The 136,090-nt window shown below is 42.4% G+C and overlaps 3 protein-coding genes, 1 non-coding gene and 1 pseudogene across 6 annotated transcripts; 4 read left to right on the top strand and 1 right to left on the bottom strand.

Moving 5' to 3' along the window:
* The first annotated feature begins 52,483 nt into the window (after positions 1-52,483).
* Positions 52,484-57,464, top strand: LOC136391446 (small ribosomal subunit protein eS6-like; annotated as a pseudogene).
* An 8,551-nt stretch (positions 57,465-66,015) lies between these two features.
* Positions 66,016-77,882, top strand: LOC136391445 (zinc finger protein 782-like). The gene is made up of 5 exons (XM_066363128.1): positions 66,016-66,101; positions 68,896-69,022; positions 73,230-73,329; positions 77,561-77,620; positions 77,867-77,882. The coding sequence occupies exons 1-5, from the start codon at positions 66,087-66,089 to the stop codon at positions 77,880-77,882; spliced, it is 318 nt and encodes a 105-aa protein (XP_066219225.1). The 5' UTR covers positions 66,016-66,086.
* Positions 77,883-77,914: 32 nt separating this feature from the next.
* Positions 77,915-114,652, top strand: ZNF510 (zinc finger protein 510). Its single transcript, XM_066363127.1, is given in 8 exon segments — positions 77,915-79,769; positions 83,899-84,479; positions 96,190-96,356; positions 98,407-98,533; positions 100,294-100,352; positions 109,429-109,597; positions 109,870-109,965; positions 112,666-114,652. Coding segments are annotated over 8 exon segments (4,656 nt in total). The 5' UTR covers positions 77,915-78,018; the 3' UTR covers positions 114,372-114,652.
* On the bottom strand, positions 81,682-81,757 carry TRNAS-AGA (transfer RNA serine (anticodon AGA)). Its single transcript has one exon. It is a non-coding gene; the product is annotated as a tRNA-Ser (tRNA).
* Positions 114,653-121,384: 6,732 nt separating the features above from the next.
* On the top strand, positions 121,385-133,944 carry PRXL2C (peroxiredoxin like 2C). Of its 3 annotated transcripts, XR_010749225.1 has the most exons (7): positions 121,390-121,722; positions 122,134-122,202; positions 123,714-123,767; positions 123,925-124,030; positions 128,868-128,999; positions 132,611-132,916; positions 132,993-133,944. XR_010749225.1 is itself a non-coding variant. In XM_066368329.1 (6 exons), the coding sequence occupies exons 1-6, from the start codon at positions 121,525-121,527 to the stop codon at positions 132,736-132,738; spliced, it is 687 nt and encodes a 228-aa protein (XP_066224426.1). In that variant the 5' UTR covers positions 121,390-121,524; the 3' UTR covers positions 132,739-133,944. The 3 variants fall into 3 exon arrangements, 2 of the variants coding, with proteins under 2 accessions (XP_066224427.1, XP_066224426.1); XM_066368329.1 differs by having other exon boundaries at positions 132,611-133,944; XM_066368330.1 differs by lacking the exon at positions 128,868-128,999 and having other exon boundaries at positions 121,385-121,722; positions 132,611-133,944.
* Positions 133,945-136,090: the final 2,146 nt, after the last annotated feature.

Genomic DNA, 136,090 nt, shown 5'->3' with positions numbered 1-136,090 from the left:
TTCCTCTCCCTCTCTCCTTTACTCTCTCTCCCTCCCTTCCTCTCCCTCTCTCCCTCCCTACCTCTCCCTCCCTCCCTCTCCCTCTCTCTATTCCTCTCTCTCCCTCCCTTCCTCTCCCTCTCTCCCTCCCTACCTCTCCCTCCCTTCCTCTCCCTCTCTCTATTCCTCTCTCTCCCTCCCTTCCTCTCCCTCTCTCCCTCCCTACCTCTCCCTCCCTCCCTCTTCCTCCCCCTTCCTCCCTCCCTCCCTCTCCCTCTCTCCCCTTCCAGCTGCAGACAGCTGACCACCACTGGCTGGAGGACACCCCCTCCCACATGACAGATGCAAAAACGTGCCACCCGGGCTCATCTACACCGATCCAGACAGTAGACCTCCACTGGCACTAAGGCCAAAGTGGAGCACTTTCTGAGGAAACAGAGTACTCTGGCATTTTCTCTTTCCCTCTGAGGCAGGTTCTCCCTTTGCCCAGAGTTGTAGCCACCGTGGCAGTCTCGGGATGGCTAGAGCCTCCTTCTCTGAATAATTTTTAAATGCATAAAATAAAATAAAATATATAAAATTATAAAGGAAACCAATTATAAAATTGTTATAATATTTTAATAAGATGTATTACAATATGTTTCTTTATGAACATATTAAACAACAAGAACTGCTGGGGTGTCTAATAACTACCAAATACTGATCAGAGCATAAATGATTTTTCTGTAAAAATTATAAGGTGATGTAAAAATATCCCAACTTCTGTTAATAACAAGGTCACAGTACAGCTAATATTACTGTGGGTTTTCCCTATATTCAAATTAATATAAATGCCAAATTTCGGCTAGGGAAAACAAGATGTACTGTTTCCCCACCCAAGTTTACCAGACCCTTAAATTTGGTGAAACCAGGTTAAGAAATCTTGGTACTTAATATATGGTCTACACCAGCGATTTTCAAATGCTGTGCTATAAGGATTTTTAAAACGTGCAATACCTGACTATTTAGTCAGGGACACTGAACTTCTTTCTCGTAGATTAGAAAATTTAAAAATGGCAACAGGCCCTGGCCGGTTGGCTCAGCGGTGGAGCGTCAGCCTGGCGTGCGGGGGACCTGGGTTCGATTCCCCGCCAGGGCACGTAGGAGAGGCGCCCATTTGCTTCTCCACCCCCCCCCTCCTTCCTCTCTGTCTCTCTCTTCCCCTCCCGCAGCCAGGACTCCATTGGAGCAGGGATGGCCCGGGCGCTGGGGATGGCTCCTTGGCCTCTGCCCCAGGAGCTGGAGTGGCTCTGGTCGCAGCGGAGCGACGCCCCGGAGGGGCAGAGCGTCGCCCCCTGGTGGGCAGAATATTGCCCCTGGTGGGCGTGCCGGGTGGATCCCGGTCCGGCGCATGCGGGAGTCTGTCTGACTATCTCTCCCCGTTTCCAGCTTCAGAAAAATACCAAAAAAAAAAAAATGGCAACAGTCAACACAACCACAGCAGTCCAATGTGAAGAAATCAAAATTATACCATCTGTATTTCCCCATGTATAAGACGCTCCCACATATAAAATGCACCTTAATTTTGGAGCCCAAAATTTGGAAAAAAAATGTATAACATAAAGTTATTGGACTCAAGTTTTATTCATCATAAAATTCAGACAACTCATCACTGTCAGACTCCCCTCCATTAGCTTGTCCTTATCTGTGTCTGATGACAAATCACTATCTTCAACAATGAGCGCAAAAACAAGCGTGAAAAAGTGGGAAATGCAAGTTAAAAAAACTATAACCACTGTATAAGATGCACACAGTTTTTAGACCCCACATATTTCGAAAAAGGGTGCATCTTAGACTTGGAGAAATACGATATTTGTTGTCAGATCAGCAAAAAATAATTTTTTTGGTGTGCCACAGAATTTTAGTAATTAGTTTATGTGCCATGAAATGAAATAAATTGAAAACCACTGATCTAGACCAGGGGTCCCCAAACTTTACACAGGGGGCCAGTTCACTGTCCCTCAGACCGTTGGAGGGCTGGACTATAAAAAATCTATGAACAAATCCCCTGTGCACACTGCACATATCTTATTTTAAAGTAAAAAAAAAAAACGGGAACAAATACAATATTTAAAATAAAGAACAAGCCTGACCTGTGGTGGCCAGTGGATAAAGCATCGACCTGGAAATGCTGAGGTCGCTGGTTCGAAACCCTGGGCTTGCCTGGTCAAGGCACATATGGGAGTTGATGCTTCCAGCTCCTCTCCCCCTTCTCTCTCTCTGTCTCTCCTCTCTCTGCCTCTCCCTCTCCTCTCTAAAATGAATAAATAAATTAATTAATTAATTAATTAAAATAAAGAACAAGTAAATTTAAATCAACAAACTGACCAGTATTTCAATGGGAACTATGGGCCTGCTTTTGGCTAATTAGATGGTCAATGTCCGGTTCCATATTTGTTACTGCTAGCCATAACAAGTGATATGACGCGCTTTCGGAGCCATGACGCGTGCGTCCCTCGTCACCGGAAGTAGTACTGTACGTGAGCTACACCGTGCTTTGCGGCGCCACCACATACAGTACTCCAGGACCACAGGGTGCATTTGAAGAGCACAGGATCCTCTCACTGACCACCAATGACAGAGGTGCCCCTTCAGGAAGTGCGGCGGGAACTAGATAAATGGCCTCAGGGGGCCACATGCGGCCTACAGGCTGTAGTTTGGGGACCCCTGGTCTACCAATAGCCTGGGATCGTGCTTCTGAAATCACCTGGTTGAAGCGCAGACTCTAAGTCAGTGCTGCACTCTGTTCTTTTTTTTTTTTTTTTTTTTTTTTTTTTTTTTCATTTTTCCGAAGCTGGAAACGGGGAGGCAGTCAGACAGACTCCTGCATGCACCCAACTGGGATCCACCCGGCATGCCAACCAGGGGGCGATGTTCTGCCCCTCTGGGGCGTCGCTCTGTTGCATCCAGAGCCATTCTAGCGCCTGAGGCAGAGGCCACAGAGCCATTCCCAGCGCCTGGGCCATCCCTGCTCCAATGGAGCCTCGGCTGCGAGAGGGGAAGAGAAAGACAGAGAGGAAGGAGAGGGGGAGGGGTGGAGAAGCAGATGGGCGCTTCTCCTGTGTGCCCTGGCCGGGAATCGAACCTGGGACTCCTGCACGCCAGGCCGACGCTCTACCGCTGAGCCAACCGGCCAGGGCCTCGCCTGCAGTTCTAACAGGCTCCCCGAGGAGCTCCAGTGACGCAATCGGTTAGCACGCGGTACTTATACAGGCTCCCCGGGACACTGAGGGTCCCGCCCAGGAACCCACCCAGGGGAAGAGGCTCCAAGGCTCACTCAGGGGCTTCAGCCTGGAGTGGAGGTGAGAGTCAGAAGTCACACGGAGAGCACTCCCTTACCTGGGAGTCCCCAGGAATGGCCTGGGACCTCACCCCGCTTCCTCCTAAAGGGCATGCTCCCTTTTTTCCATGTGCTTCAGCTTCTGGTGACAGAAAGAGGTGTGGAGTTTCTGCGCTGTCAGGCGCCCTACGTTCCAGAAAACTACCGAGGAGTCACAACTGCCGGTCAGCTAAGTCGCTGCCCTTGGCAAGTCTCAGCACAAGGGCATGTATCCATCGACAGGACACAAAAATGACTCGTCATAAAAATGACTCACTAGGGCTTAAAAGTTGAAGTGACCATGCAAAGGGAAAAAAGTAACTCAAGATTCTGAAATTAGTGACATATGTACCTTCATCATTTTTCTGAGGGCACAGAAAATGAATATAAAGAAAATATATACAGGCCCTGGCCAGTTGGCTCAGTGGTAGAGTATCGGCCCAGCGTCTGGATGTCCCAGGTTCGATTTCCAGCCAGGGCACACAGGAGAAGTGCCCATCTGCTTCTCCATTCTTCCCCCTCTCCTTTCTCTCTATCTCTCTCTTCCCCTCCTGCAGCCAAGGCTCTATTGGAGCAAAGTTAGCCCAGGTGCTGAGGATGGCTCCATGGCCTCCACCTCAGGCACTATAATAGCTCTGGTACAACAGAGCAATGCCCCAGATGGGCAGAGCATCGCCCCCTAGTGGGCTTGCCTGGTGGATCCTGGTCAAGCACATACAGGAGTCTGTCTCTGCCTCCCTGCTTCTCACTTCAGAAAATAAAAAAAAGAAAATATATACAATAAAAATATGTGATATATAGTTATATATAATATATAATATATGTACTATATAAAATATACAATATATATAAACCTAGTCTCTACACTAGGTTCTATTATTAAAGAGAACTCGGTGGTCACGAAACTCCAGTGCCCCTGTAATTGAGATAAATTTAATATACAAAAAAAAATATTAAAACAGCAGAAAAAAATCAAGTTAATAAATAAGTTGCTGTTGTTAGCTGTACAGTAGCCAGAAGTGAGCAAGATATCATGGATAGTTTTATTTGTATAATCCATAGTGGTTTCTAGACTTTTTAGTAAGAAAAAAGAAATCTGGAGACCTAAGACATTGGGTTACTTTTCTTCTCCAGCTTCCTTGGAGCTCGCAGATCCTTCTGCACCCTCTCCGCATCCCACATCCTCAACTGACCTTGACTCAAAAGCCAGACTGGAGCTGCCAGCAACCTCACCCTAGGGAATCTGTTTTTTTAACAGTAGAGCAGAAATTACAAGTTTCAACCCAGCTACAAGGGCTGCTGGGCTGCTCTTGGAGTGCCCTCTGCTGGCCACAGATGGAAGCAGGCATAGAAGTCTTTCCACACCGATAAAAAGAAAGGGTCTTGTAAAAACTGGAGTTACACGCAAAAAAATGAAACTAGAACACTAACTTATACCACTCACAAAAATAAACTCAAAATGGATAAAATATTTAAGTGTAAGTCGTGAAACCATAAAAATCCTTGAAGAAACATGCAGTAGACTCAGACATCTCTCATAGGGTTCTTTTTGCAGATATACCTTCATGGGCAAGTGAAATAAAACAAAAACCAAAACAAATGGAACTATATCAAACTAAAAAGCTGTTGCACAGCAAAAAAACACTATTAATAAAATAAAAAGACAACCCACTCAATGAAAGGACAAATTCGCAAATACGTCTAATAAGAGGTTAATAACAAAATTTATAAAGAACTTCTAAAACTCAACACCAGGAAGGTAAACAATCCAATTTAAAAAATAGGCAAAGGACTGGAATAGACATTTCCCAAAGAGGATATACAGACCGCCAATAAGTGTATGAAATAAAGGCTCAGCCCTGGTCAGTGGCTGAGTGGATAGGCCCGGCATATGGATGTCCTGGGTTCAATTCCAGGTCAAGGCACACAGGATAAGTGACCATCTGCTTCTCCACCCTCCTCTTATCTCTTCATTCTCTCCCCCCCCCCTTCCCCAAAGCCTAGCTCAATGGAGTGCATTGGCTCCAGGCGGTGAGGATGGTTCCTTGAAGCCTCTGCCTCAGGCACTAAAAAAACAGTTCAGTTGTGAACATGGCCCCAGATGAAAGTTGCCAGGTGGATCCCAGTCAGGGCACATGCGGAAGTCTGCCTCACTATCTCCCTTCCTCTCACCAAACAAATAAATAAATAAATTTTTAAAAAGCAGGGGTAGGGGGAAAGAATCAACATTTATGTAGCTCAGGACTCCAAACAACAATAAAACACATCAGCCTCTATAGAGCTACACGTGAAAATGTGAAAGACAGCACTTCATGACATCAAGCAGCTATTCATTCGGATGCACAATATTTTCTTTAGGCCTTGAGCTTTTAGGTACCCCAGTTCAAATCCTTGACATTATCATCTTCCATTTTTCCCATATTTTTCTCCCCATAATCCAAATCATAACCTCTTGATGATTCTTTAAAATTTCTCCAACTCCTACTTCCCACTGCAAATTCCCCTGGTCACCTGGAAGCCCATCTACCTAGAACAGGGGTCAGAAATCTATGGCTCATGAGCCAGATGTAGCTCTTTTGATGGCTGCATCTGGCTTGCAGACAAATCTTTAATAAAAAAAAATAATAACGTTAAAAATATAAAACATTCTCATGTATTACAATCCATTCATTTCCTACTGCTCATGTTCATGGTTGCAGGTGGCTAGAGCCAATCACAGCGGTCCTCCAGGACAACACCAAATTTTTATTGGATAATGCATAATGTACACGGGTTGTTGTGAGGTCAGGAAGTAAACTTCCCTCCTTTTAATCAAGTAGTCAGCTAGTTAATTGCAGAAATCCTTTTGATGAAGAAGATGGCTAAAAGAAAAAAAGATGATAAGTATCATACTTTTCAGCAGGAATGGACAGAGGAATTCACCTTTGTGGAGAGAGCAGGTTCTGCAGTGTGTCTAATATGCAATGATAAAATTGCATCAATGAAACAGTCAAATATAAAGCGGCACTTCGACACACACCATACTACATTTGCATCAAAATACCCAGCGGGGACAGCAGGAAGAAAGCATGTCAAGAGCTACTGTGCAGAGTGCAAGCTAGTCAGCAGCAACTCCATGTTTAGACCCAACAAGGTGACTGGAATTTGGCTAGCTTTGCTGGTGCTTTAGCAATTGTGAAAAATGGAAAGCCATTCACAGATGGGGAGTATGCCAAAACATTCATGCTTGATGTTGCCAATGAACTTTTTGACAACGTTTTGGATAAAGACAAGATAATCAAACGAATAAAAGACATGCCTCTGTCAGCAAGAACTATTCACGATCGTATCATCATGATGGCAAATCAAATTGAGGCAACACAAGTGAAGGACATAAATGCAGCACCATTCTTTTCTCTCACTTTGGATGAGTCAACAGACGTAAGCCATTTATCCCAGTTCAGCGTGATTGCAAGGTATGCTGTTTGTGACACACTACATGAGGAAAGTCTTGCTGTTTTGCCTATGAAAGAGACAACAAGAGGGGAGGATTTATTTAAGTCTTTCACTGAGTTTTCTAAAGAAAAAAATCTACCGATGGATAAACTTATTTCGGTGTGTACTGATGGTGCTTCGTGCATGGTGGAGAAAAACAGAGGATTCATAGTGCTTCTTCATGAACATGAAAAGAGACCCGAGTGATGTCAGAGAAATGGCACCGTAAGGAGCGATACCGAAAAATCTCCCCAAAAATTCAACAAGATCTTCAACCAGAAACAGAAAAATCTATCCTTGGAGCCTCCAGCAGTTCCACACTAAACACAAAGGTATGATCGAGCAAAAAATTGACTAAATATATAATCAACCCCGAAAAAAATAAGATGGAGAAGAAACACTCCGCCTTTCTCACTAACCTAAATAAGGGCTGCATTCACTATAGGAACTTAGGCAGGCATAGGGTGTGAATAGAACCAGCCTGTGGCACGGACATCCAAGCCGAAGAAAAACTGTGCTTGTGACAACCCAGTCAACACAAGCTAACGCTCGCGCCAAATCCAGACAAAGATAAACAAGTGGGGCAGCCACCCACCCCATCTCCTGGTCGGCGCACGCAGATAGTGTGTGAAAGATTCCTCCTAGAGTCCTGGGAGGGGGCGCCCGTGTTACTGGTCAGAAGGGCAGAGTCAGAGGCCTTTGTGTGGGCCGAATTCAGAGTCTTGGGGTCGCCCCTGTGCCCTGAAAAAACGGCACGCGGGAGTGAGCAGGAGCGAAATTCCCTAAGCTCGAACTTTTCCATGTGGGCGGGGCACCTCACCCGGAGTGAGAGGCGGCCGCCCTGATATCCTGGTCGGCGAGCGCGGAAAGTGGGCAAGAGATTCCCCTGGGAGTGAGTGCCCGTGTTACCTGACAGAAGGACAGAGTCAGAGGTCTTTGTGTGGGCCGAATCCGGAGTCTGGGGGTCGCCCCTGCGCCCTGAAAAAGTGGCGCGCGGGGAGTGAGCTGGAGCTAAATTCCCTACGCTTGAACTTTTCCGTGCAGGCGGAGCACCTCACCCACAGTGAGAGGCAGCTGGCCTGATATCCTGGTCGGGGAGCGCGGAAAGTGGGCGAGAGATTCCCCTGGGAGTGGGCGCCACTGTTCCCAGACAGAGGGGCAGAGTCAGAGGCCTTTGCGTGGGCTGTGACTGGAGTCTCAGTGTCACTGACCCTGCGCCCTGAAGAGCGGCATGCAAAAGTGAGATTCCCTACGCTTGAACTTCTCCAGGCGGGTGGGGCGCCTCACCCAGCCATACAAGCTAACAGACCCGTGAAGGATTAGCTTAACCCACAGTCTGCTCGCCTCCGAACTGACCTATGTGACCCTAACTGACAAGATCTCTCTCAGGTCAGCGATCTAAGACAAGAGGGAAGATATTTTTTAGTATCTCTTGTTATGCTATACACATAGGGGTGGGGGCCACCTCTGATTGGCAGAGCTTGCATACTCAGGGCTATAGGTTAAAAAAAAGGGATTTGGCAGCTTATAAGTCTTCCTGCTTTGCAAACAGTGACTAGGGCATCTTCTACTCAGCCAAAACAGGTTACAAAGTGCCAAAAGCCTGGGGTAAGGGGTCCCACAGAGTGCTGAGGCATTCGGGATGTGCCTAGAGGAGCATAGAAAGGCACCTTGAAAACAATTGGCTCCCAGCCCTGCCTGATTATGCTAGCGGCTTTGACTAATTGAGCCCAGCGCTGAGTGGGAATAGAGTGGGGATTTGCCAGCTCTTTGAGCCTCTTACTCTCTAGGCAGAGACAGCAGCAACCCCATAGCTGGATTATCAGGTTACCAATTCATGAAGGAAAGACTAGGAGAGAGGCTCTGGGAAAACGGACTCTCTCATTGTCGGAGCCTGCAAATGCTAATGAGCCTCGACTGCCAACGAGACTGAAGCCCAATTTATGACATCGCCATAAAGTTTTACCAACTGCAAACCTCTACCTAAACGTACCACAGGGACAGAACCCGGGGTACAGAGTCACCGACCAGGAAGAGGGAGAGAAAAGAAGGAGCAAGAAGACAACCTCTCAAAATCAAGAATAATCCACAGACTTTATAACCTATCCCATTTTATTATATTTGTTTGTTTGTTTCTCTTATCTTCTTGTCTTGATTATTTTCTTCCTTTTCCAATTTGGTCATTTAATTCTCTGCCAGTCTTACTCTCTCCTCTCCTTGAACTACACTACCCATAAGTGTTACATCTCTCATTATCTTTCCTTTCCTCTTCCTTTCTCTCTATGAGGGTTGCACTCCAAAACCCTTAACTCTTTCTCTCTCTCTCTCCTTTTGTTCTTTTTTCTTTTTTCTTTTTGTGTTTTCCTCTTTCTTTTTTTCTCCCTCTATATGAGTTTCTTCTTTTCTCCTTTAATTTTTCTCTCATTCAATCCTCAATCACGAACAAATTATTTTATCTGGGACTCAAATTTTTCTTTGTGGCACTCTAGGGGTTTTTTACTTCGCTTTTTTAACTCACTAGCAGTGCTCCCAGCCCTGGCTCTTCGTTTTATCTAGTTTTTGCTCCACTAAATACAATAGTAATTTATTTATTTTTTTTCCATTTTTCCTGTTTCCCTCTTATTCCTCTCATTATATCTTTTAGTTAACCATCACAGAAAACCAAATCATTTTATTCTTGACCCAAATTTTATCCTTTTTTGCATTTTGTAGGTCCATACCCTCTTTTTTGGCCCTTTATCACTTCTCCCCAAATCAGGCCCTCCATTATAGGTAGTTTTTGTTCTATTTAGCACAATATAATTCACAGTTCACCTAAAGATTTTCTCAGGAAGGAGAGGAGAGGAGAGAAGTGAAAAAAGGGGGAAAAAAGGAAAATAATAATTTTTTTAATTTTTTTAACTTTTTATTCTTTATTAATTCTCATTAGTACTATCAAAAAAACCACCCTAAGATGCCATTAAGGAAAAGGAAATCGAATATTATGGATACAAAAGACAGAGAGGTAGCACAGATAAATGAGGAAAAATCTATGGAGAAAAAATTTAATATATTGGAAACCTTGGAGCTAAATGACAGAGAATTTAAAATAGAAATCCTAAAAATACTCAGAGATATACAAGAAAACACAGAAAGGCAATTTAGGGAGCTCAGAAAACAACTTAATGAACACAAAGAATATATTACCAAAGAAATTGAAACTATAAAAACAAATCAAACAGAGATGAAAAACTCAATTGATGAACTGAAAAACAAGGTAACAAGCTTAGCTAATAGAACAGGCCAGATAGAAGAGAGGATTAGTGAAATAGAAGACAAGCAACTTGAGGCACAACAGAGAGAAGAAAGAGACTCAAAAATTAAAAGAAAAATGAGAATGCCCTACAGGAATTGTCTGACTCCATCAAAAAGAATAACATAAGAATAATAGGTATATCAGAGGGAGAAGAGAGAGAAAATGGAATGAAGAATATTCAAACAAATAATATATGAGAACTTCCCAAGCCTGTGGAAAGAACTAAAACCTCAAATTCAAGAAGCAAAGAGAACTCTGAGTTTTCTTAATCCCAACAAACCTACTCCAAGGTACATCATAATGAAATTGGCACAAACCAACGACAAAGAAAAAATTCTCAAGGCAGCCAGGGAAAAGAAGAATACAACATATAAGGGAAGGCCCATTAGATTATCATCAGATTTCTCAACAGAAACTCTACAAGCTAGAAGAGAGTGGACTCCAATATTTAAAGGCCTGAAAGAGAGGAACTTTCAGCCAAGAATACTATACCCATCAAAGCTATCCTTCAAATACAAAGGAGAAATAAAAACATTCACAGATACAGAAAAGATGAGGGAATTTATCATCAGAAAACCCCTACTCCAGGAATTACTAAAGGGGGTTTTCCAACCAGATACAAAGAACAAAACAAGACAAAACCACAAGTAAAAGCTCCACGAAGAAAAAAATAAAACCAAATTTAAACTGTGACAACAAACAAAAACAAGAGGGGGGAGAGGACAGAAATTAACAATAGTAAAGGACGATGGAGTACAGAAGTACTCACAAGAAAGTGCAATACAATGAAGAGGATAGGAACACTTTTCATTACTTAATGGTAACCACCCTTGAAAAAACCACCACAGAAGCGCATGATTTAAAAAAGATAGCAACAGAGGAAAGAAGTATGGAATACAACTAAACAAAAACAAAGGATAGAAAAACAAAAGAGAAGAATCAGCCCTGGCCGGTTATCTCAGTGGTAGAGCATTGGCTTGGCGTGCAGGAGTCCTGGGTTCAATTCCCGGCCAGGGCACACAGGAGGAGCGCCCATCTGCTTCTCCACCCCTCCCCCTCTCCTTCCTCTCTGTCTCTCTCTTCCCTTCCCACAGCCAAGGCTCCATTGGAGCAAAGTTGGCCAGGGCGCTGAGGATGGCTCTGTGGCCTCTGCCTCAGGTGCTAGAATGGCTCTGATTGCAGCAGAGTGATGCCCCAGATGGGCAGAGCATTGCCCCCTGGTGGGCATGCCAGGTGGATCCCAGTCGGGCACTTGCGGGAGTCTGACTGCCTCCCCATTTCCAACTTTAGAAAAATACAAAAAAAAAAAAAAAAGAGAGAGACAAGAATCAAGACACAAAACAAACAGAAAGCAATGTATAAAATGGCAATAGGGAACCCACAACCGTCGATAATTACACTAAATGTAAATGGATTAAACTCACCAATAAAAAGGCACAGAGTAGCAGAATGGATTAAAAAAGAAAATCCAACTGTATACTGCCTACAAGAAACTCATCTAAGCAACAAGGATAAAAACAAATTCAAAGTGAAAGGCTGGAAAACAATACTCCAAGCAAATAGCATCCCCAAAAAAGCAGGCGTAGCAATACTCATATCTGATAATGCGGACTACAAGACAGCAAAAGTACTCAGAGACAAAAATGGTCATTTCATAATGATTAAGGGGACACTGAATCAAGAAGACATAACAATTCTTAATATATATGCACCAAACCAAGGAGCACCAAAATATATAAGACAACAACTTATTGACCTTAAAACAAAAACTGACAAAAATACAATCATACTTGGAGACCTCAATACACTGCTGATGGCTCTAGATAAGTCATCCAAACAGAGAATCAATAAAGATGTATTGGCCTTAAACAAAACACTAGAGCACCTGGATATGATAGACATCTACAGGACATTTCAGCCCAAAGTGACAAGAGAATACATTTTTCTCCAGTGTACATGGATCATTCTCAAGAATTGACCATATGTTGGGCCACAAAAATAACATCAGCAAATTCAGAAAAATCAAAGTTGTACCAAGCATATTTTCTGATCATAAAACCTTGAAACTAGAATTCAACTGCAAAAAAGAGGAAAAAAAACCCACAAAAATGTGGAAACTAAACAACATACTTCTAAAAAATGAATGGGACAAAGAAGAAATTAGCGCAGAGATCAAAAGATATATACAGACAAATGAAAATGACAATGCAACATATCAGAATCTATGGGATGCAGCACAAGCAGTTATAAGAGGTAAGTTCATATCACTTCAGGCCTTTATGAACAAACAAGAGAGAGCCCAATTGAACCACTTAACTTCACACCTTAAGGAACTGGAAAAAGAACAAAGACAACCCAAAACCAGCCGAAGAAAGGAGATAATAAAAATCAGAGCAGAAATAAATGAAATAGAGAACAGAAAAACTATAGAAAAAATTAATAGAACAAGGAGCCGGTTCTTTGAATAGATCAACAAAATTGACAAACCCTTGGCAAGACTTACCAAGGAAAAAAGAGAAAGAACTCATATAAACAAAATCCAAATTGAAGCCCTGGCCAGTTGGCTCAGTGGTAGAGCATCGGCCTGGCATGCAGGAGACCCGGGTTCGATTCCCAGCCAGGGCACATAGGAGAGGTGCCCATTTGCTTCTCCACCACCCCCTCCTTCCTCTCTGTTTCTCTCTTCCCCTCCCACAGTCAAGGCTCCATTGGAGCAAGGATGGCCCGGGCGCTGGGGATGGCTCCTTGGCCTCTGCCCCAGGCGCTAGAGTGGCTCTGGTCACGGCAGAGCGACACCCCGGAGGGGCAAGAGCATCGCCCCCTGGTGGGCGGAGCGTCGCCCCTGGTGGGCAGAGCGTCGCCCCTGGCGGGCGTGCCGGGTGGATCCCGGTCGGGCGCATGCGGGAGTCTGTCTGACTGTCTCTCCCCGTTTCCAGCTTCGGAAAAATACACACAAAAAAAAATCCAAAATGAAAGAGGAGAAATCACCACGGATATCATAGATATACAAAGAATTATTGTAGAATACTATGAAAAACTTTATGCCACTAAATTCAACAATCTAGAAGAAATGGATAAATTCCTAGAACAATACAACCTTCCTAGACTGAATCAAGAAGAAGCAGAAAGCCTAAACAGACCAATTAGTAGGGAAGAAAGAGAAAAAACTATTAAAAACCTCCCGAAAAATAAAAGTCCAGGTCCAGATGGTTATACTAGTGAATTCTATCAAACATTCAAAGAAGACTTGGTTCCTATTCTACTCAAAGTCTTCCAAAAAATTGAAGAAGCAATACTTCCAAACACATTTTATGAGGCCAACATAACCCTCATACCGAAACCGGGCAAGGACAGCACAAAAAAAGAAAACTACAGACCAATATCTTTAATGAATACAGATGCTAAAATACTAAACAAAATACTAGCAAATCGAATACAAATATTAAAAAAATAATACATCATGATCAAGTGGGATTCATCCCAGAATCTCAAGGATGGTTCAACATATGTAAAACAGTTAACATAATACACCATATCAACAAAACAAAGAACAAAAACCACATGATCTTATCAATAGATGCAGAAAAGGCATTTGATAAAATACAATACAATTTTATGTTTAAGACTCTAAACAAAATGGGTATAGAAGGAAAATATCTCAACATGATAAAGGCCATATATGATAAACCATCAGCTAACATCATATTAAATGACACAAAACTGAAGGCTTTCCCCCTTAAATCAGAAACAAGACAGAGTTGTCCACTCTCTCCACTCTTATTTAATGTGGTGCTAGAGGTTCTAGCCAGAGCAATCAGACAAGACAAAGAAATAAAAGGCATCCATATCGGAAAAGAAGAAGTAAAGGTATCGCTTTTTGCAGATGACATGATCCTATATATCAAAAACCCCAAAGAATCTACAAAAAGATTACTAGAAAGAATAAGCCAATACAGTAAGGTCACAGGATACAAAATTAACATACAAAAGTGCATAGCCTTTCTATATGCCAACAATGAAACATTTGAGAACAAACTCAAAAAAATAATACCCTTCACGATTGCAACAAAAAATAAAATAAAATAAAATACCTAGGAATAAACATAACAAAGAATGTAAAGGACTTATATAAAGAAAACTACAAAGCATTGTTAAGAGAAATCGAAAAAGATACAATGAGATGGAAGAATATTCCTTGTTCTTGGATAGGAAGAATAAATATAATCAAGATGGCCATACTACCCAAAGCAATATACAAATTTAATGCAATTCCCATCAAAATTCCAATGACTTTTTTTAAAGAAATGGAACAGGCCCTGGCCAGTTGGCTCAGTGGTAGAGCGTCGGCCTGGCATGCGGAAGTCCCAGGTCGATTCCTGGCCAGGGCACACAGGAGAAGCGCCCATCTGCTTCTCCATCCCTCCCCCTCTCCTTCCTCTCTGTCTCTCTCTTCCCCTCCCGCAGCCGAGGCTCCATTGGAGCAAAGATGGCCCGGGCGCTGGGGATGGCTACATGGCCTCTGCCCCAGGCACTAGAGTGGCTCTGGTCGCGACAGGGCGACACCCCGGATGGGCAGAGTATCGCCCCCTGGTGGGTGTGCCGGGTGGATCCCGGTCAGGCGCATGCAGGAGTCTGTCTGACTGCCTCCCTGTTTCTAGCTTCAGAAAAATCCAAAAAAAAAAAAAGAAAGAAATGGAACAAAAAATCATCAGATTTTTATGGAACTATAAAAAATCCCGAATAGCCAAAGCAATCCTAAAGAAAAAGAATGAAGCTGGGGGGATTACAATACTTAACTTCAAACTATATTATAGGGCCACGACAATCAAAACAGCATGGTATTGGCAGAAAAATAGACACTCAGACCAATGGAACAGAATAGAAAGTCCAGAAATAAAACCACATATATATGGTCAAATAATTTTTGATAAAGGGGCCAACAACACACAATGGAGAAAAGAAAGCCTCTTCAACAAATGGTGCTGGGAAAACTGGAAAGCTGCATGCAAACAAATGAAACTTGACTACAGTTTGTCCCCTTGTACTAAAATTAATTCAAAATGGATCAAAGACCTAAACATAAGACCTGAAACAATAAAGTACATAGAAGAAGACATAGGTTCTAAACTCATGGACCTGGGTTTTAAAGAGCATTTTATGAATTTGACTCCAAAGGCAAGGGAAGTGAAGGCAAAAATTAATGAATGGGACTACATCAGACTAAGAAGTTTTTGCTCAGCAAGAGAAACTGATAACAAAATAAACAGAAAGCCAACTAAATGGGAAATGATATTTTCAAACAACAGCTCAGATAAGGGCCTAATATCCAAAATATACAAAGAACTCATAAAACTCAACAACAAACAAACAATCCAATAAAAAAAATGGGAAGAGGACATGAACAGACACTTCTCCCAGGAAGAAATACAAATGGCCAACAGATATATGAAGAGATGCTCATCTTCACTAGTTATTAGAGAAATGCAAATCAAAACTGCAATCAAATACCACCTCACACCTGTTCGATTAGCTGTCATTAGCAAGACAGGTAATAGCAAATGTTGGAGAGGCTGTGGAGAAAAAGGAACCCTCATTCACTGTTAGTGGGAATGTAAAGTAGTACAACCATTATGGAAGAAAGTATGGTGGTTCCTCAAAAAACTGAAAATAGAACTACCTTATGACCCAGCAATCCCTCTACTGGGTATATATCCCAAAAACTCAGAAACATTGATACGTAAAGACACATGCAGCCCCATGTTTATTGCAGCATTGTTCACAGTGGCCAGGACATGGAAACAACCAAAAAGCCCATCAATAGATGACTGGATAAAGATGTGGCACATATACACTATGGAATACTACTCAGCCATAAGAAATGATGACATCGGAACATTTACAGCAAAATGGTGGGATCTTGATAACATGATATGAAGCGAAATAAGTAAATCAGAAAAAACCAGGAACTGTATTATTCCATACGTAGGTGGGACATAATAGTGAAACTAAGAGACATTGATAAGAGTGTGGTGGTTACGGGGGGAGGGGGGAATGGGAGAGGGAAAGGGGGTGGGGAGGGGCACAAAGAAAACAAGATAGAAGGTGACAGAGGACAATCTGACTTTGGGTGGTGGGTATGCAACATAATTGAACGACAAGATAACCTGGACTTGTTATCTTTGAATATATGTATCCTGATTTATTGATGTCACCCCATTAAAAAAATAAAATTATTAAAAAAAAAAAATTTTCTGCTGACTTCTATTGGTCCCTATGAACAGCCATGTAGCAACTGAGTTAGGGGGCAGGGTTTATCTTCACCCGGAGATCTGTTAAAGCCAAGAAGCAGTTCCTCATCTTGTCTACTCCTTGCAAATCCTATCTTCTCTGCCCATGCAAATCTCCTTAATCCCCTAAACTGTCTGTGAAACTCCTCCTCCTTAATTGATGGAGCTCCGTATCCTCTCACTTAGTATCCTGCATCGTTCATGTACCATGGTATTCCTCGTATACAAACATGCATAATACCTTGTATTCCATTTCAATTCCTATACTCAACACAGTGCTGGGCTGGACAAAGTGCTCAAAAGTATTGCTCAATCATAATTAAATGTATTATTCCTTGGAAAATATTCTTTGATCAACATGGTTTTGAGGGAGGAGTGAGCAAGGCTTGGCTGGGGGCAGATTGATCTATGCAGATCTGAAGAGGAGTAGGGACAGGCAGGAAGAAATCTATCAGATTGGACCTCAAAAGTCTAGAACAGACCGCTCTGGAGGGCCATCAGGCACCTAACACCCGCTGGAGGTCCCGGGTGCTAGGAGGTCATGAAGGGGTTGGCCACTTTTGAGGCCCCGCCCCCTGACCTTTGATCACGCTCTTCCCACCATTCGGGTTGTCGTTTCCACCGAGACCTCAGAAGCTCCTGGCTGATGTACTTCAGTGCGTGCTAGAGCTCCAGAGGAGTAGGAAGCAAAGGAGAATCTCTCCCAGCTTCCTCTCTACTTGTGGGTTCGCTTGGCGCACAACTGGTTCGAGATGGGCCTTTGGCTTTCGAAGATTTTTCTGTCATTCCGCCGCTGCCGTCCTTTGCGTCCCTTGCCTGGTGGCCATCGCCCAGTGGCTTTCCGCCGCCACAGAGATGATGCTCCGCCTGGCCGGGTCCACCCTGCTGTTCCTGCACACGTCGTGAGCCTTCGTCCCAGGCTCTTCCACCAGCGTCGTGCACCTCTACCATGTAGCTTTTACATCAAGCCTAGAAGACACTATCCTCACTCGCAGTCTTCGCGCTTCCCTCTGGGGGTCCTCCCTTTGGTGAACTGGGAAGACCCTTCAAAGAAGCCTGTGCAGCCTCCTCGCATTACCCCGAAGTTTCGAAGGTCGACAACCGTCTTTATCCCTCCTCCAGCGCGGGCATCTTCTCTGCCGAGTCTACCCCTTAAGCCGGTAGTCAAGGATGTAAAGCTGGTCCCATCCGGTTCCACCTCACAGCCTTGCCCACAGCAGATGGAAGTGAAGACCCCAGAAGAGCTCCCCAAAGTGATGGCAAAGAATGAAGAGGATCGGGAAGAGAGTAACAGACATCAGGATCAGAACAGCCTGCCTAGCAGCGATCTGCCACTGACATCGAAGACCGAGGGAGTCGTCACCTCCCCCAAGGGCAGCCCTGGGCCTCTGGACCTGAATCACCCACAAGACAGCTTGAGTGGGAACGCCCAGCTGTCTCCCGTGTGCTCCTCGCCCGAAGGCCAGGCCGGCACAAGCTCATACAGCCCTTCGGGAGCCGTCCTGCCTCCGCTGATGCCAGCTTCAGAAGCAGCGGTGCCCTCGGACGCAGCCCCTTGCTGCTGCTCGCAGCTGCAGGAGAAATCCACTCAAGTGCTGGAGAAATCCACTCAAGTGCTGCGTGAAGACCAGCCGCCCAGCTCTCCAGGCTTACTAAAATCGTGTAAGGAGATGGATGCTGAAAAGCCGTGTGGGAGCAATACTGCACTGGCCTGTGCCAGCGAACGCAAGAGGCCCAGGCCACCACTGTGGGGGGATCGAGGTGAGCAGCCCCCACCTCCTAAGCGGCCTTTGCTTGCTGATGACAAAAACCTGGGCACCTTAGAGGACACAAGGGGTCAGGGCAGAAAGACCCGGGAGGACAAAGCAGAGGCCCTGGCTGCCTGCACTGCGGCTCAGCCTGCCCCTTCTTTCTCTCCACCTGCCTGGGCAAGGGCAGACACTCTGCCCCCAGCCTCTCAAACTGGGCAGGGCCCTGCTCCCATTACAGCCACGGTAGCTACACACCTGAGTTCTCAGCCTACTTTAGACACTGAAGATGTTGAAATGGACACTACTTCCCCTCGCTGTGCTTCCCCTCCAGACTCTGATACAAGATTCCTGCCAGTTTACCAAATCCAATACAGTGTGAAGCACAGGAGCCCTGCGGTCCCCCCACGGGACCAGCAGCATTGAAGGACCACTGCCTACCTCAAACCTCACCTCAGCTCACCTTAGGGACCGCTCCCTGATGGTCAGCAGAAGGGAACCTCTCTTCCTGGTGCTCCTGTTAGCACCTGACACCGGGGACAATAGCTCATTGTGGTTATGAGCCTTGCAGCTTCCATGGATGGTGGGAGCTATGGGGTCAGTATGGCGACCCCAGACTCCACTCATTCATAGGAGTCCAGAGCATCAACTTTAGAGATGGACGTTGGAAGACACACAGAGCTGCTTCTATATCTCACTTTGGCCGTATGACCGGGGATCTGTCTGGCTGCAGCACGGCTGCCGCAGGAGGAGGAGCATGCTCCCCCAGTGCTTGGATACACCGCTGGTTCCACCCTGAATCCCACCACCTGGAGCCCTCCTGTCCATAGTACAGGTGTGTGGTGATGGGAGAGTATAACACCATTCCCATGATTGGAGGTGCTAGTGCTCACACCTGTCATCAGTGTACCTGCAACTGTTGGTCAAATAACTTTGTAAATATGATATATATGTTTGCTCACTTATAGTTTACATGGGGTGTGGGGGACAGGCTGTAGGCAGGCAGGGTCGTTATAGCCTAAGGCTTAGTTTTAAGACTAAGCCTTTCCCACCCTAAGTGACTTTGTATCAGAGACTTCTTTGTTTGTGTATTGGACTAAAGGTTTTGATTTCTACACTATAAAATGGGGCAGAGGAGCCCATGCTGTAGGAGAGCAGAGAAGGGCCCTGTGGAGGAAAGGAGAGGCAGCCAAGATGGTAGAGTGCTGAGGGAGAAGCCAGTTTGTGCAGAGTTTGTGCAGAGAAGGAGATGGGGAACAGAGGTGAAAAAGGCTGGTGAGGTAGAAATCTTTGATTCTAAGAAACTCGGATAAGTCAGTGGCTTTGGGAGTCCTGAATGGAAAGGGAAGTGTTTTCCCACTGTGTGTATTTCTTGCCTGCCGGGTGCAAGCTAGGATTAAAGCTAATGGCCCACCAGTTCTTGGCTCCATTGTTTTATTACCGACTGTCTGAATCAAATCTGAACCCGCACGGGCCAGGCGGCTGTGATGGTGGCCGTGGCTACTGGCTTTACAGCGACCCACCTGGACACAAACTTTCTACACTTCCAACAGCAACCACCAGGGAGAATAACGGTATTTCATGAGACCTGTCTGTCTCCCTCTTTTGTTACCACCAGGGACTCTCCTGGCTACAGCACATTCGTGATAGATGCAAGTCCCAGCACCATCTCTGTGTTTAGACGCACTTGTAATTACACTTTATTACCAAGAACCTGGATTCCACTGTGCAGCATCCAGGAGATGCTAGGGGAGGGTACAACATCCCTCAGTGATGGGAAGTACATGTTATTCCCACTTCCCATCGGTACAACTGGGGCCTGCCTGGCCAGAACACAGGCAGTGCATTCACAGGAGGAAATGTCTCACTTGCGATGGGAGGCCACTGTGTCAGATCACTTGCTGCCCAACTATCCAGACCACAGGTAGAATGATGGGGTCAGCACAAAACCTGCAGTGACTGAATATGTTTATAGTCCTCCATTCATACACAGCACCTGGGTGCCCCTGACCAAAACAGTGCTATGGGGGACAGTCCCAGACATTTTAGAGGGAAATGTTTACTCTCAAACACCTGTCTCCATCCCCCTAGCTACCGCATCCCTCTCACTTTGGAGGAAACATGACTGTCTGGAGGCTCCTGCTCAGAGAAACTGTGCCTGTGCTCTGTGCACAGCAAATAGTAGCCTTGCATTTGGGCACCTGCCCGGGGATCCATAAGAACCACCAACCAATTCTATTACAGATCTCAACAAATTAGGAGCAGGTCTTCCTCTACAAACTGCGTGACCATGAATGGACTTTGCTCCACTAAAAAAAAGGCTTTCTTAGTCCCTTTAAGTGAAACTTCATCTGTTGATGGTCCTACCTCAGGTCCGGGGACCATGCCTCAGGGGGTTGTGGGAGAAAGGGGCAAGTGAGCGCAGTTGAGAAGTACCTGCAACTTAAATCCTTTCACTGGCGTACCAGAAAAAGTTCAAACCTCTTGTCCTGCCACTTAAAACCACAAAATCTGCTCACCTCTACCCATTCCTCTCATGTCCCTACCTTGCTTTTTATGTATCAGCACATAGAACTAACTTCCTGCTGTTTTTCCCAAAGAACCATTCTGTGCTCATGCTGTTCTCTCCATCTAAACAACTTCAGTCCTGACTTCCCCACCTTCAATTTGATAACCCTTGCTCCTCATTTAAGACTTTTCTCAGGTATCTTGTCAGTCAACAGTCTCCTTTGTCTCTCATCCCATCTGCATTAGGTAGGAGGGTTTGATGTCCCTGGAATAATCCATATATATCTCTGCTATCCCCCTTATTACATTATTTTATCATTCTCAGTTGATATTATATTATCTTGAGTTCTCACTAAAACATGAGTTCCTTGATGGTGGATGGTGTTTCATTCATCTTTGAGTCTTTTGCAACAGACATATTCTTTCTCACACTAGGCACTTCATTAAATATTTGATGAATGCATGAACAAATGAATAAATGGAAGCTGAATTCATTGGAATTAAGCTTTGATGAGATCTAGAGATAATACAAAATAGAAAATTCCCATCTGAAGCAATGGACTTATGATAATTGCCCACAGCTTCTCCCTTAGTCCTTGCTTTTGAGCAGTAGCATGCATGTAGGAGGTACGATTTAAGAATGAATCCTGTCTGACCAAGCAGTGGCACAGTGGATAGAGCGTCAGACTGGGATGTGGAGGACCCAGGTTCGAGACCCCGGGTCGCCAGTTTAAGCGCGGGTTCATCTGGTTTGAGCAAGGCTCACCAGCTTGAGCCCAAAGTCGCTGGCTTGAGCAAGGGGTCACTCAGTCTGCTATAGCCCCCCCCCCCATCAAGGCACATATAAGAAATCAATCAATGAATAACTAAGGAGCCACAATGAAAAATTGATGTTTTTCATCTCTCTCTCTTTCTGTCTGTCCCTATCTGTCCCTCTCTCTGACTCTGTCTCTGACACACACACACACACAAAAATGAATCTCATAATAAGTGTAACAGAAAGGAGGAAGTGATGGTTCTATACAGGAATTAAACCAAAATCTTTGGTCTTGTATGCAGAATGCTCTTTAACCAAAGCAATACTGGAGAAAAATTTATCTGAAGTCCTATCACCACCAGGAAGATAGAAAGTGGTATCTGTGTCTCAGATTTCAACTCTGAAACTCTGATCCTTTTACCAAAAGTAGGAAACAGCCCAGAGTCACATCCCACATCAATAATAAGTACGTGGACAAGTAAGCCTTGGGCACAGACATGGTAGTGATACTCCCATCAGAAGGCCTACGTTCTCTACTCTGCCATCACTTCCTGGCTGTAAGAGCTCGGCTCATCTGTTATTGGAGAAGAGGACAGTTGATAACCACAGGGGAGTTTACAGTGACTGTAAGCCACTTTCTGAGCTATTCTACAGGAAGCGTTTTCATTCCCCAAACCAAGGAGTAATTCCCAGGGCTTTATTTGTTCCCTATTTGCTGTATCATCAGGGAAAGCCAGCCTGCAGCAATCAAGTAAAGAAATTCCCTCAGTTTCTCTCTCATCATTGCACAGGGAGTTTGCCTGCCTTTCACTGAGGTTAGTTGGTTAACAGCAAATACTACAGAGCAGTCCTGCACTTAATCAGCCCGCATTGCCTTTACTATGAACCCTGAATATTCAAACACAGTGGACTCATTCAGTGTCGCAAATATAACAAGGGTCATAACACTAATCACAGAGCTACCTAATCCCTGAGCCTTTTCTTCCCTTTTAGAAGTGGTGGCTTGTCAGGGTAGGTGGGTAGAGCAATGAGAACTCTTTGTGGTTTTATTAGCTTGTTCAATTTCAGCGGTGGCTTTCCGATGTTGATTAGGGAAATATTTGGTACCAGGCTACAGCAAGAGAGACACTGCGGCATTGGGCTTCGTCTCTATCGAGCTGCCATTTTATAGCTTAAAATGAAAGATGGGAGAACACGCTATGGTATAACTATTTAATAGCTTGTTTAAAATTTTACCTTTCTTGCCTGACCTGTGGTGGCGCAGTGGGATAAAGCGTCGACCTGGAACACTGAGGTTGCCGGTTCGAAACCCTGGGCTTGCCTGGTCAAGGCACATATGGGAGTTGATGCTTCCTGCTCCTCCCCTTTCTCTCTCTCTCTCCCCTCTCTGTAAAAATCAATAAATAAAATATTTTAAAATTTTTTTGCCTTTCTCTTCCTATAGCAGGGGTGAGATAGGGGCAGTGGGGAACGGGAGCATCTATAATGACATTCACTGGTGTGACATTAAATCACTTCTTAACTGTTAATCAGCACTTTTAGAGTTCAGTTTCTCATCTTTGAGGAAGGCCTCCTTTCTCAAGCATCTGTGGGCTGCATCTGAAAAGTGTCTACTTCAGTGTAGCAAAATAGTTCCATTTTGCTGGAGTTCTAAATTTTCTGCTCAATTTCATTGACAATACCACTGATTCATTACATTTTTTATAACTGAATAAACTGAAATTTGTCATTCACTGCTAATAGCTTTATACTATACAAAGTAACTTTTTAATTTTGGCTTTTGGTATCTTTGCTACCATATGTAAAGCAAATCCACAGTAATTTATAAACTGTGATTTATAGTGTATGCAATCTGGGAGTATATTCAAGACAATTAGTAATGGATGCTATCTATAATTTTTACTACAGTCTTACCTCAATATATCATTTATATATATTCTTTTAACATTTTACACATAAATATATAGAAATGGAAATGTTTCCTCATTTCCAAACTAGAAAAGAAATTCATTAAGATTAAAAGTAGTATATATATATATTTTTAACAATATCTTGGTATTTGAAGAATCAGTTCTATCAACTGTTAATCAAATCTTGTTAAGTAATAGCAATTTATGGTAACTTCAGAAGAAAACATATTGAAATTCTTATCAAAGTCCCATGAATTTTCAATGGCTTTCACAGAATAACTTATACAATATTATAATTAACTTACCCATTTTTCTGATATTGGAAAAGAAGACACAGCAGGAATAATAAAAAAATAGACAGGACAAATAATATTTTTGGCCCTGGTCAGTTTGCTCAGTGGACAGAGCATAAGCCTGGTGTGTGGACGTTCCTGGTTCAATTCCCAGTCAGAGCACACAAGAGAAGCAACCATCTGCTCTCTCCCCCTCCCTCTCCCCTTTCTCCCCTTCTTCCCCTCCCTCAGTGGCTCTATTGGTTCAAGCATTGGTGCCCAGATACTGAGGTTAGCTTGGTTGGTTTGTGCATTGGCACCAGACAAGCTTACCAGGTAGATCCAGTCTGGACACATGCAAGAGTCTGTCTCACTATCTCTCATCCTCTCACTTAAAAATAAAGAAAAGAAAAAGGAAAAAGAATAATGTTTTTAACTTTCATTGTCATCATTTCCTTACCTTTTCCTTCTAATAATAAAAACATGCATTTTTTTCTTGTTTTCTCTTTATTTTTTCCATTGACTTGAAAGAGAGACAGGAATGGAGTGGGGGAGAGAAACATCAACTCATTGTTTCACTTAGTCATGCACTTATTGGTTGCTTCCTGTATATGCTCTGACTGGGGATCGAACCCACAACCTGGTGCACCCAGATGACACCCTATCAACTGAGCCACCTGACCAGGGCCAATTTTCCTTGTTTTTTTATTTTTGCTCATTCTCTCTTTATTTTAAAGTTTAGTTTTCCTCCATTAATACTTTTATGTTAGAGGCTGGTGAAGTAATATTTCCCCCCAAGAATAACTTTGAAAATGTACTTCTATTTAGGCTTCTAATTGGACAGGATGCGTAGTACAAAGTCAGAGAAGGGTAGGTAACTGCAGGTGTCTTGTTGAAGCATTTATTCATTCAGGAAATGTTTATTTAATTTTTAAGTGGAAGGTTCTAAAAAAGGTGCTGAAATTACAACCTGAATAGGACACAGACATATTATAGTTCAGAAAAGTTCAAGGTGTCTTAGTCCATTCCAGCTGCTCTAACAAAATCCCATAGACTGGTAGTTTATAAACAACAGAAATGTATTTCTTGCAGTTCTGGAGTCTGAGAAGTCTAAGACGGAGGCGCCAGCAGGTTCAGTCAGGGTCTGGTGAGGGTCGTTTCCTAGGCTGCTGTCTTTTCACTGTAACTTCACATGGTGGACAGGGTGGGGATCTCTCTGGGGTCTGTTTCATAGGGCACTAATCTCATTCACAAGGGCGCAGCCCTCATGAGTTAATCACCTCCCAGAGAGCCCACCTTTAAACACTATCCTATTGGGGATTAGGATTTCAACTTGTGACTTTTGCAGAGACAAAATTCAGTCCCTTGCACCAGGATTCTGCAAAAATTAAATGAAAACAAATTGATGATACCCTTCCACTAATTATACAGCCTCTCTTTTCCTGCCTAGCCTGCAGTCCTACCAGCTTCATCTCTCTGCTAAGACTGCTGTGAGCCCCATTACTGTTCTGAAGCCTCTGTGCTTCCCACTGGCTTACCCAGCTATTTGATCCCTGTTCACTTGCTTTTCCATCTGTAGAATTCCTGGGCATCCACTATTTGCTCAGTAGACCAAACTCCCTTCTCTCAGAACACTGCCTACACTTTTCTGCCACAGGTAGCTTACCCAGGCTTACAAGTCAACCAGACACCCTCTCTGCCTGTAATGTTTCTACCCATTTCTCAGTGACTATTTCACAAGAATTTAATTTGTTTCTACTATGTACCCAACTTGGAGCTTGGCAATGAGATACTGATGAAATAGAAAAGTTAACATGTGAAGCTAGTAGCCAGGGCCACCGTCACAGCCGCCTGGCCCATGCAGGTTTGCATTGGATTCGGACAGTCGGTGATGAAACCACAAAGCCAAGAACTGGTGGGCCATCATCTTTAATCCTAGCTGGCACCCGGTGGGCAAGTAAAAACACACACTGGGCTCCAAAACCCACTCATTCAGTGCTCACAAAGCTACTGACTTATCCAAGTTTCCTAGAATCAAAGGTTTCTAGCTCACCAGCCTTATTCACCTCTATTCCCCATCTCCTTCTCTCTATACAAACTCTGCACAAATTGGCTTCTTCTTCAACACTCCGCCATCTTGGCTGCTTCTCCTGGCCTCCTCCACATGGCCTCTCTCTGCTCTCCTCTCTGCACTCTCCTCTAATGCTAATCTCAGGAACTGAGAGAGAGCAAGTTCCGGTCTGCTTCACTTTATAGTGCAGAAATCAAAACCTTTAATCCAATATACAAAATAGGGAACTCTCTGATACAAAGTCCACCCCACATCAAAAAGGGTGGGAAAGGCTTAGTCCTAAAATCAAGCCCCAGGCTACAAGGATCTTGCCTGCCCACAGCCCGCCCCCAACACATATTAATACAATCACGTCCATCCCAAGCAATCACTTCGGCCACAGGATTCCATGTGGGCAGTGCCATCTTTAACAAAGTGAGCATAATATATTTTATCTGCCCAACATAACAAAACACAACTTATTCCATGCTCCAATAGAGTAACTACAGGAAAATTATACGAGTGTTATAATTCAGTTGAGTCAATAAATGGATGACTATGTGAATGAATAATGTAATTTTCTAGAGCTGACATTCAGTACTCTGCAGCCCTCCTTATGAGTAAATCAACTGGATAATTTTGTTTTATAAGTACAGCAAGCATCCTAATTTTTTCCTTCACCACATTCACTAATAACAGTCCAGTGGATACATGATAGCTCTGATGAATTCTTTATATCTGCTTTTTCAGGTACATCATCCTGGCTTTAACCAGTACATGGACTGGAGTCTCAAATTGTGACAGTAAAATGTTAATTTGGGAATTTTAAAAATAATATTTATGCATAAGATTAACCTAACATTTTATTATTAAAGACGGGTATCTAATAAGTCTAAAGACAAGATGCCATTTGAAGTGCAGAGTCTTGTCCCAAACTTATGAACGTTATTGGCAGAATTCACTTCCTTGTGGTTGCAAGACTGAGGTCCAGGTCCCCAATTTTTGTGTTTATTGTTTCTTTTTGCCATCCCACTCATTCTTTTCTACTGTGGTAAAACATTTCATAACATAAAATTGACCATCTTAACCATTTGTTAAATGTACTCAGTTCAGTAATGTTAAGTATACTCACATTGTTGTTTGAAACATCTTTAGAATGTTTTCATCTTGCAGATCTGAAACTCTGTCCCCATTAGACAAGTTCCCTTTTCTCCCTCCTCCCATCTCCTGGTAACCGACATTCTACTTTCTGTCTCTATGAGTTTTCCAAGTGTACATATTGCACTAAGTATTACCATACAATAGTCGCCTTTTTGTGATTGGCTTATTGCCACGAACCAGCGCAGCTAGTAATTGTCCAGGTCCTGAGCGAGAACAGTGCGGAATGAAGAAATAAACTCAGAGAGAAAAAAAATGGGATCGGGAGGTCTCTGCAAGCTGATAGCAAGCCAGAGCAAGAGCAAAGCCTTGGTCCGCTTTATTATATAGTGCAGAGCTGTATGCAAATAAGGAAGTCTCTGATACAAAGTCACACATTTGAGGCATAAACCAGAATCCTCATAAGAATGCACCCTCCCCCCCCCATCATGCAACAGTCAAGGATGTGGGAAGATCTTAGTCTTAAAAGGGTGTGGGAAAGAGCTTAGTTTAAACTAAGCCTCAGGCCATAAGGACTTTTCAGTTGTTGTTTGTTTTCTCTGGCTGTCAGTCTGGGGCCACTCTTAGTTCCCAGCCACATAGGGTGTGGAAATTTGGGGGGCCACATCAGAATCCTGCCTTGTTGGGCAGGTAAAATATATTATGCTCACTTTGTTAAAGACAGCGCTGCCCACGAGGAGGCCATCGCCCAGGTGATATTAATGTGTGTTGAGAATCCTTGTAGCCTGGGGCTTGGTTTTGGGATTAAGCCTTTCCCACCCTTTTTGATGTGGGGTGGTACCAATCCAATCATGCCTCAGAGAAGTGACTTTGTATTAGAGACTTCCCTATTTTGTATATTGGATTAGAGATTGTGAAGCTACAATATAAAATGGGGGTAGAACAAGAGTTTGGGCTCTTGGTTCCTGAGGTTAGCATGAGAGAGCAGAGAGAGTAGAGCCAGCAGTGGAAGGAGGCCATGTGGAGGAGGCCAGGAAAAGCAGCCAAGATGGCGGAGTGCTGAGTGAGATGCCAGTTTGTACAGTTTGTAACCGGGATAAGGAAGGAGATGGGGAACTGAGGAGAATAAGGCTGGTGAGCTAGAAACCTTTGATTCTAGGAAACTCGGATAAGTCAGTGGCTTTGTGAGCACTGAATGTGATTGGGTTTTGGAGCCCAGTGTGTGTTTTTACTTGCCCGCCGGGTGCAAGCTAGGATTAAAGACTATGGCCCACCAGTTTGTGGCTCCGTTTTTCTTTACCGACTGTCCGAATCTAATGCGAACCTGCATGGGCCAGGCTGCTCTGATGGTGGCTCTGGCTGTGGCTACTGGCTCTACATGCCTACTATGTAAGTGGAGAACAGAACTGTGGAAGGGGCAGGAGAAGAAGCTGGAGACCAGATAAAAGGCACCAGAGGTGTCTAAACCATTGCTTCTCAAAATGTAATGTGTATATGAATCTCCTGGGAGTTGTGTTAAAATGAGATTCTGACTTAATAAGGCTATGACCTGAATCTCCTAACAATCTCCTAGGTGGTAGCAAAGCTGCTTGTGGGATAGCAAGACATAGGCTAACGATGATAGTGGGTTAGGCTAAGAATGTAACAGTGGTGATAAAAAAAAAAATGGTCTGAATAAGGATATTATTTGAAAGTAGACCCAGGCCCTGGCCAGTTGGCTCAGTGGTAGAGACTCAGCACAGCATGTGGATGTCCCAGGTTCGATTCCCTGTCAGGGAACACAAGAGAAGCACCATCTGCTTCTCCACCCCTCCTCCTCTCACTTCTCTCTCACTCTTTCTCTACCCTTCCCCCACTATTGGGCAGATAAAATATATTATGCTCACTTTGTTAAAGATGGCACTGCCCACATGGAAGCCCGTCGCCCAAGTGATTGCTTGGGATGGGCGTGATTGTATTAATGTGTGTTGGGGGCGGGCTGTGGGCAAGGCAGGATCCTTGTAGCCTGGGGCTTGATTTTAGGACTAAGCCTTTCCCACCCTTTTTGATGTGGGGTGGTACAATCCCATCATGCCTCAGATAAGTGACTTTGTGTTAGAGACTTCCCTATTTTGTATATTGGATTAAAGGTTTTGATTTCTATACTATAAAATGGGGGCAGAATGGGAGCTTGCTCTCTCAGTTCCTGAGGTTAGAATTAGAGAGTAGAGCAGAGAAAGCCCATGTGGAGGACGCCAGGAGAAGTAGCCAAGACGGTGGAGTGCTGAGGAAGAAGCCAGTTTGTGCAGAGTTTGTGCAGGGAGAAGGAAGGAGATGGGGAACAGAGGTGAATAACTCTGGTGAGCTAGAAACCTTTGATTCTAGGAAACTTGGATAAGTCAGTAGCTTTGTGAGCACTGAATGTGAGTGAGTTTTGGAGCCCAGTGTGTGTTTTTACTTGCCCGCCAGGTGCAAACTAGGATTAAAGATGATGGCCCACCAGTTTTTGGCTCCGTTGTTTCTTTACCAACTGTCCGAATCCAATGAGAACCTGCATGGGCCGGGCTGCTGTAATGGTAGCCCTGGCTACTGGCTTTACAAACATGTTCTTAGAGCCATATGAATTTTAACAGTAAATTATGACAGTGAGCTAGTGGCTGTTTTGAAATTGTTGTTTAAATATGATTTTCTTTGAAATATCTTTTTAAAAGAGCTCTCCAGAAAAGCTATCATTAGAATCAAAGGACAGTTAAAGAACTTCCCAGACAAGAAAAAGTTAAAGAGTTCATCACCATTAAACAAGTATTACAAGCCATAAAGGGTCTTCTTTAAGAAGAAGAAAAAATAAATAAAAAATATGATAATAAAATGGCAATAAATACATATCTATCAACAATTACTTTAAATGCAAATGGATTAAATGCTCCAATGGAAAGACATATGATGGCTGAACATAACAAAACAAGACCCTTAAATATACTGTCTACAAGAGATTCACTTCCGATTAAAACATGCACACAGGCCCTCACCAGTTTGCTCAGTGGTAGAGTGTCCGCCTGGTGTGTGGATGTCCTGGGTTCAATTCCCAGTCAGAGCACACAGAAGAAGCATCCACCTGCTTCTCCTCCTCTCCCCTCTCACTTCTCTTTCTTTCTCTCTCTCCCTCCCTCTTTCTCTTCCCCTCCCACAGCCATGGCTTGATTGGACCAAGTTGGTCTTAGGCACTTAGGATGGCTCCATAGCCTCTCCTCCACCTCAGGTGCTAAGAAGAGCTCAGTTGCTGAACCACAGAGCAACGCCCCAGATGGGCAGAGCATAACCCCCTAGTGGGCTTGCCAGGTGGATCCCAGTTGGGTGCATGCGGGTGTTATGGACCGAACACAAGTAATTATTGATTGGAGCCCAAATTGATTATAAATGTAAAGAGCCTTTATTAGCTGGCCAGCAACTGCTAGCTGAGAAACAGCTAACAGCCCCGAGCCTAGGGAGAGAGCAGTATTTAAGGGGATAAACCACAAAGTCATAGCTATTACAACATGTATGCACAACATTTTTGACATTTCAGTAGAAAGCATTCTTTGTTCTAAAGCTAATTACAGTTCTTCCTGTAATTGCTGCAAGGCTAAAGCATAAAACTATAACCTGCTTCTGTAGGCAAGATTTAAGTCAAGATATCTAACTGGTTGGGCTTGTAAAAATTTTTCACTCTAAGCTACTGCCACAGGCAAGCTCCGTTTAATGCTTAACTTACTTGTACAGACTATTGGCAATTTTCTACTCTAAGCAGCTACCAAAAGCAAGTTTATATTTCTTCTTTATGTCCAACTCTCCATACACAATACTGAGGTCCCATACACAACACTAGGCCCCTATCACATGGGAGTCTGTCTCTGCCTCCCACTGAATTATATATATATATACGCACGCACCCAGACTGAAAGTAAAGAGATGAACAAAGATATTTTATGAAAATGGAAACAAACAAACAAAAAAGCTGAACTAGCAATACTTATACCAGACAAATAGACTTTTAAATAAATGTTATCACTATTCCTCTCTACCAAATGTTCCGATCCTTTTTTATTTAAGGGCTGTTTTATTAAGCACCCCACACACACACACATAACTGAACCGATATTATCAGTATCTATCTAACAAGCCAAACACTCTTATAAATTAAGATTACTTCTTAATTTTGAAAAATCAAGTTAGTGAGTCTATGGGGTAACTGGGCCTCCCACACATTGCTGATGGAGTGCAAGACGTTATCTTCTCTATAGAGGGCAGTGTAGTAATAGTTATGAAAATACAGCCTTTGGGCTTTGGGGAATTTTATCCTATCCACACATAAGCAAAACTGCATATACAAGAGGATTTATTGCAGCAAAAGATTGGAAGCCACCAATGTTCATCATCAGGGACCTAGCTAAATGAAGTGTGAGACATCAACACAGTAGACTACAACAAGATTTGCAAGAAATATTATAAAGTGAAATAAGCGAAATGTAGAAGAGTGTTTATGATTTGCATGCATGGGACCAACTACAAACAAAGCTTACTTCAGCAATTTCCAGACATTTCTCCTCTGAAATATGGTGCTGAGGAATTCTCCATGGAGGACATTTGTCCAGAGTAAACAACTTTTATAATGAAGTCTGAAAATACCTCAGAAGTATTTCACAGACCATTCGATGAGAAATGCTTTAATGTGAATGCCTTCTTAGCTAAAAATGGCACAATTAATAACCAAAAATAATTTCAAAAAATTTTTCAGCCAGATTTAATAGTGCCTTACTACAATGTCTGCATTTTCAAACAAGACCAGAATGTCATTTTGATTTCTGTTTTTTATTATTCTTATTATGACTGCAAAGATATTTAGAGACATCATAATGTGGAGCTGTTGGATACATGGACTCTGTTTCTAATGAAGCGGTAACACAATGGCAAAAGGAAAAGGGTATGATTACATTTTTAAAGTCACTGTCAAACCTGGAACTTCCCAGGTTATGCATGAAGTAATGTTCTATTATTATATTAGAATATTTTAGCCAAATACTAATATTCATATTTACTTTTTTAAAAAGTAGATGGCCCTGACAGGGTTGCTCAGTGGGCAGAGCTACATCCTGTGCGCAGAGGTCACAGGTTTGATTCCCTATCAGGACATATAGGAGAGCAACCAATGAGTGCACAATCAAATAGAACAAGGTGGAATGAGTTGATGCTTCTCTCTCTCTCTCTCTCTCTCTCTCCTATAAATTAGGACTTTTTCTCTTTTTTCTTAGGTGAGATGGAGTGGGGCTGGAAAGTTCCCTTCACCCCTCCCCTCCACCGCCTCCGCCCCCACCCCCTCTGATATGGATTGAAACACCTTTGTTCTCTTAGGCTGTAGGTTAAATGGCTTTTCCTCCTGCTGTTTAATCCTTTTGTTCTCTGAGAGGTACTGATCTGAATGGAGTTCACAGAACTTCTGTTCCCCTTCCTTAGAGAGCATGCAGGCGGTGCTTTCTCCCAATTGTCCCCTACCTTCTCTGTGAAATCCTGCAGAAACAGCCCGCAGTGGAAACCCTTTCATGACTGCAGCCCCCAGAAGCTCCATGCTCTCACAGAAGCCCACATTTACCCTCCAGCAACTTGTCAAAATGTCTAATTTAATTATTGGCCAACATTTATGGCTCCCAGTGGCATTTTTCTCAGTTAAGCAAATGTTTATAGATGTAAGAACAGCCAAAACTATAGAGTGTTTACAAAAATTTATTTCAGCCAAACAAGATATTCTTTAAAGCAAAATCTCAACAGACTGAGAAAAATGCTTCTTAGAATGACAATTTTTAGTTTCTTTCCTATGAATTTGGAATTTAAGGAGGGTACATAAGGAAGATTAAGCAAAGGTGGGAAAAATCAAGTTGGGATTCAATTATAAGAGAGGTAAAATTATGTGCTACCTTGAGGGTGGTTATGCCTTTGAGGGATCTGAAAAGGGTCATTTCAAAATTGTATTAGCAAAAGAGGCCTTTCAAAAGTGCAAGGACAAGACTTGCTTAAGGCAAAGATAAACCTTCTTACTGAAGAAGTTCTATACCAGGCATGACTACCCACCATGACCTTGCCTAGTTAAGAATCTATGATCAGATCACTGTGTTATGCTACTTTCAGCAGAACCCTGCTTTTTGCCCACATGTTTGGGTCTATGTAGGTGCCTGTCACCTGATTTTAAAAGGATGATTATTTGTCCTTTGTTGTCAGTTCTATTATATATTCATGAAAAGTTGTTAATTTGCTGTCTGTCCATCTTTATCTTACAAGGATGGGAAGGAAGTCTTTCCAGTTCTCTTCATCCCTGACCTGAAATTAGAAATCTTTCTCGTTCTTTTTAATATATATGAACCCAGGAGGTGTGATAAGGTGATGGTTTATTTTTACTTTATATTCCCTTGATTAATAGTGTTGATGGACCTGGGCTGGAGCAGTGGATAGAGCATCAACCTGGAACGCTGAGGTAACCTGTTTGGGTACATGGGCTTGGCCGGTCAAGGCACATATGAAAAGCAACTATGAGTTGCTTCCCACTTCTTCCCCCCCTTCCTCTCTCTAAGAATCAATCAATAAATAAAATCTTTTAAAAAAAATAGTGATGATCATGTTTTAGTGAGCTGTATTAATAATTTAAATTAGCTCTTCTATGAATTTCCTATTCACATAATTTGCCAGTTTTTAAAATTGAAGTCTTTTTACCTCTTATTTTCAGTTTGGAAGAGCTCTTTTAATCTGTCATCATATATGTGAACTGTGAATAAATTGTTTACCTTGATAGTTTCAATCCCTTAAATGTATATCTATATAAATAAAACTGTGCCTGACCAGGCGATGGTGCAGTGGATAAAGCATAGGACTGGGATGCAGAGGACCCAGGTTCAAGACCCCGAGGTCGCCAGTTTGGGCTCATCTGGTTTGAGCAAGGCTCACCAGCTTGAGCCCAAGGTCGCTGGCTCCAGCAAGGGGTTACTCCATCTGCTGAAGGCCCATGAGAAAGCAATCAATGAACAACTAAGGTGTCACAACAAAAAACTAATGATCGATGCTTCTCATCTCTCTCCATTCCTATCTGTCTGTCCCTCTCTATCCCTTTCTCTGACTCTCTCTGTGTCTCTGTAAAAAAAAAAGTAAATGTTCAAAATCTTAAATCTCTGAAAGTTCTTCACCGATTGCTTTGAAATTTTAAAAAAATGTTGCATTTGAATATGCACTTTTTTTATATACCTACTATTACATGGATATAGGTGTCACACCTGTGACAGGTAAAAACCTGCTTTTTTGAAAAACAGCGCCATCTGTTGGACGTAAAAGCAACACACACTATAGTAAATATTTTACGATTCCATTTCAATGTTTCTGATTTATAATCCATTTACATGCAGCCAGACTTGAGGATGCACAGTTGTGAGCATGGCAATAGCGTTCTGCAGCTTCAGATGTGCTTCATTCTCAACAGAATGAACGTGACAGGCTGAGAGTGGCTGAAAGATGTCAACGAGAAACAGCAGATCAGCGTCAAACACGACTTCATGTTTAGCAATCATGCGATTACAATCACCTTGCATTCCGGTACAACCCAGCTTATGATTATAGTTTGAGCCTGCATGTTCTCATCGGCACTATGACTGAAGTGTGTCCTTATTGCAAGGCTCTGAAATTTAATGGAGAAACGAAAGGAAGTGTTGCACCACCAGAAAAATTAAACTGCTTCGACTTGGAAAACTGCCAGAGCCTTTAAAAACTTTGCTTGCCAGATATACTGCCGAATCAAAGCATTTCCTATCTAACATCAGGAAATAGAACTCATGCTTCCAAATGACATCGTTTGGCACAAAAATCGTAACAGCTCAATTCATGCTAACTTTCAAAGTGAAAGGAGAAATTTATCATAAAGCCAGCTCCCTGCTTCCATTCCCAGATGGTCAACATAAATTCCTATGAATGTATTTCATCGGTGATGGCAATGATGAATTGAATGCACACTGTGGAATTTCTACCTGCATAAAAAGGTCCATCGTTTCCCAACTGCAAGAGCTTCTTCACGAAAAAAACAATTTAGTGTGTTTGTTCAAAACAGCAATTGACATGATGCCATCTGATACACACAAGATTGTTATTCATGCTGACAAAATGGCTGCTGGAGAACGTGTGAAGATTCAATGCTCCAACTATAGACGAAGTGGCAATTATTATAGTCGGAGATCAATTCCAACCTAGAGATACTGTTCTTCATTGGAAAAACAATCAATTGATAAAACTTGCAGAAATTCATCGATGCTACGATGCCCTGCAATATCCAATCATTTTGGGGATGGTGCCAATGGATATCACTTCAACGTTAAGATGATAAATCCAGTCAGTGGCGAAGAAACAAATATGAAATGCAGCTCAATGAACTACTTATTCATACTGATTAATGATTCAAGAGAATGAAGACAATCACATTTTGAAACACCGTCAATTGTTTCACCAATACATCATAGATATGTATGCAAAAATCGAAACAGAACGTTTGATATTCATCCATTTGAATCAGACCAAGCTTTGCTCTGAAGAATACGTTCATTTGCAAGATGCAGTTGTAAATGACGGTAATACAACTAATGTTGGAAGACTAACGATTTTGCCATCTTCATATACAGGCAGTCCACGTCATATGCATGAGTATGCTCAAAATGCAATTGCGTATGTTCGTCACTACGGGTGTCCAGACCTATTCATTACATTCACATGCAATCCAGTTTAGGACAATATACAACAGCTCTTACTTCCTGGCCAATCGCCGGTGGATAGGCATGACATCACAGCACTTGTTTTCAGACAGAAGCTGAAATCGCTGATGGATTTCATGGTAAAACATGAATGTTTGGGTCTGTGCGCTGTAAAAACTTAATGAGAAACGTCGTAGAAGCAACAATCTTGACAGGACCTTTCAAAAGTGAAGATGTCCTTATTCCTCGCATTCCCATGATTCCAGAGGATATGCCATTTCAATTTAAGAGATTGCAATTCCCAATCCGACTGGTGTTTGCAATCACCATCAACAAAGCTGAGGGCCAATCTTTAGAATTGTGCGCTTTAGATCTAGACACGGATTGCTTCTCATATGGACAATTATATGTTGTGTGGTCTAGACTCGGCAAATCAGACAATCTCTATATCTGCACAGACAATGAAACAACAAAAAATATTGTATACCCACAAGCACTGTAAAATTAAACATATTAGAAATATACGTTTTCTCTTTTCTTTCTTTTCCATTTAACCAGACTGAGCCATAGCAATGTGTGGCCAAGTATAGCTAGTAATTATTATAAAGCTAAATCTTTTCCCTTTTTCTTTTATAATTTTTGTCTTCATATAAAAGTTTCCACAATAATTCAGGCTTCCCCAAACTACGGCCCGCGGGCCACATGCGGCCCCCTGAGGCCATTTATCCGGCCCCCCACCACACTTCCAGAAGGGGCACCTCTTTCATTGGTGGTCAGTGAGAGGAGCACTGTATGTGGCGGCCCTCCAATGGTCTGAGGGACAGTGAACTGGTCCCCTGTGTAAAAAGTTTGGGGACCCCTGCTGGTACATGGGTTTTTATTTTCTATTGTCTTTCTCAGTCACTGAAATGTAACCTTCATGTGGAAAAGGACTTTGCCTATAGTGTTCATTATTGTATCAGCAGCACCTAGAAAAGTGTCTAGCATGTGACAACAGCTTAATACATATTGTAAGGCCAGTAGCCATGGCCACCATCACAGCCGCCTGGCCCATGCAAGTTCGCATTTGATTCGGACAGATAGTAATGAAACAACAGAGCCAAGAACTGGTGGGCCATTAGCTTCAATCCTAGCTTGCACCCAGTAGGCAAGAAACACACAGAGTGGGAAAACACTTCCCTTTCCATTCAGGGCTCCCAAAACCACTGACTTACCCGAGTTTCCTAGAATCAAAAGTTTCTAGCTCACCAGCCTTATTCACCTATGTTCCCCATCTCTCTCTCTCTCTCTCTCTGCACAAACTCTGCAAAAACTGGCTTCTCCTTCAGCACTCCACCATCTTGGCTGCTTCTCCTCTCCTCCACGTGGGCTTTCTCTGCTCTCCTTTAGCATGGGCTCCTCTGCCACATTTTATAGTGCAGAAATCAAAACCTTTAATCCAATATACAAATAAAGGAGTCTCTGATACAAAGTCACTTATTTGAGGCATAAATGGGATTCTTTAGAAGAGTGCAACACCCCCTATCTTGCAACAGTCAAGGTATAGGGAAAAGCTTTGTTTTAAAACTAGGCCTTAGGCTATAATGACTTTGCCAGTTTACAGCCTGTCTCCCAAACGATAAGCGAGCAAACATGTATATCATATTTACAAACTTATTTGACCAACAGTTTCCATTCAGGGATCCCAAAGCCACTGACTCATCCGAGTATTCCTAGAATCCAAGGCTTCTACCTCACCAGCCTATTCACCTCTGTTCCCCATCTCCTTCTCCCTGCACAAACTCTTCACAAACTGGCTTCTCCTTCAGCACTTTGCCATCTTGGCTGCCTTTCCTTGCAGCTAATTTCAGGAACCAAGAGAGAAAGCCCCTGGTCTCCCATATTTTATAGTGTAGAAATTAAAGCCTTTAAGCCAGTACATAAATAAGGAAGTCTCTGATACAAAGCCACTTATCTGAAGCATAAATGGGATTCTTCATAAGAGTGTACCACCCCACATCATGAGACAATCAAGGGTATGGGGAAAAGCTTAGTGTAGTGAAGATGTTAGCATCAAAAGGGCGGGAAAGGCTTAGTCTTAAAACTAAGTTTTAGCCTGACCAGGCGGTGGTGCAGTGTATAGAGCGTCGGTCTGGGATGCCGAGGACCCAGGTTCAAGACCCCGAGGTCACCAGCTTGAGCACAGGCTCATCTGGTTTGAGCAAAAGCTCACCAGCTTGGACCCATGGTCACTGGCTTGAGCAAGGGCTTAGTTGGTCTGCTGAAGGCCCACGGTCAAGGCACATATGAGAAAGCAATCAAAGAACAACTAAGGTGTCGCAATGCGCAACGAAAAACTAGTGATTGATGCTTCTCATCTCTCCGTCCCTGTCTATCCCTCTCTCTGACTCTCTCTCTGTTTCAGTAAAAAACAAACAAAAAAAAACAAACTAAGTCTTAGGCTATAAGAACCCTGCCTGCTTACAGCCTGTCCCCACACTCAATGCAAACTATAAGCAAGCAAACATATACATCATATTTGCAAACTTATTTGACACACACATACATATTGAATTAAAAATAAATAAATAAATAAATAAAATTATTTTTACTTCTGTAAAGTCTATGTATATGCACCATAACTGAATTAACTGAAACGGTCTGCTGCATGAGGTGAGAGGTGAGATTGAGTGAAAAAGAGAAAACCCATGGACTCAGACGGCAATGTGGTGGCTGCCTGGGAGAGGGGAACGGGAGGCAGTAGAGGAGCTCCTGGTGAGGGAGGGGTAAATCGTGATGGCAGGAGACCTGACCTGGGGTGGAATGAACTGCATTTTTATTTTAATATGACACCAGGACGCACTGCTAAGTTAAGTTCCATTTTCAGCACTACTTTTAACTCATAGTCATCTTTATCTGTCTCTAGTTTACTTGATGAAATATGACTTCATTTGTGACACAACTCCTCAGCTAAGTCAGCTTTAAACAGAGTTCAATGAATTTTCAAAAACTGGACTTTAGACAAATGTGTTTGAGTCTAGGAAATTAATTCTTAGAAAAATTTAGCTTATTAAGTAAAAATCTAGTGTTTTTTTTCTATATATTTGAGATTTTGAATATTTATTCAGAATTTAATTTTATGCTTTTTTTTTAGATTTTATTTATTGATTTTTAGACAGAGGATAGAGAGAAAGGTTGGGGGAGGAGCAGGAAGCATCAATTGGTAGTAGTTGTTTCTTGAATGTGCCTTGACTGGGCAAGCCCAAGGTTTTGAATCTGTGACCTCTATATTCCAGGTCAACACTTTATCCACTGCCTCACCACAGATCAGGTTGTGCTTATTATTATGTGAAGTATGTATCACCTCATTTAGTGCTTATCAAAGAAGGATCATTTGTTTCATTCAGTCGTGCATTCATTGGTTGCTTCCCATGTATGCCCTGACCAGAGATTGAACCTGCAAACTTGTTATTTGACGATGACATTCTTAAGCAACTGAGCTAATTGGCCAGGGCCTCATTTGTTTGTTTGTATTTTTTCTAAAGTGAGAAGTAGGAAGGCAGAGAGACAGACTCCCGCATGTGCCTGACCGGGATCTACCTAGCATGCCCACAAGGGGTGATGCTCTGCCCATATGGGATGTTGCTCCATTGCAACTAGAGACATTATAGCATCTGAGGCAGAAGTCATGGAGCCATCCTCAGTGACTGTGCCAATTTTGCTCCAAAATTGTGCAGGAGCCCAAAGTTACCATTAGAGAAGAAGGATATGTCCAAAAATTTACTGCTGATCTTCCAGAACAGATACTTTCTGCTCTGCACATCTTGTATGGAAAATTATGCTTTTGAGGCTTACAAGGAAGTCTAGGTTCACTGTACCTGCACATTCTGCAATGTTAAGGCCTTTAAATTTTAACACTTAAAGTCACTCCTTGTAAGGAGATGAGAAAAAGAAGTGAAGATTAACTGGTTCTGACAGTGGCTCTCTTACTTCTCTCTCCAAATCCTCAGGGGTGATCTTACTGTAACTTGACCTTGAAAGGAGAAGCCCACTGTCCACAAAGCCTGCCTGTACAACCTCCCTTACTATCACAAGGCTCTTAATGGGAATGAAAAACCAGCTATGCCTGGAAGAAAAGTTACAGAGTCTAATCCAATTTAAAAAAAAAAAAGAAAAAAAAAGGAGATCTGTCTGGTTGGATATCTTACAGCATATTCTAAAAGTGCAGAGCTTGCCAGTTGGAGCCTCAGTCAGGGAACAGATCTGTGTTCCTCACTCTCTTCTTTTCTCTCTCTAAAATCAATAAATTGAAAAACCTATTTTTTATAAAGAAAGAAACAAAAGAAACTCAAGATCCTGCTCAATAGTACAAGCAGAAGCCTAAAGCATATATGAGGATTAATCTTAGGATGTTAGATTCAGGAATGATGAGTTATGTTTCAATCAAGCCAAATTTATCAATATGTATATACCCACCATGAACACAGCAACAACCATGCTGCATTTCGTAACAATGAAATTGCTATTTCTCCAATGGAATTCTGACAAATCTTTTTTAAAACTCTTTCAGTGTTTCTTATGTGCAGCCATATTTGTGGTGAGCTGAATGGATCTGTGGTGGTGGCTCTTTGATCCTGAAGTTCATTGAAATAAAATAGACAGGCACCCTGCTAAGATATTTCTCTTTCTTATTGATAGGTTTTATAGAGAAAGAGAAAGAAGAAGAAAAAGAAGTGTTGTTATGAATTGGGGGAGCAGAGAGAGAGATCAGCAGATGAAATCATCAAGGATTAGCAAAGGACCACCGCTCACTCAGGCAAATGGCCCCGAGTTCGTGCTGTGTCTTACTTTTATCAAAAGACTTCAAAAAGCTTGTTTACTGAGAAATTGGCATAACATCAAGCAGAACTTTTACTTAAAAATACATGGAGTACACCTGCATGATAGCTTAATAATAATATAATATCAAAAGGCATTAATTGCTATTGCTTCTATGGTTCCCACAACATTCCTCTCTTTATCTCAAGGGATAACCTTGAAAGGAACAGAAATCTTATGAGAATGTTTTACTGAGAAAAAAGCCCAGCAACTGCCTTCAGTCACATAGACCTGTTTCAGTGACCCGCCTTCAAGTCACAAAACAATTCTCTTGGCAAAACATTCTTTTCTTGTTGGCTGTGTTCCCATCCAAGGCCATGCAATGAATTACTCCACTACAAAGAAGCATTCATTTGTTGGTCCACTTGTTTGTGCAATTCATTGGTCACTTCTTGTGTGTGCCCTGCCTGGGGATCACTTAAATCTTGGTGTGATCACTTAAACCTCAGGACAATGCTCTAACTGATTGAACTAACCGGCCAAGATCTTATTTCTCGATACATACTTAAAATTTTAAGTCAGTGGGTAGAAAACTAACACAAGTCATCAAAACAAAGACTGAGATCCTCTTTCCCAGTTTTTGATATATCTTACTTTATAGATCAAAGGTGAGGCGAGGTCCCTTTAACAAAATTCTTCATAACTTTTTTTTTTGACAGAGACAGAGAGTCAGAGAAAGGGATAGATAGTAACAGACAGACAAGAAGGGAGAAAGATGAGAAGCATCAATTTTTCCTTGCAGCACTTTAGTTGTTCATTTATTGTTGTCTCATATGTGCCTTGACCAGGGGGCTACAGCAGACTGAGTCACCCCTTACTCAAGCCAGAGACCTTGGGCTCAAGCTGGTGAGCTTTGCTCAAACCAGATGAACCTGTGCTCAAGCTGGTGATCTCGAGGTTTCAAACCTGGGTCCTTGGCATCCCAGTCCAACGCTCTATCTACTGCGCCACCGCCTGGTCAGGCAATTCTTCATAACTTAATCACAAAATGATACCATGAATCATTTTTCAAAAGGCCTTTAAGGGAGGCCTGTGCTCATCTATCAGTCTAATCTCCTTCAAACTGAGTCTACAATAAATAGTGGCATCACTGGAAGTTATGGGTGCAGCAATTATAGCCTAGCTTGTGGTTCTGAAATGTGCAGTGGAAAAGTCTTCCCAGTAGGCAGAGTTTAAGAAGGTGTAGTTAGTTGTTCACTTTTTGAAGAAGAGACATTTTCTGCATTTAGATTTATATTGATTCCTGTTCAGTATTTCAATTAGCTGACCGATAATAGGGTGCTTGAAGAATAAGGCTGCAATCAAAAAGAATTGATGAGAATGGGTCTAGCAGCAACATATGGAAATGGCATTCTAGAAATAGGGTTGAGGAGAGTGGCAAGATGGCAATGGAGTAGGCGGACGTACCAACTTCCACCTCTCAGAACCAAAGTGGATTACAACTTAATTTTAAGAACCATCATCTGGAAAAACCAACTTTGGACTAAACTAAGAGGACTCTTTAACCAAGGAACACCGAAGAAGCCACACTGAGAATGGTAGGAAAAGCAGAAACATGCAAGAGGGCTGCCCAGTTCCCCGGAGCGAACGGCAGCCCGGAGAGACTTGCATGGTGGAAAGTGAGTTTAGTGGAGAGGGGAGGGTCCTGAGCCCCAGAAACAAAGCCCCAGCCTGCAGCCCCAGAGCCTAGAAGAGGCATATGGACAGTATTTAGCTGCAAAACAAGTCAGGATACTGTTTATGAGAAAGAGTAGATTTCTCAGACCCAGGATTCTTCTTAAAGGGACCACGCAGAAAACCTCTCTCACAACCACTCACCCGGGGCTCCAGGGGACAGAAAGAGAGGAGAGGACCGGAAGAGCAGGAAGAGAGTGTAATCTAGGAGGCACAGGGAGAAACACTTTGAGGGACAGCCACCCTAACCCCTGGACTGAGATACTCCCCAAATCTGAAGCGAATATTTCCCCTGGAAACAGCAATACCAGCAAAGGGAAGCAGGACACCAGCCAAACAAGCTCTCCTGCAGTACTTAGAGCAGAGTCACTTAGAAGGAGGGAGCTTTCAGGACTACAGTAGTGAGTCTTAGGGTCTGAACTGTAGCACCCCTACCCACATGGCTGAGGGCTCACTGGAGGGCAGGCAGCGGCGGGACACGGAAGCACGGTTCTGTCAGCAAGGGCAGAAGCCGGCTGGCCATGACTGAGGCCCGGACGTGAGCTCAGTCTTGCCTGATGGGGGCAGAGGGAACACGTGAAAGTGGTCAGGCCCAGCTGTGGGCCTGCCTGCAATCCTCCCTGCGGGGGAAGGGCAGGAGCCCAGGAAGGGGTGGAGACCCACTGCCGAGAAAGGGCACGTAGGCATCCGGCCTCGCCGGGCCGCAGAACCGAGGCTTGCAGCCCACCACGCAAGCCAGCTCCTCCAGTGGGGGTGGAGCAAAAGCCCAGAACAGCGGAGACCCGCGACTGAGCACGGGTTTGGAGCCCTGCCCAGCCCACAGAGCTGAGGCTTGCAGCTGACCCTCGAGCAGGCTCCTCCCGTGGGGGCATGGTAAAAACCCGAAAACAGGCAGAGACCTGCAGCTGAGCAAAGGTGCTCAACTCTGCCTGCAGTGCAGAGGCTTGCAGCCCTGGTGTGGCGCATATACCCACCCGTGGGGGCGGGTCGAAGGCTAAGGCTACTGAGGCTTGTAGACCCGGGCACCTGATCAAAGCCCCTCCCATAGAGGAGAGGCAGAAACTGCAGGACAGCCCCAGCGGGCTGGCACCAGAAACACCCATAACCGAATGCCCTAGGCAGCAGGAGCAGAGGGGGTGGCGGGCCTGCAGACAGACCACACCTAGGAAACACAGAGGCCACACCCATTGGACTCCAGTGGCCAAAACCTTCTTATACACAGACAAAATGGGAAGGCAGAGAAATGCAACACAAATGAATCAAGAGAAATCCCCAGAAAAGGACCTAAATGAGTCAGATATAACCAAATTACCAGATGCAGAGTTTAAAGGAATGATTGTTAGGATGCTCAAAGATCTTAGAACAACAATAGATGGTCATTATAAACACCTAAATAAGGACATAGCAGATATAAAAAAGGACATTGAAATAATAAAAAAGAATCAGAAATATAAATACAATATCAGAAATGAAGACCACAATGGAAGGAATTAAAAGCAGGATGGATGAAGCTGAGGATCAAATCAGCAAGATAAATGAAGGTATGGAAGCAGAGCAGAAAAAAGAAAAGAGACTCAAAAAGTCTGAGGAAACTCTAAGAGAGTTCTGTGACAACATGAAGAAAAATAACATCTGCATCATAAGGGTTCCTGAAGAAGAGAAAGAACAAGGCATAGAGACTTTGTTCAATCAGATCATAGCTGAAAACCTCCCTAAATTAATGCAGGAGAAAAGTCTCACAAGTTCAAGAAGCACAGAAAACTCCATTAAAGAGAAACTCAAAGAAATCTACACCAAGATACATCATAATTAAAATACCAAAGCTAAGTGATAAAAAGAAAATATTAAAATCTGCTAGAGAAAAAAAGGCTATTACCTACAAAGGAGCCCCCATAAAGATGACATCCAACTTCTCAAAAGAAACACTTGAGGCCAAAAGAGAATGGCAAGAAATATTCAAAGTAATGCAGAACAAGAGCCTACAACCAAGATTACTTTATCAAGAAAGGCTATCATTTAAAATTGAAGGAGAAATAAAAAGCTTTCCAGATGAAAAAAAGCTCAAGGAATTCATTACAACCAAACCAGTGCTGCAAGAAATGCTAAGCGGCCTGTTGTAAACAGATCAAAGGGGAAAAAAAATATAGCAAAAGAGGAATACAGTTTTAAAGAATAAAATGGCAATAAACAACTACATATCAATAATAACCTTAAATGTAAATGGATTAAATGATCCAATCAAAAGGCATAGGGTAGCTGCGTGGATAAGAAAACAGGACCCATACATACACTGTATACAAGAGACACACCTTAAAAGAAAAAATGCAGATAGACTGAAGGTAAAAGGAAGGAAAAAATATTTTATGCAAATGGAAATGAAAAAAAAAGCTGGGGTAGCAATACTTATATCAGACAAAATGGACTTTAAAACAAAGGCTATAGTAAGAGATAAAGAAGGTCACTACATAATGATAAAGGGACCAATCCAACAGGAAGATATAACCATTATAAATATCTATGCACCTAATATAGGAGAACCTAAATATATAAAGCAGACTTTGATGGATATAAAGGGCGAGGTCAACAGCAATACTATAATAGTAGGGGATTTCAATACTCCACTAACATCACTAGACAGATCCTCAAGAAAGAAAATTAACAAAGAAACAGCAGACTTAAAGGACACACTAGATCCAGGGTCCCCAAACTACAGCCCGCGGGCCGCATGTGACCCTGAGGTCATTTATCTGGCCCCCGCCGCACTTCCAGAAGGGGCACCTCTTTCATTGGTGGTCAATGAGAGGTCAGGATGCATCCGCATCCTGTGCTCCTGGAGTACTGTATGTGGCGGCGCCGCAAAGCGCGTCATCGCTCATGTACAGTACTACTTCTGTTTTGTTTTTTTACTTTAAAATAAGATATGTGCAGTGTGCATAGGGATTTGTTCATAGTTTTTTTTATAGTCCGGCCCTCCAATGGTCTGAGGGACAGTGAACTGGCCCCCTGTGTAAAAAGTTTGGGGACCCCTGCACTAGGTCAACTGGATTTAATAGATATCTTCAAACCTTTGACCCTAAAGCAGCAGAATATACATTCTTTTCAAGTGCTCATGGTACATTCTCTAGAATAGACCACATGTTAGGATACAAAAGCGGTCTCAACAAATTTAAGAAGATTGAAATCATATCAAGCATTTTTTTCTGATCACAATAGCATGAAACTAGAAGTCAACCACAACAGAAAAACTGAAAAATACTCAAACACTTGGAAACTATATAGCATGTTATTAAATAACGAATTGGTTAACAATGAGATCAAAGAAGAAATAAAAATTTCCTAGAAATGAATGATAATGAGCATAAATCAACTCAAAATTTATGGGACACAGCAAAAGCAGTACTGAAAGGGAAGTTCATAGCATTACAGGCATACCTTAAGAAGCTAGAAAAAGCTCAAATAAACAACTTGACCCTACATCTAAAAGAACTAGAAAAAGAACAGCAAATAAATCCCAGAGGTGGTAGAAGGAAGAAAATAATAAAGATCAAAGTGGAAATAAATGACATAGAGTCTAAAGAAACAATACAGAGGATCAATGAAACCAGGAGCTGGTTCTTTGAAAAGGTAAACAAGATCGATGAACCTTTAACCAGACTCACCAAGAAAAAAAGAGAGAGGACTCAAATAAAATTAGAAATGAGAGTGGAGAAATAACGACACAACAGAAATACAAAATATCGTAAGAAAATATTATGAAGCACTGTATGCCAAAAAATTAGACAACCTAGATGAAATAGACAAATTCCTTGAAACATATAATCTTCCAAAAATTAATCTGTAAAAGTCAGAAAACCTAAACAGATGATTACAACAAATGAGATTGAAACACTTATCAAAAAACTCCCAACAAAGAAAGTCCTGGGCCTGATGGCTTCACAAGTGAACTCTACCAAATATTCAAAGAAGAACTAATTCTTATCCTTCCCAAGCTATTTCAAAAAATTCAAGAAGAAGGAAGACTTCCAAGCTCCTTTTATGAGGCGAGCATAATTCTGATTCCAAAACCAGGCAAAGACAACACAAAGAAAGAAAATTATAGACCAATATCCCTGATGAATTTAGATGCTAAAATCCTCAGCAAAATATTAGCACACTGGATCCAGCAATATATGAAAAAAATCATACATCATGATCAAGTGGGATTTATTCTGGGGAGGCAAGGCTGATTGATTCACAAATCAATCAATGTGATTCATCACATAAACAAAAGTAAGGAGAAAAACCACATGATAACTTCAATAGATGCAGAAAAAACATTTGATAAAATTCAGCACCCATTCATGATCAAAACTCTCAGCAAAGTGGGAATACAGGAAACACACCTCAACATGATAAAGGCCATCTATGACAAACCCACAGCCAACATCATACTCTATGGGCAAAAATAAAAAGCAATCCCCTTAAGATCAGGAACAAGGCAGGGGTGCCCCCCTTTCACCATTCTTATTCAACATAGTTCTGGAAGTCCTAGCCACAGCAATGAGACAAGAAGAAGAAATAAAAAGCATCCAAATTGGAAAAGAAGTAAAACTATCACTATTTGCAGATGATATGATATTGTATATAGAAAACCCTAAAGTCTCAGTCAAAAAAAACTACTGGACCTACGGCCCTGGCCAGTTGGCTCAGTGGTAGAGCATCGGCCTGGCGTGCAGGGGTCCCGGGTTCGATTCCCGGCCAGGGCACACAGGAGAAGTGCCCAACTGCTTCTCCACCCCTCCCCCTCTTCTTCTTCTCTGTCTCTCTCTTCCCCTCCTGCAGCCAAGGCTCCATTGGAGCAAAGTTGGCCCGGGCGCTGAGGATGGCTCTGTGGCCTCTGCCTCAGGTGTTAGAATGGCTCTGGTCACAACAGAGTGACGCCCCAGATGGGCAGAGCATCGCCCCCTGGTGGGCATGCCAGTGGATCCCGGTCGGGCGCATGCAGGAGTCTGTCTGACTGCCTCCCCATTTCCAGCTTCAGAAAAATACAAAAAATTAAAATTAAAATTAAAAAACAAAAACAAAAAAACTACTGGACCTGATAAATGAATTCAGCAAGATAGCAGGATATAAAATTAATATTCAGAAATCAGAGGCAATTTTATACACCAACAATGAACTGTCAGAAAGAGAAATTAAGGAAACAATCCCCTTCACTATTACAACCAAAAAAATAAAGTACCTAGGAGTAAATTTAACCACGGAGATTAAAGACTTGTACTTGGAAAATTATAAAACATTAATTAAAAAAAATGAAGGAAGATACAAAAAGTGGAAGCATATACTGTGCTCATGGTTAGGAAGAATAAACATCATTAAAATGTCTATATTACCCAAAGCAATTTATAAATTCAATGCAATACCAATTAAAATGCCAATGACATACTTCAAAGATATAGAACACATATTCCAAAAATTTTTATGGAACCACAAAAAGAACAAAAATAGCCTCAACAATCTTGAAAAGGAAGAATAAAGTGAGTGGTATCACACTTCCTGATATCAAGTTATACTACAAGGCCATTGTACTCAAAACAGCCTGGTACTGGCATAAGAACAGGCATATAGATCAATGGAACAGAACAGAAAACCCAGAAATAAACCCACACTTTTATGGACAACTAATATTTGACAAAGGAGGTAAGAGTATACAATGGAGTAAAGACAGGCTCTTTAACAAATGGTGTTGGGAAAATTGGACAGCTACCTGCAAAAAAATGAAACTACACCACCAACTTACACCATTCACAAAAATAAACTCAAAATGGATAAAAGACCTAAATGTAAGCCGTGAAACCATAAGCATCTTAGAAGAAAACATAGGCAGTAAGCTCTCCGACATCTCTCGCAGCAATATATTTGCCGATTTATTTCCAAGAGCAAGTAAAATAAAAGACAAGATGAACAAATGGGACTATATCAAACTAAAAAGCTTTTGCACAGCTAAAGACAATAAGAACAAAATAAAAAGACAAACTACACAATGGGCAAACATATTTGACAATACGTGATAAGGGGCTAAGAACCAAAATTTAGAAAGAACTTGTAAAACTCAACGACAGGAAGACAAACAATCCAATCAAAAAATGGGCAAAAGAAATGAATAGACACTTCTCCAAAGAGAACATACAGATGACGCTGGTGGGAATGCAGACTGGTGCAGCCACTATGGAAAACAGTATGGAGATTCCTCAAAAAATTAAAAATTGAACTGCCTTTTGACCCAGCTATACCACTTTTAGGAATATACCCCAAGAACACCATAGCACTGTTTCAAAAGGAGAAATGCACCCCCCCCCCCCCATGTTTATGGCAGCATTGTTCACAATAGGAAGATCTGGAAACAGCCCAAGTGTCCGTCAGTGGACAAGTGGACTAAAAAGCTTTGGTACATATATACTATGGAATACTACTCAGCCATAAGAAATGATGACATCAGATCATTTATAACAACATGGATGGACCTTGATAACATTATACTGAGTAAAATAAGTAAATCAGAAAAAACTAAGAACTATATAATTCCATACATAGGTGGGACATAAAAATGAGACTCAGAGACGTGGACAAGAGGATGGTGGTTGTGGGGGGAAGAGGAGGGGCACAAAGAAAACCAGATAGAAGGTGATGGAAGACAATTTGACTTTGGGTGATGGGTATGCAACATAATCAAATGTCAAAATAACCTGGAGATATTTTCTCTGAACATATGTACCTTGATTTATGAATGTCACCCCATTAAAATTAGTAATAATAATAATAATAAAGAAAAGAAATAAGGTTTGAGTAGGGTTTACAAATGGTTAACAAAGGATAGGGCATTAGAGGGAATAAAACACGTGAGGTTGGGCTTTCTTTGCTAAGCCATATACTGTAACGGCCATTGCAATGTTTCTCTTCCTAAGCTCTTTTAAAGGTGGACTTCTCCGGTAATACACACACCCTACCCTCATGATAAGAATTATAGTGATAGCCTGACCAGGCAGTGGCGCAGTGGATAGAGCGTCGGACTGGGATGCAGAGGACCCGGGTTCGAGACCCCGAGGTTGCCAGCTTGAGTGCGGGCTCATCTGGTTTGAGGAAAAGCCCACCAGCTTGAGCCCAAGGTCACTGGCTCCAGCAAGGGGTTACTCGGTCTGCTGAAGGCCCGCGCTCAAGGCACATATGAGAGGGCAATCAATGAACAACTAAGGTGTTGCAACGAGAAACTGATGATTGATGCTTCTCATCTCTCTCCGTTCCTGTCTGTCTGTCCCTGTCTATCCCTCTCTCTGACTCACTCTCTGTCTTTGTAAAAAATAAATAAATAAATAAATAAAAATTAAAAAAAAAAAAAAAGAATTATGGTGATAATGGCTCCCTGCCGGCTATTAAAAGTCTAAGGTGTAATCAAGAATAAAAAGTATTTTTTCCAGCAAAGGATTGCAATCCAAGAAACACAGATTCAGGTAGCAACTCAAAGTGTGCTCTGGAGAGAACAAAGGCAGGATTTACAAAGGCAAAAAACACAAATTGTAACCTTTTCATGTGAAAAAGATTGCTGCATAGGTTAACAGGGATTGTTTAGTTCCAATTTGCAAATGATGCAAGAACTACAAGGAAGAAAGTCAAGTGCTTATATGCCGGTGTAGCAGCTGCTGGTCCAGGGTGTTTATGGCTCCAGGAGGTTTATGGCTGCAGGATGTTTTGAGGTGAATTTAGCAACAGGTTTAGCAACTTAATAGCAGCTCTGAGAACTGAGGCATAAACTGCAGAAGCCCCCTTGCATAGGAGCCTCCTGACTCGAAATGACTCTCTTACCAGTGCTTATATCATTTCTCCCTTGTCACATCCATACCTATAGGACACTTCACCGATTCTACCCATTGTTAAAGACCTGTTTATTAGGCTTTCATCAAGTGTCCTCCCTTTTTTTGGACAAGTGACACTTGTTTCTTTTCTTTTTTTTTTCACTTCTTTTCCAAGTGAGAGGAGGGGAGATAGAGACAGACTCCTCTCCTCTCACGGACTGAGATTCACCCAGCCACCGGTGTCTGAGGCAGATGCCCTGCCCATCTGGGGCCATGCTCACAACTGAGCTATTTTTAGTGCCCAAGCCAAAGGCTCCACAGAGCCATCCTCAGCGCCCAGGCAGATGCACTTGAACCAATGGAGCCATAGCTGCAAGAGGAGAAGAGAGGAGGGGGAGGGGGAGGGGTAGAGAAGCAGATGGTTGCTTCTCCTGTGTGCTCTGACTGGGAATTGAACCCAGGACATCCACATGCTGGCCAGTGCTCTACCATTGAGCCACTGGCCAGGGCCAAACACCTGTTCCTTGAAGGGACCTACAACAACCCTGATCAAAAACTTCATGGGGCTTTAGAGAATTTTATCTTGTATTTGATGTTGCTATCCAGTCTGTTACATTGCAAAATTTCAATAAGTGTTTTTTGAATAAATGTATGTAGTGACCACTTTCTGTCCATTTGTGATCTTTATATTAAAGTCTGTTAAAATTGTTACTGAAATCAAGAGTTTTGCCTCTTGGGCAGTTCTATTCAAGAACTAGACATGGTTGTTAATTTACTTACCCCCAATAGAGGAAACAGGATAATTCACATCCAAAGCTCTGTCTCCCCAAAGGGAGGTTTAGCCATTGTTTACACAATTTGGTTAATTACAAATTGAGTTCCTGACAAGCTCATCCTGTTTATAGCTACAGCTGCAAAAAAGGCTACATTTTAACATTTATCAACTTAGCATTTAGTAAGAAGTGCCTAGACCTTGAAATCCTTGTCCTATCTAACATGATATATTTATAATAGCTTGACCAGCCCCACTCTGAGGTCTAGAGTCATTAGGACAGGGAGAAGGGTGTTTTTTTTTTTTTTTGGGGGGGGGGGGAGTCCATTGGTTATAAAGTAACAGTGTGGAGGTCCCAGGTTGAGAAATTATAATTTTACAACTATATAATTTAAATCCTAAATATTTCAGTCATTATGCCTTTTTTACAGTCAATCTTTCTTTTCTTTTTTTATAAAGTGAGAGGCAGAAAGGTAGAGAGACAGATTCCCACATGTGCCCCAACTGAGATCCACCCAGCGGCTCCCATCTGGGGCCAATATTCTGCCCATCTGGGACTGCTGCTTCATTGCTCAGCAACTGAGCTATTTTAGTGCCTGAGGCAAGGCCATGAAGTCATCCTCAGTGCCTGAGGCCAACTTGTTCATTTGAACCATGGCTGTGGGAGGGGAAGAGAGGGGATGAGGGGTGGAGAAGCAGATGGTTGCTTTTCAGGTGTGCCCTGACAGAAATCGAACCTGGGACTTCCACGCACCAGGCTAACACTCTACTGCTAAGCCAACCGGCTAAGCCCACAGTCAATTTTTCTAAATTATTCCAGAATTTTTTATAGTTTACTTAAGTAATGGTAATTTTCCCTAATATTTTCAATATTCAATCCAAATTCTAATTTCCCCAATTTTCTCCAAATCACTTATGAAAAATAATGCTGTTATTTCCACCAGGAGCCCATAGAAGATTACCCCTTGCATTGTTGTATCAGAACAGACGTCCTGCCACACAATCAAGAAGCCAAATTAAGAAATTAAAGAGTCTTTATTAATGCCAGCTGTGCAACCTCATGGAGACCTAAGCTGTTCAAATCAATGTGGCCACGAACACAGTTTGGGGCTAGCTTTTAAAGACAAAATTACATACTGATTGAGGAATGGGGAGGAGAGGAAACACAGCAGTAATACAAAGCAGTGAAACAAGCTTTCTTACAATGTTTATCTATAGGGTTTGTTCAAGGAGAAACATTCTGAGAACACCTGCAACCTTGCAAAGCTAGCCCAAGGCCACAGCCTGGGAGACCAGCCTCAAGGCCGGGATAGGGAGTCTTTTTTTTTAGAAAAAGCAAGTTCTGCTAAAAGTCTCTTTGTTTTAGAGAAAGTAAATTCTGCCAAAAATTATTCATGCTAAGAGCTTTTCTTTTCTATATTTCAGCATTTGCCAAAACAATTCAAGCTTACACTTTAATCTCTCTCTTTTTTGTGGCTATTTGGAGGTAGTCAGTGTTACATCCCAGGAGACAGACCACAGCAAACCCAAAGTGAATTTTATAAGTTTTACTGCAAACCTGCGCAGGGACTGCAGGCAACCCACGCAAGGGAACACTGCAGCCCCGAGCTTCTAAAATGGCTCCTTTTTATAGGGTGGTTATCTAAGTTGAGCAAGCAAGCAGCGTTTACAAGGGTGGGAGAGATGTGATTAGCTGACCTTATTCTTGACTAAGTCTCTAGGGTAGGGCTTCCTGGATGTTGGGTACATAGAGTTCTGTGGAAAATATTGCTACATTTCTAACGGTTGTTTATCTTTTGCCTCCAGCCATGTACTGGATGTACTCAGTTTTCATGGCTGGTGGCCTGCACTGCTTGTCCTAAGATGTCACAGTCAGGTGCTTTAGGATGTAGTTGGACATCAGTTTCCCAAGCACTAACTGCTAGAAACTCATTGAAGTGGACAATGAATGCAAACTTTGTTTCTTTTATGGGAAGCATATAGCCAAAGAAGTTGCTGCTGACACTCTGGGCATAGAATGGAAGGATTATGTGGCTAGACTCAGTGGTGGGAACAACAAACAAGGTTTCCCCACGAAGTAGGGTGTCTTGACCCATGGTCCTGTCTGCCTGCTACTGAGTAAGGAGTATTCCTGTTATAGACCAAGGAAGACTGGAGAAAGAAATTGCAAATCCATTCAGGGTTGCATTATGGATGCCAATTCCAGTCTTCTCCACTTGGTCGTTAAAAAAAAATGGCAGGTGGGGGTGATACCGGAAAAAGCCAGAACTCATATTGCCTGTCACTATGAAGCCAATACACAGAGACAAGAACTGAATTGAATATAAGTGTCTTTAATGGAATTGCCAGTGTTGGGCAGATAAAATGTATTATGATCACTTTGTTAAAGACGGCGCTGCCCACGAGGAGGCCGTCGCTCAGGTGATATTAATGTGTGTCTCTGTGGGCAGGTAGAATCCTTGTAGCCTAGGGCTTGGTTTTGGGATTAAGCCTTTTCCACCCTTTTTGATGTGGGGTGGTACAATCCAATCATGCCTCAGAGAAGTGACTTTGTATTAGAGACTTCCCTATTTTGTATATTGGATTAGAGGTTGTGAAGCTACAATATAAAATGGGGGCAGAACGAGAGTTTGCTCTCTTGGTTCCTGGGATGATTAGCATGAGAGAGCAGAGGGAGCAGAGCAGAGAGCAGAAAGAGGCCATGTGGCCAGGAGAAGCAGCTAAGATGGCAGAGTGTTGATTGAGAGGCCAGTTTGTGCAGTTTGACGCTGGAGAAGGAAGGAGATGGGGAACTGAGGAGAATAAGGCTGGTGAGCTAGAAACCTTTGATTCTAGGAAACTCAGATAAGTCAGTGGCTTTGTGAGCACTGAATGTGAGTGGGTTTTGGAGCCCAGTGTGTATTTTTACTTGCCCGCCGGGTGCAAACTAGGATTAAAGACTATGGCCCACCAGTTTGTGGCTCCGTTGTTTCTTGACCAACTGTCCGAATCCAGTGCGAACCTGCATGTGAATGGCCACGATAGCGGTTCCTGGCCTTACATTTGGTGTAGTCTGTGGCAGGATTCGATACAGATCGGCAAGGAGCCTTTGAGTGGTGGAGTAGAGGACTGGCTAGTGTTAGGGTTCCCCATGGCTGTCCTTTTGGGGACCATAGGCTGGCTGACTTTTACAGCCATGCGTGGGGAAACTGAGAGCTCTGTGGAAGAGGCTGCCCAGGACCTGCAAACCGAGCAGTGGAAGGAGCTGGAGCAAATGCAGGAGATGCTGACCCTGGAGCTGAAGGAAGTGCTGGAGGAGGAGGCCGACCAGGTTTGCGAGATTCGCCTGGAAATGGAGCAAACGCTGGAGGAGGATTCAGAGGTTCGTGAGTTGCAGATTGCCCTGGATGTTGTGGAGAGCCAGCAGCGGCAGGAGGCCGGGGCTGAGGCTGAGGTTGAAGCTGAGCCCAGGTCTGGAGCTGCAGGGTCTGCGTAGCAGAAGGCGGCAGCGGCCCAGGGCTCGAGCCAGGCAGTCAGAGCTGGTGTTTTCAGTTCCTCTTTGGAGGATGAGGAGAATCGGGCTGGAGTTGCAATCCGCAGTCTCCATAAGATGGGAGCCCAGCTGGAAGCAGCACCTACTACGGCCCTGGTAGGTCTGCAATTTTGGGACATAGGGCTGGACGCCATGTGCCCCTCTTTGGGACAGTGTAAGACCTGCCAGGATGGCAGGAATGAGGGGGTGGCTGACGCTCCATGTGCTTGGACTGATTTCCTGGACTACGACAGGAGTGGGCATTGGCTCCTTTGTTGGATGGATTTACGGATTATGGATTTTGGACAATGTGAAATACCCTGATGGGTGTGGGGGGTGGCTTTGCTGGAAGCACTCCCCTGCCCCGGGAAACTTTTCCCATAGGCCGAGGACATTTTGCACTTTGGGCAAAGTGCTCAGAGACTGGTGAGGTGTACCTTTGTGATTGTTGAAACTGTATGATTTTTGCTGTTGTAATCTGTGTAATGTTCTGATTTCCTTGCACAGGGATGCCAGTGGTATAGATTGTGGGTAGTAAAGTGAGCATAGGGGTGGATTGTTGGGCAAATAAAATGTATTATGCTCATTTTGTTAAAGACGGCACTGCCCACGAGGAGGCCATCGCCCAGGTGATATTAATGTATGTCTCTGTGGGCAGGTAGAATCCTTGTAGCCTGGTGCTTGGTTTTGGGATTAAGCCTTTTCCACCCTTTTTGATGTGGGGTGGTACAATCCAATCATGCCTCAGAGAAGTGACTTTGTATTAGAGACTTCCCTATTTTGTATATTGGATTAGAGGTTGTGAAGCTACAATATAAAATGGGGGCAGAACGAGAGTTTGCTCTCTTGGTTCCTGGGAATGATTAGCATGAGAGAGCAGAGGGAGCAGAGCAGAGAGCAGAAAGAGGCCATGTGGCCAGGAGAAGCAGCTAAGATGGCAGAGTGTTGATTGAGAGGCCAGTTTGTGCAGTTTGACGCTGGAGAAGGAAGGAGATGGGGAACTGAGGAGAATAAAGCTGGTGAGCTAGAAACCTTTGATTCTAGGAAACTCGGATAAGTCAGTGGTTTTGTGAGCACTGAATGTGAGTGGGTTTTGGAGCCCAGTGTGTATTTTTACTTGCCCGCCGGGTGCAAGCTAGGATTAAAAACTATGTATGGCCCACCAGTTTGTGGCTCCGTTGTTTCTTTACCGACTGTCCGAATCCAATGCAAACCTGCATGTGAATGGCCACGATGGCGGTTCCTGACCTTACAGCCAGTCAACCCAAGAAGGCAGAGGACTTCAGCAAGAAAGTCTCCCTTAATATCCTCAGTTTGCAGGCCTCTCTTACAGGGTGATCAGGGCTAGTTAGCAATGGGAAAGGAATGTGACTACGTGTCCTTTCTCAGGTCCAGATTCTATTCTTCATTAGGGTTTGTCATGCTCACTATCTTCGGAGATAAGATCTCTGGCCTTGTTACTTTTCTCAAGGACTTGGATTGGGGCCAAGTGCTCCATGGTCAGGGCTGTGGACTCCTGCATTCGATCTGGTTCTCAAGGCCTGATATCAGGCTTGGGATATGTAAAGCCAGGAGCCACGGCCAGGGCCACCATCACAGCAGCCTGGCCCATGCAGGTTCTCATTGGATTCGGACAGTCGGTAAAGAAACAACGGAGCCACAAACTGGTGGGCCATAGTCTTTAATTCTAGCTTGCACCTGGCAGGCAAGTAAAAATACACACTAGGCTCCAAAACCCGGTCACATTCAGTGCTCACAAAGCCACTGACTTATCCGAGTTTCCTAGAATCAAAGGTTTCTAGCTCACCAGCCTTATTCTCCTCAGTTCCCCATCTCCTTCCTTCTCCAGCGTCAAACTGCACAAACTGGCCTTTCACTCAGCACTCCGCCATCTTGGCTGCTTCTCTTGGCCACAACTACGTGGCCTCCTTCTGCTCTGCTCTCTCCTCTAATGATAACCTCAGGAACCAAGAGCCAAGTCCTGTTCTGCCCCCATTTTATAGTGTAGCTTCACAACCTTTAATCCAATATACAAAATAGGGAAGTCTCTAATACAAAGTCACTTCTCTGAGGCATGATTGGATTGTACCGCCCCACATCAAAAAGGGTGGGAAAGGCTTAATCCCAAAACCAAGCCCCAGGCTACAAGGATCCTGCCTGCCCCCAATACACATTAATATCACCTGGGCGATGGCCTCCTTGTGTCATCTTTAACAAAGTGAGCATAATACATTTTATCTGCCCAACAGGATACAATTCAGCTGGCATCCCTATGTCAGAAAAAAACACTCAGACAACTCGACATTATAGAGTGTAAAATTGGTATATTGGGAATATGTCTACTGTCTGCCCCCTTTCTAAATCTCTAAGTTCCTCCCAGATGCTTCCCAGGGGCTGCATGAAAGATAAGTTCCTCACCACGTTCCAAAGAGAAGGATCATGGAGAAATCAAAAGAGATTAAAAAGAAAATGTACTATTAACTATTTTCTAACCCTTACAGAGGGAGAAATGTATTCCTGGTCTCACTGAAACTGCTACTAGAACAAGCCAGGGGTTGAGTTGCCCGTTGCCACTGAGCCCAATCACAGAAATAGGGACTGAATGGTGTAAGAGTGTCTTTAATCAAATTGCCAGTAACCTAAGAAGGCAGGGATTCCAGGTCCAAAAACTGCCTTAAGAGTCTCTTCTGCCTGGTCTGTAGATACATTTTGGGGAGGTTAGTGATTTATGATAGAACATGCAGTTAGTCATGTAGCAGTGCATGGGAGATGTGAGCTAGGTTCCCTGGAGTGCCTTCCTGGAAAGTCCTCCTGACCAGAGCTCAGGTCTATCTGGGGTCCTTGATGTTATTTCTGGAACAGCCAGGGTCATGGTGCCTCCAGGAACTGTTTCTAATAGAATACCCTGCATTCCTTAGTAAACAAAATCAAGATTAAGATTTGTGAACTAAGCTTCTAGGTATCTACAGTGGCTTCAATTCTTACAGGAACCACCATGACTAAACCCTTTACAAGAAATTACTGTGATTTAACCCCTTACAAAACTACCCCCTCACCGCCAGGGGTCCAAAAGAGCTAGCAGGATTTGTAAACTGTTCTGTCTCTCTAATGAAGATGATGTCCCCTAATACGTTGTGACAAAGGCTTTAAACAAAGAAGGTAAAATACCTAGGACCAAAGCATCCAAGAGTCAACATCATGTGCTACTCCATGTGTCTTGCAACATACTGTCAGCATATTGCTTTGAAGAAACAACGTACTAAGAAAAGAAAGAGGCCAAAGAAAAACACCAAGGACAGATTGCCACACAACAAAAACTAATTTCTCTGTGAGCTTCTACCTCCAGTCAAATATGAGCTTTTCTAAGAGTAACAAATAAATAATAACATACATAAAAATAAATAAATTTATTACTCAATTAAAAAAAAAAAACAACCTTAACCTCTTCTAGCTCTGAAAGAACCTTGGCAGGAGACTTTTTTTTTTTTCAATTTAATTTTATTTGGACAGTTTGTCAAAACAAGCAAGATACCAATTATTAGTAGCTTTTGTGTTTGAAGTCTGGGTTTGTTCTTTTTTAAGTAATATATTGATTCTGTTTTATGATGTTTCATTTTGAAGTTTTACCAGTTTCAGAAACATTTTGAATTTTTTTTATTTTAAAGACTTTTTATTTATTCATTTTAGAAAGGAGAGAGAGAGAGAGAGAGAGAGAGAGAGAGAGAGAAAAGGTGGGGAGGAGCAGGAAGTATCAACTCCTATTTGTGCCTTGACCAAACAAGCTCAGGGTTTCAAACCAGTGACCTCAGCATTCCAAGTCTACACTTTACCCACTGTGCTACCATAAGTCAGGTAACATTTTGAATTTAAAGCTTTAATTGCAATTTATAAATCAAATATGTTGTGAGTCAGGTATTCTGTTTGAACAATCATGGTTGCCTATATGTATGTAGAAATAGGACACAAAATAGTTCAGCTTTTTCCCAAGTGCCAAAATCCACTTTCTTTGAATTTTTAAACTGATAGTTGCCATCCACACCTAATACAGGTATGTCTATATTGGTCATTTTAACAGCGCTAACAATGACAAACTCCACATGGTATCAGAATAGAACATAACCAATGTTGGTCAAATAAGTTTGTAAATATGATATATATGTTTGCTCGCTTATAGTTTGCATTGTGTGTGGGAGACAGGCTGTAAGCTGGCAAAGTTATTATAGCCTAAGGCTTAGTTTTAAAACTAAGCTTTTGCCCACACCCTTGACTGTTACATGATGTAGGGTGGTGCGCTCTCATAAGGAATCCCATCATTCCTCAGATAAGTGACTTTGTATTAGAGACTTCCCTATTTGTATATTGGATTAAAGGTTTTGATTTCTACACTATAAAATGAGGCATGCCTGACCTGTGGTGCAAGCGTCCACCTGGAATGCTGAGGTCGCTGATTCAAAACCCTGTACTTTTGCCCAGTCAAGGCACATGTGGGAGTTGATGCTTCCTGCTCCTCCCCCTGCTCTTACTCTCTCTCTCTCTCTCTGTCTCTCTTCTGTAAAATGAATAAATAAAAATAATTAAAAATAAAAATAAAAATTATTTTAAAATATGAGGCAGACCAGGAGCTTGCTCTCTCGGTTACTGAGATTAATTAACATTAGAGAGGAGAGCAGAGAAAGGCCATGTGGAGGAGGCCAGGAGAGGCAGCCAAGATGGCAGAGTGCTGAAGGAGAAGCCCATTTGTGCAGAGTTTGTGTAGAGAGAAGGAGATGGGAAACAGAGGTGAATAAGGCTGGTGAGGTACAAACCTTTGATTCTAGGAAACTCGGATAAGTCAGTGGCTTTGGGAGCCCTGAATGGTAAGGGAAGTGTCTTCCCACTCTGTGTATTTCTTGCCCACCAGGTGCAAGCTAGAATTAAAGCTGATGGCCCACCAGTATTTGGCTCCATTATTTCATTACCGTCTGTCCAAATATAATGCGAACCTGCATGGGCCAGGTGGCTGTGACTGTGGCTGTGGCTACTGGCTTTACAACCAACAAGATTTTACTGTTAGTAATTCTGCAAAACCTTAACTTTTCCAAGAGAATATTTCTTAAGTGGTAACCATCAAGATACTCTAATACATTGTTGTGTTATCCATAACAAATGCATCCTATCCAGTAGTATACCACCTTAAGTTCTACTTTCTGCAGGATAAAAATTGAGATACAATTTCAAAAGTGTACTTCAAATTCTTTTATTTTATTGAATTTAGTGAGGTGACTGTTGGTCAAATGAGTTTGTAAATATGATATATGTGTTTGCTCGCTTGTGATTTGTGTTGGGTGTGGGGGACGGGCTGTGGGCAGGCAGGGTCGTTGTAGCCTAGGGTTTAGTTTTAAGACTGGGTTTTTCCCCACACCCTTGACTGATTATATGATGTGGGTGGTGCACTCTCATGAGGAATCCAATTATGCCTGGGATAAGTGACTTTGTATCAGAGACTTCCTGTTTGTATATTATATTAAGGGTTTTTGGTTTTCTACACTATAAAGTGGGACAGACCAGGAGCTGGCTCACACAGTTCCTGCTATCACGATTGCAGGGGCTTCCCTGATCCCTTGCCCTTCATGGGAAAAGCTGGTTTTCTGCTTTTCCCTTGTCTTCTTTTGTAGTTTGCCTGTCTTGGTGAGACACCAATAAATAGGATGGCCCACCATCCTCCGACTCCACCATTTCTTTACCGTCTGCCCGAATCCAATGGGAACCTGCATGGGAATGGCCACGATGGCGGCTCCTGGCCTTACAGTGACATTGGATTGTAAAACCATACAGGTTTTGAGTGTACAACGCAATATAACACCATCTGCACATCACATTGTCCATTGCCCCAAGCAAAGTCTCTTTGTGTCCTTATTCCCCTCCTTATGCCCACCTCCACCTAGCCCCCATCTCTCTTTCCTTCTGGCTATCATCACACTGTTGTTTATGTCTGTGTGTTACCGGTGTATGTTTTTATGCTAATCTCTTCACCTTCTTTGATCCTGTCTTGCTCACACCCCCTCTGATAACTGTCATTCTGTGCCGTGTGTCCATACCTCTCTGTCTACTTTGTTCATCAGTTTATTTTTTATATACGATCCACATATAAGTGCGATCGTATGTCATTTGTCTTTCTCTGAGTGGCTTATTTCACTTAGCATAATATGAAAATCTTCTCCAGCTTTCAAGGTGGGAAGTCTACTAAAAGACTCCAGAAGTGGGCGTGGAGGTCTCTGGGAAATGTAGTCTTTTCCCTGTTCTGGCTCACCCGCACTCTGGGAAGGGGATTCTGGGCTCCTTCTGCGGAAGTGCAGCCATAACCTGTCCTCACGGGACTTCCCTGGACTTGGGACTAGCGGTCTGGGAACCGCTGGGTCTCCGGGGAGAGTGAAGGGCCTGCGCCTGGGTGAGACCGGAGGTAGGGGACCGGCTGGGAGGGGTGTGCACGTGTGACAAGGGGTGGGAGTCCCCACGCAACGAGTATGCGCCTGGGCGGCCCGCGGGAAGCCGTGCTCTCCGGCTTCTGGGTGCAGGTGGGGCTGAGCCGGGTCAGGAGCTGGTGGCTGGGATGGCCGGGGTGCGGGGACTTGTGTCTGGCCCGCCTGAAGCGACCCGGAAAGCCGGTGTCGGGGAGGCGCGATTATAACGGGAACCGTGAGCGAGCCCGAGCGCGGAGGTGTGTCTGCGGTGAGTCCAGGTCTGAAGCCAGAAGGACCCGGTGTTTGTAAATGCCAACCCTGTCACCTGTAGGCAGGCGCCACATTAAGAACCTGAATGAGAGTCCGTTTTTTCTTCTGAAAATGATATTAATGATGACTCTTTCGTGGTTATTTTGCAACTTAGATCTAAGTCATCACTTGTAAAATTTATATGCAAGTGCCAGGTAGGAAGCACTAAGTGACAACAGCTATTATATTTGGAAGACACTTTGCTCCGTTCTTTGATGTTCTTTTTATTGGATAGCTTGATGTAATCCCACACCCACTTTAACAAACACAGAGGCTCAGGTTGGTGAAGCGGTGTGCTCTCCTCTTGAGCACTGACTGGTTGAAGGGCTTGTGTGCTTTGCATATATACCTGTCGCAATAAAGCAATGGTAATCTTTTTGCCTCTTGTGGAGCCTCTTGCCTTCATTTTGTAAAACGTGCAACACCTGTGAAGCATAGTAAACCAAAATATGCCTGTACTTACAGTCTCAGGTTTTGTTTAGACAACACACATGCCCCAAACCAGCATCGCAGCCCTCACAGGCACAGGCAAAGTGACCTGCCCCTGAATGCCCAAAGATATAAAGGAAACAAATTTAGATGGCATTGTATCATGCATCAAATGTATTCTGGGGTCCCATGGGTCTGACAGAGGTTCCTGGCCCCTTCTGCATTCTCATCTGTCTTAGATCTAATATTACAATGAATTCTAAGAGTAAGAGTTTTGCCCTTAAAATAAATTTTTCAGGTCTGTATTTCAGTTTCCTTGAAACAAAGAAACCCTAGTAGGAAGTAGGTGACCTCTGCCAGGAGTCTTACCTGGGAGAGAGTGCTTTCTGACCATAGACCTCTCTGCAGAGCTTCAGAGTAGAGGCAGAAGTGTCCAGAAATGAGAAGATCCTAGATTTGCATGGTCTGAAGCAGCTCTTGAGTCCCCTTCCCAGAATGAGACTGGCTTGGTGAATACACCACCTCCAGAAGCCATCACACTGAGTGACTGGTGGGAGTAGGGGCTGGGGCCAGCCTTAAGAGGAGCAAGGTGAGCTGGGGTGACCCAGGGGCAGGTGGCTCAGGAAGGACCATTCCATTGGAGAGCTTGTGAGAGTGAGATCTGGGGGTAAGGGGTAACCAGGCAGAGGGAGGAAATTCTCCACTTTCCCTAAACATGCACCACTCAGTAGAGCATCGGCCTGGCGTGCAGGAGCCCCGGGTTCGATTCCCAGCCAGGGCACACAGGAGAGGCGCCCATCTGCTTCTCCACCCCTCCCCCTCTCCCTCCTCTCTGTCTCTCTCTTCCCCTCCTGCAGCCAAGGCTCCATTGGAGCAAAGTGGGCCCAGGCGCTGAGGATGGCTCCATGGCCTCTGCCTCAGGTGCTAGAATGGCTCTGGTTGCAACAGAGCAATGCCCCAGATGGGCAGAGCATCGCCCCCTGGTGGGCATACCGGGTGGATCCCGGTCGGGCACATGTGGGCATCTGTCTGACTGCCTCCCCATTTCCAACTTCAGAAAAATACAAAAAAAAAAAATTTCTAACCACTCACCAGTTCCACAGTAATGGTGATTTATAAAGTAGGGAAGTAACTTTACTTTATAAAATTTATAAAGCAGAGTTACAGCAAGTTAAAGCATATAATAATTACTTACCAAGTACTTTATGTCAGATTTTCTCTAAGTTTGGCAGAATAAATCTTTATAAAACAACTTACTACAGTTAAATCTCTCTTTTTATTTATACTTTGGTTGATCCGCTACTGCGCACCATGAAAGCTGGAACACCCACTAGTGGGCGGTAGGGACCGGGTTGACTACCACTGGCATTGAGCGTCGGCCTGGGACACTGAGGCCCCAGGTTTGAAATCCTGAGGTCGCTGGCTTGAGCTCGGGCTCATCCAGCTTGAGCACAGGGTCACCCCCTTGCGCTTGGGATCATAGACATGACCCCATGGTCTCTACCTTAAGCCCAAAGGTCACTGGCTTGAGCAAGGGGTCACTGGCTCGACTGGAGCTTCCCAGTCAAAACACATGAGAAAGTGATACATGAACAACTAAGGTGCCACAACTATGAGTTGATTCTTCTCATCTGTCTCCTTTCCTGTCTGTCCCTCTCTTTTTTTTTTTTTTTAATTTTTTTAAAGACTTTATTCATTTTAGACAGGAGAGAGAGAGAGAATGAGAGAGAGAGAGAGAGAGAGAGGGAAGGGAGGAACAGGAAGCATCAACTCCCATATGTGCCTTGACCAGGCAAGCCCAGGGTTTTGAACCGGAGACCTTAACATTCCAGGTCGATGCTTTATCCACTGCACCCCCACAGGTCAGGTCCTGTGGTGTTTAAAAAAAAAAAAATATATATATATACACACACACACACACACACACACACACACACATTATTTGAGAAAAATAATGCATACTGAGTATTTTTCTGCTGTTAATCTTTTTTTTAATTCTTTTGCATGCACCTTTTTTTTATTAATTTTAATGGGATGACATTGATAAATCAGAGTACATATGTTCAGAGAAAATATCTCCAGGTTATTTTGACACTTGATTATATTGCATACCCATCACCCAAAGTCAAATTGTCTTCCCCCCCATCCCCAGTAACCACCACCCTCTTGTCCATGTCTCTGAGTCTCATTTTTTATTTTTTTTATTTATTTTTTTTTTTTTGTATTTTTCTGAAGCTGGAAACAGGGAGGCAGTCAGACAGACTCCCGCATGTGCCCGACTGGGATCCACCCGGCACACCCACCAGGGGGCAATGCTCTGCCCATCTGGGGCGTCGCTCTGTTGCGACCAGAGCCACTCTAGCGCCTGGGGCGGAGGCCATGGAGCCATCCCCAGCACCCGGGCCATCTTTTGCTCCAATGGAGCCTTGGCTGCGGGAGGGGAAGAGAGAGACAGAGAGGAGGGAGAGGGAGAGGGGTGGAGAAGCAGATGGGCATCTCTCCTGTGTGCCCTGGCCGGGAATCGAACCCGGGACCTCCACACGCCAGGCCAACACTCCACCACTGAGCCAACCGGCCAGGGCCTCTCTGAGTCTAATTTTTATGTCCCACCTATGTATGGAATCACATAGTTCTTAGTTTTATCTGATTTATGTATGCAGTATTTCACTCAGTATAATGTTATCAAGGCCCATCCATGTTGTTGTAAATGATCAGATGTCATCATTTCTTATGGCTGAGTAGTATTCCATAGTATATATGTACCAAAGCTTTTTAGTCCACTTGTCCACTGACGGACACTTGGACTGTTTCCAGATCTTCGCTATTGTGAACAATGCTGCCATAAATATGGGGTTGCATTTCTCCTTTTGAAACAGTGCTGTGGTGTTCTTGGGGTATATTCCTAAAAGTGGTATAGCTGGGTCAAAAGGCAGTTCAATTTTTAATTTTTTGAGGAATCTCCATACTGTTTTCCATAGTGGCTGCACCAGTCTGCATTCCCACCAGCAGTGCAGGAGGGTTCCCTTTTCTCCACATCCTCGCCAGCACTTATTCTGTGTTGTTTTGTTGATGAGCGCCATTCTGACTGGTGTGAGGTGATATCTCATTGTGGTTTTAATTTGCTACAAGGCCATTGTACTCAAAACAGCCTGGTACTGGCATAAGAACAGGCATATAGATCAATGGAACAGAACAGAAAACCCAGAAATAAACCCACACCTTTATGGACAACTGATATTTGACAAAGGAGGTAAGAGCATACATTGGAGTAAAGACAGCCTCTTCAACGAATGATGTTGGGATAATTGGACAGCTACCTGCAAAGAAATGAAACTAGACTACCAACTTACACCATTCACAAAAATAAACTCAAAATGGATAAAAGACCTAAATGTAAGCCGTGAAACCATAAGTATCTTAGAAGAAAACATAGGCAGTAAGCTCTCCGACATCTCTCGCAGCAATATATCTCCTAATTTATCTCCATGGGCAAGTGAAATAAAAGACAGGATAGCCTGACCTGTGGTGGCGCAGTGGATAAAGCGTTGACCTGGACCACTGAGGTCGCTGGTTCAAAACCCTGCACTTGTCTTGTCAAGGCACATATGGGAGTTGCTGCATCCTGCTCCTCCCCCCTTTCTCTCTCTCTGTCACTGTCTCTCCTTTCTAAAAATTGAATAATAAAAAAAAAAAAAGACAGGATAAACAAATGGGACTATATCAAACTAAAAAGCTTTTGCACAGCTAAAGACAATAAGAATAGAATAAAAAGACAAACTACACAATGGGAGAACATATTCGACAATATGTCTGATAAACGGTTAATAACCAAAATTTAGAAAGAATTTGTAAAACTCAACACCAGGAAGACAAACAATTCAATCAAAAAAATGGACAAAAGAAATGAATAGACACTTCTCCAAAGAGGACATACAGATGGCCAATAGGCATATGAAAAAATGCTCAACATCATTAATCATTAGAGAAATGCAAATTAAAACCACAATAAGTTAATCTTAATGAAAATAGTGTCTAGCCCTGGCCGGTTGGCTCAGTGGTAGAGCTTCGGCCTGGCGTGCAGAAGTCCCGGGTTCGATTTCCGGCCAGGGCACACAGGAGAAGCACCCATCTGCTTCTCCACCCCTCCCCCTCTCCTTCCTCTCTGTCTCTCTCTTCCCCTCCTGCAGCTGAGGCTCCATTGGAGCAAAGATAGCCCGGGCGCTTGGGATGGCTCCTTGGCCTCTGCCCCAGGCGCTAGAGTGGCTCTGGTCGCAACAGAGCGACGCCCCGGAGGGGCAGAGCATCACCCCCTGGTGGGCAGAGCTTCCGCCCCTGGTGGGCGTGCCGGGTGGATCCCGGTCGGACGCATGCGGGAGTCTGACTGTCTCTCCCCGTTTCCAGCTTCGTAAAAATACAAAAAAAAAAAAAAAAAAAGGAGAAAATAGTGTCTAGTGTAATTTAATGCAACTAATGTTTTTATTTCTTTGTGTTAGTCAGAAGGACACATGCATTGAGAAAAGTTCACGTTTACTAGGTAAAAAGCTATAGATTTAAGCCCCATGATCAGTTCATGCTTCACAAGACAGGTGATGCTACCTCTAATTCTTCCTATGTCTTTTCAAGGCCCAGACGGCCTGTGCCTTACAGAGAGGTTGATCCCTACGGCATAGGCCCGACTGTGACACTTGGGGAGATAGATGAATTGAGGAGCTATAAGACAGGCCAACTTTTGTGACCCCCGTCTTTTATTCTGTCCCCTCAGCTGAGCCTCAGTTCTCTATACTGGAAGAGCCCCGGAAAATGAATAGACCTCAGGTGAGCTCCTTATTCATTCCCCACTTTACCTTGTAATGGCTTTATGAGGTTTAGAAGGGTCTGTGCGTTACATGGAAAAAAGAAAGAAATAGATCAAGTCAATCTTGAGGGAAAAATGTACACCATTTTACCATTAATTTTGATGTTTGCTGTCAGCTCTTGGTAGGTAACCTTTGTCAGGGTAAGTAGGTGCTAGTTTGCTAAGATTTCATGTTAGTCATGAAGGGGCATTGAATCATATTGAATACGATATGTGTATCTACTGAAATAAAGTTATAGCTTATTTCCTTTAATCTACAAATACTGTAAACAATATAATGGGTTTTCCAATATTAACTTGAATTCCTATATAGACTCTAGTTGCTAATAGGGTGGTAAGTTGCTTCTTACAAACTTTCCTAGGGCTTCTCACTGATACTATATTTAGGTTTTTGTTTGTTTTTGTATTCACAAGTTGGATTGGACTATATGGTGTTTTTTTTTTTTTTTTTTTTTTTTTTTTTTTTTTTTCCATTTTTCTGAAGCTGGAAACGGGGAGAGACAGTCAGACAGACTCCCGCATGCGCCCGACCGGGATCCACCCGGCACGCCCACCATGGGGCGACGCTCTGCCCACCAGGGGGCGATGCTCTGCCCATCCTGGGCGTCGCCATATTGCGACCAGAGCCACTCTAGCGCCTGGGGCAGAGGCCACAGAGCCATCCCCAGCGCCCGGGCCATCTTTGCTCCAATGGAGCCTTGGCTGCGGGAGGGGAAGAGAGAGACAGAGAGGAAAGTGCGGCGGAGGGGTGGAGAAGCAAATGGGCGCTTCTCCTGTGTGCCCTGGCCGGGAATCGAACCCGGGTCCTCCGCACGCTAGGCCGACGCTCTACCGCTGAGCCAACCGGCCAGGGCATGGTGTTTTTTTTTTAATTGAGATATAATTGACATATAATTTCGTGCATTTATATATTGCAGTATGATTACTACAGCAGCATTAGCTAACACTTTTATTGTGTCACATCTTTATATTTTTGTATGTGTTGAGGACATTTAAGAATTAGTTTTTTAGCAACTTAAAGTTTATAATGTAATGTAATTGACTATAATCACTATGTTGTGCATTAGATCTGCAGAACTTATTTATCTACTAGTTGTAAGTTTTAGACTGTAATTCCTTGTTTCCCTTTCCAATTGTTTTATCATGTTCATAGCCTCATGGAAGGACATGAGGCACTTTCCTGGTCCTTTTCTAATAATTTAGATGAGAAATTATGTTATGTTTAGATTTTGTGTAACTCACCTATAAATTTAGGCCTCGAGAGGACTTTTTGCATAAACATTTTGATTATTACATTTATTAGTGATAAGTCTATATTGAATTTCTCTTTTTTCTTAAGTAAGAGGAGGGGAGATATACAGACTCCCACATGCACTCCAACTGAGATCTTCCCAGCAACCCCTGTCTCGGGCTGATGCTTGAAACAACAGAGCTATTTTTAACACCTGAGGCTGATGCTAGGACCAAGAGAGCTATCCTCAGTGCCCAGAGTTGATGCTCGAACCAATGGAGCCATTGGCTGTGAGAAGAGAAGAAGGAGAGTAGGGGGAGAGAGAAGGGGAGAGAAGCAGATGGTTGCTTCTCCTGTGTGTTCTGACCAGAAATTGAACCTAGGATGTCCTCATGCTGGGCCATCACTCTATCCACTGAGCCAACCAGCCACAGCCTAGTGTTTTCATTTTCTAAAGATACGTACCCAGAAGTAGTGTTGCTAGATCATATGATAGTTTTATTTTTAATTATTTGAGGAACCTGTGTGGAGATATCTTCTATTGTCACAACTGGGGGTGCTACTGGCATCTAATCAATAGAAGATAGGGCTACTGATAAACATCCTAAACTACATAGGACAGCATTGCGCAAAACTAATGTTATCTGGTCCACAGTGTCAGTACTGCCAGATTGAAGAAATCCTGTTCTAGAACATTGCTCCTGAAATATGAATCTGGTGGTGTGTGATGCCTCCCCAGGATCACATGTATCTCTCCGCTGATTCCCATTACCTTAGCAGAGAGCTCCAGTTAGGATGTGTATACTGTCCAGAGTGCTCAGCACAACCCATTGGCGTATGGGAACTATATATAACTATAAAAATAATACATTTTCTCATTTTCAGAACTCTAAAAAAATGGTCCATGATGTTTTAAAACAACAGTATATTGTAAGGTTTATAATATATGATAACACCACAAAAGATGAAAGGTAAAAAGTGTAAAATCCTTATAATATATATGAAGTAAACATTACTGTGTGAAAAGTCAAATGTATGTTGTAATTCTATTTAGATTAACTTTACCTAAGAAATAAGGTACTACGCTTTCTCATATTTTGTGACAATATATCTGTATAATTTAAAAATAAATATAGGCCCTGGCTGGGTAGCTCAGTTGGTTAGAGTGACATTCCAACATGCTGAGGCTGCATGTTTGGTTTCCGGTCAGGGCACATACAAGAATCAACCAAGGACAGCATGCATAAGTAGAGCAAGAAAAAATTGATGTTTGCTTTCTCTCTCTGCCTCTCTCCCTTCCTCTCTAAAAATCAGTTTAAAAATATAAATAAATTGAAGCATGAGAATAATAAGTTTTTCTACTGATTGTGCACGTATCCCCCAAAATATGGGACAGAGTTAGGGCCATAATAGCATTTTGTTTTAAACTCTCTAAACATTAAATATCTTGAGAATAAATTTCAAAAAATATTTTCCATGCCCCTGATTCTGGACCCTCAATCAATTAGAAATGTGTGTTATAGGCCTCAGTGTCATTCAAGGATGTGACTGTGGAGTTCACCCAGGAGGAGTGGCAGCAGATGGACTCTGCTCAGCGGACCCTGTACCGAGACGTGACGCTGGAGAACTACAGCCACCTCGTCTCAGTGGGTGAGCAGACCTTACCGCGTGGCTCCCACAGACGGCAAATGCTGTCTTTCTTTTTTAAATGTTACAGAGAAGGAAATAAATAAAAACAAACAGAGCCCTAGGAACTCTTAAATTTGTGTCTTTAGAGACCCAGAAAGAAAGGCTTAAAAAAAATATTCAAAGAAATGGCTGAAAATTCCCCAAATTTGGCAGAAGATCTATGCCCATGGTTTTAAGGAGCTAGGAAAACTTCATACAGGATAAACCTAAAGGAATTTATGTGAAGAACTCCTTGACTTTCAAACTTCTGAAAACTAAAGACAAAGAAAAAAAATCTTAAAAGCAACAAAAGAAAAATGATACCTTATAAGCAAAAAAACGTATATTTGAATATATTTATGAATTGAGTTTATTGTAGACAGCATACAGTTGTGTCATTTTTTAAACCATGTATCAGTTCTATACATGGGAAGTAAGTCATGCTGGTTAACAGTACTGTTCAAATTTTCTTTGTTTTAATTTATTTTTCATCTACCTGTTCTATCAATTGTTGGAAAAGTGCTTTTACGTCCAGCTGTAGTTGTAAGTTTCGTCATTCTTTCTGTTTTATCAGGATTTTCTTTGTGTATTTTGAAGTAGTGTTAAAAGATGATAAAACGTTTAGGATTGTTTTATCCTCTTGACGAATTACTGTGTAGCGTTTCTCTTTATTCCAAATAATATTACTTTCTTTTGAATTTTACTTAGATAGTAATATAGCTTCTCATACTTTCTGTTTATTATGTTAGCATGGTATCTTTTTTTGTTCCTTTTACTTATAACTTATCTTATATCTTTATATTTAAAGCAGATTTCTTGTATACATCATGTACTTGGATCTTGATTTTATATCCAATCTATATTAATCTCTGCCTTTTAATTGCAATGATTAGACATTTTTAATACTGATATGGTTGCTTTTAAATGTATCATGTGGCTGTTTGCTAACTATTTATATTTTTCCAATATGTTTTTACCTTTTTTCTACTTTTGCTGCTTTCCTTAGATTAATTGTATATTTTTAGTGATTCCATTGCATCTACATTAGTGGTTTATTAGCTGTGCTCTTTCCTGTGGGTGTATGGGGTTGCTCTAGCATTTACAACATACATTTGACTTTTCACACAGTCATGTTTACTTCATATATATTATAAGGATCTTACACTTTTTACCTTTCATCTTTTGTGGTGTTATCATATATTATAAACCGTACAATATACTGTTGTTTTAAAACATAATTGACCATTTTTTTTAGAGTTCTGAAAATTAGAAAATGTATTATTTTTATCCTCATGTTTCCAGGTTATGGTGGTCTTTATTTCTACATATAAATACATTCCCACCTAATGGCATTTTTATTCTGTCTAAAGAATTTATTTTAGCCCTGGCCAGATAGCTTAGTTGGTTAGAGCATGAAGCAGAGAGGTTGCCTGTTTGATCCCTGGTCAGGGCACATGTAGGAACAGCTCAGTGTTCCTGTCTCTCTCTCTCTCTCTCTCTCTCTCTTCCTCTCCTTCTCCCTCTCCCCCTTCCTCTCTCTAAAATCAATAAAATAAATGTTTTTTTCTGTATGTGATAGAGACAAAGAGACAGTGAGAGGGACAGATAGGGACAGACAGACAGACAGGAAGGGAAAGAGATAAGAAGCATCAGTTCTTCATTGCGGCACTTTAATTGTTCATTAATTGCTTTTTCATATATGCCTTGACAGTGGGGATGGGAGGGGCTACAGCAGAGCAAGGGACCCCTTGCTCAAGTCAGCAACCTTGGGCTCAATCCAGTGACCTTAGGCTGTGACCTTAGGCTTCAAGCCAGTGACCTTTGGGCTCAAGCCAGCAACCATGAAGTCATGTCTGTGATCACACACTCAAGCCAGCAACCCTGTGCTCCAGCTAGTGAGACCGCGCTCAAGCCAATGACCTGGGGATTTTGAACCTGGGTCCTCTGCATCCCAATCTGACACTCTGTCCACTGCACCACCACCTGGTCAGGCTAAAATAAACATTTTTTTAAAAAAGAATTTATCTTTTCCTATGATATATGTCAATTAATGCTGATTCTTTCAGGTCTTGTCAGAAAATGTCTTATATTTACTAAATATAGAATTCTAGGTTGACCTGTTTTCTTCCAGCACTTTAAGTTTGTCAGCTCATTGTCTCCTGGCTCATATAATTTCTGACCAGAAGTAGGCATTTGTTCTTATCTTTGCTCCTCTCTACATATTATGTCTTTCTCTGTCTACTTAAGATTTTTTCTTTGTCACTGGTTTTTAGCAATTTGATTATAATGCACCTCGATGTGGTTTTCTTCATTTTTATTTTTTTGGCATTCATTTAAGTTCTTGGATCTGAGGGTTTATACATGTCATCAAAATTTGAACATTTGCTCTTGATTTCTTCAAATGTTTCTTTCTTCCTCCTTTTTTTCTTCTTAAATGTTTTAGATAACTTGATATTATCCCACAGGTCACAGATAACTTATTATTTTCTAGTCATTTTTCACTATGAGTTTTTTCTTTCATACTTTTAACTTATCATAGCTTAGCTATGCCTTACAGTCATCAGTCTGACTTGTGCCGTTTATGCTACCTCATGTGGTATCTATACCTTTATTAATCCTTTCCAGTGGTTACCCAATTGTTCTATGGTTGGTTCGTTTTCGCATTTCAGATATTTTTCGTATTTAGAATTTCAGTTTGGAACTTTTTTTATTTTAGGTGAGAGGAGGGATGATAGTGAGACAGACTCCAGCATGCGCCCTGACTGGGATCCACCCGGCAACCCCTGTCTAGGGCTTATCTATGCTCGAATCAACCGAGCTATCCTCGGAGCTATACTCATCACCTGGGGCTGACGCTCAAAACAATTGAGCCACTGGCTGTTAGAGGGGGAGAGGGAGAGAAGGGGGAGAAGATGAGGGAGAAGCAGATGGTCGCTTCTCACGTGTGCCCTGACCGGGAATCAAACCAAGGATGTCCATATGCCAGACTTTCGCTTTATCCATGAGCCTCCGGCCAGGGGCAGTTTGGAACTTTTTAAAAATTCTCTTTTTCTGTCATATTCACATTTCTTTCTCTTTTTGAACATATGGAGTACGTATATTCACTGTTTTAATGGCCTTGATTATTTTATGTGTCATTTTTATTCTGTTGCTACTTACTGATTTTTCTGTTTTATAAGAGTTACATATCCCCGCTTCTGTTCATTCCTGGTAATTTTTTATGGGTTCTGGAGATTATGAGTTTTATATTATTTGCTAGTCTTATAATATTTTAAGTTTTGGGGGTCCCTTTCTGGGATGTAGCTTAGTTATTTGGGATTAATTTGAGCACTTCAGGGTTTGCTTTAAGCTTTGCTATGTTAGATCTAGAGCTCACTTTAGTCTCAGACTAATTTGGCTCTTCTCCCAAGGCACTGAATACCCTCTGGTTTTTCTTCCCAATTGGCCATGAATTAGGAAGTTTTGTACCTTGACTGGAGGAACAGAAACTTCCCACCTTCATGCATGGTTCAGTGATTTTCAGCCTACTCTTTTCCTCTGTCTTTCCCCATCCTGCCGTTCTCCTTACGTGCTGGCACACGTCCGTCCTCAGGAGCCCTTTCTGCAGCTCTCCAACACTCTTTATCAGTATATCTCCCTTCTCGGGTATTTTATCCTACAAATTCTAGGTGTCATGGCTTCCTTAAAATCCATTTCTGTTTCCTAATCTTACTTGGGTCAGCCAGGCTCTGCTTTGGTCTCTTTCTGTGCTATGGTTTGTAAATTCTCTCAGCATAACCAGTGCTAACTGTATTTATTTGACTATCTCAAGTATCCCTGTCTGTACTGTCTGTTGTCTAGAATCTAAAAACCATTTCATGTGGCCTGTATGGTATTTTAGGTATCTGATACAGAGAGGTAAACACTTTCTTTATTCTACTATAGCCAGAGTTCAAAGTTTTTATGAAATCTCTTGTTCACAACACAGAAATTGACCATTTTAGAATTTAATGTTATATAGCCTTCTGATTCAGGGGTTTAAGGAGAGTGATCCAGTATGAGTGTAAGAAAATGTTTTTTTATTGTCATTTCCCCCCAAGAATGTGTCCTGTGACCACCTGAAGCCGTTTCTGAAGCTGTAGCTTCCTTCCCGTTCAGAAACTGACACCTGTGCAGCTAACTCAAGTGCTGAATCATTTCCCATTGACAGGGAACTGCTTTACAAAACCAGGACTGATCTTCACGTTGGAACAAGGAGAAGATCCGTCCGTGGTCTTTAGAAAAAGACTTTCTAAGCAGAAGCTCCCCGGGTAAGTTACTGAATGCTGGCAGAAGGCAGCCAAGAAAATTAGATCCGAGTGGCCAGCTAGAAAGAAGCGAGCAGTCTGAACTGTTTTCCTAGCACTCTCCTTGAGAGGCCTTTATACTTGAAACTTTAGAAGTAATAGATCTAATGTTGCAAGGTGGGCAACCTACAAAGGGAATGGATTATAAGCATGTTGATATTCTCACCTTTAAAAGATAGCAGCTGAGTATGCCATTTGAAGCTGAAAAATAAGTAATGGCTATATATTAACAGTAAAAAGATAAAAACTAAGAAAGGTCAGTAAAGTGACTAAAATTGAGGGTAAACAGATAAGAAGAAAGAAAGGAAACAGTGATTTTGTCATTATATGATAATTGCTCAATACCATCTAAATAAATAGATGATTTAGGAATTACATAATCTAAATAGAAAGACAACTATAGGAGCAAACTGCAGTCTTCCTGCAGTTAGCAGTTTCATAGGTTTGACAGAGCAAAGTAAACACACCTGTTACTAGAAAAGCTTCTTGTAAAGCTGTGTTAAAAATACTGATGGCTAAGATTTTTACAGTGAAATGATACAAAGTGAAATCAAAGAGAAAGGTGCAAAGAGAAAGGAGTCAAGAAGAAACCCAGCTGTGAACTGTGACAACACATGTGAAATGTTTCTACCTAGAAAATTCATTAGGGACTAGGTTCTTGGGAACTATCTCAAAATCTAAGTTCTCAGATGCTGGCCAAGGATTCTCTCCCAAGCAGGCTTTTCAAAAGCTAGCAGTCTGGGGCCTACTGTGTTAACTCTTTTCTGCACAGAAGCTATGCAGACACACTACATAACACAGAGTGAAACGACCGTATCTGCCATGTCTTCCATACCACTAATGTAAATTCACCTGTTAAGAGAAATGCTATCAGATTATCGAAGAGATACACCTAAAATATAATTTAGAAAGTTTGATACACAGTCATGAACTGTTCAACCAAAATACATAATAAATAACTCAATATTTATGTAACTAATACATAGGGTCAATTCAGGTCAAAAAGGACAGTTGCTTTTAAAAAGACAGCTTTTAAAGGATATATAATGGTTTTGAATATTAGTGTACCAAATAAATTATCGTCAAGAGTCATAGAACAAAAAACTTTAATAAGAGTTGGAAGGAGAAATAGGAACACATTCGACATTACAGACCTTCACATTCCTCTCTAGTCTTATATCAGAGCCAGGGGGAGTCTGGAATACTGCTCAGCACAGCCAGCAAAACCGAAAATATTTACTCTCTGGCCTTTTACAGAAAAAAGTTTACCGACTTCTGGTCTAGAAATTATAAATAGCATATTTTATAAAATTTATCTATTATGTGTCTTTCAAAACTCTATTCTGAAAACAAAGAAGAAAACCTCATTTTAAAGGACTTTGGAGCATTGATAAAAGTGTAAAATTTAGGCAAATGTCAATAAACTCCACAAAGCAAGATATTGTTCAATAACACTAAATTGCAAACGAAATGAGAAAAGTTAAAATCCCTCTATCTTAAAATCAATAATGCATGTATATCTTTTTTAAGAAACCTGTTTTATCAGAGAGTAAATTAGTATTGTACAATATCCAGGAATTTTTATAAACAGAAAACATTTATTAGAACTGTTAGGCTATAGATAAAGCAGTGCTTAGAGGAAATTTTTCAATCTCATATACTTATTTTAAAAAGCAAGAAAGTTTTAAAAGAAAAGTAAGCAAAGCAAAAGACATAATAAAGATAAAATTGTAATGGTAAAAATTAAGAAGCCAAAAGGTGGTTCTTGAAATAAAAATTAATTAATTAAAATAGCTAACCTCAAGTAGAAAAAAGAAAAACTATTCTTCATGTTAAGTTTGGGCTCTGATTCCTAATTCTCTAATTACTCTTGAAATATTTCAGCTGATACTTTATCTCTCTCTTTTATAAATTCTTAACCCACTTGGGTATGTCAAAAGACAAGGACCCTGCCAGAGAGCACACAGCTAAACAGGGAACTCCCTTCCTCAACTGGATTATAATCTCCCCCCAAAATTAGCCTGTTTTACTCTTCCTTACTCTGGTTTATATCATATAGTAAATATAGTAATTACATTGTAGATTAACTCCAAAGCCAGGTGGAGAATGGTATGTCATATTGATTGATTCAGAAAACACTACCCATAAATGCAAATGCCCACATCAAACTTCTGGGAGACTTTTGAATCATCAAGTGTAAGTCAGCATTAAATCTGAGCGCTTGTGTCCAGTGGAAAAGCTCTCTGGGTAATTCTAAGGCACACTGCTTTCTATGGAACACTTACTTTATATTACAGAAGTGTATAAAGAATATCATGGTGAGGGTTTTATTTTCAATAGCTGTGCAAAGCTGCATAAATATACCATATATATAAAGTGCTGTTGATTAAAAGGTGGACCATTATTTTAGGTACAAGCAAGAAAGACAAAGTGCTACCCACTTAACTATGGAATTGCCATTAATTTTAATGGTATCTCCTGATTTTAGTGATGGTAATTACTTTAAATATCATGAATCAGCCCTAGCCAGATAGCTCGGTTAGTTTGAGCATCATCCTGAAGCACAGAGGTTGCCAGCTGAATCCCCAGTCGGGGCACATACAGGAACATATCTATGTTCCTGTCTCTCTTTCTCTCTCCCTTCCTCTCTCACTAAAATCAATAAATAAAAATTATTTTTTAAAATGACAAAAAAGCCCTGGCTGGTTTGCTCAGTGGACAGAGCATCAACCTAGCATGTAGACATCCCTGGTTCGACCCCTAGTCAGGGCACACATGAGAAGCAACTATCTGCTTCTCTTCCCTCCTTTTCCCCCTTCTCTCTCTCTTCCTCTCTCACAACCAACAGCTCGACTGATTCAAGCATCAGCCCCAGATGGAGGTTTCCAGGTAGATCCTGGTCAGGGCACATACGGAGTCTGTCTATCTCCCCCGCCTCACTTAAAAAAAAAAAAAAGACAAAATAAAAATCCCTTGTCTGTGATTCTCTATTAGATCATTATATTACTTTTTAAAAAATCATGAATCACAGCTGTGGGTACTCCCCATATTAAAATCAATGTTTTAGGCAGTTACTCTTTTCAGATTTTAAAATAAATGTTTAGATTTGTGAGAAGATATTAGAAATTTGGTCTTAAGATTTGTTTTAAATTAAGCTTAGAATCTGACAGGGCATCTGGAGTCTAAATAGTTTTTGGGTTTTTTTTAATTTTTATTTTATTCATTTTAGAGAGGAGAGAGAAAGAGAAAGAGGGGGGGGGGGGGGAGCTGGAAGCATCAACTCCCATATGTGCCTTGACCAGGCAAGCCCAGGGTTTCGAACCGGCGACCTCAGCATTTCCAGGTCGACACTTTATCCACTGCATCACCACAGGTCAGGCTGGAGTCTAAATAGTTTTAAGGTCAGCATGAAGGATAATTTACAGAAAGAATGTAAGCATAAAGCTATTGCTGAGAATGAACCGTTTATTTGGAACTGGTATCCTGACAACATTAGAGCAGAAAATACTTTGAACTAGTGGAACAGTAGCTAGAACATGCAGTATGCATGTAGTTAGTGGAAAACATTCTTTTCCTGAAGAATCACATCACTTAAATATTTAATCTGTTGGTATCTAGGGCAGTATATTCAAAGTCTTCAAATATTTTTAGCATAGACCTGACATTTTTTGCAGAGAGTAGGGCAATAGTCAAATATGCACAATAAATTTGTGGTAAATAAATATAAAGAATACGTGTAATATTTCTAGGGCCAGTTTGAAACGTGATTCTTAAAGTTCTCACAGTCAATAAAAACTAAATCGATTTGTTAAAAAAAATAGAGGGGAAACAGAATTAAGGCTTGGACAGGGACAAAACTGGTTTGGGGGAAATTAGTAAAGCACATTGAAAAGAGGAATGGTAAGATTTCATGGTCAAGGGAGATTCCCTATTGCACAAGCCTGATATAAATACCAAGGCCAGAACCAGAATAAAGTGGTGACTCCAATATACATGGAAAATATGCTTTAAGTTACCAGTTTTTTCACTTCCACTGATACATCTATGTTTCTGTGAATGATGCTACAGGGAATTAAAGGATGGCCAATGGAATTCGTTTTTTCAGCATGAGAAAGTTGATGCCATTATAAATTCATCTACTTAGTGCCATGACCCTTGTTGAATTCATCCCATTCTCTGCTTTTTCTCTTTCCAGGATCCACCTCTTAAATAACCTCCACTGTCAGTTTTTCCTTTATATCCTCCTCCCTACTCAGTTTTGGAAATTATATCATAAGATGCCAAATATATATCTATATTCATTTCTAGTTTCCTCTCTCCTTTCCACTATACAAAGTTTATTTTTAACAGAAAGGGAGCATATACGCTTAGAATTTCTTTATGGTTGGGAAACTGAGCCAGGAACTAAGGAGTCAAGTCAAGTCCATAGTAGGGTATGTAAGTCCCCTTCCATAAGGAGTGTGTCAAATACAAAGCATTTTTAAAATTTTCTCATTTTTAGAAAAGCCTCAACCTGATGAACTCTCAGAGAAGAGCTCAGAAAGCCAAGGCAGAGAATTGTGGCAAATTTTATTTACCGACAAATCATTGACTACTGAGCAAGAGATTTCAGGAAAACCATGTAACGTGGATATAAACATTTTCTCTGCAAGAATGATGCCCTGTAGATTTGACACCCCAGGGCCTGCTTATTTGTATCGGGGCTCACTGACCCCACATTGTCAGCATTCAAGAAAGAAGGCTCATGAGATTGATGCAGGTGAGAAATGGCTCCTCAGTATTAAGGACTACAGAACTAATACAGGAGAGAAATCTTTTGTTTACAGTAAAAATGTGAAAAGCTTTGGTCATAAAGAAGAACTTACTCAGCATCAGACAATTCAGACTTTGTGGCAAGCTTTTGACTATAATAGATGTGGAAAAGCTTTCCTTGAAAAGGCTGCTCTTATTACATCCAGTAGCACCCACCCAAAAGTGAAATTTTATCAATTTCATAAATTTGGGGGAAACCAACATGGTAAATCAACACTTATGGTCTCTGAGAGCAATCATCCAGAGGACAAGAGTCACCATGAGTGTAATGGATATGAATGTACTGAAAACAGAAACAATTTCAGCCAAATCACTCAAAGAACTGACACAGAAGGGAAATCTTTCAGTCAAAAATCCCACATTAGAGAACATCAGAAAATCCACATAGGAGTGAAACCCTTTGAACACGAAAAGAATTGCAGCCAAAATTCAGCCCTCTTACATCAGAGAACTCATATGACAGACATAGCCTCTGATTATGACACATCTACAGAGACACTGGGTTTCCAGTCAACTTTCAACATACATCAGAGAGCTCACATAACAGTGAAACCCTATGAGTGTAATCAATGTGGAAGATCCTGCTATATGACTTCATGCATGACTCAGTCTCAGCAAAGTCACACGGAGGAGAAGCACTATGAATGTGAGAAATGTGGGAAAACTTTCAGTGAGAAATCACGCCTAAGAAAACATCAGAGAACTCACACAGGGGAGAAACCCTATAAATGTGACGGGTGTGAGAAATCTTTTAGTGCAAAGTCAGGCCTAAAAATACATCAGAGAACTCACACAGGGGAGAAACCATTTGAATGTAATGAATGTGGGAAATCTTTCAACTATAAGTCGATCCTCATAGTACACGAGAGAACTCACACAGGGGAGAAACCCTTTGCATGTAATGAATGTGGGAAAACTTTCAGCCATATGTCAGGTCTGAGGAATCATCGGAGAACTCACACAGGGGAAAGACCATATCAATGTGATGAATGTGGGAAGGCTTTCAAACTGAAGTCAGGTCTACGGAAACACCATAGAACTCACACAGGGGAGAAGCCCTATAAGTGTAATCAGTGTGGGAAAGCTTTTGGTCAGAAATCACAACTCAGAGGACATCACAGAATCCACACAGGGGAGAAACCCTATAAATGTAATCATTGTGGGGAAGCTTTCAGCCAGAAATCAAACCTCAGAGTACATCACAGAACTCACACAGGGGAGAAACCCTATAAGTGTGATGAGTGTGGGAAAACATTCAGGCAGAAATCAAATCTCAGAGGACACCAGAGAACTCACACAGGAGAGAAGCCCTATGAATGTACTGAGTGTGGAAAAGCTTTCAGCGAGAAGTCAGTCCTAAGAAAACATCAGAGAACTCACACAGGAGAGAAACCCTATACTTGCAGCCACTGTGGAGAAGCCTTCAGCCAGAAGTCAAACCTCAGAGTCCATCAGAGAACTCACACAGGAGAGAAACCCTATAAATGTGATAAATGTGGGAAAACTTTCAGCCAGAAGTCAAGCCTTAGAGAACATCAGAAAGCCCATACAGGGAATTAAACATATAAATGTAAAGGATATAAAAAAAACTCGTAAGGTGAAAATAAAATCTCACAGAACAAAAGAGGACAAGTAAGGGAAAACCCCTATGACTAACGAACACTTGAAAATTCCTCAGCAAGATACCAACCTTCACTAAACATCAGGGAACTTACACAGGAGATAAATTCTTAGAAGACACTCTATGTGTATGGTCTTTCATCCAGAGTGCAGACCTCATTGTAGATCACAGAACTCGCCCAGCAAGGAAACTCAATAAAGATAATGAATAAAAGAAATACTCGGTGCACTCAGTCCTCAGAAAACTCACACTGCAGAAAAACTCTGGGAATGTAATAAAAATGTGAAAACTTTGTTCCAGCAATCAAAATTAGTTTATTATCAGAGCAATCACAGTGAGGAAACTGACAATGTAATCAATGATACCTTTAGCCAAAACCCAGCTTGGTCAGTACAGCTGAAAATACATAGAAACCTCATAGCATAACAACACAGACAAGAAATGAGGTAATGGATGTGGAGAATCCTACTGTAAGACATCTCTCAGTTTTACTTTGGTGTAATAACTATTCATTGTTCACCAATAACCATTTCCTCTTCTCCCTCGTGCCACACCTAAATTTCTCAACCACTCTGTCATCTAAATGTAGTCATATTATTAACCTGGGTAGTGGAATGTGGGGGTCAATGGTAAGTCTCATTAGATTCAGCCCTCAAATTCTCAATGTTTTCTCTTGTCCCTTACCAAAATGGAGTGGCAGTAACCATCAGTGAAACCATGGGGCTGAAGATGGAAGAGTACCAGATGGAAGGAAACATGGTCAGAGACCTGGACACAGCCTTTTCACAGTTAGGAAATAAACTTGTTCTCTGCTGAGCTTCTACAGGTTTGGGTACACTTAATATTGATGTATACTTGCCACCTCTCAGTAGCAAATCCTGTATTTCTGTGCACGTCTCAACTCAGTATCAGAAACATCACATAGGAGAAACCCCTGATGACATACTGAATAATCATAGTTTTTATCCGTTAAGTCTCCCTCATAAATCAGAAAGTATCAGGAGAAAAAAACCAACATTTCAACCATTTTTTTTTTAACTCAGAGGAGGGGAGGCAGAGACAGATTCCCGCATGTGCCAGGACTGGGACCCACCCAGCAAGCCCACTAGGAAATGATGCTCTGCCCATCTTGGGCATTGCTCCATTGCTCAACTTAGAGCCTGAGGCAGACACCATGGAGCCATCCTCAGCGCCCAGGGCCAACTCACTCCAATCAAGCCATGGCTGCAGGAGGGGAAGAGAAGTGAGAGGAGGAGGGGTGGAAAAGCAGATGGGTGTTTCTCTTGTGTGCCCTGACTGGGAATCAAACCTGGGACATCCACATGCCGGGCAGATGCTCTACCACTGAGCCAACTGGCCAGGGCCCATTTCAACATATATAAAAAATCCTTTACCAGAAAAAAAGGTGACATCTCATTACCTATCTTATAATTGAGTTGTGAATGTGAAAGTTTTCATCAAGTTATCAGCTTTAATATCTTTGAGTGTGTTACAAAAGGAAAATCTATTAAATAGCCTTTACCTAGAAATTCTTATATCAAAACTTTTTCTTCTTTTTTTTTTTTTTTTTTTTTTTCATTTTTCTGAAGCTGGAAACAGGGAGAGACAGTCCGACAGACTCCCGCATGCGCCCGACCGGGATCCACCCGGCACGCCCACCATGGGGCGATGCTCTGCCCACCAGGGGGCGATGCTCTGCCCATCCTGGGCGTCGCCATGTTGCGACCAGAGCCACTCTAGCGCCTGAGGCAGAGGCCACAGAGCCATCCCCAGCGCCCCAGCCATGTTTGCTCCAATGGAGCCTCGGCTGCGGGAGGGGAAGAGAGAGACAGAGAGGAAAGCGCGGCGGAGGGGTGGAGAAGCAAATGGGCACTTCTCCTGTGTGCCCTGGCCGGGAATCGAACCCGGGTCCTCCGCACTCTAGGCCGACGCTCTACCGCTGAGCCAACCGGCCAGGGCTTAAAACTTTTTCATATGTAACATTAAAACGATATATAACTATTGATTCATAGACATGCCCTAGAAAAAGCATTAAAAAAACAAATTCCATATACAACAGCACTGAAATATGTGAATATATTCTGAGTACTGTATTGTTTATCTGTGAGTTTATATATATGCATGCTACTTTATACATACTTGTTTTATATGTTTTTGTAACTCAGTGTTGCGATGGGATTATGTACCCATTATTTAGTAACTATCCTGCTATCAGTTTCAGTTTGCCACATGTATATTAACATCAAATAAACATTTTATAGAAAGTGTCTGAAAATTCAGAATCATACCACATACCCTTCTCATGCTGCCTTCTGACATGTGGCTATAGGAAAAGGTAGTGTAACTAAAGTGTGTCTTTTCAGTGAAGCCAAACAAAACATACATTTAAGCACACGCACATACATATACATAAAATCTTAAATACCATTGATTATCTCAGAGGTATCAAGTATTACTAAGCAGTCCTTTGAAGGCTTTTTTTTTTTTTAATTTTTCCATTGCTTTCAGAGAGGAGAGAGAAAAGCATCAACTCACTGTTCTACTTAGTTGTTCCATTTACTTGTGCACTTATTGATTGCTTATACGTGCCCTGACCAGGAGTCGAACCCATAACCTTGGTGGGCAGGAAGACACTTGATACACTGGGCCACCTTGCCAGGGCCTGAAGGCATTTTTTATTTATGGCACTTTTTAAAAATTTCTAGCTTTTAAAGTGTATTATACTTTCCATCCCTCTACTGAAATAAACTATCAGATTTTACATGTTGTCTAGTTTTCCCACTAGTCATTTTACGTGGCGTTTGGCATTCTCTGTCTCAGTTCAGCAATGGCTTGGGTCCTTGTTTCTCCCTGGGCCATCTACCTTTCCAAACTCTGGGTTAGTTTTCTGCTCTGCAATCTCAGATATCTGAGCATTCAAGAAAAGTTAGTCTGCCCAGCTGTTGTCTTAGGGAGAAGAGCAATGCTCTTTCCTTCTCTCTACTTATCTGAGCTATAAGTAAAAGTTGTCAGTTGATTTTTTAATTTTTTTTTTGGTATTTTTCTGAAGCCAGAAACGGGGAGGCAGTCAGACAGACTCCCACATGCACCAAATCAGGATCCACCTGGCATGCCCACCAGGGGGCGATGCTCTGCCCATCTGGGGCATTGCTCTGTTGCAACCAGAGCCATTCTAGCACCTGAGGCAGAGGCCACAGAGCCATCCTCAGCGCCGGGGTCAACTTTGCTGCAATGGAGCCTTGGCTGTGGAGGGGAAGAGAGAGACAGAGAGGAAGGAGAGAGAGAAGGGTGGAGAAGCAGATGGGCGCCTCTCCTGTGTGCCCTGGTCGGGAATCAAACCCGGGACTCCTGCACGCCAGGCCGATGCTCTACCACTGAGCCAACCAGCCAGGGCCGTCAGTTGATTTTTAACAAATGTTCGGAGGTAAACTGATGGGAAAAGGAGGGCTATTTTTTTTTTATTTCTCTGAGAGGACTATTTTTAAAATGGTGATAATTGGATATTCATATATTTAAAATGCACCTTTTATGTTTATACCATAATTATTCAAAATAACTTGTAGACCTAAACAAAATACCTAACAGTATAAAATTTGTTGGAAAAGAGAAGAAACTAATTGTACTTTGAGGCACACCAAGTTTTTAAAAATTTAGCAAAATATGAACCATAAAACCAAAATAATAAGTGGAAATTTATTAAAATTTACAGTGCTTTCCAAGATTTTATCGAAATGAAAAAGGAAATCATAGATTGGGAGAAAATGTCTTTAATAAATGACAAAGGACTTCCATCCAAAATATGTAAAGATTTCATAAAGACAACCCAGTTAAAATGGCAAAATAAGAAAAAGCTTAAAATGAGCATTTTGCAGAAAATATATAGTTGGCCAATAAGTTGGAAAGGTTGGAAATAAGGTGGCCAGTAACTAGAAAAGATTCCAAAGCTTAAGTCATCAAGGAAGTGCAAATTAAAACTAAGATAATAGCATTACAAATCCATTGGACAGCTCTGTATCTACAACCAACAATTTCATTTTTCGGTATTTACCCCCCCCCCCAACAGAATTGTACAGGAAAAAATAAAATAAGTTTTAAATAAGTGTACCGCTTTTCCTTCCTTTTCACCACTTTTCTTTGGACGCGCTCCCCCGGGACGGGCTGCGCCGGTCCCACGGGCGCCTGTCCCCGTCCCCGTCCCCCCGCCGTAAGGTGAGCAGAGCCTCCTCCCCGCCCGGGCACAAGCGGATGCGGCCTCAGGTGCAGAGTTGTCTTGGAATTAATGCGCTGACCTACCCACTGGCCGCAGGCGTGTGTCCTACTGGAGTGCCAGCGCCGGCTCCGCTCCCTTCTCCCTCCTCAGTCGGCCGGTCCTGGTCCCGCGTGCTCCGCCATAGCGGGACCTGCTTGGTGTCACCACTGGGGGGCCTACGCATCTACCAGGGAGGAGGCGGGGCAAAGGGACGTGAGCGGGCGTGGGCTGGGGCGGAACGAGGGCTCCACGAGTCCCCGCGACCCGCCACCCGACCGCCGCCAGCCTACCCCGCGCCAGCCCTCGTCGCCAGCTCCCAGCCAGCCCCCAGCCAGCCGCATCCATACCTCCCGCCCCGTCGCCTCTGCCTCCAGGGGGACCTTACTGGCGCTCCCTCGACCCTCCACGCAAGAGCAGCTCGCCACCTGCTAGGTTTCCCCACAGCTCTGCATCGTTCCCCTTTGGGCAATTTTTACTGTCACTGAGTAACTCTTTTGTAGGAACATTTTTGCCAACCTGTAAAGCATTTTCGAAGCTTCGTGAGTCCATGTTATACACAGAGAAGCGGAGACATTCCCACCCTTAGCTTTCAATGATCCTGCGGGAGCCGAGCCAAGGTGATTGCCATCGCCGATTGGTGTGCATGCCAATGAACCGGTGCACCGCGGGCTGAGGGAACCCGGGCGAGGGGAATTGACGGAGGCGGTGGGTGAGGAAAATTGAGAGAGAGAAAAAGAATTGCACCAAAATGTTCATAGAATTTTATTCGTTATAGTCCCAATTAGGAAGAATTACAGTGTCCATTGACGGATACATGTATTCTGCTCAGCAATAAAAAGGAAGGAATGCATGTAACAACATCGATAAATCTCAGTAAGATTATGCTAGATAAAATAGAAACCAGGCATAAGAGAGTTGAGCTGCTTGGTTCTATTTATATGAAATTCTAGGAAAGACATCTAATCAAGATGGGTAGGACGCAGACCATTGGTTGCCTACGAGTGGAGGTGAGGATTAATTGGGTAGGAAAACAAGGGAATGTGTTAGTGTGATAGAATGTTCTGTATCTAGGTTATGATGGTGTTTACAAAGCTGTATAAATTTTCACATAAAAATATACCAAAATGAGTACAAATTATGTAAATTACACTTCAAAACAGTTTATTTTAAAAACTATAAAAGTGAATTTTGGAACCTCAGTACACTGAGACCCAGATTCTGAATTTGCTAAGCGGTTTATTGATTTAACTTCTTGGTCACTTATCCCTCCTGTATGTGACCTTGAGGAACTTGATTCTCATTTATGTTCCATGGTTTCCTCATAAGTGAAAGGTGGGTAATGATAATTATCACAGTCCTTTCTGGGGGCATTTTCTGGGTTAATCTATGTCAGTCACAAAAAAATAGAACCTGGCACCAAGTAAATGAGCAATAATAATAACTATCTTCATTATATTATTAGTATTATTTAAAAGCAAAGGTCTGTGTTGTTTTTTGTTTGTTTCTTTCTTTGTTTTTAAAGCTTGAAGCAAGAGTATAGTTCCTACCTTATTTTCAAAAAAGGATAAATTAGGCTCAGAGATTCAGCCTTGATGTAATGGGTAGGTGGGTTTTTTCTCTCTATCTATGACACCATTTTTGAGGACTGAGACCTTGTTAACTGTCTCATGTGACTCAGCCCAAAACATTTTCTAAGTGGTCCTTACCAGGAAATTGCTTTTCCAAGTGGTCCTTACCAGGAAATTGCTTTTCCACTAAGAGAAAAAAGAAAAAAAAAAAACCTTTCCAATCTTTTTGCCTTTCTTCTCCCCTATGTCTTCCTTTTAAGGTGAGAGGAGGAAAGATAGTGAGGCAGACAACCACATGTGTCCAGCCTGGCAACCCCATATGGGCCCGTGTAAAGCCAGTAGCCATGGCCACCATCACAGCCACCTGGCCCATGCAGGTTCACATTAGATTCGGGCAGATGGTAATGAAACAACAAAGCCAAAAACTGGTGAGCCATCATCTTTAATCCTAGCTTGCACCCGGCGGGCAAGTAAAAACACCACTGGGCTCCAAAACCCACTCATTCAGTGTTCACAAAGCTACTGACTTACCTGAGTTTCCTAGAATCAAAGGTTTCTACCTCAGCAGCCTTATTCACCTCTGTTTCCCATCTCCTTCTCTCTGCACAAACTGACTTCTCCTTCAGCACTCCGCCATCTTGGCTACCTTTCCTCTCCTCCATCTGGCCTTTCTCTGCTCTCCTCTCTAATGCTAATCTCAGGAACCAAGAGAGCAAACTCCCAGTCTGCCCCACTTTTAGTGTAGAAATCCAAACCTTTAATCCAATATATATACAAACAAGGAAGTCTCTGATACAAAGTCACTTATCTGAGGCATAATGGGATTCCTCATGAGAGTGCACCATCCCACATCAAAAAGGGTGGGAAAGGCTTAGTCCCAAAACCAAGCCCCAGGCTGTAAGGATCCTGCCTGCCCACAGCCCGCCCCCAAAACATGTTAATATAATCATGCCCATCCCAAGCAAGAAGGGCAACCAATACCATCACCTGGGAGACGGGCTTCCACGTGGGCAGTGCCATCTTTAACAAAGTGAGCATAATATATTTCATCTGCCCAACAAGCCAGCTCCAGTACCAAACTATTTTTAGCACCTGAGGCTGTCTGGCACAGAGGGAGGTGTCCCCAGCCAGACCATGTGGGAACTAAGAGAGCCACTAGCTTCAGGAGGGGAAAAGGGAGGATGGGGGCCAGGGAGAGGAAGGGAAAGAGAAACAAAGGATCACTTTCCCTGTGTGCCCTAACCAAGGATCAAGCCCAGGATGCCCATACACAGGGCCGACGCTCTATCCACTGAGCCACTGGCCAGGGCCCAGAGCTTCTCTCTGACGGAATCTTTTAGAAGCCAGAACCAAACCAAAATACTGTCACTTGGGTTCTCTGTTACAGTGTAGGGTGGAAGTTACACAATGGATAAATAAATATTTTGGAGAGAAGTCACACTTCAGAAATGTACTAACAAAACACACACACACACCCCCTTTAGCTGCTACCCTAAGTTCTGTTTCTGTTATACTGAAGGTGATTTCAGGTGTCACCCATAATGCCTTTAACCCAGGAATGATATCCTGTGTTCTCTTGAGTAATAGAATCACATGGTAAGTTCCATGAGAAAAAAGGCCACAGAAATGAGAAGCTGACTTGGCCCTAAGCATGGGCAAAAGGAATGAGTCTTCACATTCTTCACCACAGGTGTGTCAGAACCTGAATATGTTAGCCACTGTCACCCCAATAAAATTAATTTTCAAAAATAAGATAAAACAGTAGGAAGAGAACATTGATAATCTGCTTAGAACAATGATGCAGATGCTGGAACTACATGGCACTCACAATAACTTTCATAGGGATTCAAGCTATAAGTAATTAAAAGACATGTTTTTCATTTTAAATTTCTAAATTTCCTAAGTTTTTAAAGCATTCAAATGTTTTTTTACAAATATAAGGCCTTTCACCTCCTTTCCTAGAAAACCATTGCCCTCCACTACCATCCCACACCTGGGACCCTGCCCCACACTGGGGGCCCCACCTGGGTGTCTTGAGGAGAGCTGCAGATCCTGCCGGCCCCTACCTCTTCAGAGTCCTGGTGCTGCTAGTGTGGATGTGAACCACTACTGTAACTACAGTAACTAATAAATATTGGCAGGGAGGTACTTTGAGGCTTTATAGTACCAATTGCCCATCACAATAGCATCCATCAGGGGATCTTGCCTGCATCAGTTATCACTCTGGTGTCCTAGTGGTGATTTTCAATTTCCCTGATTTGTTTGAGAAAGTATAAAGCAGCCTCTGGCATTAAGAACTTGCCCGTTGCCTGACTAGGCTGTAGTGCAGTGGATAGAGCGTCGGTCTGGGATGCGGAGGACCCAGGTTCGAGACCCCAAGGTTGCCAGCTTGAGCGCAGGCTCATCTGGTTTGAGCAAAAGCTCACCAGCTTGGACCCAAGGTTGCTGGCTCGAGCACAGGGTTACTCAGTCTGCTGAAGGACCACGGTCAAGGCACATATGAGAAAGCAATCAATGAAGAACTAAAGTGTCACAACGAAAAACTGATGATTGATACCTCTCATCTCTCTCCCTTCCTGTCTGTCTGTCCCTATCTATCCCTCTCTCTGACTCTCCCGCTGTCTCTGTAAAAAAAACAAAACAAAAAAACCCCACTTGCCTGTCACTTGAAGCCTGGCTGATGCTAAAAGCTGTCCTGGAGGCCACAGCTAAACAGTGGTATTTTCTTGGTGAACCTACATAATTTCACTAAGCACCTACCAAACAAGGCCACTGTGACCACAATGCCGTAAGTACTGACAAAAACAAAGTCGCTCTACCACTCTCAAAGCAACAAGCATCCTTCTCCCAGCTGATATGAGTGACTGCTGCTGCTTTTAATTAATTAATTAATAATAATTATTATTATTTTTTGGCAACAACCCATCCTCATCAATTCAGCTGCCTGGGAACCTCTGCAAAATGAACTAACCAAAACTCAAATCCTATCATTCCTTTCTAAATACTCTCTTACTAAAGCACTTCATGGTTGCCATATGTGTGTGTGTTCTTGTGTTCTACCTCACTGCAACTACTATTAAAATACAAATTGTTCAACTCCAAGTGTATTACTGATGGTATTTGGCTGAAGTACATTGACATCTTTTACACTTATTAATTGGAGTTCTTTTAGGAAGATTTGTTCCTTCTCCCCTTTTGTTCATTCATTCATTTTATCCGTATGGACACATGGAGATTAATTGTGTGTGTGTGTGTGACAGAGACAGAGAGGGACATATAGGGACAGACAGGAAGGGAGAGAGATGAGAAGCATTAATTCTTGGTTGTGGCCCCTTAGTCGTTCATTGATTGCTTTCTCACATGTGCTACAGCAGATGAAGTGACCCCTTGCTCAAGCCAGCGACTTCGGGCTCAAGCTGGTGAGCCTTGCACAAACCAGATGAACCCGCGCTCAAGCTGGTGACCTCGGGGTTTTGAACCTAGGCCCTCTGCATCCCAGTCCGGAATCTTTTTGGCTGAGAGAGCCATGGAATGCCCCATATTTTTAAATGTAATTCCATGAGAGCCATACAATATGTTTAACAGTAAATACAAGTAAATGTGTGCATTTTATGTAAGACCAACACTTTTAAAATACAATAAGTCTCTGAATTCTTTTTAATAACGTTGTTATGCTGTTGCTAAACAATGATGAATAAAGTACTTCTTACCATTAATGCGACTTCTGGTGCTGCATGGTTTTGCTGATGGCTTTGTAGTCTGGTTGATACGTGGTGAGGTTAAGCTTGATGCAGGCGTTGAGACTTCCATCCGTTAAACGTGATCGTAGGTTAGTCTTAACGTTCTTTAGATGTGAGAAAGACTGCTCACATGCATACCTAGAGCCAAACATTGTCAGTACAGCAATACTCACACGTTGCAGTGTGTGGTATGTGATGGGAAGCGCGTTCCAAGTTTTGACAATCAGTTGGTCCATGGGTTGAAGTTTTTCCATTTCTCCCCACTTGTCTTTGCTCGCCAACTCTGCTTGCTGTCGTGTGAGTCTTTCCAAATCTTCATTCAGTGACTTGAACTTATTCACCCACATGTCTGAAGCCTTCAGGTCAGCAGCTTGTAGCCCAAAATCTCTGACAGAGAAACTGGGGATGTAACTCAGGTCGATGCTGTCCACTGCACACTCGTGTGAATGGCTGATGAACTTAAAAAGACAAGTGCACTCACGAAATTCTCCAAAGCATGCTTTGAATGACTGTAGGAGATTAGATGTGAAGCCCGCTAGCTGCTGGAGATTAAGATGTTGAGCAGGGTCACTTGCTGTGCATGCATTTTTAAACTCTCCCAGTTTTTCAAAGTGTAGTAAATGACCTGTTTCAATGTCACGATGAAGAGTTCCAGCTTGTTTTCAAATGCTAACACTGCTTGTTGAAGGGATAAGATTGTATTTCCAATGCCTTGCATTTTCACATTGAGCTGATTCAGATGTTCAGTCATGTCCATGAGATAGTAGAATTTCAGGAGCCACTCAGTATTAGCTAACTCAGGAAAGTCCAGATTTCGCTCAGACAAGCCGTGAAACAGCTGAGCACTTTCCCTCTTGACAACTAACACACATTGCTGTGCAAAAGCAGACCAGGGTAATTATTAGCAACTTCATCCAGCAGTGTTTTAAACTGGCGATCATTTAAAGCTCGGGCAACAATAAAGTTGACCACCCAAATGACGAGCAACATCACCTCACCAAGCTGCTCGCCACACATCTGAGCACAAAGCGTCTCCTGATGTAGGATGCAGTGAAAACTTAGGATGGGTCTCTTTTCATGTTCACAAAGAAGCGCTATATGACTCTTCTGTTTTTCCCCACCATGCATGGAGCACCATCAGTACACACCGAAATAAGTTTATCCATCGGTAGATTTTTTTCTTTAGCGAACTCAGTGAAAGACTTGAATAAATCCTCCCCTCTTGTTGTCGCTTTCATAGGCAAAATATCAAGACTTTTCTCACGTAGTGTGTCACAGACAGCATACCTTGCAATCATGCTGAACTGGGATAAACGGCTTACGTCTGTTGACTCATCCAAAGCGAGCGAAAAGAATGGTGCTGCATTTATGTCCTTCACTTGTGTTGCCTCAATCTGATTTGCCATCATGATGGTATGATTGTGAACAGTTCTTGCCACCAGAGGCATGTCTTTTATTCATTTGATTATCTTGTCTTTGTCTGAAAAGTCGTCAAAAAGTTCATTGGTAACATCAAGCATGAATGTTTTAGCATACTCCCCATCTGTGAATGGTTTTCTATTTCTCACGATTGCTAAAGCACTAGCAAAGCTAGCCAAATTCCAGTCACCTTGTTGGGTCCAAACACGGAGTTGCTGCTGACTAGCTTGCTCTCTGCACAGTAGCTCTTGACATGCTTTCTTCCTGCTGTCCCCCACTGGATATTTCGATGCAAATATAGTATGGCGTGTGTCAAAGTTCTGCTTTATATTTGACCGTTCCATCGATGCAATTTTATCTTTACATATTAGACACACTGCAGAACCCGCTCTCTCCTCAAAGGCGAATTCCTCTGTCCATTCCTGCTGAAAAGTATGATACTCCTCATCTTTTTTTCTTTTAGCCATCTTCTTCGTCAAAAGGGTTTCTGCAATTAGCTAGCTGGCTACTTGATTAAAAGGTGGGAAGTTTACTTCCTGACCTCACAACGACCCATGTACGTCATGCATTATCCAATAAAAATTTGGTCTTGTCCCGGAGGACAGCTGTGATTGGCTCCAGCCACCTGCAACCATGAACATGAGCAGTAGGAAATGAATGGATTGTAATGCATGAGAACGTTTTATATTTTTAACATTTTTTTTTTATTAAAGATTTGTCTGAGAGCCAGGTGCAGCCATCAAAAGAGCCACATCTGGCTCACAAGCCATAGGTTCCCAACCCCTGCTCTATCCACTGCGCTACTGCCTGGTCAGGCTGGAGATTATTTTTGAAGCCAGAAAAATATCTGTGTTCATATTGCCTGTCACTACTCAGCCAAATAAGTAGAGATAAAGATTGAATCTTTATGGGCACTTTATTCAGATGGCCGGTGATCTGAGAAGATTACCCTAGAATTGTCTTAATATCTCATCTCATCTATAGGGGGAAAAAAGGGATAGGTAAGGAGTTTGGAATTTAGGGAGAAGTTGATTAGATAAAAGTTACATTCCAGGGATTCTTATAGCATTTCTTCATCTGCTGACCAGTACTTATCAGTATCCTTGTCAGTGGGGATTCTGTCCTTGGAGCACTGGAGCTTAGATACCATTTTGTTTGTGGATCTCCTGGGCCTGGGCTACAAAGGTGGATTGCTTGCATTCTCATGAAGTCACATAGGCCCATTCATGTACCCAGCTCCTAGAACAAAGTGTTGTACTTTCATTAATTATTAAGCATATTGAGTATAACTAAAAGCTACTATTACTAAAGCTACATTTCTAACTATTGAGTTCCCCTATCAGTTTCATTCTTTGGACTATTATCTATTACTATATTTATTATTTTGCTAAATATGTTTCATTTTGGTCATTGGGAGGTCTTTTGGGATGGCTCTGTGTCCCTTTTTCCCCCTGTAATGGGCTTTATTTTATTTTATTATTTTTTTCAAAGACAGAGAGAGAGAGGGATAGACAGGGACAGACAGACAGGAACGAAGAGATGAGAAGCATCAATCATTAGTTTTTCATTGCACATTGCAACACCTGAGTTGTTCATTGATTGCTTTCTCATATGTGCCTTGACTGCGGGCCTTCAGCAGACCAAGTAACCCCTTGCTTGAGCCAGCGACCTTGGGCTCAAGCTGGTGAGCTTTTGCTCAGACCAGATGAGCCCGCGCTCAAGCTGGCGACCTCGGGGTCTTGAACCTGGGTCTTCCGCATCCCAGTTCGATGCTCTATCCACTGCGCCACTGCCTGGTCAGGCTGGGCTTTATTTTTTAAAGCAGTTTCATGTTTATAGCAAAATTGAGCAGAAAGTACAAAGTGTTCCTATGTATTTTCTATTCCCCAACTCCTGTGACCTTCCCTACTATGAACTTTCTGCACCAGACTGATGCGTTTGTTACTCAATTAAATTATATTGATATATCATTGTGTGGCCAGTAGGCATGGCCACCATCACAGCTGCCTGGCCCATGCAGGTTCGCATTTGATTCGGACAGACGGTAATGAAACAATGGAGCCAAGAACTGGTGGGCCATTAGCTTTACTCCTAGCTTGCACCCGGCAGGCAAGTAAAAACACACACTGGGCTCCAAAACCCACTCATTCAGTGCTCACAAAGCTATTGACTTACCCGAGTTTCCTAGAATCAAAAGTTTCTAGCTCACTAGCCTTATTCACCTCTGTTCCCCACTTCCTTCTCTCTGCACAAACTTTGCACAAACTGGCTTCTTCAGCATTCCTTCATCTTGGCTGCCTCTCCTCTCCTCCACATGACCTTACTCTGCTCTCCTTTCTCTGCTCTCTCCTCTAATGCTAATCTCAGGAACTGAGAGAAAGCAAGCTCCCAGTCTGCCCCACTTTATAGTATAGAAACCCAATCCTTTAAACCAATATACAGTGTGTCCGTAAAGTCATGGTGCACTTTTGACCGGTCACAGGAAAGCAACAAAAGACGATAGAAATGTGAAATCTGCACCAAATAAAAGGAAAACTCTCCCAGTTTCATACCTATTCAGTGCAATTTGATGTGGGCTCACGCACAGATTTTTTAGGGCTCCTTAGGTAGCTATCCTGAATAGCCTCTACAGACTCGTCACTGACTGATAGCCTACCAGAATGGGGTTTCTCCACCAAACTGCCGGTTTCCTTCAACTGCTTATCCCAGCGAGTAATGTTATTCCTATGTGCTGGTGCTTCATTATAAACGCGCCGATATTCACGTTGCACTTTGGTCACGAATTCGAATTTAGCGAGCCACAGAACACACTGAACTTCCCTCTGTACCATCCACATCTTGACTGGCATGGCCGTGGGCTGCTCCGCTATATACACGGTGTTACGTCATCATCTGCCCATGCACACATGCTGCCACATCATCCTACAGAAACTGGGAGGGTTTTCCTTTAATTTGGTGCAGATTTCACATTTCTATCATCTTTTTTTATTTATTTATTCATTTTAGATAGGAGAGAGGAGACAGAGAGACAGAGAGAGAAGGGGGAGGAGCAGGAAGCATCAACTCCCATATGTGCCCTGACCAGGCAAGCCCAGGGCTTCAAACCAGCAACCTCAGCATTTTCAGGACGACGCTTTATCCACTGCACCACCACAGGTCAGGCTCTATCATCTTTTGTTGCTTTCCTGTGACCGGTCAAAAGTGCACCATGACTTTATGGACACACTGTACAAGCAAGGAAATCTCTGATACAAAGTCACTTATCTGAGGCATAATGGGATTCCTCATGAGAGTGTACCACTCCACATCATGTAATCAGTCAAGGGTGTGGGGAAAAGCTTAGTCTTAAAATTAAGCCTTAGGCCTGACCAGGAGGTGGTGCAGTGGATAGAGCGTCGGACTGGGATGCGGAAGGACCCAGGTTCCAGACCCCGTGGTCGCCAGCTTGAGCGCGGGCTCATCTGGCTTGAGCAAAGAGCTCACCAGCTTGGACCCAAGGTCGCTGGCTCCAGCAGGGGGTTACTCGGTCTGCTGAAGGCCTGCGGTCAAGGCACATGTGAGAAAGCAATCAATGAACAACTAAGAAGTCGCAACGCGCAACGAGAAACTGATGATTGATGCTTCTCATCTCCCTCCGTTCCTGTCTGTCCCTGTCTATCTCTGCCTCTGTTAAAAAAAAAAAAAAAGAAAGAAAATTAAGCCTTAGGCTTAGGCTATAACCACTCTGCCTGCTTACAGCCTGTCCCCCACACCCAATGCAAACTATAAGCGAGCAAAAATATATATCAATTTACAAACTTATTTGACCAACAATCATTATCACCCAAATCAACAGGGTGGGCAAAAGTAGGTTTACAGTTTTTCATATAGAAAATAGCACAAATAGCCTGATTAGGCAGAGGCACAGTAGATAGAGTGTTGGCCTGAGATGCAGTGGATACAGGTTCAAAACCCCGAAGTTGCCAGCTTGAGCACTGACTCACCAGCTTGAGTGCGAGGTTGCCGGCTTGAGCATGGGATCATAGATATGACCCTGTGGTCACTGGCTTGGGCCCAAAGTTCGCTGGCTTAAAGCCCAAGGTCACTGGTTTAGATCCAAGGTCACTGGCTTGAGCAAGGCATCACTCGCTCTGTTGTAGGCCCCCAGTCAAGGCACATATGAGAAAGCAATCAATGAACAACTGAGGTGCCACAGTGAAGACTTGATGTTTCTCATCTCTCTCCCTTCCTGTCTGTCCCTATCTGTCCCTCTATCTCTCTCTCTCTCTCTCTTGCTAAAAAAAATAAAAATAATATAATAATGAATAAATAATAAGACAAGAATAAACTTTCATGTACTCAAAACTCTAAACCTACTTTTGCCCACCCCTATATCAGGACCCACAGAATGGTGTTTATGTTACAAATCTAAAACTAAGTCAGCTTGAACTTATGAGAATATATGTCACTGTTCAGGAATGTGACACACATCAGTCATAATCCTCCAACTCAGCTTTTGTTAGCTTACTTTACACCAGAGAACAGGACCTGCCTTATGAGGACATTTCTGATGTTCTAGCCAGGCATGCCGTTTCCATGTTGCCTCTTCATGCACTCTATAAAATTGCCCTTAGAAGAGTGATCCGCCTGGCCTGTGGTGGAGCAATGGATAAAGCGCGTAGACCTGGAATGCTGAGGTCATGGTTCAAGATCCTGGGCTTGCCTGGTCAAGGCACACATGGGAGTTGATGCTTTCTGCTTCTCTCTCCTTTCTTTCTCTCTCTCTCTCTCGCTTTCTCCACTCTAAAATGAATATATAAATCTTAAATAAAAGAAAAAAAAGAGTGATCCACTGCTTGTTAGACGCTGCACTTCCCTATTCCATGGGTTGTTTTCCCTTGAATAAAGGACATCAAACTTATTACTAAATTAGTTTAGTCCCAGCATTTGATTCACATCTCTTAGCAGCTCTCAGTTAAAAGGCACGGTTGAAAAGCTAAAATATTTCCCTCTATAAACTTTATATTACCAAATTTCCTAACACATAGGAAAGTAGAAAATAATAAAGTGAGAATACCAATATCCTAGAGATAGAAGTTCTTAACATGTTGCTGAATTTTCCTTTCTTACAAACAATACAATGCTAAGTAACATGCATCTCGGGGGGGAAAAAGTGAATTTGCTTACATAATTCCAATGTTATTATCTGAGTTAACAAAAGTAAGGATGAAAACTCTCTCTCTCTCTCTCTCTCTCTCTCTCTCTCTCTCTCTCTCTCTCTCTCTCTTTCTGCGAGAAGTCACGATTTTATGGGAAATGTAGTCTTGAACGGTGTGGGTTATCGTGCAGCATTCTGGGAATGGGTATCCTGTGCTTTTCTCTGCGCATGTGCAGCCAGCCTCATTTTCCTGCTCCCGCCCTCTCCCGCTTCGTTAGTGTTGAAGAGTCGCACATCAGGTGAAATCTTCGAGGTTCTAAGGGTCCAACACCCAGGTCAGGACTCGTGCCTAGGGGAAAGAAGCAGGACGTTTGGGGATCTAACCCCGAAAGCCGAGCTGTCACCGTCGATCCCGGAGCCAGGCCTGGACGTCGACCCGGGAAAGGTGGGCGCGGGCCAAGCTCCAGGGTCTCCAAGGGCGCAGGAGGGGCCGAGTCCCGGGGGGAAGATGCGCGGGGCGGGCGCGCGGGCGCTGACCGCTGCGGGCCCTGCGGGAGAGGCTTTGCCAGCGGCGGGAGGCAATGCGCTTTATCACACTGACCGTGAACCTGAGGCAGAGCGCGCCCGGGCTTAGGAGCAGAAGGACCGGGTCAGTTACGCCTTATCACTTAAGCACGTGCAAGGTTTGTCAATTGAAAAAAGGATATTAGTAAAAACTGCTTTGTTACGTTGTTCCGAGAGAAAAAAGTCATAACTTGTAAAGAATTTACTTAAGGAAGTGCTAATGAGCACTGCTAAGTACTCATATTTGGAAGACAATTTTGTTCTTTTTATTTAGTAGTTGTTTAAGTCTCACAACCACCCTTTTTATAGGTATAACCACATGATGAAAAAAAAAAATAAGAAAACGGGCTCAGGAGTAAAATGTGCAGAGCCAAGGTCACAAGATGAAGAAGCTAGGATGCAAATACAGATATGCTTTCCTCCCCATTTCAGACTGTTCCTACGCCCTGCCTCCCTAGAACCCGGTGTGGCAGCTTTCGCAGCCCTAGTGGAGCGGCTTCTGCTCAAACCCCCAGGACTTTAATTGTAAAGTCAGTGTGAACCGAATCTCACTGTGTGACACGTGTGCATTCTGAGATTCCTGGCATGTCTCCAAGCCTCTAGGTAAGGCTCCTGGCACCTCTTGCACTGCCCAAGCTGTGTCTGTCTTCAGTAGGAAGGCATAGTCTGATAGTCTAGTGCAGTGCTGTCCAATAGACAGAGAAGGTGAGCTTCATCTGTAATTTTAAATGTTCTAATAGCCACATTAAAAACTAAAAAGAAACATGAAATTAACTTGAAGAACAAACAGCATGTCCTTGAATAACAACATTTCATTCAATAGCATTTTGTAATAACGATGAGGGAAAAATCGATTCCCAGCTGAGCCACTGTCTGTGTGGAGTTTGCATGTGGGCCCCATGTTTGAGGGTTTCTCCAGGGACTCCAGTTTCCTCCCACATCCCAAAGATGTGCATGTTAGGTTAATTGAATGTCTGCCTTACCCCAGTCTGAGTGAGTGTGGCTGTCTCTGAGTGTGCTCTGCTGTAGAGGGCATCCTGTCCAGCGTGAGCTGCTTGGGGAGGCTCTGGACACCCTAAATCTGAATAAGTGGGTTAGAAGATCATTATCTTACTTGTTTTCATTCATCTTTCTTAAATACATATATAGCTCACATTTATTTCAATGTTTAGTATTGGAAATGTTTTGGTCTTTATTTAGAAGTTTGGTGATATCTTTATGACCAGAAATATGCCATAGGAACTTAACTCTTGTTTATGTCAATTAGCCTATGGTAAAATTGGTTATATACATACACCATTTCACTGAACATCACAGTTTCCAAGAACCTACTGACAATAAGTGAGGATTTACTGTATTGTGTTTATCTAAGTATGTACAAAATGTTATTATTTCAACATGTGGCCCTAGCCACATTTCAGGTGCTCAATAGTAGGATGTGGCTAGTGACTACAATAATGGATTGAACAGTTCTAATGAATTTCAAGAGAATCAAGTTTAACTTTATCATATATACTAGCATATCCCAATGAGGGTGATTTTGCTCCCCAGAGGACTTTTGGAAATGTCTAGGGATGTTTTTGGTTGTCACAGCTGAGAGCATTGCCACTAGCACCTGGTGAGCAGGGGCCAGAAATGCTGCTAGATGTCCTACATTGCACAGGACAGGCCCCCATGGTAAAGAATTATTGAGCCCAAAATGTCAGTAGTGTTGAAACTGAGAAACAGTGCTCTCAATGAAAGTTTCAACTAAAATGAATTTGTTTCCTAGACCTAAGTCTCAACGTCTCTGGAACAAAGTGACTCTTGTGTGTCAAGAAGGAGGGAGTTTTAGGGATTGGAGTTGCATCTGGAAGAACAGCCCATCTGACAGGACCACCCTCACCAGAGCTTCAGAACAGATGCAGAACCCAGAAAGGAGCAGTTCCTGATTTGCTCCACCAGAAGCAGTTCTTAATCACCCTACCCAGACAGAGCCAGATTTGGTGATGTCACCATATCTAGAAGCCATCACAGACTGTGGGACCGTGGAAACTATGGACCAGCTTACAGAAGGTGGTAAGCTGGGGTTGAGAGGGATGGGTGACTATCAGGCTGCAAAGGTAAAATCACAGCCAGAGCCAAGGTAATTCTGTCTTCTTCTAAATAGCCCTCCATTTTCTTCCTTCTTCCTTCTTTCCAGATTCTAAGCCATGCTCGTATCGTGTCCATCACATGTGGCATCTTGAGACGTACTGAACCTTCCTTTACTTTGAACATATAGAATCACAGAATGATAGTATAGGAAGGGACTTCTATTTCCAACACTTGAAACCTTAAAAATATTGAACCTGAGATGTATGTCCCCTTGTCACCCAGAACAGAAGTAGGAGCAAAGCTTAGAGTTATTCATTCTGTCACAGGTAAGTCATTGGAAGTGTTTTTATCAAAAGTCTTTTTGATTAGATTTTTGGAGAGTGGGGGGAGGTAGAAGAAGGTAAAGGGGGGAAAGGGTGATGGAGAGAGACTTGACACAATGCACCATATAGATGATGTCTTATAGAATTGGACACCTGAAACCTATATAATTTTATTAACCCCAATAAATTCAATAAAAGTTTTTAAATATTTCAAGAAAAAAAAAAGAACAGATTCAAGGGAAACAAGTAAATTTGACTCAAGAATTTTAGCCATCGGGTGAGAATAATAAGAAGGGAAACTTAGCTAGGAAAAAAGTATTTTTGAGAAATTGCAACAAACATTATTCTTTTCAGTTTTTTGTTGATTTTCTAAGTCAAGGTGTAAATAATAATAATATTAAATATAATTAATAATATTATTGGCCCTGGTGGGTCGCTCAGTTGGTTAGAGCATTGTCCCAGTAAACCAAGGTTGTGGGTTTGATCCCCAGTCAGGGCACATACAGGAATCAACCAATGAATGCATGAATAAGTGAAACAATAAATTGGTATTTCTTTCTCTCTCCCACCATTCCTCCACCTCTCCCCCTCCCTCCCTCCCTCCCTCTCTCTTTCTTTCTCTCCCTCTCTTTCTTTTTACCCCTGACTCTCAAAAGCAATAAAGTTTTAAAAATTAACATTATTAAATATATTAGTAATAATACTAATTCTCTGTTTTGATATTTTGTTAATTAGTCAGAGGGGACAGACATTTTTTTTTTTTTTTTAATTTTTCTGAAGCTGGAAACGGGGAGAGACAGTCAGACAGACTCCCGCATGCGCCCGACAGGGATCCACCCGGCACGCCTACCAGGGGCGACACTCTGCCCACCAGGGGGCGATGCTCTGCCCCTCCGGGGCGTCACTCTGCCGCTACCAGAGCCACTCTAGCGCCTGGGGCAGAGGCCAAGGAGCCATCCCCAGCGCCCGGGCCATCTTTGCTCCAATGGAGCCTTGGCTGTGGGAGGGGAAGAGAGAGACAGAGAGGAAGGAGAGGGGCAGGGGTGGAGAAGTAGATGGGCGCTTCTCCTGTGTGCCCTGGCCGGGAATCTAACCCGGGTCCCCCGCACGCCAGGCTGACGCTCTACCGCTGAGCCAACCGGCCAGAGCCAGGGACAGACATTTTTTTAAATGAAAAGGAAAATAATTTATAATGACCCAATGAAAAACAGCAAGGTTACATCCACGTGATCATATCACGGATATATATACATACTAGGGAGTGCTGTCTGTGGTGCTGCCTGCCCCTTCTCAAGGGTCAGTGGAACATTTTTCCATAGGGAGGCCTTTCCCCTAGCTGCTGTGATGAGATGTTTAGGCAAGTGAATACAGAAGCTCACCAGACCTCTCGTGATTCCGTTCCTCTTTTCCTACCCCCAGCTTACCCTTCGCAGTTCTCTACACTCTCCCAAGAGCAGCAAAAAATGAACACCCCTCAGGTGAGTTATTGACACCTTTTTTATAGTGGATTTTATGGGTGTGTCAGGAACCGTACACTGTCATGGAAAACTAGAAACAGGAAGGTACTGGCATTGCACATAGAAGATACAGGAAAGCAGCCGAACAGCACAGCAGAGTTGTGTAGACAGATGCAGGTCCTCAGCTGCTACAGATTTTACAAAGTGCAGATGCAGGTTTCTTCCTGCCTCTTCTCATAGGCATGTCAGAGTCAGACGGACAGTCTTAGGTTAATGATTGGTATTGGTGACAAGCTTAAACCAGACATTCCTCATGGAATCTAAAATCGTCCAAGCCTGGAAATAGTGTCTTTGTTGACCTTCACGTAGGTGATAGTGTAAATCTGTCTAATAACAGCCCTGAAATAAATGCAGGATATTGTCCCCACTTTTTTCTCAGTGGAGGACACACTGCCAGCGCAGGGCTTTTGTTAATACCATGGTTCAGGTAATTAAAACAGAAGTTGGGATAGATATTTTCCTGGTCATCCTGTTGAATTCAAGAATAATACTTAGCCTGACCTGTGGTGGCGCAGTGGATAAAGCGTCGACCTGGAACACTGAGGTTGCTGGTTCGAAACCCTGGGCTTGCCTGGTCAAGGCACATATGGGAGTTGATGCTTCCTGCTCCTCCCCCTTCTCTCTCTCTCTCTCTCTCTCTCTTCCCCTCTCTCTAAAAATCAATAAATGAAATATTTAAAAAAAAAAAAAAGAATAATACTTAGACTAATTGGAGGTCAGCATGAATGACCTGTATATTCATGTCCTTAAAACATTTCTCCACGCCCTGGCCGGTTGGCTCAGCGGTAGAGCGTCGGCCTAGCGTGCGGAGGACCCGGGTTCGATTCCCGGCCAGGGCACATAGGAGAAGCGCCCATTTGCTTCTCCACCCCTCCGCCGCGCTTTCCTCTCTGTCTCTCTCTTCCCCTCCCGCAGCCAAGGCTCCATTGGAGCAAAGATGGCCCGGGCGCTGGGCATGGCTCTGTGGCCTCTGCCTCAGGCGCTAGAGTGGCTCTGGTCGCAATATGGCGACGCCCAGGATGGGCAGAGCATCGCCCCCTGGGGGGCAGAGCACAGCCCCTGGTGGGCGTGCCGGGTGGATCCCGGTCGGGCGCATGCGGGAGTCTGTCTGACTGTCTCGCCCTGTTTCCAGCTTCAGAAAAAAAAGAAAAAAAAGAAAAGAAAAAAAAAAAAAAACATTTCTCCACAAGCCTGACCAGGCGGTGGCACAGTGGACAGAGCGTCAGACTGGGAGGCGGTGGACCCAGGTTCGAAACCCAAGGTCACGGGCTTGAGAGTGTGGCTCATCTGGTTTGAGCAAGGCTCACCAGCTTGAGCCCAAGGTTGCTGGCTTAAGCAGGGGGTCACTCGTCCTGCTGTAGCCCCCCAGTCAAGGCAGATATGAGAGCAATCAATGAACAACTAAGTTACTGCAATGAAGAATTGATGCTTCTCATCTCTCCCTTCCTGTCTGTTTGTCCTATCTGTCCTTCTCTCTGTCTCTCTCACAAAAATAAAATAAAATAAAATAAACTAGCTGCCTAACTATGCCCAAATATATAAAAATCTCTCCACAAGTATTTCTCATGTATCTGTCATAGACAAGTTGTTCAGAGACAGTGTGTACAGTCTGTTCTCTGGCAGATGTCACTGCACTTTCCATTCCCACTTCAGTCCACTGCACGAGGCCTTGATGTCTCTCAGACACCTGTGGCCTGCATTCAGCAGTGACCTCAGTACAGTCAATCCAGTGGGTCCTGCCTGGTCCCTACCTGCCTGGACCTGTGTGCAGTGCCTGACTCTGCCTCATCCCACCCCTCTGGAAGTACTCTTGTGTTAGAGTCTGTGACGCCCTCCTCAGCTGCTGTCCTGCCTCTTGTTTCTTTCACGGAGTCCGCATCCTCTCTTGCCTTTTGACATGTCTCATCCACAGGTTTCCATTCCTTCTCAATGTTCTTCTAACTAGTCTTGATTCATTTCTTTCCCTCTCTGGTATTAATAGTGACCTATTTGCTAGTTCTCCCAAATGTGTTCTGCAGCCGACCCTGACCAGTAGCACTTTCTGCGATGATGGAAATGAGCTCTCTCTGCACTGTCCAGAGTGCTAGCCACCAGCCACAATGTACCTGTTTAAACAAGCCACTTGAAATGTGGCTTGTTTGACTAACGAACGGAATTTTTACATTTATATTGTCACATGTGGCTAGTGGCTACCGTACTGGACATAGCTGACTCAACAACTCTCTGTAGGTGTCTGCCGCTCAACTGATGCAAAGTAAAAGCCAACATTAAAGCCCTTCCCAAATGAATCCTCCCCATCTTTCCCTGTTCCTTGATAAGCCCTCTTCAGCCAGACACCCAGACATGAAAGTGGGATGCATCCCTCCTTGGCTCTCTTTGTTCCCACTCGCTCTCTCAACTCCTGCTGCACCTGGTCAGTAATCATGTTTTGCTACTTTTCCTATTTGGGTCATTCAAAGATAACAATTTTATATGGTTCGACCTAATATATTTTAAATGCATTTCTCTACTTTATTCCTCCTACTGCTACCTTATGGTCTCTCAACTGAACTGTTGGCATAGCTTCTTTACTAATCTGTGCGCCTCTTTCTTTGCTTCCTTAAGCACATCCTTCACAGCTTGCTCACCTCCACGCTCATGAAGTAATGTCTCGTCTGCGTGAATCACCCCAGTGGCTCCTCATCCCTGTACAATAAGATTCCCAGGTTCTCAAGATGACCAGTTCAGGCTTTGGAGGCATTGCCCCTTACCTTTTCTTTTTACTTTATTGCTGCTCTGACTTTTTTTGACATTTATTTATTGAACAACCAACATGTTCTGGGGAATTGACATGGGCTAAAATTACAGCTTAAACAACACAGATACTTTTATTTTAAATAGTGTTCATGATCTAGTGGGAAAGAATGACATTAAAAAATTCAGTATGGCCTGACCTGTGGTGGTGCAGTGAATAAAGCATTGACTTGGAATGCTGAGGTCACTGGTTCAAAACCCTGGGCTTTCCCGTCAAGGCACATATGGGAAGCAACTACAAGTTGATGCTTTCTGCTCCTTCCCCCCTAACTCTCTCTAAAATCAATAAGTAATATGTATATTTTTTAATTCAGTATGTCACTATTCTAATGCAAAACCAAGCCTCATTTGGCTTCTTTTTTCCCCCCATTTAGCTTCTTAAACACATCCTACCCTTCTTGACTCTGCCTCCTAATATGTTCTCATTGTCTTCTCCAGATTGACCTTTAATTTTATTTATTTATTTATTTATTTTCTACAGAGACAGAGAGTGAGTCAGAGAGAGGGATAAACAGGGACAGACAGACAGGAACGGAGAGAGACGAGAAGCATCAATCATTAGTTTTTCATTGCATGTTGCAACACCTTAGTTGTTCATTGACTGCTCTCACATGTGCCCTGACCGTGGGCCTTCAGCAGACGGAGCAACCCCCTGTTGGGCTCAAGCTGGTAGGCCTCTGCTCAAACCAGATGAGCCCGCGCTCAAGCTGGCGATCTCGGGGTCTCAAACCTGGGTCCTCTGCATCCCAGTCCGACGCTCCATCCACTACGTCACCGCCTGGTCAGGCCAGATTGACCTTTAGAACCATACCCTTATTGTGTTCATCTGTAATGATGGACTGAACTGTGTCCCCCTCCACTGAGTTCACATGCCGGAGCCCTAACCTCTGATGTTGTACTTGCAGATAGGGCTTTAGGAGGTTATTAAGGTTAAATGAGGTCCTAAGGCACTGAGGCAAAAGCCATGTGAGGACACAGTGAGAAGGTGACCATCTGTAACCCAGCAGAAAGCCTCCCCAGAATACAGCCATGCTGATGCCTGACGTGGACCTCAGCTTCTACAACTGTAAGGAAACATCTGTGGGTTAAGCGGCCCCGTCCAGTAGCTGGTTGTGGCAGCCGTGCAGCTAGGGCATCTGGCTCCTTACTTGTTTTTTTTTAATTTAATTTTTAATTGTGGTAAAATACAGATAACATAAACTTTACCATCTTAGCCATTTTTTGTGTACAGTTCAGTAGTATTAAGTACATTCATACTGTTGTGTAACCAGTCCCCAGAACTGTTTTCATCTTGTAAAAACTAAGGATCTAGACCCATTAAAGAGCAACTCCGCATTCCTGCCTCCCTTCAGCCCCTGCCAAACACCGTTCTACTTTCTGTCTGTGAATTTCACTACTCATGTAAGTAGAATCATCTAGTGTTTGTTTTCTTGTGACTGGCTTATTTCTCAAAGTTCATCCATGTTGTAGCATGTATCAAAATATACTTTCTTTTTAAGGCTAAATAATATTGTATTGTGTATATACAGAACATTATACAGTATTCATCCATTCATCCAGTGACGGACATCTTGGTTGATTCCACCTTTTGACTGTTGTAAATAATACTGCTATAGACATAGGTATACAAGTGTCTCTTCGAGACCTGCCTTTCATTCTTGTGGATATATACCCAGAAGTAGATTGTTTTGATTCTGTTGCTTTACAGTTAAGTTTTGAAATCAGGAAGTGCAAGTCCTCAAAGGTCGGTATCTGTGTTTTCGTCAATGGTAGTGCTTTGTTCGTCATGGTTGAAAGATTTTTCCCTACTCCAGAATCATGAAGATATGCTCCTAGGGTCTTAGTAGATGCTTGATATAGTGAAGCTTGATCACCTTGAAATTGCTGTAGTGTACGATATGGATATCAAGTTACTCTAGTACTATTTGTTGAAAAGACCGTCCTCTGTCCACTGACTTGCAGCAGAGCAGGGCCTCTGCTAGTAAATCTAGTAACTGCGCTTGTGTGTGTGTGTGTGTGTGTGTGTGTGTGTGTGTGTCCATAACTACACTGCACTGTTTCTTTGATCTAATTATTTATCTTTTTGCTAGTATTTCACTGTCATAATTGCTGTTGCAGTACAGTAAGTCATGAAATATGGTAGTGTGAAGCCTTGAAGTTTTACTTCTTCAGAAAATCTTTTGGCTAATTTTGGTCCTTTGTGTTTTCATAGAAATATTGTCAGTTTCCACAAAAAATCCAGCTGGGTAATTTTTCAGATTAGAGGTGAAGTCTTTGATATGTTTCATTAAATTTATTCCTATGTATTTGTTCTATTTTGATATTATTTTCTAGTTGTTTATTGTTAGTTTATTAAATTCCAATGTATTTTTTAATGTAGGAATAACTTGGAGATATTGAGGGTTTGGTTCTAGACCACTGTAATAAAGCAAATATTACAATAAAGTGAGTCACATGAATTTTTTGGTTTTCTGATACATATAATTGTTATGTTTACATGAAACTATAGTCTATAAAAAATGCAATAGCATTATGTAAAAAAAAAAGTGCACATAGCTTAATTGAAAAATAGTTTATTGCTAAAAAGTGCTAACCATTATCTGAGCCTTCAGCAAATGGTAATCTTTTTGCTGTTGGAAGGTGTTACTTTCAATCTGTAAAAAACACAATAGCTGATGCCTAATCATTTATTTTAATAGCTTATTTGTAAGTTCTTTTTTATTGTAAATATGCACAATCAGGTCTTTTGCAAATAAAGATGATATTACTTCTCCTTTTCCAATATTTATGTCTTTAATTTCTTTTTAAGCTTTATTCTTGTACTTCCAGAACAATGTTGAATACAAGTTACAATAACAGAAATCTTTTTTTATACCTCACCTGTGGGAGAAAGTATTCAGTATTTCACCATTGAGCTATTAAAATAAATGATTAGACATGAACTAATACAGGCATACCTCTTTTTATTGCACTTCCCAGATACTGTTATGTTTTGTTTTGTTTTGTTTTTGTTTTTTTGTATTTTTCTGAAGCTGGAAACGGGGAGAGACAGTCAGACAGACTCCCGCATGCGCCCGACCGGGATCCACTCGGCACGCCCACCAGGGGCCACGCTCTGCCCACCAGGGGGCGATGCTCTGCCCATCCTGGGCGTCGCCATGTTGCGACCAGAGCCATTCTAGCGCCTGAGGCAGAGGCCACAGAGCCATCCCCAGCGCCCGGGCCATCTTTGCTCCAATGGAGCCTTGGCTGCGGGAGGGGAAGAGAGAGACAGAGAGGAAAGCGTGGCGGAGGGGTGGAGAAGCAAATGGGCGCTTCTCCCGTGTGCCCTGGCCGGGAATCGAACCCGGGTCCTCCGCACGCTAGGCCGACGCTCTACCGCTGAGCCAACCGGCCAGGGCTTGTTTTGTTTTTTGAGAGAGGGACAGACAGGCAGACAGGGACAGACAGACAGAAAGGGAGAGAGATGAGAAGCATCAATCATTAGTTTTTCATTGCGCATTGTAACACTTTAGTTGTTCATTGATTGCTTTCTCATATGTGCCTTGACCGCGGGCCTTCAGCAGACCGAGTAACCCACTTGCTCGAGCCAGCAACCTTGGGTCCAAGCTGGTGAGCTTTTGCTCAAACCAGATGAGCCCACGCTCAAGCTAGCGACCTCGGGGTCTCAAACCTGGGTCCTCTGCATCCCAGTCCGATGCTCTATCCACTGCACCTCTGCCTGGTCAGGCTATGTTAGCCAGGTTTTGGCATCAGTGTCATGCTCTCATAAAATGGTTCTCTGTTTTCTTTTTTATGGAGGAGTTTAAAATTGCTGTTATTTTTTCTTAAATGTTTAGAAAACATGCCAGTAAAGCCTTGGGGTTTCTTTGTGGCTGGTTTTTAATTATGAATTCAATTTCTGTAATAGACTTAAAAATATGAAAATGCCTAGTTTTCTGGTGTCCTTTTTTTCCCATTTTCCAAGTGAGAGGAGGGGAGATAGGGAGACAGACTCTGTATGAGCTCTGACTGGGACCCACCCGGCAACCCCCGTCTAGAGCCGTGCTCACAACCAAGTTAGTTTTAGCATCTGAAGCTCCACAGAGCCATCCTCAGTGCCCAGACCAATGCAGTTGAACCAACTGAGCCATGACTGCGAGAGGGGGAGAGAGAGAAAGAGAGAAAGAGAGAGAGAGAGAGAGAGAGAGGAGGGGGAGGGGTAGAGAAGCAGATGGTCACTTCTCCTGTGTGCCCTGACCAGGAATCAAACCCGAGACATCCACATGCCAGGCCAATGCTCTACCTCTGAGCCAACCAGCCAGGGCCTCTGGTGTCCTTTTTAAAATAACTTTATGAAAATAAAAAATCACAAACATTACAAGTCATACATTTAAAATAGGCAGTGGTTTTTAGTATATTCACTATCGTGCAATCATCACCAACGTCAGTTTCTCTGAACTTTTATCTATGTACAGTCACTTCTCATTGTTCTTAGTAGTTATGTTCTGAGTTACCATGAACACTGAATACACAAATACTGAATCCTTGCTCCTAGAGAAAATGCAGGATTAGGTTCTTGAGATAGTCTGGTAACAACATTTGGGACAACCCATCAGGACATAATCTTGTTTATCAAGATTATCAAACACCCTTGTTTTCTCCATAAGACATACCACAACCTTCTTGTACTCAGGAACATTAGACACCACTTCTGCATTACACAGGGAAACCATTTTTAAAAGTGATATCACAAGAAAAAGCAGAAAATGCAAAATATGTACTAAATAGACGGCCAAAAAGACACTTGTTTACAATATGACAGCTGAAACACAAGGGCAAGGCATTCTCTTGTTCATTCTCGGCTAGGAAAGTGTGTATTGGGCACTCAAACATTTTAACACTCTGTGAATGTCTGCAAATGGCCACAAAATCATGAGTATTGATTTTGAGATTACAAGTAAATTTTAATGTATAGGTGAATTTGCAAATACAGACTCTGAATAATAAGGATTGGCTGTATTTGGAAGCTGTATTTTCAAGTGCATACTAACTTGTTATAGCTTCTGTTTGATATCATTTTATCGGTATATTTTTATTAATTATATTTTTATCATTCTTTCAAATCTAATGCTTTTCATGTTAAGGTAACCAAATCAACTCTCCCATTGGTTAGTGATTACTTATGTATCTTTTTCCATCTTCTTGCTTTCCATCTACATGTTTCTCTCTATACATTGTGATTTCTTAATTGTTTTTATTCTGTCAGTCTTTCCTTTAATCAGATTGGTTAGTCCAGAAGTTGGCAAATTTGTTTTGTTATGGGTCAGATAGTACATATTTTTCTTCGATAGTTATAAGGCATCTTATGGAACTACTAGGCTCTGCTGTTTTAGCACAAAAGCAACAATGGGCAATACAAAATGACTGGGTGTGTGTGACTATGTCCCAATAAAACTTAATTTAAAAAGTGACAAGCTGGATTTGACCACAGGTCATAATTTGCTGACACTTAACCTAAAGTATCTATGCCTAGGGTTTTAGATTGGGGTGTGGGATAAAAACTAGGAAATTTGTTTATATTTTTTGCTTTAAAAATCCAAGCAACAAAAGTTTTACTAATGTGCTTATTGATTATACATGTATAGAACTCAAAAATATATACAGCCTGACCAGGTGATGGCACAGTGGATAGAGCATCGGACTAGGATGCGGAAGGACCCAGGTTCGAGACCCCGAGGTCGCCAGCTTGAGCGCGGGCTCATCTGGCTTGAGCAAAGAGCTCACCAGCTTAGACCCAGGTCTTTGCTCAAGCCAGATGAGCCCGCGCTCAAGCTGGCGACCTCGGGGTCTCGAAGCAGGGGGTTGCTCGGTCTGCTGAAGGCCCGTGGTCAAGGCACATGTGAGAAAGCAATCAATGAACAATTGAGAAGTCGCAATGCGCAACGAGAAACTGATGATTGATGCTTCTCATCTCTCTCCGTTCCTGTCTGTCCCTGTCTATCTCTGCCTCTGTAAAAAAAATAAAATAAAAAAAATAATAAATGCATCTCCCCACAGCCCCCTTCCCTGAGCCTTTGTGCATTTCACCTTTAAAAAAAATATATATATATATATATACAAATTAAGTTATAAACACTTCTACTAGTTAACTCCAAAGTATAAAATTAGATACAAAATAGGCATACTTATTTTCACTTGTTCTTTTAAGCTCTTTACAGTAAACATATAGAACTGTTTTCATAGGTATTTTTCTACGTCACAGAATTCTGAACCCTTCAGATTGAACAGATATGTACTGTTGCAGGCCTCAGTGTCATTCAAGGACGTGACTGTGGAGTTCACCCAGGAGGAGTGGCAGCAGATGGGTCCTACACAGAGGATCCTGTACAGAGATGTGACGCTGGAGAACTACAACAACCTGGTCTCAGTGGGTGAGCACATAAGCATAACCTAGTTTTGCAACGCAATATAGGAGGCGTGTCTTTTTTATGCACTAGTACACATGGATACTTTACTTAGATTTTCATGTCATTTAGGCTTTTAATTCAGGAGTATAAAGTAACTAAGCCTTGTTCAGGAATGTGTTGTCAACTCCCAGTGATAAATTTAAATGAGGACCTTCCTGAAGCTGTATCTTTTAATACTTTTGGAGACCAAAATGATTATCATGTGTCCTAAGTACTCCATTGTTCCCTATATATAGGGAACTGCATTTTCAAACCAGAGGTCATCTTCAAGTTGGAGCAAGGAGAAGAGCCTTGGTTCTCAGAGGAAGAATTCTCAAACCAGAACCAGCACGGTGAGTCACTGGCACTGGCAGGCAGAATTCTGTGGGAGTGGTTAGCCTCCAAAAGATCAGGTTAGCAGTGAACGCCTATATCTTTCAAGACTTTTCTTAAAAGGGCACAAAAAGCACCAATCAAAAGGAACTGATTAACGAACTTGAGTAAATTAAAATTGAGAACTTTGTTCATCAAAGATACCACTAAGCTCTGGCCGTTTGGCTGAGTGGTAGAGCGTCGGCCTGGTATGCAGGAGTCCCGGGTTCGATTCCCGGCCAGGGCACACCAGGAGAAGCGCCCATCTGCTTCTCCACCCCTCCCCCTCTCCTTCCTCTCCGTCTCTCTCTTCCCCTCCCGCAGCCGAGGCTCCATTGGAGCAAAGTTGGCCTGGGTGCTGAGGATGGCTCCGTGGCCTCTGCCTTAGGTGCTAGAATGGCTCTGGTTGCAACAGAGCAACGCCCCACATGGGCAGAGCATTGCCCCCTGGTGGGTGTGCCTGGTGGATCCCGGTCCGGCGCATGCGGGAGTCTGTCTGACTGCCTCCCCGTTTCCAACTTCAGAAAAATACAAAAAAAAAAAAGAAAAGATACCATTAAAAGGATGAAAGGGCAAGCTAGAGTAACAGAATGTATATACAGTTCAAGTAACTCAAGAATGGTAAGCATCCTGAACATGTAAGAACTTCTGCAAGTCCATATAGGGAAAGGTAGCAACCCAATTGAAAAACAGACTAAGGATTTAGATAGGAACTTTGAAATGGCCATTAAATCTCTGAAAATATGTTCAATATTACTAGTTTTCACCAAGTGCAAAAATATAAAAGGTAAGATGTAGGATATACAGAGATTAACACCTGGTAACACCAGGCCTGCCGAGGATGTGGGCTATTGAAGGTCCTCCTTCACTGATGGAAAATGTAGGCTGGTGAAACCACTGTGGAATTAGGAGGATGCTGTCAGATCAAGTGGAAGTTTTACATACCTTGTCACCAAGCACTCCCTTTCCTAACTGTTTCCCCAAAGAAAGGCATGACTGTATTCTCTAGGAAGGATAAAAGAATATTTATGGCAATAGTGTTTGTTTTTGCCACAACTTAGGCTCATCAGCAATAGAATAAAGAAATACTTGTATTCCTAAGGGAGAAGTATAAAGCTACATAAAATCTGATATAGTGGTTATAAGCATAATACTAAGTGAAAGAAACCTCAGAATATAAATATGTGTTATGAATACACATATGTGCAAGAAAAAGGCAAAACTTGGTTACATTTTTAGAAAGTCATATGTGCTAAAACTACAAGGAAAATAAAAGAAACTGTTACATGAACTTTTGAAGAGTAGTGAACTCACAAGCAAGAAGAAATTGTAACCAGAAAGGGTCAAATCAGGATTTTTGCGGAGCCATTTGTGTTCTGCTTTTTTGACGTGTCTCCTAATTCTGTGAGTGTTCACTGTATACTGTTATATTGTACATGTAAGTCTGATGAAGATATAAACAGAGTTCAGAGACAAGCCAAAAGTAGGTGATATCTGCAAGTTATATATCCATAAAGATGGGCATCCAGAATACATAGAGAGTTTGGACCTTTCTTAACTGTCATCTTTGCAGGAAGGCTTTTTGTGATGCCCCATTTAAAACTGCACCACTCGTATAAAATTAAAATGTGGAAATTTAGTATGAGGTAGGTGATCAGGGTCACTTACTGTTCTACTTTGATAGATAGACTAAATCAAAGGTACCAGTGAATCTAAGTTAGCTGCCAAAATGGATTTTCGTTGCATCAGTTTTACACTTGTTTGGATTACTGTACAGACTCACAGCTATAAGGTAGGTTAAATCTTGAGCTATAAATTTCATTTAATCATGAGGCAGATAGTGCTATCAATTTAATTTGACTTTGAAAGAATGAGTGGCAATAAGGGATGATTTCAAATTGGTAGTATGTAGACCCTTGAGTAGTCTATCAGTATAGCCTAGATAATGTCAGAGCTATACTGTATTTCCTAAACCACACCCTTCCCTTGTTGACCTAACCCATCAATGCTCATTATCTCCTAATTCACTCTACTTAACTTTATAATCTTTGTTGTATTCATCCCATTATCTGGTTTTCCTGCTCCCTAAAATAACAAAGTCTAATTTATATTTTCCTCTTTTTTACCCTTTTCCATTCAGGTAGGAAAATCCAATCTATCTCAATCCAAGTACAGATATGTAGTTATTACCAGTTTCCCTCTCATTTTCACTATATCAGGAGTCGGGAACCTATGGCTCGTGAGCCAGATGTGGCTCTTTTGATGGCTGCATCTGGCTCGCAGACAAATCTTTAATAAAAAAAAATAATAATGTTAAAAATATAAAACATTCTCATGCATTACAATCCATTCATTTCCTGCCGCTCATGTTCATGGTTGCGGGTGGCTGGAGCCAATCACAGCTGTCCTCCGGGACAACACCAAATTTTTATTGGATAATGCATAACATACACGGGTCGTTGTATGGCTCTCACGGAATTACATTTTAAAATATGTGGCATTCATGGCTCTCAGCCAAAAAGGTTCCCAACCCCTGCACTATATCAACGTTTTTTAAAAGACAGTGAATATAAATATATATACACACATGCACATGCAAACTATTTAATCTTATGAGATATGTCTATAAACCCAACTCATCAAAAATGTAAGTTTCCTAAGCTGTTTTCAATTTTTCCCAGTTTTAGAACATTATAAAGATTATGACCTCATCAAGAGGAACAAGAAAATCAAAGACAAACACTTGCAACAAGTCACATTGGTTACTGATAAAGCTTTGACTAGCGAGGAAGAAGAAGTTTTAAGAAAGCCATTCAATTTGCACGTAGCTCCTGTTTCTTCAACAAAAGTGGCCTGCAAATATGACTCATGGGGAGTGAATTTGCAAAATATTTCTCAATTTAACATTAATAGAACCTGTTCAACAGAAGAAACAGGTTGCTGTCATGTCTGTGAACATTTGCCTTTCAAAGTCAACTTTGAGAGAACTTATATTGGAGAGAAATTTTATGAACATAATGAAAATAGGAAAGCCCTCAGCTATAAGGGAAATCTTCCTGAGAAAGTTGTCCCTGAAAATCAAACTTTGGAGCAAGCCTTTGAATATAAAGGAACTAAAAAATTCTATGATGCAGCGGCCTGTGTTACAGATAAGAGTGCTCACACAGAGGGAAAATCCTGTAAAGACAATGAACTTAGGAAAAACTGTGACAAGATAAACCTCTCTGACCACAAAATAACTGGGCCAGGAGAGAAACACTGTCACATTAAGCAGTGTGGGGAATCCTGTGAGAAGCCAGCTGTCAAGGACTACAATAAATTTCACATGGCCATTAAACACTATGAATGCAATGCCCATGGCAGTAGTTTCTACAGGAAGTCACATCTCACTCAGTGTCAGAGAATTGCCACCGAAGAGAATGCACTGGCATGTCATGACAAAACACAAACTGGGAATAAATCCTTTGAATATCATGAAAATAGGAAATCCTACCAGATGTCAATTCACAAAGTACGCCAGAGAGCTCACTCTGGGGTAAAACTCTACAAATGTAACGAATGTATAAAATCCTTCTATCAAAAAGGACATCTCATTCAACATCAGAGAACCCACACAGGAGAGAAACCATTTGAATGTAATGAATGTGGAAAAACTTTCTCCCAGAAGTCGCATCTCAGTACACATCAGAGAATTCACAAAGCAGAGAAACCCTATAAGTGTGATGAATGTGGGAAAACATTTGTCCAGAAGTCAACCCTCAGAGGACATCAGAGAATTCATACAGGAGAGAAGCCCTATGAATGTAGTGAATGTGGAAAAACTTTTGTTCAAAAGTCCACCCTCAGAGACCATCATAGAGTTCACACAGGGGAGAAATCATTTCAGTGTAATGAATGCGGGAAAACTTTTGGCCAGAAATCAAACCTCCGAATACATCAGAGAACTCACGGTGGTGAGAAAACCTATCAATGTAATGAATGTGAAAAATCCTTCTGGCGAAAAGACCATCTCATTCAACATCAGAAAACACACACAGGCGAGAAACCATTTAAATGTAATGACTGTGAGAAAACTTTTGCTCGGACATCAACCCTCCGTGTTCATCAGAGAATTCACACTGGAGAGAAACCATTTAAATGTAATGAATGTGGGAAAAACTTTGTCCGGAAGGCAATCCTTAGTGATCATCAGAGAATTCATACAGGGGAGAAACCCTTTCAATGTAACAAATGTGGGAAAACTTTTGGCCAGAAATCGAACCTCAGAATACATCAGAGAACTCACAGTGGGGAGAAATCTTACAAATATAGTGAATATGGAAAATTTTATAAGAAGTCAACCCTAAGTGTATGCCAGAGAATCCAGGGAGGGAGAAAACCCTACTGATACGGAAAATCCTTCTGGCTAAAAGACCAACCTGATTGGATTTGCTGTTAAGTACAGGATCATCTACCCACCAGATGGAACCAATTCACCCAAGTGGCCTGAGTTTATTGGGAGTCCAGGTAACAAAGTTATGCTGTCTTACCATGGTCTGTGCTGTACTCATGACTGCTGTCCTCCCTGCCTGGCTCCTTTCTAGGACATGGACTTTTATTCCAACACATGGATGCTTCATCTAAAGTCTTCTTGAGAGCAGGGATTTTTATGTTTTGTTCATAATATATCCCAAGTGTATGAAAAAGTTCCTCTACATACTGAGCACTCAGAAATATATTTTTTAAGAATTTATTGATTGATTTTATAGAAAGGAGTGGGGTAATGAGAGGTATCAACTTACAGTTGCTTCCTTTTAGTTGCTCACTGCTTGCTTATTGTATGTGCCTTGACTGGGCAAGCCCAGGGTTTTGAACCAGCGACCTCCGCATTCCAGGTCAATGCTCCATCCACTGCGCCACGACAGCCCAGGCTCAGAAACATTTCTTGAAGACAGAATTATCAAAGTGCAATCTGAACTTTTTTTTTTCTTTTAATGCTACAAATTTTCTTTTGAGATTACTTATCTTTTATTATATAGTTAAGGAAAATTATTGCTGTAAGCTCCCACTCAAAGACTTCTGTTTTGTATATTTTCTAAAATTGCTAAAAGAAACTTAACATGTTTTTACTATTCAGATGTGTACACTAATTTGTCAGACTATTTTCAATAAACTGGTATTTCCAATTCAAAATTATGTCTACATATCTATCCATTTTTTATTAGCATTATAGAGCTCAGGCTTTCTTTGTAAGCACCAGTTCAAGCAATTTTGCAAAACAACAGTAATAAAAAATAATATTTTCAATGTCAACTACATCGAAAGATGAAAGAATTGGTTCTCAGGATCATCCACTTAATCCATTGTACCAGTAGTTACACTCATTATTACTTCCAAATCATCATCCTGACAACTCCAAGGAATTCTTTATTGTTTCAGGTTCAAGAATATATCTCCTAGGAGAGATGTCTGAGCCCAAAAGGAGGGGCATAACACCTGTTCTGACCTACCTCCTTCTTTGTCTCTCTTTGCCAGGTACATAACACCTTTTCTCTCATATTATAAGTCTCCCTGGAAGCCCAGCAGAAATAATCTCCCCTCTACTAGGGAAACTGCTCACGATAATGAAAGAGATACAATTTGTTTTCTTGTTGGAGACTGTACAGTTTCCAAATACCAGTAGACTGTCTGGCCAACTGACTATTTTAATGATTTTTTAATGTTCTATAGAACACAGTGCCCAACTCACAGAACAATATAATTAGCTTATTTTGTGTGTATGTGTGTGTATGTGTGTGTGTGTGTGACAGAGACAGAGAAAGGGACGGATAGAGACAGACAGACAGGAAGGGAGAGATTTGAGAAGCATCAATTTTTTGTTGTGGCACCTTAGTTATTCATTGACTGCTTTCTCATATGTGCCTTGACCAGGGGGCTACAGCAGAGTGAGTGACTCCTTGCTCAAGCCAGTGACCCTTGGGTTCAAGTCAGTGACCATGGGGTCATGTCTCTGACCCCACGCTCAAGCTGGATGAGCCCGTGCTCAAGCCAGTGACCTCAGGGTTTTGAACCTGGATCTTCCATGTCCCAGTCCGACGCTCTATCCACTGCGCCACCACCTGGTCAGGCTATAATTAGTTTAACTATCAGTCAGTTGACTGACTCTTAATATGTAATTAATGAAATAAGAAACTACCTGATCTGACGTAACAATTCTATACATCCAAAAGATTTGAAAGAAGTAAAAACTTTGTACATGAATGTCATAGCAGCACTAGTCACAATATCCAAAGATGTAAATAATCCAAATGTCCATTAACAGATGAGTGGATAGACAAAATTTGGTATATTTGTAAAATAAAATACTATTCAGCTATAAAAAGGAAAGAAGTACCGATAGATACTACAAAACAGGTGAGCCTCAAAACATGCTAAACTGAAAAAAGCCAAACACTAAAGGTAGACTGTACAGCAAAGAGTATTTCTAAAGTAAAAAGTGACATTACATGATAAAAGGTTCTATTCATCCAAAATACAACAATCATATGTGCATAAAACAACAGGACATCACCATACGTGAAAACAAAACAGAACTAAAAGGAAAAATAGACAAATCTGTAAGAGTAGTTTTCAAATTGAACATTTCTCAGCAATTGGCAGAACCACTAAATAGAAAATTGGCAAGTATGTAAAAGAAGTGAACAGCACCTAAATCAAACTAATATAATTTGCATTTATAGGACATCCAGCAACAGTGAAACACATATTTCAAGAACAAATGAAACATTCAGTAAGATAGACCACATATTGTAACATAAACTTTAAACTTAAAACTTGATGGCCTGACCTGTGGTGGCACAGTAGATAAAGTGTCAACCTGGAACGCTGAGGTCACCGAAACCCTGAGCATGCCTGGTCAAGGCACATATGGGAGTTGATGCTTCCTGCTCCTTCCCCTCTTCTGTCTGTCTCTTTTCCCCCTCTGTAAAATGAATAAGTAAAATCTTAAAAACAACTTGATACACAGATTATGTCCTCTGACTATAATGAAATCACACTAGAAATAACCACAAGATAATAGAAAAATTTAATACTTGGAAATGAAACAACACACTTATAAATATTACAAGGAAAGTTTAAAGGGAATGAAAAAGTAATTTGAACTGAATGAGAAAATAAACTTGTCAATATTTGTGCCTTGGAGTTAAAGTAGCGCTGAGTGGAAAATTTACACCACCAAATGCTTACAATACTGTAGAAAAATAAAAGGTCTCAAATAACAGTCTAAGATCTCATCTCATGAAACAAACAGTATAATAAATCCAAAGCAAGTAGCAGCAAAGAAATAATATAAGAGCAAGGTTTAAGGATACTGAAAACATAAAAATAGAGAAAATCCAAGAAACCTGAAGTTGATCATTTGAAAATCAATAAAATTGATAAAACTATTAAGATAGGCCCTAGCCAGTTGGCTCAGTGGTAGAGCATCAGCCTGGCATGCAGGAGTTCTAGGTTCGATTCCCGGCCAGGGCACACAGGAGAAGCACCCATCTGCTTCTCCACCCCTCCCCCTCTCCTTCCTCTCTGTCTCTTCCCCTCCCACAGCCGAGGCTCCATTGGAGCAAAGTTGGCCCGGGCACTGAGGATGGTTCCATGGCCTCAGCCTCAGGCACTAGAATGGCCCTGGTTGCAACAGAGCAATGCCCCAGATGGGCGGAGCATCGCCCCCTGGTGGGCATGCCAGGTGGATCCTGGTCCGGCGCATGCGGGAGTCTGACTCCTCCCCATTTCCAACTTCGGAAAAATAAAAAATAAAATACTATTAAGATAAAAACAACAAGAGCCTGACCTGTGGTGGCGCAGTGGATAAAGCATCGACCTAGAAATGCTGAGGTTGCTGGTTCAAAACCCTGGGCCTGCCCGGTCAAGACACATATGGGAGTTGATGCTTCCTGCTCCTCCCCCATCTCTTTCTCTCTCTCTCTCTCTCTCTCTCTCTTCTCTAAAATGAATAAATAAAAATTAAAAAAAAAAAACAAAAAAGGAGATACAAGTTATCAAATTCAGGAATAAAAAAGATTATATCAGGCCCTGGCCGGTTGGCTCAGTGGTAGAGCATCAGCCTGGCATGCAGAAGTCCCAGGTTCGATTCCTGGCCAGGGCACACAGGAGAAGCGCCCATTTGCTTCTCCACCCCTCCCCCTCTCCTTCCTCTCTGTCTCTCTCTTCCCCTCCCGCAGCGAGGCTCCATTGGAGCAAAGATGGCCCGGGCGCCGGGGATGGCTCCTTGGCCTCTTGTCGCAACAGAGCGATGCTCTGGAGGGGCAGAGCATCGCCTCCTGGTGGGCGGGGCGTCACCCCCTGGTGGGAGTGCCGGGTGGATCCCGGTCAGGCGCATGCGGGAGTCTGTCTGACTGTCTCTCCCCGTTTCCAGCTTGGGGGGGGGGGGAGATTATATCACTACCCATAGATATTAAAAGAATATTTAGGGAACATCACAACTATGCACATCAATTTGACAATTTAGGTCCAACTGACCAATATTGAGGACAACATCACAAATTACCAAAACTCGCTCGAGGTAAATCAGAAAACAAATTTTTATATAACTCTTAAGTAAAATTCATAGTAAAAATAGGTGTTCAGGCCTAGTTGATTACAATGTTGAACTCACCCGTATTTTAAAAATAATTGACCATGGCCAGTGGCTGATAAGAGTGTCATCCTGGCATGTGGACATTTGGTTTCCATTCCAGGTCAGGGCACACATAAGAAATGACCATCTGCTTCACTCCCCTTTCCTCTTCCCCTTCTCTTCCACTTCTCTCACAGCTAGTGGCTCGATTGGTTCAAGTGTCAACCCCAGGCACTGAGGATAGCTGAGTTGGTCCAAGCATCAGCCTCAGGTGCTAAGGATGGCTCAGTTGATTCGAGCATCAGCCCAGACAGGGTTGCCAGGTGGGTTCTCGTCGGGTACATGCAGGAGTCTGTCTCACTATCTCCCCTCCTCTCACAATAAATTAAAATAATTGATCATTTTTTCCTTGTGCCCCTGTCATGATCATTTTGGCTTATCCTTTAATGTCCATTCTATACAAATAATCAATTTAAACTGATCATGGATATGCAAGAAAGAAAGGTCTAAGCTAATTCAAGTAAAACTGAACTATTAATAAATGGAGAAGTTTGCTAGGGCTTCTAGAGATTAAGGCATTTAGGCTTCTTTGCAGTACCTGAGCTAGAACATGCTGCCCTGTTGTGGCTGGCAGCCATTTTGTGACTATGTGGGAGGCCAATTTAAGGGCAAAGCCCACACGAAGGATGGTAGAGCCAAGAGAACAGCAGAGGAGGAAGTCTTAATTATACCATACCTAGAACCTGGCCTGGCCTGTTATGGTAGATAATAAATATCCTTATAATACAAGACCATTTGAGTCAAAGTTCTGTGTCATTAGAAACCAAGAGCATCATAAGTGATACAAGTTCTCACTATATGTTATTCATACTTCTGCTGTACTATTGATTGCTCTTCATCACAACTATTATTTTGAGATTATTTTCCCAACCAGACTATTTTGTTTTTACTTCATATTTGAGAGGAGGGGAGGCAGACAGACACCCGCATGTGCCGCAACCAGGATCCACCCAGCAAGCCCACTAGGGGGTGATGCTTTGCCCATCTGGGGTGTTGCTCTGTTTCTCAGCAACCAAGCTCTTCTTAGCACCTGAAGTGGAGGCCATGGAGCCATCTTCAGTTCCTGGAGCCAACTTGCTCCAATGGAGCCATGGCTGCTGGAGGAGAATTGAAAGAGAGAGAGAACGAGAGAAAGAGAGAGAAGTGAGAGGGGGAGGGGTGGAAAAGCAGATGGGTGCTTCTCCTGTGTGCCCTGATCAGGAATGGAACTCGGGATGTCTACATTCCAGGTTGACACTCTATCCACTGAGCCACCAGCCAGGGCCCCAACCAGATCATTAACTCCTTGCCTTAGGCTTGTCTTAGTTATCATATTCTTTCTAGTTTCTAACACAATGTCTAATACAGATAAGTTACTAAGTAAATATTTGTTGACTGTGTGAATGGTTCTACCTTTTATATCTGAGTACAAGAATTAAGGAATTATAAGAAACACTGTTTGTATATCCTTAGAAAATTAAAGTGTAAAGGAAACTATAATACACTACAATTAATATTCTGAAAAAACAAATACATTAGAAAGTAACCAAATAAAACATACAAACCAGAATAAGACATATTCTGTGCAAATCCTTTGGAGCTGTATTCACACTTTTCTTTCTAGTTACTTGGACTCTGGAACATCTTTTTAGCTTTCCATTTTGAACTAATTTTAGATATACAACTGAATATCAAAATAGTACAGAGTTCCTACTTAACATTTACTCACTTTTCTCTAATGTTAACATCTTATGTAACTATGATAAATTTGTCAAAACTGAAAAATTAACATTGGTACAATTAACGTACAGACTTTATTCAGATTTTCTGTTTATGCACTAACAACCTTTTTCTGTTCCAGGAACCAGTTCAGAATATCACATTGCATTTAATTATAATTACTCCTTATCTCCTATGATGGTGTCTTGGTCTTTGTCTATATGAGCTATAACACTTTAGAAGAGTATTGGTCTAGCCCTGGCTAGTTGGCTCAGCGGTAGAGCATTAGCAGTAGAGTGTGGATGTCCTGGGTTCAATTCTGGTCAGGGCACACAGGAGAAGCGACCATCTGCCTCATTACCCCTCTCCCTCCCTCTTCTCTCTTCCCCTCCTGCAGCAGTGGCTTGCAGAGAATGGCTCCATGGCCTCCCCTCAGGCACTAAAATAGATTGGTTGCCAAACTACAGAGCAGCATTCCCAGATGAGCAGAGCACCCCCTGGTAGAGGGCTTGCTGGCTGGATCCCGTTTGGGGTACATGCAGGAGTCTCTCTGACTCCCCAACTCTCACTTAATAAAAAATAAAAACAATTTTTAAAGAGTATTGGTCAAGTATTTTGTGTAGGATGTCCTCAATTTTTTCTGATATCTAAAGCTTTTAGGAATTCTTTTGTAGTAATAACAATGCCTTATAAAAAAAAATCCTCGGTAACTGGTTCTCTTGAATACATAAGAACGTCAGCCTCAGCAGCTGTGGAAAGCAGGGACTGCTTTCTTCCTAAATAGCACTTTTCTCGCTTGGGACCCACCTTACTCTTCCTACTAGGACCTGCAGGTCTCACCTAGGAGCCAAGGGGCGTGCGCAGCCCAATTCTACGGGTACCCTGCACCCCGGCTCATAGGCACTCCGCGCGCCCCGCCTCGGCCCCCGCCCCAACCCACAGCTAATCCAAGCAACCCCGCCTCCTCTTGCGCCCCGCCTTCTCCGCACCCCGCCTCCTCCGCACCCCGCCTCCTCCTGCGCCCCGCCTTGCCAGAGCCCTGCCTCCCCCGCGCCCCGCCTTCTCCCGCGCCCCTCCCGGGCTGCGCTGGGTTCCTGGCGCCCACCTCAGTGGAGACGGGTTTGGCACGCGCGGCCGGCGTGAACCCCGGCCCGCGGAAGCAGGTGTAATGGCCTCCCCAGCTCTGGCCCCGATCACGCGGCAGGTCAGCGGCCGTATCGCCGCTGCCGGGATCCCGAGGGGCCCCGAGCCGGGGCAGCCGCTGGCCGCCGCTGTGGCCGAGCTTCCAGTGCTGGACGCGTCCGGGAGACGGGTGCCGTTCGGCGCGCTGTTTCAGGAGCGCCGGGCCATCGTAGTCTTCGTGCGGGTGAGCGCGGGCGGCCGGGAGCCCGCACCTCGCCAGCGGGCTGGGAGCCCCGGCTCGGGGGCACATCGGGACCCTCGGAGGGTCGGGGGTCGAGAGCGGTGGCCGCCGGGTCTTTGCCGTTGTCATCCACTAGAGGCGTCCTGAATGCGAAGCGTCCTCTCGCTTCCGGTAACGAGAACAGACAAATATCTCCTGAGTCGAGGCCATTTTTCAGCAAGTGAGGAGGCCTAGCAGGGACTGGGTGCGACCCTTTTTTCCTACGCGTTGGTCGCCTTGATACTTTTTTTTTACCCAACTTGGATATTGAGTTCGAGTCACGCGAAACGAAGTACAATACATGTACTTGGTCTTTTCCGGACGTTAAGCGTGTTAGTTGCTAACTTGTTCTTTTTTACTGTGTTGGGATTTCAGCATTTCCTGTGTTACACCTGCAAGGAATACGTAGAAGATCTAGCCAAAATCCCCAAGATTTTCTTACAAGTAAGTTTTCTGAGTGAGCAGCGGCGTGCCCTGCTTCATGGCGACCTTGTGAAAGTCACTTGTCATTTATAAGAAGTGCGGTGGGATCAGGTGTGCAGTGCATTGCCTTTCCTGCACAGACATTCCAATACCAGATTATTATCTTTCCATACGTCTCTCAAGAGCTTCCAAAAGATCTGATTCTGTCTTAATGTATTGGTTACTGCCCACTTATATACATACTAACCATAGTAATAATTTTTATATTATGTAGTAACCTGCCTATTCACAAATGTTGAATGACAGTAACCAAAAACACAAATGTTGGCAATTATTATTGATATTTCCCTCCTTTATTTTTGTAATCAAAAGCACTGCAGGCCCTGGCCGGTTGGCTCAGTGGTAGAGCGTCGGCCTGGCGTGCAGAAGTCCCGGGTTCGATTCCTGGTCAGGGCACACAGGAGAAGCGCCCATCTGCTTCTCCACCCCTCCCCCTCTCCTTCCTCTCTGTCTCTCTCTTCCCCTCCAGCAGCCAAGGCTCCATTGGAGCAAAGATGGCCCGGGTGCTGGGGATGGCTCCTTGGCCTCTGCCCCAGGCGCTAGAGTGGCTCTGGTCGAGGCAGAGCGACACCCCGGAGGGGCAGAGCATCGCCCCCTGGTGGGCAGAGCTTCGCCCCTGGTGGGCGTGCCGGGTGGATCCCGGTGGGGCGCATGCGGGAGTCTGTCTGACTGTCTCTCCCGGTTTCTATTAATAGCTTCAGAAAAATACAAAAAAAAAAAAGCACTGCAGCCCTGGGGGGATGGCTCAGTTGGCTAGGACATCGTCCCAAAGCAGCAGAGGTTGCCAGTTCGAACCATTAAGGCACATACAGAAAGAGCTCAATGTTCCTGTCTTTCTCTCTCTCTCTCTCCCTCTCTCTCTCTCTTTCTTTCTCTCCCTCCCTCCCTATCTCTCTGCCCCACTTCCTCTCTCACTAAAATCAATAATAATAAAAAATTAGAAAAAAAACCCCTACTCCAAATAGTTATTCATTGTAAGAAAATACTAATATATCCTAAAGGTGGAAAATTGTATTTGTAACAAACGGTGCACATTCCACATTCCTGTGACAGAGAAATACATGTGTTTTTCTTCAGGTTTGTCCCCAGGAGAGCATTTCAGGGAAGGCATTGGTAGCCTTTGTAAAACTCAGCTCTGTTTCAGCAGTCCAGACCAAGTGGGATGTGGAAAAAATAAAACCAATTAAATAACCCTACTTTAATAGTTCTTATTCTTTTTTAAAGTACATTTTTGGAGTATAGAGAATTATCGACTGTTTTATTTTAAAGTTATTACTTAGCAAAAGATCATCTGAATTAATTAAATATATTTTAGCATACATTTCTTTGCTCTGACTGACACAATTTTGCTGTTTATTCCATTCTTCTAGAAGCCTATAGATGGCATTAAAATGGAAAAAAAGTTGGATAAGGGGAAGTTGTAGAAAACATCATTTCTTAATTGTATGTACGTGTGTCTTTTTCTCCTGAAGGAGGCAAGCGTCACCCTTATAGTGATTGGACAGTCGTCCTACCATCATATTGAGGTAAATATATAACAATTGAAAAACTAACAGACATAAAAAAAATTGTATGACTTGAACCACTAAGTGTAGGTTAAATTTACTAAAATTAAGTTAGATTATAATTACTTTTCTCTCTTTTTTTTTCCTTATAAAAATTCCAAATATTCTCTTTTTGTAGCCTTTCTGCAAACTGACAGGGTATTGTCATGAAATCTATGTCGATCCTGAGAGAGAAATTTATAAGAGATTGGGAATGAAAAGAGGTGAAGAAATTACCTCCGCAGGTAACACATGACATGAAAAGTAGAAAAACTGATGATGTATTTTTACATTTGAATCTATATGCATAGGGGAACAAATTGTAAATTCATAAATCAGACTGCTTTTTATGATTCTAGTAAGTGATCCAAATATACCAGACTCTAAAAAGATTCATTTTCTGGCTATGATGACATGGAAAGCTATTTGTGAAGTACTAAATGAAGTTCAAGAGCAGGCTGCAAGACAGTGTTTTCAGTATGATTCCAGTTTTGTTAAAAACAAAAACCATTTCATAAACATAAAGTTCTGTAGTAACTCTGTATGTATAATGAAAAGGTTTTAAAAGCTATTTATTGCATTGCTCACCCCCAAGGAATGGAAATGAGAAGAATGGCTTTTATATGTTTTTACAATGAATACAGTGTACTTTTGTAACGAAAAGAAAAATAAGTGCTTAGGCTAATCTATTTTTATATCTCATCATCATGACTTTGAATACTCTGTGTTCTTTAACTGATGAAATGTTCATTTTCATTTAAAGCCCAACTCAAAGGGGCTCTTAATAGCTCTTCAAGCAGAAGAAATTGCTTCCCTCACTGCGTTTTTATAGCACCTCATACTTGCTTATATACTTAGTTATTGCGTGTAAAGTGGCTGGCAGTATAGTTAGTTGAAGAATTTGATGTTTTACTTACCTTTATGTGGTTCACAATCCCTGTCCTTAGCACAATTCTTTATAATTAATAGAACTTAGTGTGCTGTAGGTGAACTATTAATATGTGTTTTAGGTAGGAAGAACTTGGATTCTGAAATGCCAAATAAGAGAACTAAGCTCAGACTCAAATCATTCATTCTCAACAAATATTACTGAGCTATAGATCGTGACAACCATTGTATGGATTCTCCAGGAAGATAGTGGTAAAAGACACAGTCTCTACCATCCTGAGGCTCATAATCTACTTTGAGAGACAGAAGCAAACAGCTAATTACAATCTAGTTCTAGTTTAAGGGCTTTTAATAGAGGAGAACATGTTCTGAAAAGACCTATGCCAGAAATACAAAGGGAAAGAGTATCTGGGAGGTCTTCTCAGAGGAGGTGTTGTCTAAGCTCACTCTTAAAGGAGTTAGCTGGGTGAAGTGAGGTGGAGGAAGGGTGCCGCTGACAGAAAGCACCTGCAGAAGCACACAAGCATGAAAAAACTTGTCTCTTGGGAGAAGAGGTGTGTGTCCCTGATTTGGCCAGAGGCTAAGAGTCAGTTTGGAAATTGGTGTGAGCCTGACCTTTGGTGGCACAGTGGATAAAGTGTCAACCTGGAACGCTGAAGTTGCTGGTTCGAAACCCTGCACTTGTCTGGTCAAGGCACACATGGGAGTTGATGCTTCCTGCTCCTCCTCAGTTTCTTTCTCTCTCTCTCTCTCTCTCATTCTCCTCTCTAAAATGATTTTTTTTAATTAAAAAAAAAAAAGGAAATTGGTGTGAGCCAAGGGATAGGTTGTGACCAACTCATGCCCAGTATGGGTTGACCTACCAAGGAGTTTGGATTTGTTCTGGAGGCCGTGGAGGAATCCTACAAGTATTTGAAGTGGACAAGTTATACAGTCATGTATCCAGAATAATGGAGGAATTGGAACCCACCAACCAGAGGCAGTGATATTTGTGACAAGGTTATATACAGTAATAAGCTCAAAAAGAATGATAGGACCTGAAGTAGAGGTGGATGAACAGGAGGGGATGGGTTGGGGTGGGGAGCTTTTTTTGAGATAGAGTTGACATGATCCATATTGATGAGCTAGCATAAACACAGTTGGCTATTTTTCTCTCTTTAGTGTAGGAAATTTCAACAGTATTACTTGTGGATGTTACTTTTTGGGGGACTGATTTCCTGTGCTGTAACAGTCTCAGCACCTTTGAAAGGTCTCTATCAGTTAGCACTTTAGGTAGAAACTGTGATTCACTTTAGTAACACCTCACCAATCATTGCCACAACAACGATGTGGAATTGCAAAGAAAGCAGATGAATTCTAAACAAAATATATTCATTCTTGTGTTTAAAAGAGAGGGTTTAGTCAAATCTTTTAAACTCCTCTGACCCATGTTAAAGTACTGTATTTCCACCTGACCTGTGCTGGTGCAGTGAATAGAGTGTTGATCTGGAATGCTGAAGTTGCTGGTTCAAAACCCTGGGCTTGCTGAGTCAAGGCACATTCCTACTCCTCTCTGACCCCCCTCCCACCTTTTTCTCTCTCTCTTTCCTGTCTCTAAATTCAATAAATAAAATCTTTTTTTTTAAAGTACTGTATTTCCAAAGAGAAAATATTAAGTTCTTATAAAATAATATTTTAAAGATCCTCCCTGAAACAGTGTAAGTCACAGAACCAGTCTCAGAATAGTCCTACTTGAAATCAACACACTAAAAAAATACTATACGATTATAATTTTATTTATTTATTTATTTTTATTGAGTGAAAGGCAGGGAGGGAGGCAGGCAGACAGTCTCCCACATGTGCCCCGACAGGATCCACTTGGCAAGCCCCCTACCAGGTGATGTTCTTCCCATCTGGGGCTGCTGCTCTGTTGCTCGGCAACCAAGCTATCTTAGCACCTGAGGCAAGCCATGGAGCCATGGACCAACTGGCTGGAACCATTGGAGCCTTGGCTGCAGGAAGGGGAGAGAGAGAGAAGGGGGAGGGATTGAGATTGAGAAGCAGATGGTCATTTCTCTGTGTACCCTGACCTGGAATTGAACCCAGAACTTCCCCACACCAGGCCAACACTACTGCTGAACCAACCAGCAGGGCCACGATTATAATTATTAATTAATTGCACATTTTAGAAAGAAAAAGAGGAAGAAAATACAGACATTAAATGCAAGGAAGTAATGAGTTTTCCAGTAGTATTTCATTTGCCTCTTTTGATAAGAAGCAAATTTATGATACTAAATTTACAGTGATGACTGGAGGTAAAAGATAAGTACAATGGAGAAAACATGCCTCTTAATGTATTTACTTAATGGTCCTGGCTGGGTTGTTCAGTGGATAGAGCGTCGTCCTGGCACATCTAGGCCGTGGTTTTGACCCCTGTTCAGGGCACATATAAGAAGCAAACTGAGTGCACCATTAAGTGGAACAATGAGTTGATGCTTCTCTCTCTCTCTCTCTCTCTCTCTCTCTCTCTCTCTCCCCCCCTCTCCCCCCCCCCTTTCCCTCTCCCTTCCCCCCTCTCTCAAATCAATGGGGGGGAGTTTTTTTAAAAAACCAGTTCCTTAGTTCGCATTTTAAAATTCAAATTAAAGTCTAAGAATCAAAGTAAACAGGAAATAACTGAAAAAACAGGAATTTTATTTGTAAGAACTAAATTCAAACTGGCAAAATTAGTGTGTTCTTCACAGCAAAGATTGTTAAATTCTAAGATGTAGAATCTCCTTCAGTTGAATTTCTAACATTTCAGAAATATCAAATGACCCTTTCTTTGGACATAAGGAGATAGTGTGTATTTCTGAACATTTTTTGTAGGTTTAGAATCCCATAAAAGAGTAAACTTGAGTGTTTTCCCCATGTCTCCAAGCTAATGAGCCAGTATTTGTTTCTTGGTAAAATAAATGTCCATTCTAATGTAAGTATGAAAGAAATAGAAGAGTTCAAGAGATGGAGGTAAATAATAGTTATATGGGAATATCAAGAAAACAGGCAGGTCAAAGGCAGCATAATCATCAAAATAAAAAGTTAAAAGCACCCTGGCCGGATAGCTCGGTTGGTTATGTCCTAAGGCAGTGTTCCTTTTTAGAAGGAACATTGAGAATCACTTGTGGCAGGTTTTCAGGAGCTCACTTGGGGGTGGCACACATCATTTTATTCATTGGTTGCAACATAGTTATGTGCCATAGCAAAGTGCCAAGAACACTGGGAGGTATAGTTTAGCTGTGGGCCCAAAAAGAAGAAACCAGTGTTGACCAGCATATAACAGCCTGGGCTGCATTGTCTATTGAAAAGGAGTGTAGAGCTTGGCTCAGTGGTAGAGTGTCTACCCGGCATGTGGATATCCTTCATTCAATTCCTGGTCAGGGCACACAGGAGAAACAACCATCTGTTTTTCTACCCCTCCCTCTTTTCTCTCTCTCTCTCTTCCTCTCCTGCAGCCATGGCTTGATTGTTTCAAGCACATTAGCCGCAGGCACAGGCACTGAGGATGGCTCCTTAGAGCCTTGCCTCGGGTGCTAGAAATAGCTCGGTTGCAAGTATGGCCTCCCAGATGGGCAGAGCATCATCTCCAGACAGGGGTTGTCTGGTGGGTCTCAGTTGGAGTGCATGCAGGAGTCTGTCTCTCTATTTCTCCTTCTCTCACTTGGAAAAGAAGAAAAATAAAGAAAAGGAGTGTATTTACCTATTTTTAGGTTAGAGACTAAACAATATATAAATGCAGAATTAAGAAGGAAAGCATTACCAGTCTGTAGTGGACAGTTTTCTGTGGCAGAAAATGGTCTAGGTCTATCATCACTTTTTCTTTTAAAGCAGAAGTCCTCAACTGGGCACAGTTTTGCCTCCCCCCGCCCCAGGGGACGTTTGACATTGTCGAGAGACATTTTTAGTTGTCACAATCTGGTGGATGGTGGGTACTGTGGCATATAGTGGGTGCAGAGGGCAAGGGTGCTGCTAAGCACCCTACATTGTACAGGACAAAGAATTTCTGGTCTGAAAATGTTAGTAGTCAAGGGTTAAGAAACCATTCTTTGAAGGAAAAAAAGATTAAGTCTATAAAGTTAAGATGACACACAAGAAAAAATGTTTTTAGAAGTACTAACATTATCTTTGTAATAGCCAATATAAAATGATAACAGCTAAAGACACTTTTTAATATTTCAGGACAGAGCCCCCATATAAAGTCTAATATAGTCTCGGGAAGCTTTCGGAGCCTGTGGCGGGCAGTGACGGGCCCTCTCTTTGATTTTCAAGGAGATCCGGTTCAGCAAGGTGGCACCCTTATTTTAGGCCCAGGTAAGCATGAAAATCCAGATCCAGCAGATACTCCTTGTGCCTTTTAGAAGTCCAGAGGCCTTCTGCATAAAATAACCCCATAGAAGTGGTCAGCTTGACATTGTACCAGTCAGGGTGCTGTGCTTTCATAGGGGGCACCTCTTATTTTCAAAAGCTTGTGTGTGCTTTGATGTCTGACTGTTGGAGGTACTGTGCTCATCATTCCATGCCCGAGTGCTTTCAGGTATTTGGGATAAGAAAAGTCAGTGGTGGTTTGGCAAACTGTATATGGCTATCACACCCTTGAAGAGGTTCAGTGGCCTGACCTGTGCTGGTGCAGTGGATAAAGTGTTGACCTGGAACGCTGAGGCTCCCAATTTGAAACGGTGGGCTTGCCCGGTCAAGGCACATACGAAAAGCAACTGCTATAAGTTAATGCTTTCCTCTCCTTCTCTCTCTCTCTCCCTCTCCTCTTTCTAAAATCAATTAATGAAATTAAAAAAAAAAAATGTTCAGTGGAGCTGAACATTTCTCAATAGGAGAAAGTCATCAAGCACTTTTTTTTTTTAAGTCAATAGATGAATTGATCTAGTTATTTATAACCAGCAAAACTAGACTTGCTCACTGTTAGAAAGCAAGTCAGCCCCAGGGACAGCTTGCTCATTCAATAACAATTACTATAAGCCACATGAATAGCTTTATTGTTCAGTTTAGACCCCCTGAAATTTCTTTGGCCCCACTCTGCTAAATGGTAAGTGTTGCAGTCAGGAATAAACACCCAGGCGTGGCAGTGCCAAAACACCTGTCACTGTGTTGTAAACTGCTTTTTCTTCCCTTCCTTCCTTCCTTCCTTCCTTCCTTCCTTCCTTCCTTCCTTCCTTCCTTCCTTCCTTCCTTCCTTCCTTCCTTCCCTCCCTCCCTCCCTCCTCCCTCCCTCCCTCCCTCCCTCCCTCCCTCCCTCCCTCCCTCCTTCCCTCCCTCCCTCCTTCCCTCCCTCCTTCCCTCCCTCCTTCCCTCCCTCCTTCCCTCCCTCCTTCCCTCCCTCCTTCCCTCCCTCTTTCCCTCCCTCTTTCCCTCCCTTTCCTTTCCTTTCCTTTCCTTTCCTTTCCTTTCCTTTCCTTTCCTTTCCTTTCCTTTCCTTTCCTTTCCTTCTTTTCCTTTCCTTTCTTTTCCTTTCTTTCCTTTCTTTCTTTTCATTTTACAGAGACTGAGAGTCAGTCCGAGAGAGGGATAGACAGGGACAGACAGACAGGAACGGAGAGAGATGAGAAGCATCAATCATTAGTTTTTCATTGTGCATTGCAACACTTTAGTTGTTCATTGATTGCTTTCTCATATGTGCCTTGACTGCAGGCCTTTAGCAGACCGAGTAACCCCTTGCTGGAGCCAGCAACCTTGGGTTTAAGCTGGTGGCCTTTTGCTCAAACCAGATGAGCCCACGCTCAAGCTGGCGACCTCGGGGTCTCGAACCTGAGTCCTCTGCATCCCAATTCGACGCTCTATCCACTGCGCCACCGCCTGGTCAGGCTAAACTGCTTTTTCTTTTTCTTTTTTATTTATTTATTCATTTTTTTTTTTTTTTAGAGAGAGGAGAGGGAGAGACAGAGAGAAAAGGGGGGAGAGCTGGAAGCATCAACTCCCATATGTGCCTTGACCAGGCAAGCCCAGGGTTTTCAACTGGCGACCTCAGCATTTCCAGGTCAATGCTTTATCCACTGCGCCACCACAGGTCAGACTAAACTGCTTTTTCTTGATTCCTTCTTTAAAATTGTCCACTTTAGTGAATGTAGCTTCTGAGAGTTAAAACATTTACATTTACTTTAATAAATTCCAGCTAGCTAAAAAGAAGTCTGTTTTGACCAAGTATTCTGACTTTTGGGCTTATTTATTTATTCATTTTAGAGGAGAGAGAAGGAGGGGAGGAGCAGGAAGCATCAACTCCCATATGTGCCTTGACCGGACAAGCCCAGGGTTTCGAACTGGCGACCTCAGTGTTCCAGGTCGACCCTTTATCCCCTGCACCACCACAGGCCAGGCTGACTTTTGGGTTTTTTGCATCTGGAACACTACAGCTAGTTGAAATCTGTTATTAAACTCCCTTTCCCTCTCTCTCATGAATTTATACCAGTTAGAGTAGCCAGAAAAGGAGTGTTTCATGAGATTAGTCCTGTTAGCTGACCCAGAACAACACTGAACCGTATCTCTGACTGACTTGTGTTCATCCTCAGACCTGAAGGTGTTTTATTGAGCTCCCGTCTCCATGTCTCAGCATCATTTCACCGTACATTCAGTTGTGTAAGAATAAAGAGTTCAGCCTGACCTGTGGTGGCGCAGTGGATAAAGCGTTGACCTGGAATGCTGAGGTCACCAGTTCAAAACCCTGGGCTTGCCTGGTCAAGGCACATATGGGAGTTGATGCTTCCTGCTCCTCCCCCCTTTCTTTCTCTCTCTCTCTCTCTCTTCCACTCTAACTCTCTCTCCTCTCTAAAATGAATAAATAAATTAATTAATTAAAAAAAAAAAGAATAAAGAGTTCATTCAGGGATAGTGTCATTTGTGTCTCTAGTTGAAAACACACTTAATAAGGAGATGAAGCTACTAGAAAAAATGTAGCTATTCTAATAAAAGAGCTAGATGGACTTATTTATACTGCTCACAAACTTTAGGGGATATTTTAAAATGAATATGAAGTGATAAAAAAAAGCATTTGATTTTTCTTTTATTAAACAAGAACATAAGAAAAGCAAACAAGTCAAAGAAAGTTTTTCCATTATGCAAATGAGATGCAAAATCAACTTTTATTTCATTAGTGAAAATGCACTATACAAAAGGCTGAAAGTACTGGAGTATCTGCACATTCCCTGATCCCCTAATTTTACTCACAAAAATTTTTGCTCATGGTTAAACCAGTATTTCATTTAGCTTTTTTACATTGTTGGACAATAAGCCAGTTTATGATATTAAATCTATCATGATGACTGTGGACAACACATAAATACAATGCAAAAAAACATGCCTCTAATAATGTTTCCTTAATCTACTGTTTTAAGATAAAATTCTGACCTTGAACCCAAAAATCAAAGTAAACAGAACTAGATTGTAAATTATGATTTCTTTTATATTTTAGCAGATAAAAGGATTATGGATATCTAAGTGTATCCTAACTGATTGTCTTAATGTCCTTATTTTTCAGCCTCTTTTGTTCTGTAGTTATAATGCAGATAGCCTATTAAATCAGAATTTGGGAGTGAATTTTTTTAAGCGAGTGATTTGTTCCATTATTACATTGAGGAAACACATGTGATCCAGCTTGATCTATGTTAGTTCCATATTCTGCCTGTCTGACAGGACATTTTATTTAATTACATTGAGTAAAAGCTAATAGAAGTTTATAATTTAAGAATCTTTCCCCTTGGATCTTATAAAACATAAAGAGTCACTCTTATTTAACCATAGCCTTGTCAGGCTTTATTACCTTAATTAAAAATTATGGCATTATATATAGAATATAATGTACTCTGGGTAATTAATTTTCCCCTTTGGCCTAATTAAAAGTTGAAAAGCTTTTGATCCTAGTAAGCAACAAACCCAATAGATGATAACATCTGCCTTTTATTCTTATTGTCTTCTAGGTCACTACATCCATTTTATACACCGTGACAGGAATAGATTGGATCACAAACCTATCAACTCTATTTTGCAACTTGTGGGAGTTCAGCATGTAGACTTCACAAGGAGACCATCAGTTATCCATGTGTGAAAATACAGCCTCTGTCACTTCCAGGACCCTGGAGATGCGGCCTGAAATGTGGAGTGGAGCGTCTTGGTGCAGTGTCTAATTTGTTGGCTCTCCCCAGCCTTTGAGGAGTTATAAAACATAAGGAGACATGCACCAGTTGACATGCATGCTGAGAGGCATCAGTTGTCATAAATGTAATGTATATTTATAATTGTACAGCTTTTAAAGTTTTATTTTATATAAACAAAAGTTTATTTTGTTCAAATTTTTAAAAGCTATACAATTATAAATACTATTTATTGTATGTTATATCCATTCAGTGAAATGTGTTTTTTTTGTTTTTGTTTGGTTTGGTTTTTTAGCCATGAAAATCATGAATCTTTATGATGAGCGTATAAGGGGGAGGTTAAGCAACTCCACACCCTTTTATCCAGTGGAAAAAGTAAAGGCATGAAATTTTGATTTATTATTATTATATAGTATTAAATAATATAATCACATTTTTATATGTATTTGTTTATATTTTTATATGCTTAGAAAAACAGACAAATACAAACACCAGAATATCATTTGCAGGTATCTCTATGTGGTAGGATTATTTTCTTTCTCGTACTTTTCTGTATTTCCCATCTATTATACAGTGAGCGTGATACATTTCTTTGGCCAGGAAAAGGTCTTTAAAAATTATATTACGAATATATTCCTATACAGCAGACTCCATATAGGTACAGGTTTAGAGGCAGCAATCTAATATTTCCCTCCTAATGGCTTTACTTGGAGAAAATAAGGCAAACCACACTCTTCATCTAGGCTGTTCAGAGTGACCTTGTCACTACACGTCCACTATTCATCTCACTAGGATTGGTTTTTGTTTTGTTTTTTTGGTAAAAAAGAGAAAAATATTTTTTTGATATTTAAGATATATATTTAAAATATGGTGGGCATGCTTTTTGAAAGGGAATTTTAAGAATCTTTTAAAATTACTTTCTTCCTTAAACTTACACTGTAGTTTGGTTGTACATTCTAGACAGTTCTGTTTCTCACCCCTAAATTGCTTTTTTTTTAGTGGAGTATTTCTTCTTTTACTTTTCTAGAATCTTAACATGAAGTGTCCCAGAAATTCTGATGAAAAGTAGAGCAAAATCAAAATACGAAGTAGGGCAAAAGTAAGGATTTGCAGTTGTTCATATGGAAAATAATATACAATAATTAATAAATAATAATGCAAGTATGGGCCCTGGCCGGTTGGCTCAGCGGTAGAGCGTCGGCCTAGCGTGCGGAGGACCCGGGTTCGATTCCCGGCCAGGGCACATAGGAGAAGCGCCCATTTGCTTCTCCACCCCTCCGCCGCGCTTTCCTCTCTGTCTCTCTCTTCCCCTCCCGCAGCCAAGGCTCCATTGGAGCAAAGATGGCCCGGGCGCTGGGCATGGCTCTGTGGCCTCTGCCTCAGGCGCTAGAGTGGCTCTGGTCGCAATATGGCGACGCCCAGGATGGGCAGAGCATCGCCCCCTGGGGGGCAGAGCACCGCCCCTGGTGGGCGTGCCGGGTGGATCCCGGTCGGGCGCATGCGGGAGTCTGTCTGACTGTCTATCCCCGTTTCCAGCTTCAGAAAAATGAAAAAAAAAAAAAGAAAAAAAAAAAAAATGCAAGTATGTGTTTCACATGCAAATGTGAATCTACTTTTGCCCACCCTCAATTAGTAGTGATTAGCAAGTATTATACTGTTTTGAATTTACAACTCTTTTATATCAAATATATGAAGTCACACAAAAAGTATATATTCAAAGTATTTTTATGTATGTATAGATGCATATTCATGTTTTTCATAAATAAAAATGAAATTTCTCATAAAATTGAAAATGAAGCAATTCTGTACTATGTTTTATGGGAAGGAAAGACTGGTGATAACCCAGATCCCTTTGCTGATTTTAGACTTAAAACTTCTGAATCATAGTTTACATAAATACAAAACATTGGTAAATTGCCTCCCTAAACAAGCATTTAATATAAAAGTTACTTACAGTGGTTGTTATGAAATATATAAAACATGTTCTGCATCCAGTACTGTACTGGCAGTGGTGGGATTCAAATAATTCAACAACCAGTTCTCTGTCCTAATGACTGTTTTAAGTATAAAAATATATATACCGAAAAGTAGTTTATTATTTCATGCATTTAATACTTAAAAACAATTAAAGGGTACAGAAAACTAGGCCCTGACCCGTTGGCTCAGTGGTAGAGCGTCGGCCTGACATGTGGAAGTCCCAGATTCAATTCCCGGTCAGGGCACACAGGAGAAGTGACTATCTGCTTCTTCACCCCTCCTCCTCTCCTTCCTCTCTGCCTCTCTCTTCCCCTCCTGCAGCCAAGGCTCCATTAGAGCCAAGTTGGCCTGGGCCCTCAGGACAGCTCCATGGCCTCTGCCTCAGGCACTAGAATGGCTCCAGCTGCAAAGGAGCAATGCCTTATGGGCAGAGCATCGACCCCTAGTGAGCTGTCCAGGTGGATCCCAGTCAGTTGCATGCACGCGTCTTTCTGTCTGCCAACCCCACCCCCCACCACCCCGCTTCTCACTTCAGAAAAATACAAGAAAAAAGTTTTAAAATACTAGTGAAAAAATATTAAATAATATCTGACAATAAACAATAAAACTTATTTAAGATATTTCCGGCCCTGGCCGGTTGGCTCAGCGGTAGAGCATTGGCCTGGCGTGCGGGGGACCCGGGTACGATTCCCAGCCAGGGCACATAGGAGAAGCGCCCATTTGCTTCTCCACCCCCCCCCCCCCCTTTCTCTCTGTCTCTCTCTTCCCCTCCTGCAGCCAAGGCTCCATTGGAGCAAAGATGGCCTGGGCGCTGGGGATGGCTCCTTGGCCTCTGCCCCAGGCGCTAGAGTGGCTCTGGTCGCGGCAGAGCGACGCCCTGGAGGGGCAGAGCATCGCCCCCTGGTGGGCAGAGCTTCGCCCCTGGTGGGCGTGCCGGGTGGATCCCGGTCGGGCGCATGCGGGAGTCTGTCTGACTGTCTCTCCCCGTTTCCAGCTTCAGAAAAATACAAAAAAAAAAAAAAAAAGGTATTTCCAATGACAACTTGTCACCTCCTGGTTGTTTGGCACTTTTTATGTTATGTTTGTTTACTGAAGTAACATACTAGAGAACTAAATGTAGTATTTCATCAAAGATATAATGAATTTGATGAAATGAATAAATATTACAATCATAGTTCCATCAGATTTCTTTTAACTATGGATGGGCGCTTAGAATACACACTATTGCTCTGATGAATATTAAAAAAAAAAGAGTAAAGAATGTAAATTTGTGATTTCCACATTATACGGCTGCCCAGGCGCCCACCTTAGAGAGAACCCTGATTACAA

This window comes from Saccopteryx leptura, chromosome 2 (genome assembly GCF_036850995.1).
Source record: "Saccopteryx leptura isolate mSacLep1 chromosome 2, mSacLep1_pri_phased_curated, whole genome shotgun sequence".
Classification (NCBI taxonomy): Eukaryota; Metazoa; Chordata; class Mammalia; order Chiroptera; family Emballonuridae; genus Saccopteryx; species Saccopteryx leptura.
The sequence above is the reverse complement of the archived record's forward strand: the minus strand, read 5'-3'. Positions and strand labels throughout refer to the sequence as shown.

Coding starts and splice junctions, on each gene's coding strand:
- LOC136391445 (XM_066363128.1), top strand. Junction 69,023..73,229: donor CAGCCACCTCGTCTCAGTGG/GTGAGCAGACCT, acceptor TCCCATTGACAG/GGAACTGCTTTACAAAACCA. Junction 73,330..77,560: donor TCTAAGCAGAAGCTCCCCGG/GTAAGTTACTGA, acceptor TTCTCTTTCCAG/GATCCACCTCTTAAATAACC.
- PRXL2C (XM_066368329.1), top strand. CDS start 121,525: ATGGCCTCCCCAGCTCTGGCCCCGATCACGCGGCAGGTCAGCGGCCGT. Junction 121,723..122,133: donor CCATCGTAGTCTTCGTGCGG/GTGAGCGCGGGC, acceptor TTGGGATTTCAG/CATTTCCTGTGTTACACCTG. Junction 124,031..128,867: donor TGAAGAAATTACCTCCGCAG/GTAACACATGAC, acceptor TTAATATTTCAG/GACAGAGCCCCCATATAAAG.